At 40.5% G+C, this 144,179-nt stretch overlaps 1 protein-coding gene across 2 annotated transcripts; it reads left to right on the top strand.

The window, feature by feature from the left end:
• Positions 1–52,608: 52,608 nt before the first annotated feature.
• large1 (LARGE xylosyl- and glucuronyltransferase 1) lies at positions 52,609–132,177 on the top strand. 2 transcript variants are annotated; one of them, XM_018697217.2, is made up of 16 exons: positions 52,609–53,840; positions 61,516–61,627; positions 71,347–71,533; positions 82,985–83,283; positions 85,869–85,951; positions 91,919–92,042; positions 92,293–92,464; positions 109,049–109,153; positions 110,543–110,655; positions 113,706–113,831; positions 116,273–116,428; positions 121,858–122,021; positions 126,786–127,064; positions 127,257–127,403; positions 129,216–129,411; positions 130,289–132,177. In XM_018697217.2, exons 3-16 carry the CDS (start codon positions 71,428–71,430, stop codon positions 130,484–130,486), a joined length of 2,268 nt encoding a protein of 755 aa, XP_018552733.1. In that variant the 5' UTR covers positions 52,609–53,840; positions 61,516–61,627; positions 71,347–71,427; the 3' UTR covers positions 130,487–132,177. The 2 variants fall into 2 exon arrangements, with proteins under 2 accessions (XP_018552733.1, XP_018552732.1); XM_018697216.2 differs by lacking the exon at positions 61,516–61,627 and having other exon boundaries at positions 52,613–53,840.
• Positions 132,178–144,179: the final 12,002 nt, after the last annotated feature.

Raw genomic sequence — 144,179 nt, 5'->3', positions numbered from 1 at the left:
TGCTCATATTTAATTATTTTGCATTAGCAAAAAAATTAGAAGAGAAGTAATGTTGCCTGGATTACATCTTTGTTCGGTGTAAATGTTTTTTCCTGATGGTCTTGCTGGATGAAACCATAATTATGAATATTCACAACAAGTTATTGGTATCACGTTACCTTTTTTTACATGGAATCCATGTTATGCTATGTTCCTCTGTTGCTATATTCAATATATATATATTATATTTAATTCAAAATGGACACATAGACAACAAATAAAGCTACCAGTTCAGTATTATAGGTGCTGACAGTGAACATCTGTGTTTATCAGACACTCCATAGTGTTGACCTCGGTCCCTCTGTCTTGGCTTGTATAGAAAGTAGCAGTGTCTTCTCAGAACAGGGAGATGAGAGACCTGTGGGATGAAGCAAGGCTGCAGAAACAGTAACATGACTAATCCTGTGGAGGACAAACCAAACCCCTGTTACATACCGTCTCACACACACACACATATGAACACACACCTACACAGCAAACAAGCACAAGCTGTTTCCTCCCGTGTCGATAGTACTGCAGCACTGGTACAGCTCCACAACCTGACCTCATGTTGTATACAGTGTGTGTGTGTGTGTATGTGTGTGTGTTTACAGTGGAAACAAGAGAACCTCTTTTAACGTGCTACACCTACACACTGATCCCTGTAGGTTGGCCTAGCTTGGGTGTGTGTGTGTGTGTGTGTGTTTGTACTTGTACAGACACAGTATGGTTGGATTTGTGTGGTTGTAGTTGTGTCTTGATGAGGGTGATGATGTATCACAGTTTAAAAGAATGTGGCATTTGGAAGAGTAATTGGTCAGATCACCCAGGTTACTGTCAACCAACCTTTAATCATGCTAACATGTTCTACATCATTCTGTACAATGTTTTCAAGGCACTGTTGTGTTCTGTCCTTTTGTCTGTTTTTTATTCTAACATTGCTATATTCTAACATAGAAGAACCTTTCTGCACCCTTCCTCTTCATTTTCATTTCAGCACTTTTACTTTATAGCACTGCATATATATATATAGATACCACAAACATGTGCATACATACGAGGTATAGCTATTAAATAATGAGACTGTGCTTATGAGGATAAAACCATGTGGTTCACAGTCACACTGAGTGTTATATATTAAAGGTTGAGTGTTCACACACAACTGCTGTAAGTTTCTAACAAGTGACGTCTTTAGTTCACTGCAGCTACTGACTGAAGTGGACATGTTTTTGCTGAGGTGTCAGAAAATGTAAACTTGAGCAACTCATTAACTTGAATTTTTTGGTGAAATTGAACAAAACAGCAGCTGAATCTTTTTGTACATTAACTGAAGTGTGTGGGGAACACTGCATGTCACATGCACATGTGTTTGATTGGCACAAAAGATTTAGTGAAGGCAGAGAGGATGACCAAGGCGATGAACGTTCTGGGTGTTCATGCACATCAACAACTTCTGAAAACATCCAACAAACTGAACAAATCATTGGAAATGATCGATGACTCAGTATAAGAATGAGAGCAGAAATATTTTGCATGAAAATTTGAACATGACAAAAGTGTGTGCCAAAGTTGTTCCAAAACTTCTGACTCCTGATCAAAAGGAAAAGCAGTTTCTGGCCCAAAAACAAATCCCAGTGCTTGATCACCCTCCCTGTTCACCTGATCCAGCACCATGTGACTTTTTCCTTTTTCCTTTTTCCTAAGATCAAATCTGTGCTCAAAGGAACACGTTGTGAGTCTGTGTCAGAAGTTAAGAAAAGAACCACAGAGGTTCTGAGACAACTGTCCAAAGAAGACCTACTGCACTGCTTTGATCAGTGGAAGACCTGAATGCAGCAGTGTGTTGATGCAGAAGGGGAGGATGTTGAAGGAGAAAGACAGTGAAAAATGTTGATGTTGTATTACAGCATTAGTCTTGTTTTATATAGCCATACCTCGTATACAGACTATTTTTGCCACCAGTATTTCTTTTCTCAAATCAGTTTGCTTTTTTTCATTATTTTTATGAACAGTGTGGGTGTCAGCAGAGACCTAAAGCAGTTCAGTTGAATTGTATAGATCTTTACTGTCTCTTACATGCGTTGTTTCTTACTTCAAATACAGACAGAAACAGTTTTGACTTGGTTGTATCATATAATACAAAGTTTCCATTCAAGCTGTCACGTTCTTACAGTTTGAAAACCAGAGACAGGCTCAGATTAGCAGCTGTCTGCTACAATTCAACCTCTGTGTAAGTTCTGGAGCTATTTGGCTTTGAAAAAATTATACAAAACATCAGTTTCTGTAGTGTTGTGGTGTAGTCTTCATCAGTGACTACTGGTTGTTAATATAACATCACTTTATGTGGTGCAAGTTCAACTAAATTTAAGAGGCATACTGTAGGCTGAACATAGAGTTATTGTTAATCAGAAATTCAATATTCAGACATTAAGCTGTGTTTGTTGATGGAGGTTTTGCCATAGTTGCAGTGCAAGATAAACCAACTGATGTAACAAAAGTGTTATTTTGACCTTATGATGAAGAATAGAAACCTACCAGTTTGAAAACCTTGTATGACTTAACAGAATATAGAAAATGATGGGGTGAAGTGACCATTCAAAAGTGCATGAAAAATGACCAAGAGAGGTTTTCAGATTTGTTAGCACCTTTAAGTTTTTCCTTCAGACACTTCATTTCATCTGGACTGCATAAGCACACAGTCCACCATCAAAAGTCCCACTCAACAGCAGTGATTCCCTGATGTTTCAGTAGCACGTCAGTCCATCCAGCTCAATGGCCAAGTCCAGAATGATGTTTCAATAAAAACAAAGGAGCCCCTCATTTTACACTGAATAGTCCATGTTACTCACTCTGCCAATCTCTGACTGTAGCTACCTTTTTTTTTTTTTTTTTTTTTTTTCAACTGCTGTAGATGTGTAAAAAGACACTTAAATATTTGGTCAATGCATCTACATGTGCCAAACACATCAACTCCTTTTTATCACAATCACCTTCAACTTTAAATCGTGTTTTTTTTTAATCTGCTAACATTTTTTTCTTTACTTCCACTCAGACCGTTAGCAGTTACTTGTTGGTCTTAATCCTCCAGTCGCCACTAAAGTCATTAAATGAGCTTCGGTCAAAACTAAACCACTGAAAACCACAAGGAAAATAAGATGTAGATATAACATTTCTGTTGTTTCATTTACATCAAATGTTTCCTGTTATGTTGTTATTCACTCACTAAGCTTGCTTCAGTTGCACTTTGTCATTTTGCTTTTATCCAAGAAAACTTTTCCATCTCAGCCAAGCAAAAAAAAGCATTGACAGTTTACTTGCTACATAAACCACAGGTCAGGTTTGTTGACAGCTAGTCAAGGTGCATGTTTTAATCAGAGCTTTGAGTGTTGTAGTACTGTGCGCATGTAATAACCAGGGTAAAAGCACATTTTGTTTTATATCAAAAAAATTCAAAAGGTGTTTTCCCACATCATTTGTCAGGCTGTCAAAAACTGAACTGCAACCTTGGTTCATTTCATGTCAAACTACCTGCTCACTTACGCCAAATAAATGGGAAAATGAAACCCTGAAGGAGCGTTAACTGAAACAGTTAGAGGCATAGCCTCTCAGTGTGATTGGCAGAAGGTTTATAACTAATCTGACTGGGCATTAGTGGGCCTTTCTCCCTCATCAGTACCAGGATATTAAAAAGATTACACTGAACAGGCTCAGAGTTGGGGGCCTGACAAGTGTCTGGCCAAATAAGTGCACTCGGCTCTAGCCTTGTTTTGTGGTGATTTTATTAATGAAATTCTCATTTGCTTCTGTTGCATTCTGTTTCCTAGACCTTCATTAGAAGTCACAGATTAATGGATGAAATGTTATCATTTCTAAGGACTGATTTTCATCAAACCTAAAACTATTCTTCGTGCTCACCATCTTGCTGCTATCACCCTGAAGCATTTGGCTCAGAATTCAGTTTCAGGCTTATGTTGCCCCTTCTGGGTTTCCATCTAAATGTGATTAAAGCTCTGGGCTCTCGAGAATAATCACCCTTACAACAGGACATAAAGCCATACTTTGTCTCCTCCTGCCTGTACATACTGCGATTAACTTAACTGATCAACATTTTTTGAACTTTTATTTTGGTCAGTTGTGGATGGGACCAGAGCTTCTGACTGTATCTACTAGTCTGCAGCGACAAAGTCTTCAAAAGGAAAGGTATGTGTTTTTTAGATATGTATTATTGCACTGTGAACTAGCTCACTCTGGCTCCACCTGCAACGTTCAACACACAAACTATTCTGACTTTTTGACAGAATAACATGCTGACAATTTAACTCACAATGACAACGTTATCATTGCTGATGTTTAGAAGGTTGTGTTCATGTGTTCCAATCATGGGTACCATCTTAGCTTAGTGTTTTAGCATGCTAACATTTGCAAATTAGCGCTAAACACAAAATACGGCTGAAGCTGATGGGAATAAACCAAACCAAAGTAATGGACAAATTCAAATCTCACCTGCCAGCGGCACTAGATGAAAAATGACAGGACCACATGGAAAATATGCATCATTATGTGAACTAATGGTCTTCTGTATTCAAGTCAGTTTCAGCAATCAGTGATCAGCAGTCTCTCCAGGTAGTCAATAACTGGCTTACCTTCACAAGTCTCTTTTGTGGGTTTCCTGCTTCTTTAGCACAATGTATCCTCATTCTTTATTTACATCTCACTTAAATATGCAGTGTTTATACCACAGGCTTGACAAAGTGCCTCTTCTTCTGTAATTGGGGTATCCTTGTTTATCTCACTCACTTTCTGTGTCAACTCTGGTGCATGTTGATGTGAGGATATCGCTTTGCTAGAAAGCTTTCCACTTTCAATGTGTCATTCTAAAATACATGCTGGAAAGTCTTATAAATCCCTGAGTGGTGATGCTATGTACACTCTCAAAATTCCAAATGTGTTACTCTCTAACCAGGGCTTTAGTTGAGACCACTTATGTTCGGGCCAAAGTCCAAGACCAACCGCTGCCAAGACACATTCACACCTGTGGGCCATTTAGAGTTTCCAATTCACCTAACCAGTGTATATTTGGAAGGAAAGTGGAAACATGCAGCTTGACCACTGGATTTAAATGTGTGTTAGAAACAGGAAAATTATCTTTTGCATTTTTGTGGTTTTATTTGAGAAACAATGTTGGAGAGATGACAGAAAATGAGGGAGAGAGAGAGATGTGGAATTCTCTCTGACAAAGAGGCTCAGCCACAGTCAGATTGGGAATATTGTTGGGAATATTGTCTGCGCTAAACTACAAGGGTGCCCCGTGTGTATTCTGGATTCTTAGGTATTTCTTTATCCTTCTAGAGCAACTCTAAGTAGGATTTTAAAAAATAAAAATAAAAAAAGACAGAAGTCTTGTACTCTATTCACTGTTTTGAACAATTCTCAAGTCATAGACACAAGTGAGTTATGGTTTCCTTCATCTTCTTATGTTCATTTGCATCTATTCTGCATTAGCAAAAAACTGTCTGTGGAGAATCAGTATGTAGACTAGCTTTTAAAGAACATATCAAATAATGTATTAAACATGTCCTGCCAAGAGTTTTAGAGTAACAAAAGTATGGCTGTGGTAGAGCAGGTTTTATCACTGTCATAGTGGTGTTTGGGTCTTTAGCTGCTAAATGCTACAATATGTTCACCAACTGTCTCTCACTCTGTTGGTCTGTTGCGAATGTCTCTCAGCAGAACAGCAGGTAGTGTTTGATGGGATTATCAAAACTTTTTCACTGGAAACAGCTGCCTGCTGCTGGGAACCATGCTAATGAGAACACTGAGAGCGAACCAAAACAATATAAGATGCAGGGTGTAAAAATCACAGTAAAATATGAGCTGAAGGACACTAAAACGCTTTGTAGAGATGAGAGAAACTGCACAGCTGGTGATTCTCAGTGGGCTATTTATTATGTCAACACCTTTCATATTACATATGTGACCATCCTACAGGAGAGGTAAGATACAGCAAATGACCACTTGAATTCACCCTCAAAATACAAACACAGGTAAGTGTGAAAGATAGGCAGGGACATGGCTCTAATTCAATTTTACAAAAGTTATTCAAGAAAGTTACATCAACTAAATTAACAGGATTCAATCTATTATCTATTATGTAATACAATAATGAAGCCTTCCAATAGGTCAAAGGTGGAAACACTACTTTTGCCCCCCAGGTCATGCTGGTTCTGTGCAAGTCTCAGTTCCTCATAACCAAAGTTAAACTATCAGGGGACTGACCCCTTAACACATCTGATTACTCCACATGCTCCCCGATACACTACCACTGCAAAGCACCACACTCTCACTGTGGATGTACTACACACACACTCACTGCAACCACATGCACCCTTAAGTGTACTTATCAGCATGTAAGTGTGCTGTAAACCAGGTGACCTGAGCCCCCGACAGCTCTCTTGGCGCAGCACTAGATAAAAGTACAGAAACAGCATTAAAACATTGACATATGTCCGCCAAGGCACAGTGGTTCACCTCACAGACTCTAACAGAATCCCTATAGAGTTTAAAGAATATATAAAACAGGAACTAGCAGCAACAAGGAAGGCAAGACTAAAAATGAGAAGTCAAAATAAGCAAGACATAAGAAAAATATGGTCAAACTATGAAGGCTTAAATTATGAACTAAATATACAAAAAGCACAATTCAAAATACATACACAAACTATAGAAAAAAAACTTAAACAGGATAAACAAAAATCCAAATCCACATATAATAATATCATGCTGCTCAGCCCCAGAACGTTTACTCTAGGGTCCTCAAAAGTCCTATCCAGTCTACATGTGCTTTGTGGACTTTGAAGGCTTACAACTGTTTTCCCCAGGGGACACTGTGGGTGGTACTGCGGGACTATGGGGTACAGGGGCCATCAGTCCTTGTAGAACCAAAGTGAGAGCTGTGTCTACGTCCTCGGTACAAACATGTTTTCAGTGTGTGTTGGACTCGGCCAAGGTTGTCCTTTGTCCCTGGTCCTGTTTGTGATATTCATGGACAGAATCTCCATGTGCAACCAAGGTGAGGAGAGTGTCCGGTCTGGGGATCTCGCATCTTTGCTCTTTCCAGATTCCGTTCCATTGGCCTCATATTCTTTACAGAGTCTAAACCAGTCGGAATGAGGGTCAGCACCTCCAAATCTGAGGCCATGGTTCTCAACAGGAAAACAATGGATTGTTCCCTGAGGGTGGGGGAAGAGTTGCCGCCCCAACTAAAGGAGGGCAAGTATCTCAGGGTCTTGTTCACAAGTGAGGGTAGGATGGAGTGAGAGATCGATAGGCAGATTGGTGCAGCATCATACTGGACTGGAGGAGAAAGGAGACGCTTTCAATTTACCAGTCGATCTAAATTCTAACCCTTGCCTATAGTCATGAACTTTGGGTAGTGACCAAAGGAACAATAACACAGATACAAGAGGCTGAAATGAGTCTACTCCGTAGAGTGTTTGGGCTCAGCCTTAGAGATAGGGTTAGGAGCTCAGACATCCCGTTGGAGCCCGGAGTAGAGTCAAAAGGAGTCAGCTGAGGTAGTTCAGGAATCTGGTTAGGATGCTTCCTGGTTGCCTTCCTTTGGAGGTCGGAGGGGTACACCATACTGTGCGGTCACAGTATGATGTAGTACCTTCCCTCAACATGTTTATGTGGTGTATAAACTGTTATGCATCCACCTGTAGGTATACTCATACAAAAGCTCAATAGGAAAAAATATTAAACAATAAAAGGAAGCTGCTGCTATTCAGTGCAAATCACTAAAGTATATGAGCAATTCACAGTAATTCACAGTGATTACAAATTTTTAAACAAAGTTCTAAATCCTGTCTGAAATCAATCTGAGATAAACAATACATAATTCACAATACTTAGATGCAAGAAATGAATATTCTAAAAGCGGTAGAAGCTGGATTTTCTAAATGCATTTCACTGAGTAGCAAGAGAGGGTTGTTATGACAACACACCTGTTACTGAATGCTTTAGAGAAAGGTCATGGTGTGAATGTCTCTCAGCAGAACAGCACACAGTGTTCTTATTCACTCCACTGCTGTGCTATGTGTGATGTGCCCAGGCTAAATACGACATGATTCCAACATTAGCATTTGTCAGCCTGTTTTCTCACCTCTGAACTCTCTGTGGATCTGGATCTGACAAAGTACTTGACATAAGTACAGCAATTTCCAACACTGAGACATTTAATTTTGTGCATAATGTTGCATTAATATTAAATGTCTGCTGGGAGCATGCGTGTCAAACTAGTCGCCTCTTCTTCTGTAGTGTCTTTAGAGCTTCTCAGGCCTCCACTTCGCTGCTGTGTAATGTAAATCTCTGAGTCAAATGTGATGTGACACTCAGAGATAGTCAGATGCTATAGACAGCGAGGGGCAGGGTCTGAGAGATGTTATATCTGTTCCATCCGCTGTCAAATGCGCTTACGTCCAGCTCTCAAGCCATCGTCAGTCATCCTGATATTCCCCCGATGCCCCTCACTGCAGAGCCTCAGCCAGGCCTCAGAGCTGTAAGTAAGCTCACGGTAAATGGCCTGTAGCACAATAGACTGTAGCAGAAGTCCCAAGTGGCTCTCTGGAAATGGACTGAGTGGCCACCTGTCAGATAGAGTCAGGCTGGACTGGCTGTACTGGAGGGCTGTACCACCTCTCCACTGGAAATACAGACTTGTTGTACATTGTACATTACACTGCACACAGACACACACACACACACACACACACATTGAAGCTAATCAGAAAAAAGAAAGAGAGGATTTTAACCACTCAAAAGGTAAGACACATGCACCAATGAGATCCCTGAGTCAAGCGTTTTATGTTATGATCTACAGAATATAATAATGCTTTGCTGACCATACAGTACTGTATTAGTGGAAATACAGGGAGTGATTTGTCCAAACTATGAATATTTTTTCATTGTATTAAGATAGAGAATTCAATTTAACATTGAATAGCTGTTAAATCACAATAAAAAAAATGCCAGTATAACCAACAATCTGTGAATATATGTGTTTGTTTTCAGCAGTTCACGTGTTCAGACCCTCTCTTGGCTCTGTTTGTTTCTGTAGAAGTCTACAGAGCACAGAGCTGCGGTCCACATAGGGTTTGGCTCTGCAGCGACAGACTGCAGTGGAGCAGGTGATTTATTCCACCTGTCAGCACAGCAGATGCTCCAGTAGGATGCTCCAGTGTTTCAGCTCCAGCAGATGTCTCCTCTCATATATGGTGGCTCATAGACTAAAGCCAGAAGGCTCAATGACAATTATATCCACTCCAATCAATACTGGTTCCCAACAGGGAAGTCTCTTACCTAGTTCTGCATGTCTTATTGTCTGTGAATATCCAGCCTGTCTCTATCCACCTCAGTTGACATTTGTATGACTGACAAATTCTATAATATCAATTCAACATGACCATTTTCTGAGGAGAAAACCTATTTGGAACGTCACCTCAATGGCTGATTGCCAAGATATAGATTACTGCTAAGCTTCAGCTTTATTATCAGCTAATCCCCTGAAAAGACCAAAATCAACAATGCGTTACTGCCACTCATTACTTTCTGAATTCCTTTCCCTGTCTGTGGCTCTCAGGCCTGAGTTTGGCCTCTACTGAAAACATAAGTCTTTAAAAATGTCAACAAATATATCTTTTTTTTAAGGCTCAGTAATTTCCTAAAAACAGATGGTCACTGTAATTTTAAACTAACATTACTCAAACAGAAGGAAATAATGTATTTGTTAGGGACAGATTATTTTTGACAACAGGACACTGTATCCATGACTGAGTCAAAATGAACTACAATGATGGAGCTCTATGGCAAGGAGGAATGAGATATATCTTATCTGTCTAACATAACCCTATAAACAATATAGAATATTGCCAGCTGTATCCTCTAATCAGTACACACAGAATTAACATCAGAGGTAGGACATAAAACACACTTTAACACACACTCTGCTGTCCATGTTGATGCCAGAGTAAAATATGGTTTAAGACTTGTTAGGATCTTCTTCGCCAGTCTTTGGCCCAGTGTGAGCTGCCAAATCGAGGGTGTGCGCTGTCAGATCACTTGCTTTTTTAGCTGGAGTTCACCACCATGCAGTGAATACATGGATCATTTCCCCTCAAATCTGTGTGCACTTTGCAGGGAGAGGAAAGCTGCTTCTATCACAGCAGCATGCAGGGCCAACATGGCAGATGGCTGAAAATCTTGGTTTAAAGTTCAGAAGGGACAAAGCTGAGTTGTTCCTCCTCCACAGAGTGGCAGACCTCTGACCGCAGCATGTCTGCTCCGAGCACAGAGATTATCTTCTAGCATGTTTGTGTTTCTCACAGTGTTCTGGCTCTTTTCCACATGGCACAGATCCTTTTTCATCTGTTATTACACAGAAACTTATGCCTGTTCAGCTGGCTGACTGAAAATGTGGAGGAATATAAACTTACAGTCCTTCGTAAAGACTGACTGCAACTGAGATACAGATGTTTTCTATACTGACTCATCCCACAATGTAACGGCTATGTTAGTAAATATAAATAGTGGGTTGCAGATGGACTTGGATGGATGGTAAATGGACTTGTACTTCACACACACATTCATACAGCACTTGCTCTATGCACAAAGCGCTCTAACACATCCACACCCATTCACCCACCAGTGATACATCAGGGGTAACGTGGGGTTCAAGGATACTTCGGCACGGACTGGAGAAGCCGTGGATCGAACCGAAATTTATTAGTCCCCCAATTTGACAGACAGTACGATAGTTATTTTCTAGTCCAAATGTTCTGTGTTCCTGAGGGACCATATGCTGTAGGCCTAGCAGCTTGTAAGTTGTGGTTAATTTTACGCATTTTTTAGAATTTATAATTGAGTACCATTTGTTCAGCTTGAATATTTATACTGCTACCACTCTCACTGGCATGCTCTTTTCCATTCCATACTCTATACTGTCCACACTGCCTACAGAATGTTCTTGTCAACCATCAACAGTGGTTCATGAAATAATGATGTGATTTGATGATTTCATGTACATAGACACATTTTTTTTTCATGACTGTGAGCAAGACTTCAGTTGGAAACATATTTTTAAACAAATCATTGTATTCATTACTGTAAGCAGAGTTGTTGGGACGTAGGTTAGGGGTTGATGGCAGGCATACAAAGCATGCAACTGTCCTGTCTGTGGTTTAGGTAACAAAGGAACTTTGGCTAAGATTAGTAAAGGATTGTGGTGATCACTCTGAACCTTTTATGTATTAAACCATAACAGAATCTAACTGTAATATTTCTGCAGCTAAGCAAGCCTGAAAGGCCTGGACAAGCGCCGATGACCCTCTGAATGCAGCTCCTGACCAGCGTCACTGCAATGGAGACTTAAAACACGGTCCACTTTGACTCCATGTCCCCAACCTCAGGATGTGCAAGAAATTCTTCTGGATCAGGTTGATAGCTGGTGATCAGCTTTGCCTCTTGCTTCACCTGAATGTGAAATGTATACAGTCACAGACCTGATGATACAAAATACAAAGTCAATCATCAGTCTTTGGCCTAAGGTTTTCTACTACCAAATACACTTATGAACCAGCTTATGCTTAAACATGGTGGTTGTTATGGCACAGATCAGATCAGACAGGCCATTCTTCTCCATCACACCTCTCCATCATCACCACAGCCGGAGTCCTTACTTAAGAACCTTCCCAGGCAAAAAAAGACTATTCTAACACAGTCTCTCAGACCCTGCCACGCCCACCTACCCTACAGTAACCCAGCCATTTTGGCCCTCCAACCACCCAACTCCTCTCCATCCATCTATCCACTCACCTTTAACTTCCTGTTTTACACAATATATTCTGGGGCTGCCCCAGGGTTTCCTCCCACTTTAAAAACCTCAACACAAAAGAGGATGGGGCATCTGAGCCCCTCATCGTGTTCTTAAGAACACACATGTTGACTGGTTTTTCTGTTATTTTGTCCACCTCATTAAAATCAGTGAGGGTAGGCTGAATAGCATAAAGTCCTCTCTGTATAACACAGAGCTTCACACTTGCCTCACTGTACAATCTGTCCATTGATCTCAGCATTTATCCAGTGTTAGCAACAACTGTAACATATCATTTGATATCAGATAGGAAAATGTGTACAACTATTATGCAACAGAGAAATTTGTGAAAGAAGTGAATTTGAGTAGACCTTTTGAGTGAGCCACAGTACCATGAGTAATTGCATGTGCCAATGACATGAAAAGCAGACCTGTGCTTTTGTGATGGCCCATTCCGCACTTTCTCATCACAGGAGTTTGCAGCACAAGACGGAACAAAGCCACGCTTTAACAAATGGCCCTTGCATGGGCAGTCCATTGTTTGCCTGGATATCTTCTCCTCCCCTGCCATTTGCATGACAGCCCACATTCCTCTTGTACCAAACTCCAGGCCAAAGGGCAGGGAGACTCTCCCAGTGCGGGGACTCAACTGGTTGTTGCATCTGAAATGACAGATGGTATCATAGTGGAAAGCCATCTATCCCATACCACTGATCAATACATGTAATAAGAGTGATGACACCTTTTCACTTTCTACTCACAGGTTTCCCGGTGCTAGGAGCTGCCTCTGATCAATGGTTAATGTTCCCCATCCTTCTAAACTGGGCTGTTGTTGCTATGGGAAGTGCAGATATTACAGAGACGCAGCATTGATATGGACAGAAGAGGACTTTACCTTACATTCCTACCAAGTGTTTGCACTTTTTCAATCCAGTTTTGAGTGATTGGTGGAAAACAGTCTGTGTGAGTGAGTGGCAGCTGGTATTGATCTGATTATGGCTGCAAACCCTGAGGCTTGAGATGTATCAACACTTGAACCTGACAGATCAAAAGTTGTGTGGGTTGTTTTTTGGACATATATATATATATATATATATATATATATATATATATATATATATATATATATATATATATATATATATATATATATATACTCAATACACTTACCACAGTACAATAAAATATCTATGCTTTATCTCTCTGGAGGTTTTCCATGTGAAAATTCCTCACCACTATCATCACCACATTTTATACATTAGGAACATTTCAATACATGCAGAACTAGCAATCAATATAAGTGGCAGCTCCAGGCCATCCTCCTCATGGATTAGCAGCCTGGAAGCATGCATTCCATGAAGCCAGTCATTTATCAGAGCTCTTACTGAGGAAGAAAAGGCCATTGTCCTCCTGTGTTCAAGTGAAGGTCATATAATGCAGAAGTCTCTCTGTAGAAGCTAATTGCAATGTATTATTGTTTTTGAATTTGTATTCTCAGAAAACTAAAGCTGAGAACAGGTTTGAGTGAAAAAATAAGTAATATGCGTATCTGTATTTGTGAGGATAAATTAACAATTCTACTTTTAGGATATTTCTAACTAAAAGTAACTGTTACTTTTCTTTAAATTAAGGAAATCACAAAGGAAAAATTGCCATCACATTTTTTAGTGTGCACATCAAGGTGTCCTGTGCAATTTTCATTAGTAACACTATGAATGTTTTGACGAGTATTTCCCCTTTTAGTTTGTATATCAAGCTCAGCACAAGTGCATGTATATAGTCTGTTGCTTACCTCATCCCAGAGCTTCCTTGTTGTATATAAACTATTAAACAACACATCAATGAACCACACCTTTGCCATGAACACCCACCCACACATGCACACTGTAATTTATTCATACACCATCCTGCCTGTTCCTAATGTACAAAAAGGATAGCTGTATTTGTGAACTGTTTTTTATTCATTTATACATTTTTTTAAGATTTACATATAGGAATAGGAGTGTCGCACAGTAAGAAAAATACTGAATAACACCAGCATTATTCTTTAATAAACAGCCAACTCTCAAATCCCTCATCTCAGAGTCTTTCACCTTCCAAATGAGTCCACAGTTTCAACAATATTACCATGTAACAATAAGATAACCTTGACAAAACATAAAAGATATTCACTGTGATGGATTACCTTGCTCAAGCAAGGCTGAAGTCTCTGCAAAAGGGTTTTATAATATGTGAAATGAATGGAAGCCAATGCCTGGAGGAGAAAAGAAAGATTGTATGATCATATGCTTGGGTTAGTACAGTAAAGAATATGTGATTTGGGGCGGGGGGGGGGGGGGGTCAAAACATTCAGAAACACTGGTTTGATACATAATGCAAGACAAAACTGATTTTCATGTGGCTGTTGTTCTGTTATCCTCACACTCTACTTCCCAACACAGACTTGTTAGGAAAGAGCAAAGAGGTTTTATTTGTGCTTTGCTGAATATTGTATTCAGATTAAGGAGCCTCTGTATTGAGCAGCTAGGCCAAGGGCTAATGTCCATCTTTCACGTTAATCCTCTAATCTTACAAGGCCTGTGAGCTTATTCTAATTCAAAATCCAATCCAGCATCTGCTCTTCATCTTCACTCATCCATTTAGCAGGTACAACCCTCTCCCTGCCTGTCCATCTAATGCTTTGTTCCCCATTCTTTCATCTGCTTCTCCTCCTGCTTTGGACCAAAGCTCCCTGCCTTCATTTATTCCCATCACACACAGCAGGTGGATGAGTCACACCATGATGACCTTTTCACTAGATAACGGTCAATGTGAGGCAGAGGTTGTGAAGCTCTGCTCCCTGCAGTCAGGACCAGAGTTTGATAGGTGGCTGCCTGCAAACAAATGACAAAGTGGAAAACATGTGTTCTTCTCTCTGCGCTGCGGCACATTATGTATGTGTGTGTGCTTTGACTTGAAGGCTGCCATTATTAAATAAACCAGCCGCAGACAATGTGTTCTTTATGTGTCCTTGTTCTGTGGGAGACCACCCCTGTGGAATATCTCATCAGCTACTGTCTCTGCTGCTCAGAGGATGGTAGGAAGCAGACATGTGCTGAGTCTAGGGTCAAGTGTTAAGGGCAGATGCTGTAGTTGTGACAGCAGTTAGTGCATTTCAATTAAATGCAAATGCAAATATGGATTTCATATTTTGAAAATGTACGGTAAGTTCTATGTTCAAACCCTTTTTCACCTGGGGTTTTCTGTGTGGGTTCTAGACTTAGACTTGACTTTATTGATCTCTTTGGGATGACTCCCTCAGGGAAATTAAATTAAACTCTTAATAGGATAAAAAAATAAACAGCCAAACTCTTAGCTAAATATACAAAATATAGATAGAATAAAAAAAGGATGAAATAAGATAGATATAGAGAACTGTATATGGCCTGTGGTTAAATTAAATTATTGCACTGTGGCGGTGGATGAGGTTATTGCACACAAAAGAAGAGTGTCCAGGTCTGTGTGTGAATGAATGAGTTATTGCACAATAAGTGGCTACCACTCCTTCCCTTCTGTCCTCTGTACCCTATCTCCTCCTCCCCCCAAGTGAGGAGTTGTAGAGTGTGATGGCATGATGGACAAAGGAGTTCTTAAGCCTGTTGGTCCCCCTGTTGGTTCTCTCTGGGTACTCCAGCTTCCTCCCACCATTCAAAGACGTGCTGGTTAATTGATGGCTCTAAATTGGTGGTGTGAATGGTTGTTTGCCTCTATGTGTTGGTCCTGTGATGGACTGGTGATCTGTCCAGGGTGTACTCAGCCTCTCGCCCAGTGTCAGCTGGGATAGGCTCCAGTGCCCCTGTGACCCTTAACAGATAAGAGACATAGATAATGGATGGACATAAATAATGGATGGACATCATGGATGGATATCATGTTTTTCACTTTTTCACCATGTAGCGTTGGTGGCTCGGTGGTAGAAATCTTGCCTGCTGTGTGGGAGGCCTGGGTTTGATTCCTGGCCAATGCAGCACTTGTTTTTGTAAACTTCCCCATTGTGGGACTAATAAAGGATTATCTTATCTCTTAACTATTCCAAACCTTTTTTTTTTTTCTTAAAAAACTGATGACTGATACTTCATTGACAAATGAAATGTCATGAATACTCCTGCTTATCAACAGCACAAAAACTGTGTTTCATGTCATATTTCTGCCTGGTCTCAACGTATGATCTGTATCTGGACAGGATCAGGAGCCTTTGTGATTCCACCTTGTATTAGTGTTAGTTTTTATTATCTCAGTTGTGCCTGGTTTATGATCAGATCTTATTATACTGGATGGTAGCAACAAGCCAACTCCTCATTGACTGAAAACTAATATATTTTGCAGCCACTCTGAGTGGCCCTGTATCAAATTCCATTCATAGGTGAAGTGACCTTTCAACTTGTTGGATGGATTTATTCTCTTAAGAATGTGTCTTAACAGCTGTCATTTCTCCCAACTAGTCAGACATTCACCAGTCTGAATGGAATGCTACATTTATCAGTGGCAGTGGCATCACCAAGGAGGTGGTTGTGGTGGGAGTTATGTTGTTGGGGGTAATAGCCCCTGGTAGGGCCTCCCAGGGCAAAGACTAAGACTTGTTTTACAGATACAACTACAGGACATGATGAGCCACTATGCAATTCTTGAGTAACAAGCTGTGAAAAGATAAATGGCACAGTTCATTGTCACTTATCATAATCAGTCTCTCCTGGCAGGACATTTGTTGTACACAAGAGGGGACGGGTGTCAAGGGAGCACAAAGCTGTGATTGTAGCGTGACACTATTAACAGGAGTGCTAATGAGGTGGAGAGGCCGGGGAGGTGGGGTAGGGAATCACCTGTGAACTGACTAGTGGAATATCAGTTCATTCTTTAACCGTGGTGTCTTTTAAGAGTGTGAGCGGTGGAACATTTGCATCATTTGGGTCAGACTCAAGCCAAATACTGCAGGACAAGGACACAATGTTATCTATCAAAGTTAGCTATTGTGGTTTGGCTGCTGATTTGGCTCACTCACCAATACAGTCAGCAGTTGGAGCTGCAGCAGTGGCTGTGACACACAGGTCACGGAGGTAATTAGAGAACTCAATTGCCCGCTTCCTGAGCTGCAGTTACCATCACAAACTGTGCTCCCTCTCAGAGTCATAACTCTTTCAACACAGTGTCAGACTTTGAAAACTGCTGCTCCAGTAGATACCTTGGTGTTTTTTGTCAAACGTGTTGTGGCGCACGACCGCTCATGTGACAAAAAAGTTGTATTAACCTTTTTGTGTCTGCAGAGGGAGCTGTGGGAAGCCTAATACATAAGTGTCTTCAAAGTGATGTCACTTGAGTCAGTGCATTTGGGGCTGAAGACTACAAGCCTGATAACAGTTGTGTGCAAACGGCCGGGCACTCCAGGCACATTACACATTTTGTTGATCCTTGAATTGAAAAGAAGAAAATAACAACCTCTGTAACAATGATAGATCCTCTAATTGAACTAAGGCACCCAGTTTGCATCCAGACACACTGCTAATTATGAAATATCTTCTCATAATATCTTTGTCTTATCAGTGTTTTTCAGTTTTCACTACATTTCTGGTTGTACTCAAAAACAGGTTCAGGCTGTACAGAGTAGAAACACTTAAAAACATAAATCACATGTAACACTCTGGATAAAGAACCTGTTGACATATAATTATTATTTTGTTTTAACTTGTTCATGGTTGGACAGATGCATGATGCCCAGTAGATTTAATGTAAGAGAGCTGACAAACACACAGAGAATTCAAATATTAAAGTCGCAGTCAGCAGCCATCGTGGCAGGTGTCCTTTATTGATTTATCCAGCAGACATATTCTGCCAGCATCTGGCACTGTGTGAGCAATCATGTAGCAGTGCAATGTATTTTCCTCCAGACAGACATTATCAGCTCTCTGTATCCAGCACTACAGCCAGCAAACTTATATATCGATCACAGTATGGATCAGTGTAATGAACAGTCTCTCAGGGACACTGCACCAACAGCAGACAAATAACACTGGTTAAAGTAATGATCAGTAACATTTTTACACCATTTAAAATAAATGTGCATTTACTACCTCGTATTTCCAGATTATTTAGCAAACCTGAATGAACCCATAACTCGATGGTGAGAGCTTCTTGGAACACAACCTGAGCAGGACAAAGCCTGTCTGTCCTAAACAGAAAGGATCAAGAATGAAATTAACTGTAATGAACATGAACACCTCCAGAGACACTTCAACAATAATACACCCATAACATCTTAAAGATTCCCTTCAGAGATGTCTCTGTGAATTCATGACCTCCACAAAAAGTCCAGGCACCTTGTTTAAAAATTCTTAAAATCACATGTAAAAACCCATAATTCAAAAATCTAGCCATTGTAAACAAGGTATTACATCATCAACTTTACATCATTGTAAAGTCCATTCTCAGTGTGTGCACTGGAGGCTCAAAATTTCCACATCACACTATAAATAAGTTGCATATTGGACCAGGATTGGCTCCAGTCTAGTTCTGATGTCACAAATCATCTAGACCTCCACTCTAAGGTCTTAAGGTGAGCACAAAGAAACGTTCCCTCTTCAGAAGATGAAGATGATTGTGTTTAAGCAATGAAGTTAAAGCCCACTCCAGACAGGCAGATTCCAAACCTCCACATACATTTGAAATTAGGGAAACTAAAGTTACACAGAAATATATTTAAGTTACAGTTCTCATTAGCTCGAAGGAAACTAGTTGCAGCAGTCAGGAACCCTGCTGCTGCTTCTACGGGGGTGAGGAGTGCTATGTAAGTCAACATCCAAACGAGATGTGATCCAACCTAATGCCGTGTGTGCAGCAGATAAAGATTCTGGGGCTTTGGGGGTGCTGATGCTGAGACATTAAAACTCTATGCCTCCCATTGCTTCTTCCCCATGAATTAAAGAGATAAATTAGCGGTTTAGAGGAAGCCTGATTGGAGACTCTTGAGATAGCTGTCAGCATTTTGCAGCTAATCCTCCTCTGAAACCAGCGCCTCTGAAACCAGCCTTCAGCAGGAAAGAAAAATGCTGGTTAATCAATAGTGATCTGTGTTTTTCATCTTACTCTCCATTGTGGTGAGTGACTGTAAATCACAGCCATACTAGCAGAAGCATTGATAAATGGATTGGATTCACTTCATGTGTTCCATCTTCATCAGTACAGCATGCTCAGTTAGCTTTCATTTGGATGCTTAATTGGTTACTGATTAGTTAATAAGAGTTGATTCACATCATCATTTTGGGTGAGAACTGGGCTTTCGGGTCATTTCTGAGCTGTCCAAAATATTTTTGATTATATGACATACTCATGTTCACAAACAGGAAGGAACAAAGATGAAGACATGACATTTTTTATGGTTTTGGTGACCACCTGACAGTTCCAGTAATGCAGGTCTGACCAATTATTTTGGATTTTAATAAAATGGATATCTATGCATATCCTCAAGAACATGAATTTTAATGGTTTTGGGGACCCTGTGAACAGAAGCTGGGTAATGACAGGAGTGAATAATGCAATTTAAACTGTGCAACAACACTACAATGAGGATTTCCTCTGAGAATCACATGCTTATTGAAATCACATTAGGTCTGATATTTGATGGGGTTAAATGGTGTTCACCTGTGAAGAGTGTCCCAGTAAAAGGAGCACCTCTGTTTTGTTTTTGAGCTCTAATTGTCCCGTTCAGTCGTCACCTTGATGGCTGATCTCTGCTCTTTGTTTTGCAGCCTTTCTAAAAGGGCTGCCTGTTCCCTGCTGCCTGCTCCAATAAGCTCTCATTAATCTTCCTTACAGCCTTCATTAAAGCTGCCACCGCTACACTCCCTCCTTCTCTCTCATCTCCTACAATGCTTTCACCTAACACACTATTATACTGGCTTTGCGTGCATAACATGCATTCTGCTGATTTGTGAGCAGGTTTCAGATATTTTTAGATTTCTATTCATATTTGGCATTAATAATGAATCCCATAAGGTTTAGATGAATTGAAGTTTACTTTCTCACATCTCAACACTTCATACCATCTCTGCTATGAAAAAGATATTTTTCATCTTACTCCAAATTGGACAAAATATCTTAATAGCTAAAAACCAGCTTGCCATGAAGTTCGATATATTCAGCAGAGAGGGTGAATCTTCTCTCTGACCATTTTGGCATCTCCCTGACCTTTTCTCTGGTGCCATCAAGCTATAATTACTCCTTACCCAAAACTGGAACAACCTCCATGGAAAAGGCTATAAATATGTTCTGATGTGCTTTGGCTTGAGGGAATGAATTTTAATTCTTGGTGACCCCTTATCTTTGCACCAGCAGTGACCACATACCAAAATCCCACCGACTCTTACCTGATTTTAATAACTAGTGCTAGAAGTAGTGATGTGTACTCATACTTTGGGGACATCAACTCTTTAAAGAATAAGGTTGAAAATACTGTGTATTTTCTTATTGTAAGTTTGGGTATTTCTCAGTCCAAGATCTTAACAGTATTAAACTCTCCTCTTTGACTTCTGGGTTTAAAAATGTCATTGTTACAATCAGACCCTTACATTAATGAATAGTAATGAATAGCTGATAGGAGGAGAATACTCTGCCTCAGTACTGTTGGATCTCAGTGTGGTGTTTGACACTGTGGACTGCAGTATCCTAACAGATGAAGGCAGTGTGTGGGTATCTTCTCCTCCTACCTCTCTCCTTGGTCTTTTTCGGTTGCTGTTAGTAACCATGCCTCCTCATCCTCAGTTGTATGGTCTGCTCCTTTTCTGGGTCCTGTCTTGTTTACACTGTATATGCTTCCCTTTGGACAGATAATAAACAGTTTTAAAGCTATATCTTATCATTACTATGCATGATTTCAATTATTAATTTCTTTTAACCGTCAAAATATGACAAAACTGCAAGTTCAGCAGACATCAGTCACGAAGGTAACATGGCCTCTTAGAAATAGTAGGCTAATAAATAGAAATAGGCTAGTAATAAAGCTGTTTCCAGAGTACACTAATTTATGAAGCAAGTTTGATTTTAATCAAGCTGCATCTCCTGCACAGAATCCCAATCCTCCTTCTGCAACATGACCAGCTCCAAAAAAAACACAGGAACTGACTGTACCTGCACGACCAGAGATCTGGGTCTCCATCCGTACCACTGAAGAGAGAACATCCAACTTAGATATCACAGTGAACTTTTTCTTGGAACAATGTTTTTTAGGCTAGAGAAATAATATTTATCACATTCTGAATAAAACATCGAGGCAGAGACTCACTGAAATCTTGATGGGTCAGAGAGACTTTCTGTGCTTCTGCATACACTCACCATGTCAGTGACTGTATTTTGGAAAGATCCACAGGCATAAAATCAAAGGGGAAAAAAAGTGCTGTGCAGTGCTGAGGGAATCGCTCTGTTCCTAACTGTTAAGTGTTTCAAATTCAGTAATAACGTAACACTAAGTGTGCTGTGTAGACTCTTGCCCCTGATTGGTGTTATCCCTTGATGGCCCATCCCCTCTGCTGCTCCTCTGCTCCTCTGGATTAGACTAGCATCCCTGCCTGTATGGAGCTAGAACAGTGACATTAAGATCTGCCATTGAAAACAAAACCCAAACTGAAAAAGGAAACACTGGCATTGAAATATTTGTATTTCAAAAAGTTGTATTGGCACTGAAACAAGTATTGGCATTGAAAAAAAGACAAACACATCATCATCAAAATTACAACCTCACAATATTGTTATCTTACTGTGTTGCAATATCTTTTGTATTATGATGTGTTTTTCAGTGACAGGGTTTTTTTCCCCAATTTCACAGGCATCTCTTCTACAATGGTGGTCTATGGGGAAAATGCTTTTTGGGCCGCAGGGGATTTTTCGTTGCAGTGGCCACAGAAAAAAATTGTCTGCAAGGCTGAGTGGTGGTACCGTATCCAGTTCTCGTAATACATCCATGATCTGACCACATCACTTTCCTCCACATCTCTGTAGACCTGTGTCTGTGCTGAACTCTTACATGTGCATTCATCTTTGTAATGAGAGTTAATGCACAGTAGCCCCGCTATAATATCCCTCTCTATGTGGTGGTTGATGGACTTTTGTTGCTGACAGTCTGATCATGTCCTGCACTGACATTCTCAGTCACCTGAGGAAGAGTTGCTCTTCTGTTTTTCCTTATGTATCACACTAATTCACAGGCATGACAGTCATTAAATGTGTGCTGTCGACCACAGTTTCTGATCCTGTTTACTGACGTCTTTCCCATAGATATAAATAAAGTGACAAATGTCACTTTAGTCACTGTTCCTATGAAAACACCAGCCAGTTGAGAAGTCTGGGTCTAAAGCTCCTGCTGTCTGTGCACCAACAATGGACCCTCTTTCACTTAGATGTGTTCCTCTGGTTATCTTGATGCTAAATCAGAATCAACTTTATACATGTCACAGAGCATGATTGGATGTTAATTGTTCTATACAGTACACATGTGGAAGCATCTGCATTTGTTACATTTCTCCACTTATTTATTCAGGTTTTTCTTCTGTCACCCATCTATACCCAGCACAGACACCAGTTATCCAATCCCAGCCCATGTCTGTGGTATAAACAGTATCTATCCACATTCTGTTTGAATGGCTAAGCAACTGAACCACGGTTTGGCTTAGTGAGTGGTGGTCCCGTGTCAAGGGCTTTGCCTTAGACGTGCCTCTCAGCCCTGAATGACTTGCACTTGCTGTGCTGTATGAAGAGGGAATGCTGCGTTCAGTGGGAATGACAGGGTGACTGAAAACTGTGGTTTCCTGGAATGGCCTCTATTAGAGAGAGTTATCCCTTCAGGTCAAACACTACAGATTTCTCACGGCAATCCAACCTTCAGACCTCAGAGCCTTTTGAGCCCATTTCTGCTCATTCGATTTCAAGTATTTGCTCATAATGTATGAATAATTAAACTTTAATGTAACATCATAATGACAGCTTATGATATAGAAGAGTTGCTTTTAGCCTCCACTACCACTCACAGACATTTCAAAGAGCAAACTCTATGGTGCTGGCAAACGTTTGTCCCTAATGCTAATAAATAACACAAGCCTTCCAGGCTTAATTCCTATGATCACATGTACTTATGAAAACAGATATAATAACAATATGAAGAATAATAGATTTGTCTCTACTATAAGTCTGTTTCCAATAGGGGCTTGGTTCCCTCCGCACTGACTTTTCAATAATTTAACAGTTAGGATTTCTGGTTTTCAAAGAGATTTTAATGAGAATGAGAAAACATATTTAGATGTAATGTAATGTTCACAGTTAATCAGTGTGATGTGTAATGCTTTGAAATGAAGAAATCCAGTCAACCATCAACCTCCTCCTGGGGTTTGATAACTTACAGTAGGCTGAACACTTGCAGACATGCAGCTCACTAATCTGTTGGCATTTCTCCCACTCTGTGAGGATGAGTATGTTAATATATCAGATAAATTGTTTTATCTTCTATGGTTAGCACGCTGTAATACAGAAAATAATAAAGGACCACACACCGAGTCCATAAGGTATTCAGTGCTGCAGTATGGCTCTGTTAGGTCTTTGTTCAGCTCTGCTATTGCAGCATCTTGTGTGCATGCTAATAATGTGTTTGCACAGAGAGACGGCAGTGCCTTCATCACTGTGCCGAGCGGCAGCAGAGCACCACACCTCAGTAGGTGATGATGATACACAGTGGATGTCTGTTTGATTAGAATCACCTCAGGAACTCACACCAATGCATGAGTGTGGAAGTTCTCCATCTGCTCCAATTACTCACCATAAGCTTTTAGAATTGTGAAGGAATCATCTATTCTCTAAAAACCTTAGTATCTTCACAATGTCTTAAAAACGTGGAATCGGACAGCCTGCGTTTCATACGCCACATACCAGGAACAGAGGAACCAATCCTGTCAACCTTAAGGGTCAGGCAAAAACAATGATGACAAAAAACTCTCTAGAACAAAAAAACACAGACTCATCAGAGAGTTCGCATTAGCACAACCATTAACACTGTGTCAGCCTCTGTCAGTGACAAGTTAACACGCTAATATGCTAACAAACAACATAAACAAATAAAAGATGCTACCTACACCATTCTGATACATGGTGCATGACAGACTCCTCATCTGAGTCTGGGTCTGACTAAGGCTGGTTATTGGCCAGCCTAGAGCATGCAGTGGTGGTGGGCAGGGCATATTCATGGATGCACAATGTTTCAATGAGGAAATAAGCACAGATACAATTATAGACATGCACATTAAAAACTTCGGAAAACATTCAACAAATTGAACAAATCTTTGGAAATGATCAACAACTCAGAATAAGAATGAAGAATGATGTAGAAATGGTCTCCACTGATTGCAACACAATCCTGAGACAAAACACCATTGTCACTCAGGCTGAAGAAAGCACAAGAAGTCCAAATTCAAGGCCATGCTGATTGTTTTCTTTGACAGTTAGGGTATAATTTTGGAGGAGTGGGTTTCAGAAGGGTTAACAGTGAATAAACACTATTACAATCAGGTGCTAGAAAAAAAAAGTGGAAAGAAAAAGTGGAAAAATTGTTTAATTCTTCATCAAGACAACGCGCCAGCTCACACTGCTCTCTCAGTAAAGCAGTTTCTGGCCCAAAAACACATCCCAGTGTTTGATCACCCTCCCATTCACCTGATCTAGCACCATGTGACTTTTTCCTTTTTTAAATCTGTGCTCAAAGGAACACTTTTTGAGTCTAAGGCAGAGAGGATGTCCAAGGCGATGAACGTTCTGGCGCCCATGCACATCAACAACTTCTGAAAACATTCAACAAACTGAACAAATCGTTGGAAATGATCGATGACTCAGTATAAGAATAAGAGCAGAAAAATTTAACATGAAAATTTGAACATGACAAAAGTGTGTGCCAAAGTTGTCCAAAACTTCTGACTCCAGATCAAAAGGAAAAGCAGTTTCTGGCCCAAAAACAAATCCCAGTGCTTGTTCACCCTCCCTGTTCATCTGATCCAGCACCATGTGACTTTTTCCTTTTTCCTAAGATCAAATCTGTGCTCAAAGGAACACGTTGTGAGTCTGTGTCAGAAGTTAAGAAAAGAACCACAGAGGTTCTGAGACAACTGTCCAAAGAAGACCTACTGCACTGCTTTGATCAGTGGAAGACCTGAATGCAGCAGTGTGTTGATGCAGAAGGGGAGGATGTTGAAGGAGAAAGACACTGAAAAATGTTGATGTTCAGTAAAATTGTATTACAGCATTAGTCTCGTTTTTTAATAGCCATACCTCGTATATGTGTCATGGCTCCACCTGTGACTCCTGTGTTTCCTAGTATCCCCTTTGTTTTTTCTCCTGTCCTCCCTCATCCGTGTGTGTGTGTGTGTGTGTGGTGTGTGTGTGTGGCGCGCGCTTGGAGGCACAGCTCAGCAATCAGCACTGGAATCATCAGCGCACCTGCTCATCATTACTCATCAGCCACAGTATAAGAACCCCGGCTCTACATCCACTCATCCCTAGATTGCTCCACCAGTAATATGGTGTCTTGACTTTTGGTTGCTTAGTCTCCTGTGTAGTTTCAGAGCATTTATTCTCCACTGCCTCTTATTGACTTAACTAACCATGTGTTTCCATTCAGCCACTCACCTGCAAAACATCAGCTTCTTTCACCTACCTGGTCTCCTGCCTTCATTGCTCCTCATCATCTCCCACATTATTTCCTATCAAAACCTTTTTTTCCTCTAAATGCTTTTAGCTCCACACAAAGACCGAGCCATAGCAACATGCTCTTGCAGTCTTTAAGTCTAAATAATGTTTTCAGGCTTTCACCCTACTCAAACTGCAAGTGAAACGGTTCGAAATCTGTCCATAAAGTAACAATGAAAACAGACAGGGTCAACCAAAGACAAAGACAGTCTGTGTGTGTGATGGTGGTTGGCAAGCCTGGGGTTTCCTGAAATGGCACTATTCTCATTGCTTTCTCACTGAGGGGAGCAGGCTGAGGTCACAACTCTTCTATGAGATCCGCACCATTGCAGGCAGCTGTGGGGGCATCTTCTAATGAGGCAGCCTTTTCTCTCAGGCACATCATCAGACAGCCCAAGTAGAGGCCAGACTAAAGACTGAGGAGAGGGAAGTAGACCAAGGAGCTGCCCTTGTTGGACAGCTAGAGAGAAAAAATAGACATAATTATGTGTGGTTTAGGATTTTGTTTGACTGACAAAAGTCCTAAAGATTAGAATCTAGTTTATGGAGCATATCTCTCACTCTGGAAAGAGCAGAGTCACTGTAAATGCGCCAGAATACTCAGTGATCCCATAAGTGGTCAGTGGTACGTGGGATGTGTTGGACCTCTAGACTGCTCTCCCAGCTGCGATTATCTGAGCTCCTCGCCCTGTCACAATTAGTGAGTAGAATGACACATCTCATCCTTTTTGTCTCTACTCAAAGCTTGTGAGATGACAAGTGGTATGTAAACTGAGTGTGACTATTTTCTAAACTAAAAACAATCAACAGTAAGGTCTATAGATTATCTTAGGTAATCTGAGTATTGTTTCTAGGGCTGTACTGGGCTCAGAGTTTTCAGTCAAGTCAGATTTGACTTTTCAACACTGTCAGGAACTTTTTAATGTAAATGATTTTGATGTAACACTGCTTAACGCATTAGTTCTTTAACAATAAAAATGTTTATGTATCTCCATATTGTAAAGATTTCATAAGCTGACTTTACTGCTGGAATGTCCTTAATTTAATAGAAGCTGTACTTTCTTTGGCTGCCAACAGCACTTAAAACAGCTAGTTCCATAACAAACGATAAAACACAGGCACTGGACAAAATCCTGGGCTTGGAGAATTGTCCATTACTGAGATAACCGACTATGTTGGTCTGTCTGCAGTACTACTTTGACATAAGAAACTTTTGATTCAGTGGTTCTTAATTTTGGACATCTTCCATCCCAGGCAAAGACGCTTTTAACAGGAACAGTCCAGTGAGTAGAATCTGTCCACCCCTCTGTCATGTACACCTTCATCCCTTTGCTGTCTTTCTTGCTGTCCTTTACTAATGTAACTCTTAACACACACCTTTCTTGGTCTTTCTCAAGCCAATTCATTCACTTCCTCCCTCCACCCCTCTCTCATCAGCTATTCCATACACACTGCTTGCTTTGCTGCTCTGGCCCTCAGGCACTGCTTCTCCTGCATGATTTATTGTCCTCTCTGGCTGCTCTCAACACTCCAGTCCTCGTTCCTCCACTCCCCTCCGAGCTCGTCTGATAAGAGGAATGAGTAAACTTCCACTGCAGGGACATCATTGTAGAGTCTGACGAGACGGTAACTCCGCTGACACAAAGGACACAAACAACATCTCACATGAGGTTTAGTGTTTGTTTTGTAATTAACTCATCATTTCAGCTCAGAAGTTTGGTTTTCCCTTCCCAGTTAAAGAACTTACTGGGTGAAACTCACAGCAGAGACACTTGAATATTTCCCATAAATTCAGAGAATCTTGAAGCTAACCCTGGCAAAATTTGAGATCTGAAGTTAAACTTTGAGGCTGTGTGTGAGCAAGAGAAAATGGTATAATGTGCCAAGGGAAGGAAGACAAATTAATTAGAGGAGCAGAAACCCAGCTCAATAGCTTGGTTTGCCAGCATGTTTTAATCACTTACAGTGTAATTAGGAAGGGGCATAGTGAGGCTTGTGAGGGTTCTCCAGTAATAAGGGATGAGAGCAACTCCAACTTTCAATTACAGAAAACACTCTGAAGATACACCCTTGGATAAGGTCTTTGATGCTACATAGAAACACACTGAACCTGACAAACACCTTCTGTTTACAGTATCTTTTTGCCAGGTGATGGATTGATAATAGCCAGGTTTGAGTGTTACACACCATCAACTGCCTGGTGCTAATGGATTTTCAGAGCTACTCATTGTTACACCCAAATAATTTCAAAAACTAAAACTAGGGAATTCCTTCATTCACCAATGAACTCCCTTAAGTAAGCAAGCAGTGTGCTGCTATGCCATTACCACCAAGATCTGCACCTGCAGCGGCTCCACCTTCACACCCATTTAAAGTTTGAGAATAAGTTGAGATCATTTCAGCCCCATGAGCTCTAATAATGCGCTTTACCAGATAAAACAGACTCTGAGCGCCAGCTATCCTGAGGGAAACTTCGGAGGGAACCAACTACTAGACGGTTCGATTAGTCTTTCACCATCTTTCGGGTCCTATCATATACATATCTTACAAAGTTCTTAAGTGCACTCACAAATTGAAAAGTGAAAATAAAACTAACCTGAGCAAATGTATACAAAGTAACAAAAATATGAATCATGGTTCAACCTTGGTCAGGATGTTTGGGTGTGAAAACACCCTCAGAGAGCTCTAATCAGTAATGAGTAGCTTGATTCTGAGGATGTACATGGAACCAAAGACAGAGGAATTAACAAACCAGAGTGGCAGCACAACACAGTAAACCCAGCTGGAGATATTTGGCATGAGAAGTCTTCTTCTGGCATTGTGCTGCAGTCTGGCAGAATGCTGGATTAATAACAATCCGGAGAAGTGGGTGGTGGGTCACAAAGGATTTCAGTGCTCAGCACTTACTATAAATGTTCTCCTTTTGTCTTAGAGAGGCTAATCTCCTCATGGCACTGTTTGTTCCTTCTGTTGCCAGCATTCAACCTAGTCACACTGATAAGAGGACAGAGCTTTAGACACAGGCTTGAACCAACATGTTCAGCTCACTGGTTCATGTTACTACAATATCCACCTTCTTTTTAAACACATTTCAGTGTGTAATGTATAAATATGAAATCAATAGACCTCAGAGAATAAGTAATTAGGTTTGAAAATGATTGTCCTCACCTTAATTTGTCTAGACATCAGTGTTCACCCTCCATCTCTGGATACTACTACAGAAAAACATTTCTAATAATGAGAGTGAGGGCAACAGCCATGAAATGGATCATCGTATTTATTTTTAATCACACACTTGTACCTCACAGTAGGGAATTTTCACAGTGCCTAAATTATTAATTTATTTTCCCAGGAAACAATATGGTCAACATTAAAGTAGAGGTAAATAGATTTATATTCCCATCCAACTGCAATTTCTTGCTGCCTATATGTGGAAGTTTCCTAATAAATGCTTTTGACCAGAACTAAGACTGCCCAGCAGCAGCAGTGTAATTTCTTGTTGATTATAACATTAATCTTTTACTGAGGTAATCTTGTACTAAAGCCTGGGATTTCGGCTAAAAAATCAATAGCTATAACTCTATGTGATGCCTCTCCCTCGGTGTCCTGTGGGTCATCATGGTTAGGCTCAAGAGGCTAACTGTGGAAGGTCATCAGCTCATCTAGTTCACCTAGGCTCTTTGGCTATAACAGATTGCACCCTATAAGACAAAGGTGAAAATACATACAGACAGTTCCACAATGCAAGCCTGGCAGAGGGTCAAAGGGATTTGACTTGGAGTCATACTGTTTTATTCCAGAGGAAGGAAACAAAATAGAGGGTATGCACATGGCGACAGTCACACGGAAGTCACTGCAGTTATTCCCACTGACTGGCAGAAAGACACATTAGCTGCCAAAATATAAGTTGGAGCAATCTTTCTACAGGTTACCGAAAGCCACAGAAAAGAGAAGCAGATAACTGCAAACATCAACACTGCTGCATGTGAACACGTCTCTCCAAGTCCTGCCATGCATGTACAATGAGCTGTCAAAACTGTCCCTGTCTCTTCTGTAGATATCCAAGGTTTCAATGGGGGCTCATTCATTCTCTGGCTGTGTTTCACCTTCACAATTAGTGAGTGGCAGTGTTAGCGATGAACAAAGCATGCATGAGAGTAGCCAACTCACAGTTAATAAAATATATACAAACCTGTCAACAGACAACCAAAATATCCATCAGTGTTCTCGTCATTTTAATTTTGCTAACAAATCCCGCCTTGAAATATGACCAAGCGTCGAGGCTTTTGTATGCCTTCAGGCTTTGCATTGTGTACTTTGTATTTTCCTGGCGTTGAAATCAGGTACATATAAATTCCAGGATACCCGATTCCTGGCTACGTCAATGTCCATGGACCAGTTGATTTTTGCTAGCTCGTACGGACCATTATCAAGTCCAATTGTCCTTAATGTGTTCTGATAATCCATATTTTTAGCCGGTTTCGCTGTGTCTACCGCTACACTTGACCATGTTGAGGGAGGTTTGTTTGCCACTCAGTAGCACAAAGAGGGGTGTGTCACTGGGGGGGAATGATATAGCCTCATAGCCTCTATAAATAAAGGTTCTGCAGCCAACTTCCTTCTTCTAACCCTGGGGTGGAATGAAGGGTTTAAGGTGTTCAGCTATGTTGGGGCAAGTCTATTTAAAGTTATCAAAACAGTTTGGGGACAGGAGACAGGGATGAGGACGCAAATGCAGACAGTACAGGGAATTTATTTGAACAAAAACCAAACCAAAAGTACAAAAAAAAAAAAAAAAAAACTCACTGGCTGGTCAAGCACAGGAAAAGCTCCCAAACACAAAGAAGTCCATAAAAACCCAAAACAAAGAAATCCAAAAACACAAGGGAACACAGGTGAACACTGGAGAGCACTGGTTGAAACAGGAACACACAGGTGTGCACAAAACCTAACAAGACTCAATCCACTGACAACTCAACAGGGGAGGCAAGGACTATTTTACTAGTGGGATGATTAGTAACAAGACACAGGTGAGGATGAAAAAAAGGAGGGAAAATGAGACAAAGACAGGAAGTAAACACAACACTGACAGGACAAGACTTCAAAATAAAACATGAAGCACAAAGACACAAGAAACACAAGGGAAAGGGATAACAAAATAAAACCAAAAAACAGAAACACAGAAGAAAATGATGAAGCCAGAACAACAAAGGAACCTAGAAACAAGAGAAAATACTAATTTATAACAGAAACTAAGACACAAAAATGTGGTCCAATTTTCTGGGTGTTAATTAGGGTCTCTGCATTAGCCACAGACAGAAAAAGAAAAACAAACATTTGGCTTGGTTAAGCACTGTAGGTAAGAAAAGGTGCTTGTAAAACTAAGGTTCCTGGCTGTCATACAGCGGTCTCTAGAGTTACTGTGACTTGGTGCCTGCCGTGACGGGTCAATGAGCAGCATCTCAGTTTTATCAGAATTTAGGAGTAGAAAATGATCTGACATCCAGCTTTTGATTTTTGGTCATCAGCTTCTACAGGAAGATACAGCTGACTAACATCAGTGGAACAGCGGAAATTGATTCCACAAGTATAATTTAGCAAGAGGATGAAATATAAAGATATCTGAAGTACTCCATATATATTTTACATCAGAAAATATTGATGTTGTATTATCATAAGAAACACACTGTGTGCTTTAAGATAAGAGAGACATTAACCATACGAGAACCAGATGAGAGGCACTAAATTGGTTTTCAAGTGTCAAAAAGCTGCACTGAGATTGAGGTTAAAAAAGGTTACTGTGTGGTACAGCGGCAGGTGTAAGTGATAAGTTTACAATATTCGGCGTTTTATTTTCTCATATGAACTCTGGAGAATGTCCAGACTTGATTTTTTGAACAACAGGAGATTGTCCGTGTGAGACTCATTCTCACCTGCTGTAAGTGTTCCATTTGGTTCAGGTGAGGGGTGGAACCTGCAGGAGGCCAGCACTGCAAAAGGGAACTGTGATCAACACGTCTACTCATTCTCTGAACAATGACCTACTCACACTATTCACACATGGGATCAATCATACATTACACAGACTTTATACCAGGGAGTTGCAGGATAAAATCTGATCCAGACATTTGCGTTCACACATGCAGCTTCAAAGTTCAGGTTTGCAGTACATGTGTGAAAGCAGCTTAGATCTGGCCAGAGATCCTTAGGAAATTTTAGCTGGTACAGGAAAGAGGCAGGGTGTAGCAGCAGATGAGTAATTAACCACTTTCACATCTCTTACGATGATCAAAGAACCTTTCACTGACTCAGTATTTACATGTAATGTTATGTTTGGCATATTGAGATGAGTTAGGAGGAATGAATATTGAAAGGAAAGCCTCATCCCACAAGTTTCAGTGTACCACTTAGAAAAGAGGAACCACAAGAAAACATATTCACCTGTTTCTGCATAACCAGCCACAGTGTTCTGAATTATCTGTTCACCACTTACATTATAGGCAATTTATAGCATCATTACTGATTTAAGGTCCTTGCCATTGAATCCATGCTGTGGAGTGATCGACTGAACCTGGTTAAACAGTAACTGCTTTTAGGGGACACTGTAAGAAGTACACCAAACATGTCTGCAAGGCAGCAGTGACGATTTCATTGGTTTAGTGTCCTATCTGCAATTCTGTTGGTTGGGTAATTTTGACAGGGTCATTTCAAGATCTGAGAACGAGAGCAGAAATGCGACAGCAGAAGTTCTGTGACATGACCCTGGTGCATGATATCATGACATAGCATGTGACAGTTGTGGAGAATAAAACATCAGGGAAACAGCGCTGTCTAGAATCCTGGACAAGAGACTTAATCAACACCAGAAACAGATGACATCAGATGTCTGTGATCACTAGACCAAAACCACTGACTGGAAAAAGTCCTTGACCGGGGGGGTGAGTGGACAGCCAGAGAAAGATCTTACACCAGTGACCTTCTTTGAATGAAGATGGAGAGTTGTAATCTCCTCCTCTGTATGACCACATTATCACGAGACATAGATTCAATACTCGATGTGATCTGATAACAACTGAGCCATCTGTATGACAATTGAGCAAACTGTGTCTGCTAACAGAATCCTGTGATAAGAATTGAAAACAACTTTTTCCGAGGTCAAGAATGATCCCTCAGGTTCAGTCCAGTTGAGCACTGAAACAACTGACAGAATCTCAACAAAAATGGAACTGCACAAGCTTCAGAAAGGTACTGATAATTAATGGGATGTATGTGATTGAGTTGTATGTAGTTCTTGGTACAGTATCCACCACCTATGTATGTATTTGTTTGTCAAGTGGGTCACATATCCTATCATGTCATTTTGAATTTGTAAGTGTATGTCTACTGACTGTCTGGTTTCTTTTTACAGCCACTTCCACACACTCAGCAAAGAGTAACTGCAAATTGGATTTCTCTTTTGGAGGAAGCCACAAACTCACTTTGATGTTCCCTCATTGAGTTACCCTGCATGGGTGCAATCTAGCAACCCAGTGAGGAAAAGGAGAGCGTATATACCAAAAGTGTGTGGCAAGACATCAAAAGCCTCGTTTCAACCATACCAGAGCAATTCTTCCAGGTGAGGTCACACTGAACTGTCCATTCAGTGGATGTAGGTTGTTTTTGTTTGTTTGTTTGTTAATATTTTTTTTTGTTATACTGATATTTTTCAGAGTCTTGGAAGCTTTGGAAGCAGAAATAATCTACTTGCCATTGTGACTTTGTGGTTTGCCATATCACCTCACAGCAAGAAGAATCTGGCCTTAAATTTGAGTCCTGTTCCTCCTGGTCTAGGATAAAAGAAGATTTTAACACACTGTTTTTTCAAGTCGACAATAATTTCTCTCAGTTGGATCAAGGCATATGGTGCAGTGGTACCTGTAGGTCAATTTAGAGTCACCAGTTAAGAGTTGGCTGGAACCAATTCCAATGTCAGGCATTGGCTCCAGTCGTATAAGTGATGGATGGATGAATCAAGACATCTGTCTGTTACTTGAATGCTCTAGTTTCAGTCAATTGTGAGATTATGCCTCTCTTTATTCTAACATATTCCTTGACATTTTGAATATATGAATGAAGTGAAACCAAACAGCAACTCAGTTTGATTATCAGGCAACAGCTTAACACCTATTAGTCAGCTGACAGGTTCAACAACAGCCAAGCCACATGTCCCATATCAACTAAGACCAATACCAAGAGTCTGCAGACTTTAACTGCACTTAGGCACAGCAGTGCTTTGAATGAAATGCTAGCCTGCACATAGTAACATGCCCACAATGACAATGTGAACATGCTGATATTTAATAGGTATAATGCTGATCATGTCAACCATCTTAGTTTAGTATGTTAACCACGAAACCATGAATGTCTGTACCAAAGTGTGTGCCTGTCCATCTAATACATTTTGAGATACTTCATGGAAAAATGGCATCTTGCTGGTGGAATGAGAGAAAAAGGCAGGGAATTAAAGTCATTAGGCATCATCCTCTGAGGACCATGAACGTCTGTAAAGTGATGGACTGACAGATCAACATTACCATCCCTAGAACCACGCCACTAGTATGGCTAAAACTGCCACAAATAAAAGTGTCAAATACATTTCAATAGGCACAAAGCTTTCACTCTCATTAGCACAGCTGACATAGCCATAATGAAAGAATATCAAATTAGGAGACAGTTTGAAAGAAATCAGAGTGTCAGATATTGGGAGCTGGGTCAGGGCAGAGCAGAGGCTACAGAGGGTGGCAGAGTTTTAAAACCTTTTTAAAAAGCAAAACCACAAAGTGAGACTGTAGATAAAGCCAGTTTAAGGATGGGAGCAGAAAGAGGCTGGCTGACTATTTACCAAGGGAGAATTTTGCTTAAGGTTCAGTGGTTGTGATGTGTAGTGTGCCCAGAAGAAAGGCAGTCTTAGCATAAATAAAGTGGCCATTTGGATAAGGTAGCCACAGCTTTGAGAGTTTTTAGTGCGCTCACTTGCTGTGTATGATAATATTGATCTTATAGGTTGAGAGGATTCTTGAAAAGATGTGTAAGAGTGACTGCCACATAGACTTTGTGGTAAAGTATTCATAGTTTAAATACATTTTTTTCGAGCACTTTGATTTAGATTTTTCTAGCAGCCTACGCATTTTGCTGACATATTGTGCACACTTTGTCCAAATGGACATTGACATGATGACATTTGGGGCATCCAAATACACCTCATCATCCCTGAGAAAATATGCCATTAATAATTCATTCATCTCCACTCATTTCACATGACTAAATAATCAATTAGTTGGATTATGTTTTCTTAATTTAGTCAGTTGTACTAATTGTTGTAAAATCTGGATCTAAATTAGTTCTTGTTCTCTTCAGTCAGTCAGTGCATCAGATATATAATACCAAAGTGCTTTTATTGATATCTTTTATATATTTAGATTTTCCATTTTTGCATCTTCTTCCTGAACTCTTCACTGGTTGCCTGGTAACCTCACAGTGACAACAAGATTAGAGGAACCACTGTTCCTGGCCAAGAAATAGTCCAGCAATTATGGATTATACAAATTCTATTTATGTGTTAATTAGTGTTCTTTAGAGATGTATTTTTGATGGATTTAGCAACCTTCATACTTAGCAAGGCTAGCTGGGTGTCCACTAATCTTCATGCTAAGCTAAACTAACCGGTTTCTGGCTGTGGCTTACAAACAAGAGTGACATCAGTTTGAATATTTATCTCTCCTGCTATCAAGGGTTAACTCAGCCAGTTGGATTTTTATGCCACCTGCTGCTCTACCTCCCACGTGTTTATAGAAGGAAAGCTTCAGCCTGCATGCTGTGTGTTTATTTGCCTCTGCTCTCTGTGGTCCCGCCTGCAAATATTAACCACTCTGCTAATAAAATACCTCCTCACTAGGGGACTTTCAAACGATAAAACAATTTAGAAGAAGTAATTTTATAGAAGTGACTGTCAGTGAGATGACTTGAGAGTCATGGCGTCCTGTACATATGAGCGTGGCGACCTTCGGTGTTTGTGCTGTAACTGCTCAGTGGAGACGAGGAAGATGCCCTGCTGCATGATTAAGAATTCCCTCTGGCGGCTGGCTGCTGCATTAGTATGGATGCTGAGTAGGTGAGAGTCCTCTCTGGATGCTGTGACCCTCTCCTGCTGTCAGGTATGTGAGACGCCTTCATCCAGACAGGAAGTAAGTGCAAACACTTAAGGATGATAACAGACAGGAAGCTCAAAAGTAATGAGTCCACAGAGAGTCCAAAAGTGCTTCCTCATTGTCTAGACACCTTACAGGCCTCTGTGCCCGCCCCTCCAATACACACACACAATCACTCTCTCTCACACACTCTCTTTCAACCACACTATCACTTCATCGGCAAGTTCATTTCCATTCTGAGCGCTCTTTGCTGGTGGGTCAAAGCCCTGATTGTGTGGAGAGCTGATGGAGGCAGAGAGACTCTTACTTCCCAGTGCCTTTATTATGGAGGAGGAGGCTTCCCTCGGGCTCCCTCCTCTTACATCACAGTCTCCTGGCTGCAGCAGGGAGGAACATAAACGTATTCATAGCAGCCACAGCAGCCCCCTGGATTGTTAGAAAATAAGCCTGCGAGGGGATGATGCAGGTAAAGAGCTAGTGGAGCTGGGAGATGATGGGGAGGGGGAGGGGGAGGGGAAGGAGAGCAGGGTGCTGGATTAGATGCAATTCAGTAAACTGAGCACTTTTGTTTTCCACAGCCAATCCCACTAAACCAGTGGCAAAATGTGAAAAGTGTTGGCTAAAGCTTTCATATGAAAGCCAGAGAGAATAAAAATTCAATGAAATTCGGTGAAAAGCAAAACTCATTTAGAAAGCAGGTAAAATTTCAAATGTGAATTATGGACATAACTGTAGTTCTGTGAATTCTGCATAGGTTGGTTCTTACATTTAAATTACATTTAGTCAAATACTAGTATTTACTAGTATGTATACAGCTGTATCAGGCTTCCGACAGCTGATATTAGCAACACTGCCAGTAACATACAGCACTGATCAAACCCTCAATCCACTGCTTACATTACTTCCATCTGTTCACATGAGCTCTGAAAATGTCCTAACAGGCTTTTGTTGCCCCTCTGGAGCCGAAGGAACAAACTCGACCTTTCGCTCTTTGCTCTGAACCGGAAGCCGCTGCTGCATGAACTGAAGATAAGAGCTCTTATTTGGAGGCATAGACTCAGGGGATGCTGGATCATCAGGGCTCAGGGATGCATACACTGTCTGATTGCATCCTCTGCTTTGGTTTGTCCTGAGACGTTGCTTCTGTGTTGTGTGGTGTCATTGAAAAAAAAAACAGCCAACGCTGAGCAGGTGTGGATGGAGAATTGTTTTGCTTGTTTTTATGGGTTCGTGTGAATGTCACTGAATGTTAGTGCAGTGGGACGAATGAATCTCCGCTGTTTCCTTCACTCAGGCCCTACAGTGTTGACAAATGAAGATGATCAGAGAGTGTAGGACAAGTGATGCAAGGCATCTGATATCCCAGCACAGATGTGCCACTGGAATAATGTGAAAGCTATCAAAGTAATGAGGTGACACTGAGGCTAGGCCCCTCTTCATCTGTCTCTATTTGTCTGTGTTGCCAGCAGCCAATACCCAGCCCCTCTCATTTCATGTTGTAACGTGATAGTTCATTTCCACACAACTACACTGCTCTAACCAGAGCTAGCAGAAGAGCTCAGATCCTTTATTAAGCCGATACACCAATTAAAAATGCTTTTTTACAAGATAACTCTGCATTGAGTGTGAGTAGCACATAAGTGTTGAAGCCTGCTTAAGTCCACACCAACCTCCAACCATTCCACTGTTACTGTTCTCTGAACCAGCTGTCCTGTCAGCAGCAGAGGGCGCAAACCACCTTCACCCTGTTGACTGACATGCAACGACTGTAGCTATGTAAAGCTAAGCTTAGGTATAGTGGTGCTTTAAGCTAAATGCTAATACCAGCATGCTGACATGGTCACAATGACAATGCTAACATTATGATATTTAACATGTAATGCCATGGTCATTTTCATAACCATCATAACCATACTGAGTTTGTGTACAGTTCAAACCAAAGTACTGGACAAACTTCAGTTTTGACCTGGTGGCGCTAGCTATACAGTTCCTTTTTAGCCCATACATCGTGCTGCATGATCGTCCTGATCAATTCAACCTTAGTTTCACCAGTCTACAAAACATTCTGACAGTAGTTTGGTGAGTTAAGGCATTCTGTGGTAAACTTCAGGCAAGCAGCGATGGTTCCTTTGGAGAGCAGCAGCTTCCTCTGTGGTGGTGCCATGCACACCATGCTCCATCTAACCATGTATCTAGATTTGCAGGTGACAGACTCATGAACAGAAAAACCTGCTCCAGTGATTCCTGAGCAAACCTGCATCCTGGCAGGAGCTAAATCAATCAGTATGCCTGTTTGATGCACATATTCGCATCATGCATTGTTAGCATTTAGGAGGTGGGCCTGTCTGTGTCCAATGGTGACCTTTTAACAACAGTGGCTAAGAAGGTTCAATGCACTGCAACTGAAACAAGCACATTGAAGAAACATCTTCATCAAATTGACAGCACATGCCCTGCAAATGGATGTGCTTGTTGTTCAATGCTTCTGTGACTTAAAAAGCTACAGAAGTCAGCTGCTCATCCAACACATGATTCATATAAGAGAATATATAAACAAAATGCTAATGACAAAAACAAAAGCTAACAGGAGTCAGGAGTTAGCAAACCTGGAGTCCAGTAAATGAAACAAGATTGTAGGTGCGGGTTAGCAGCTACTGTGACATATAAAAACACTCAGACATTTTGAGTTTGTTATTCACAGGAAGCATCTGCTGATGTCAACTGACCTCAAAAAAATATACATAAAGATTTTGCATGTAGGTGAAAACAGTTGTAAAAAAGATCTGACAGAGTTTAGATGTTCATCCGTCCAAAGTCAAACTGTCTATAAATGGAGACGATTTAGTTCTGTGGTTACTCACCATAGAAGAGGGCTGCCAGCTATGAGGCACAATGCAGAATGTTCAGTGAGGTGAAAAGAAGGGTAACACCAAAAGGCTCTGATTAACATCTCTGTTCATGAGTCTACCACATGCAAATCATGGAGCATAGAGGATGGCGCTGCTCTCCAAAACAAACATCACTGTACAGCTGAGCATCCTGATACTCCACAACGCTCCTGGGAAGAGGTTCTGTGGACTGATAAAACTAAGGCTGAAGTGTTTTGGAGGAACATGATACACTATAGTACAACAAAAAAAAAGTCTGTATGCCAATGTGAAAACATCATCCCAGCAGCAAAGTACAGGGCTTTGCTGCCTCTGGTCCTGGACAGCTCAGCATTATCAAGGGGAAAATGAATTCCTGTGTTCATCAGTGTATCTTAGAGGACTGCAGTCATGGAAAATTAGGCCAATGGAGCTGCTGTCAAATGACAACAAAAGAGTCGTTCACACCAGACGTCCTATAATATATCTAGCTGAAGCAGCTCTGTGGACACACACACTGTAGTTTATTTTGATTCAACATACATCCTACATACACTGCCACGTATGCTGCCAGACATACTGTACCACTAGTGCGGACTGAGACAGACTGAGAAGGGAAGTCATAAAACACTGAGACATAGACTAACACATTATTGGTTTTGGTCTTTTCACAGGATTTGTTGACAATAAGAAAACAGCTTTAAGTAGCTCTGCCTGTGAATATGAACATTTTACCAAGGCAGTGTATATTTTTTATATGTATCCTCATTAAGAATAAGTGGGTGGCTTTATATTCCCTGCTGCATATTTGCTGCTGTAAATTAGTTGTATATGAATGGAATAATTTAGAGGACAGGGTTGCATTGCTGCAACACTCAACATAAACACTCTGTAAACCACTGAAGCTTAACGTGGCAGTGATGCAGATTAAAATGTGTGAGTGGGCCGTACAGTAATTTTCATTTTACGCCTCTTTCCATTATCTTTAGTGAAGCCAAAAGGAGTGTGTGCTACCTGACTATCAGGCAACAGTGGAGATGATAGCAGCTTTCTACTGTATATTTGTAGCTTGCCAGGGCAAGGTGACATTGGAAGATTGTTATTGCAACAGCGGTGAGTCTGTTTCATTGGGGTGGATAATAATTCACTATTCCCCTACAGTGACAGCAATGAAACCAAATCACTATCCCCACGTGTAGTATCCCAAAATAACACATGCCAAAGATAAAGCATCAACCAAAGATCTATCTGAGGTGGTATTTGAGGTGTAAGTTTTGAAAGCCTTATCTCGTGTTGCCGCTCGAACAAATACAGTACATGCTCACCCACAGTAACAGGGATGTATAAATGCACAGCTGACATAGAAATGGTGCATGAATTTTAAAGAAACACATCAGTTAGCTGTCAGTTGCTTCATTGCGTTGTTCCTCTCAGGCATGAACTCGGTGATGGAACCTCTGGAGACACAGCTGAATATATCATGTTTTCACATACCAACATGTAGAAGATGGTGTACTGCATAGTGCATGTGTATGATGAGAAGACAGCAGCTGGGAATAGGATTTAAAAAGAGGCTCTGTTCTATGAAGATGTGTGTTCTTTCTATCACGTTCTAAAATTCAGAAACAAGCACTGCTCCCCAGGAGGAGCTGTGGTACATTTACTCTTAGTCTGTATTCCACAGAGGGAGATATGGTGGTTACAGAGACAGAAAGTTCTATAGGAGGCTTTATGAGTTCCTCACCAAAGCAGGGTGCCATTACTCAAGCCATGTCAGTGCTGATCTCAGCTTAAACACTGGTGTCCCTGCTGAATGAGGAGCCAAATAAAGGAAATCCAGTTTATCAAAAATGTTAAAGACCTAAGTAAAGAGCCCAGCAGTGCATCTGTCTACAGTGGGAATTCTTCCCTTTTCTGTGCACAAGAGATTCACAACTGCCATAAGGAGTAAAGGTCGTATGAAAATTACTGTGAATGTCAACACACTTTTACCAAGTCTCTAATGGCTGACAGGAAATGTGAAGCTGGCAACTGGGCTGGTCACAGCCAACTGAAGTAATCTCATTCACAGAATGCTGTTTCCTCCTGATGCTTGGTATGAAGCTGGTCGGACACTGCATGTTTGAATAACCTTATACACTGTGCCACCTACCAAGGTGTGCCGATGACACTGAATGTAAACCTGGCTGGTTTTGTCCAGTGACAGTTTCTATAAAGTCAATTCCAAAAAGATGGTTGACAAGAACGGAGAAAGGCAGCATTACTTTGTACAATTCCATGTCTAAAAGGTCCAGATATAATGCTGTCTGCTCTGCAGTAGAGTTACATCACAGCAGTCTACAGACTCAAATGCATATAAAATACTACTCAAATCATATTATAACATGCTCACTACAATTTAGTACTGAGCTTTTGACAGCAGTCGTGTTGGAAATCAAACTGTGGTAGTGCTCAAACTGCAGACAGCTGACCAAAATGTCCAATTTCCACCAATTGGACAATAACTCACACAACAATTGATCTGGTAGAGATTCATCCTTGTTCTAACAGTTGCCATAAATCTTAATTTCTACAGTGTCTCTCTGGCATCAGAGTAGTCGAAAGAGTTAAAGCACAGGCATGAGCTCATAATAGATATAATGATGATTTCAAACCACCTCACCTCAGTGGGCAATTGTTCTCACTATTTTCCTCTTTTTTTAAACTCTGCTGTATTACTCTACTGTCTTGACAACTATACCATCACTCATCAGCCATTTAGTATAAGAACCCCAGGTCTCCAGTCGTTCCTCTCCAGATTGTTCTGCTATGCCAAGTGGTGTCTCATCTCCATCATCTCCAGTGTCACCTCCTCGCCCGACTCATACTCCCCTCCTCTTTGGTGCTACCAGGACTCCATCGACACCCAAACCTCTGGCCAGTCTCCAGCATCATCTCCTGCTCCTCTGCCTTCATTGACCCTCTCCCTCTCACTGACTCTGAGTCTGTTTGTGGGTCCAAACACAAACCAAACCCCAACATCATGCTGTATTAACTTTTGTTTCTGCTGTGGGCATCCAAATTCAAACTCCTGGATTAGTTTTAGGGCAAATTTACAATCTTCAGTACTGTAAAAAACTACTGCAATTTTAACCAACCCTTGCATCATTTACAAGAAGCTGCAGTTTTGTCCAATCCTTGGAATATTTTCACAGAGAATAGTCAGATTGATAGAACACTGGCAGAGTTACCAAACACCGAGTCAGCTCCTCAGGCAGTGCCTCCTCTCAGGTGCTACAACCACGACTGACCTCTGTTTCAAGTCAGAACTGATTAGGCTAGGTTTAATGTCAGGACCAGTGTCTGAACAGATTTTACAGATCGGAGAAAGGCTTAACTCATAAATTAAATCTCCTAACTTTAACACTCTTTTAACCTCTGCAAAGAGCACTGACTTCAGCCAGAAGAAGAGGAGCCAGGCTCCTGCAGCTTCAGTCCAGCCTGTGATAGGTTTGTAATGATCATCCACTACAGATCTGTGGTCTCAGGGGGGGGAGGAGTCAGTGGGGCCAGATGAGCCTGAAAACACACCATGATTTCACACCATGACAGTGATGAGCTATATTTGCTCCTGTCTCGTGCCACACTGCTAGTCTCTCTGAACTCATTCTTAATTTAGCTGCACAATTTGCATCTGAAATGCTAATGTTAACTGAGAGTATGTTTGAAATGCTTTGAATTCTTTAAAAGGTCAGCCAAAATACAACAGGCCCCAAAACAAATATGAATTGCACATTAGTTTGCCTCCCTTGAGGTCTCATTATGACTAATTGATTTATTTGCAGAATAGGCTGCACATGAACACAGCATACAAATCTGAAACAGTATCTTTCCAGTATTTTGCAGTCTGAAGACGGTGAGCATTTTATTCATCCAGACACACAGTTTAGAGGACAGAGAAAAGCTAACATAACAGTACGTCCAGGCAGAATTGGCCTCTGTTGTCCTCAGGGGGTCGCTCAGCTCACCCCAACCCCCCCCCCCCCTGGATCCCTGCTCCCCAGCAGTGTGCAACAGAGCGTACTCTGTGGGAGACAAACCAGCGCCTGTTTGCATCAGCGAAAGCCTCTCTCTGTTTGCTTACCACTCTAAGGGGAGTTTTCATTTTGGCTGTTTGATATAATATCATATGCGAAACAGAGGAGTGTGTATGTGTGTGTGTGTGTGTGTGAGCGAGAGCATGTCACACGGTTGGTTGTAATTACTCCCTATGGGAGCCCTCCTCCCCTAGAGATATTTGCCTCAGTAGAAAAACAGACAACCCCATGACTATCATCTAAATTATACTCAATGCCAATGATCTTAACCATATTAAAGTATCCATGTACAACTACCTGTCTCTGATATGGGTATGTTTCTATTTTTAAGAAAACCAGAGTGTTGAAATAGAGCATGTGTTGCACATTTACACCGGTTTCTCCCATAAGAGCCTAAATGCTTGATCCACAGCCACAGCTCTGCTCCTGTTCCTCTTCATTGTAGCGACATGTACTGAACTACTGATTGTGCTGGTGCAAAGCTGCAGTTTGTAGCCTTCTGTTCAATCAGCAAGGCTGATGGAGCACCTAATGTTGTCATGACAACAGCTCCATCTTAGTTATTCTTGCATGTTTTTTTGCCATTCATTATATGTGCCTGCTCTAACTTCTCCTGTCATTCCCTCTCTATCCAGCTGCCGGCCTCAGCTCTTCCCGCTGTTCCCCAGTCGCCTGATCGTTGCTGCATGCACAGCTGCAGCATGGTTGATGTTCATGATAATCATCACCAGCCTGTTTAAAAATCATAACAACATTATCTCCCATTTGCATTTCATGATTCACAAGACTCCAATATCCAATAACTTGCTGCATACTTTCTCATATCCCATGTTATCACCTCAGTTATATGCACTCATTCAGTGGGTGCTCATGAGTTTGGTAATTGTGAGAAATTATACTGAGGTGACCATAGCAAATAAGAATTTTAATTGTGAGCTAAACCCTGGTCCATTCTTCCAGTAAATGTTCTTGGTGTGATACAATGATACATAAGCGAATTGTTTTGCATCACCATGTTATGGTGGACAGAAGACATACAAGAGAGGAAGCTACGTCTCTGGTTACTTTCTCTTCTCTTCTCTCTTCTCTCTCATCTCTTCCCTTAGTATCACAGAACATTTCCATCAGAGAAAATCCTGTATTTGTTGCCTTTGCTGGATTTAGTCATGCTCTGTATAATGTATCCTGCCCACTAACAGCTAGACCTTTACCATGTTTGTGTTCCTTCAGTACTTCACTAATTTACAAAATGCAGTGTATGGAAGCATTAATACAAACCATACCAAAAATGTATGTGCTGTAGAGTGTACTTAGAAAAACTTGTTGTTAGTGTGCTCCACAGTATGGAAGGGTTTACCCATTGTGCCAATACCATAATACAGCTATATCTGAGTGGCCTTAGAGTAAGAGCACTACTAGAACATTTTGGTCAGATTGGGCAGCTTCTATTATGAAAAGATGAAAGTTAAGGGATGGCTGAAAAAGAGCTGGCCAATTCTGAACCATAATAATAATATATAATAATAATTTCAGTGGCAATCGTCTTTGGTCCGGGCAGGGGGGCCTGTCTTCCACCATCACTGACAGTTCAAGCTTGGTTGCTCTGCTGCTGTTCAGGCGTTTCCTGCAGACTTCTGCCTCAGTGACACTCCTCTGTCACGAGCTGTCACTCTGAGTTAAAGCCCCGTAACTGATGCAACGGCTTCCTCTCCCTCGCAACTCTCTGTGGCATGACTTTCTGTTAGTCCACTTAACAAACCCACACCTCTTTGGTAGAGCCTGTCTTGCAAAATAGGTTCAAAGTCAGTGCGATATGAAGAGATGGGATTCACTGGAGATACTCGAGTGCACAGTATCATCAGCACATCTGTCCCTGTTGACCTGAATGGATCAGAGAGAGTCTTTAAAGAGAGCACTCAAAGCAGGACTCACTCACTGAAGCACTGAATGAACGTGACATGATATAACTATCAGTGTTAAAGGATGCGCAACTGCGTTAGCCCTCAGGCCTCTGGAGGGGGGGGCAACTAATGCTAAGTGTCCCATCAACCACAACCAGAACAAAAGTCTTCTTGGACTCAAGAGTAAAGTAATTAAAAATACAATTAATAAAATGGCATGCTCCAGTGCATAAAATATTCATTTTCATTTTAGAGGTATATGTTAGTATACATTAAGGCTCCCTCTTTTCTGAATTGCTCACACTTGTTGTGTTAAAGGCACACTCCAGTGATTTAGTATTGTACTTCTTTAATGATAGGTAGGCAGCAGCAGAGGCCGAGATATCCGCACCTTTATCTGCACCTGATATGGGTTTAACTCTGAAAAAACATATTGTACTATTATTGTCAAGCTTCTGCATGATAGATAGGCTTTTATTGTGAAACATTTACATCCTCAAGAAAGATAGATCTGAATTAATGATCTATCCAAAAAAAAAAAGCAATGATGACGTGACTGCTGAGCTGAAATGTGCACTATGCTGAATTTATCATGTGAGCTACTATAGTAGAGGTCATTTTGTATTTTATTTTGGCATGATGTTTGCAGCATCCTGCAGCTTCTCTACTGCAGGGCCTGGAAGGCATGTGGAGGCAGACATGGATGAGACAAAATACAAAGAAGTCCTGTGGTAAAAGCTGCTGCAGTCTGCAAAAGAACTGCCATGTAGGCAGAGGTGGAAGTAATGAGTTACATTTACTCTAATTACTGTAAGGTGGGGGTCCACTGATGAAAATTAAGGCTATATCCTAATAAATCAGGCCCTCCTCTGAGCAGTATGGCTGAGATGAACAGGGCACTGAGTTCAGTAGGCTCAGCTCAACACAAAACAGCATGACCAACAAAACAAAATGTCATTTGAGTTCCTTAGATTTTTTTTTATTTATTTATTTTTGCTGTTCAAATTATGATTCAGTTGTAGCTCAGAGTAAAGTAAGCAAAATACATAATAAAGTATGTATTTTAAAAAAAATTATTTTAACAGTAGACATCACACTCACAACGGTAAGTTGTATAAAAGGAACGCAAATGTTTAGGCAGACGATTGCAGGGTATGTGTATTTTCATGTCGAAAGCCTTCCAAGCTCCTGAGTTATTTAACAAAGACAACCACGAAAAGCAGAGCACAGGATAGGCTGGCTTTAAAAGTCAAAAGTTAACACATCTGATTGTAAAATTCTCACAGTTTTTTGGCACGTTTCAGAAATCTAGTCCTGCTGTTCTGGTCAGCTCTCCTCGATTTACAAATATTTTGTCTGAAACTGTAGTTTATTTCATGTGATTGCTGTTAGTGTTTGTGATATCATCCATACTGATTATACAAATAATAATACAAGATAAGTTTCATTACATTTGGGGTGTTTTGTTCGTGGTCTAACATGACTAGGAAATGGCTGGCTGAGAGTACAATTAAGTGCTATAATTATAATTCTCAAAGTTGAGAGTTTTCCTCAGGTCTCCAGGAAATGGATCGTAATAGTTTTAGCACCCTCTGACCTCTGTTCTAACAACACTGTCAGGTTGAAATATCCATTTACACATAAAAGATATCAAGTATGTGTGACATTGCACTGCTTAGAGGAGAAATTCTTCACATTTCAGACACCCAGTGAGCTTTCCTCCAGCATTAAGAAAAAAAATGTACACTCAAGAAGAAGAATATTTTTCTTTTTCTAACCCAAAATGATTTTTCTGTGAGGATTGTCCATCCATCAAATGGACAGACCTCCATTCACAGCCGCCCTTACAAGTACGTACATACACACACACACACACACACACACACACACACACACAAACGGTGACACACTCAGCCAATCAGGTAGCAGCAGTGCAGTGTATAAAATCCTGCAGATCCAGGTCAGGAGCTTCAGTTAATGTTCACATCTAATACCAGAAAGAGGAAGAAATGTGATCTGAGTGAGTTTGACTGTGACATGATTGTTGGAGTCAGACAGACTGGTTTGATTTCTGAAACTCTTATGTGTGAAAATCCCAGGAGATCAGCAGTCTCTAGAGTTTTTACTCTACTAGACTGGAGTAAACAAAAACCATCCAGTGAGCAGCAGTTCTGTGGAGGGAAACACCTTGTTGATGAAGAGGTCAGAGGTCATGGTCAAGTTCCACTCCTGTCAGCCAAGAACATCTTGTGGAAGATGCAGTAGAAGAGGGAGACGACACATTATGTGATCCAGATCATGAGACTGTAACCTTCCAGTCAAAGAATAGGAATTTATCCAGGTCTTCATTCCCATCTGAGAGGATGGCAGACTGAGTCGATGAGGAATGAGATATCAGACTGATGATGTCTGGTCTTGGTTTGAACTGTTCCTGATGAAGCCAATCAAAACCACAGCCCCAAATCTGACAGACTTGGAGGGGTCACGGGTGTTCAAAGTGAACTGGAAGGAGGTCAACCAGACAGACATCCAAGTGTACACCAATCAGCCACAACATTAAAACCACTTGCATAATATAGCATAGGTCCCCATTGTTCTGCTAAAACAGCTCTGACCCGTCAGGGCATGGAAACAGGACCTCTGAGGGTGTCCTGTGGAGTCTGGCACTGAGATATTGGCAGCAGATCTTTTGGGTCCTGTGGGTTGCAGGGTGGGCCTTCAACATCTGGCTTGTTCTGGTGCATCCTATAGATGCTCAGTTGGTATGAGAGCTGAGGGATTTGGAGTCCAGGTCAACACCTTGGGTTAATTAATGTTATTCACTTCACCTGTGGTTTTAATGTTGTGGCTGATCAGTGTATGTCCTGGTGTATACAGATCCAGAAATGACCCCATGTCTAGTTTTCAAAGTCTGTTTGGATAATTTGTCATGCCACCATGTCAGTGTAAACATTTCATATGTTGTCATGGGTGGGTGTGATTTTGACAATAGCCATACTAAATTTGGCCATCATCAACTCAACAAGGTCTGGGACCCGCCTTTCTTCTACAGTCCCAGTCCAGATGTTGCAGTGGATGGACATCTGGTCCCTCTGAAATACCACTGTCTTTTCAAGTAGCATAAGATTGTAGCATAAAGCCATAGTCAGGTTTGCCTGACTACACCTGGAACATGCATGTGTAGTCAGAGGCCTACTCCAGGGTCTTCAGGGTCTCATGACATGATAATTTCTTCACTTTGTTCACCTTTGGCCAAGAGCTTCACTGGACGACCATGTGGGGACGGTTAGATGAACAAGCCTGAACATCTGCCTCTGTACTATTGACCACAGAGGACAGGGCTCAGTTTTCATCTAAGTTTTCCCTAAGACAATATTTCACACGTTGTAATTTAAGACATGAAACATCACTTGTTTGTATTCAGTATTTTATTGATTGATTGTTGCAGGTTACTGGAACATACTCAGTGGGGTTTTACAACATCCCAGATGTTTCGTTCTACAAAGCTTTTGCAGTGTGGATGGAGGTGAATCCAGGCCAGAGTCAGAAGAAGAGAGGAGACTTTTCCTGGAGGAGCTGGGGAAAGCTGTGGTGATGCCTCTCATTCAAAGGAACACCAGCATCTGCCGGAGCGATGAGAGACACACAAGAACCAGGACCGAGCTCTGCAGCACTCAGACAAATGAGACAAAAGGAGGAGGTGGAGAAATGAGCATCACATGCCTAAAATACAATGTACATATTTTGAAGGCTCATGCAATCATCACATATTGTCAATCATCTGCAGGAGCACATACGTACATAACACAACCAGCATATGATGGCTGATTGACAGATTGTGAGCCCTGGATGATGGAGCAGCTGTGGCTCAGGAGGTAGAGCGGGTCGCCCACTAGTCGGAAGGTCAGCGGTTTCGATCCACGGCTTCTCCAGTCCGTGCCGAAGTATCCTTGGGTAAGATACTGAACCCCACGTTACCCCCGATGTATCACTGGTGGGTGAATGGGTGTGGATGTGTTAGAGCGCTTTGTGCATAGAGCAAGCGCTGTATGAATGTGTGTGTGAATGGGTGAATGTGACGCGTAGTGCAACGCACTTTGGGTGTTATAACAGTGTTATGAATTATAACAGTCAGTTTTGACTGGGAACACAAGCTATGCCGTTTTATACCAGTGTTTAAAGATATGAGAGCTTTCAAAATAAATGTCCTTTCTATACTGTGCCACTTGTGGTCTGTGATAAATACTACAACATCTTTCCTTTGGTATTTATTAGAGTCCAAATAATCCATAAATAGCATTTATTTTATATTGTATGTTCAGCTAAATGAGAGACTATAAAAGTGCAAAGTGCAAAGCTTGTTATTATTATTAGAAATAAGGTTAATAAAAAGATTAAACACATCAACAGGTAGTAATTATGTATTACAGGGGATTTGTAAATAGCTATAATGGGTTGGTCAATTCTGACAGGGAAGACAAAAGCTGTAAATATGAATAGAAACACAAGGTGAAGGCTGGTAACTCCTGATGGCTGAATGGAATCTTTTATTCTATAAAATTCCTCTCAGCCCTCTGTCATATCACTGACTGCACAGCCACCATGTCATTAAAGCCCTCTCTGCACCTATTGTGTTCCCTGATAATGACACTAATAGAATTAGCTTTCACCAATGCATCTTATTAGGTGCTGTGAGTGTCCCTTGGCCCCTGTTCTTCATAGATTAAATCAGCAGTGAGTGAGTTAGCGCATGTACTTCTACACGTAAACTTGACACTGATGTGTGGATGGTGAGTGATATGGGAAACACATCTGAACAAGTCAAATGATGCATGACATTATGATGAAACTATGTTTCGGATGTATTAGTCCTGTCCATATGGGCCACACAGGGTTTAGTGGGCTAATGGGGCTATAGAACTGAGCTATAAACTGAGCGCAGTAAATCAGCAAGAACCCTTCACCTTCAATGCTGACTCAGTGCCAAGCTCTCTACTGGCTATACTCATCTTTCTCTGACTTTTTACTCCACTACCATCATTGGTCAGTTTGTCCATGCAACACTTCAGAACAAAGTCTCAACAACTACTGGGTAAACTGCCGTTGAAATTGTTATGGATTTGATTTTCAAATTCAATTGCTTGTGTGTGTTTTGTAAGGTCTCATGGGAATGTTTGATTCACAAGAAACATTAAATAAATAAAATTCAACAGTGACAGCGGTTGAATTAAGGGACCTGAAACAACTTAATATTAACATACAGCTGCAGATGATGCTATCAGTGCAGGTCATCAGGCAATGACAGAACAGAATAGACTATATTGTCATTGTACAGTAGGATACAATGAAATTGTGGGTGCTCCGATGCAGCAACAAAAAAAAGACAATAAAAAATGTACAGAATGTACATAATACAAATAGTAAAAAAGTTTAAAAGTTTAAATAGAAACATTGAGGTGGGGGTATGTTTAGTGGTTATTTGCAGTCTGTATGGCCCAGGGGAAGAAGTTGTTGGTGAGTTGGTGAGCTGTGAGCTGTGGGTGACTTTTCCTGAGGCCGCAGGATTTGGATATGTCATATGTCATGTCAGAACCTGTTTAAACTCTTTCCCCCTCTGAAAATCTATCTGTGTGGGTCAATAATGAATTGAATTCATACATAAGCAAAAATACTAAAAACAACATTTTTTAGTCTTCATTTTGGGTCAGTCCATATTTAGAATCATTTTCCCTGCAAATTTCAGAAAATTACAACATGACTGAAATATGAAAATTTATTGGACTTAATGCTCCAACCTGTTGAGTAAGAATAATAAAAGTCCTGCACCACCTGAAAGAACACTTTCAAAAAATGACAAATCCCATTCAGCTATGAACTGTCAGCACCAGGCAGTTTGAGACTCTCTGACGTTCATCATCTTTTTCTTAAACAGTCTTCCACAGGGTGAATAGGATGATTGGCTCCTCATCCAAAACTAACCTTTGATGTTTCTTTCAAAGCTGGAGGAGAATCATATTTCAATGTATCCAAGAGGCTCATCACTTGGACAGAGAGTGAGGCTGAGCAGCGTAAAGCATGGCTAGATCTCCATGAGGATTTCCAGGGTTAGAGAGTCCTGAGCCCCTGCCAGCCAGTGGTGCAGCTCAGAGACCGGCTTCCTGCTGGGGGCTTTGAAGGCGAGCACCGCAGCTTTAAAGTAGCCTGCCACCACTGATCCCATTGCTGGGACTTTGAGGTCATCACCACACAGTCCAGAGCCAGCATAGACACTCTCTCACACTCTGTGGAATCCTCCCTAGAAATGTTGATTTCACCCACAAAGAAGCTGCTAAGAAGAGACTTAAATTTAACCTCATCAAATTGCAGGGTAAACTTGCAGCAATACAGGAACATGATGCAATGCAATGAGAGTTAAGAATGTAGCTCAGATGTAAGTGATCAAAGCTGGAGGTGGACTGACTGGGGGAGGGGGGGGGGGGTAAAAACCTGCCTGGTTAAAACTAGCTTGAAACTCAGAGCAAACTTGTTTGTTTTCAGACTAAATTCAAAAGATCTAATAGTTAAATGGTGAACGAGCCCTTCAGGGCACAGGCAACATCAAGAAGGAAAATAGTAATTAGCAGCTGGCAGTCAAGTACCTTTCAGCTGCTGTAATAATTATGTAAAAGTGTGCCTTTATAGACAGAGACAGTCTGTGTTGTCAGGGCTCGCAGACCCATCAACTGATACCTTCACACTTGAGTGTAGGGTTTATTTGCATGTAAGTGTCAGTCTGTTTAATCCTTAACTTTCATCTCTGGTGTTTCAAGGATAAGGCAGGTGATATTCTACATTTTTCTTATTCGACAAAACCCATGTGCAGAGCTAAACCAAAAATGAATATATGTTACTAAAAGCTGTTGTATATCTACAGCCTGATATATGTTGTTCCTCTGTGCCACAGAGCTTCATTTTGTTCACAAACTATTAACAAACAGATCAGTGAGCTGGATGACATGTTCCGTCATTACTATGAAAACATTTTTTTGACCCAGTCCCACATACACTGTCCCGCTCCTCCAAATCAGTAGCACTGCACCGTCACTGCATATAGTTCACAAATACCAGTTTGTGTTATTTAAGTTGTCATACGCTGCCATACATCATACATGAATGCATTGCTCCGGTACAGACATTATTGTGAACAATATGACACAGTCCTACTTTAAACTGTACAGAAAACTGACTTCATGACACCACATGTGGGCTGGCCTCTGTTCCACTAGCTTCAGTAACTCAGTGTGATCTCTCATTGTGCATTTCTTCCAAATGAAATGTGACAAATCAACTACGAAACTCGCTACAAGGCAATGAAAATATCATGATTGATTGATGACATCAACAAATGAAGATCATTTTGTGGGCACAAAAAAACTTGGTTTCTTTCATGTCCATACAACTTTTTTTTTTCAGCTGCTATCTAAAAAAACTTTTTGAACTGAAGAGAAGTTTAGTCCACACATGTCCAGGGCTTAAGGGAAAAGGTGTTGACTAAAAGCAGCAACCATAGACTGTATATAAGTATATATATTGTATAGAGTATATATTATTCAAAAATCAACTGCACTTATCTAAATACTTGAAGAGAATCACACAGCATACTACTCTCTTTCAAATAATGCTAATAATAATGGTAATAAAATTATTCCCTTTCTCTGAAAAATACCACTTGCAGCTTCAGCATCAATTTGTAAGTGATCCAAATGATTTTGTTGGCAGTTACAGGGTCTGGGAAGCTGGAAAAAAATTTTCTTACAGTGCTTATACTATATATTTGATGCCACACAGAGAGCCAAAGTAAATGCTTCTACATCTGCGACGAAACTGCTGTACCAGAGGGAAGAACACGATGATATTTTGGGAATAATGTAACATGTGCTGATGAAAGAAGCCCTCTCACTTTGCTGATGATAATCCCAGATTTGCAAAGGGAACATTCACGTGACACAGACGTTGCTCTGTCATGAACAGATACCTTTAATGATCTTGAAAATGTTTAGTTAGAAAGTGGTGTCACACAGTATTTAACTGGTCTGCATAGGCCACAACCAAAATGGTTTTTATTTAACCACCAGGGCCATCATCTTCCTCAGTGAAAAACACACTATCCCACTTTAAGTACCTTACTAATAATTAGCCTTCAGATTTAAAGATGTAATGCTCACTGCTCCAGTGACAGAACTGTGCTCCATGATGCCTAAGCAAGCCACAACCATTATTTGGTTATTGTAATTCCAAAAACAACTGAAGGTTTAGTTAAGATTCCAGTCTTCCATTTGGAGTGAATATGATGAGTAATTTCTCAAAATAATAGTTTTTTCATGTGATCCTACTATTCTTCCTTCACTGCCAAACTGTCTCAGAGCAGCCTATAATATGGGTCTCAGTGCAAACTTTGGGTTAATCCGCCCTACTTCAGTCTGCTGAGGTCCTCAGTTCATCCATTCTATAGTTCAGTTCAGACTCCAGTCCGTTACGATCCACTCCCTTTTATCCTGCGTCCCTCTCTGAATGCAGCGCTGTGATTGGTCGGTGGCTGCTTGTCAGGAAGAAAGAGCTGCTGTGTTGAGGCCGAAAACTCAGACACAACCAGGACCTGGACGATAGTGGAATACCTCAGTGGAAGGGGATATTTACTTCACTGGACACTCGCAAGACGTTTTAGCTAGCTGAGCTCCAGTGGAGCACCGACCGAGTCTCCGTGCTTCTGCTGTCGAGGCCGCCACGGTTCTGTTTCCCCCCCCCTCGGACTGTGTGTCGCTGCTTGCTGGTCGCAGTAATCCAGACCCGCTGCTGTCCAGTGAGACAGAGGGGAGCCTGAAGCCGCGGTGTAGCGACGCAGCCACAAACCTGTCTGAGATTTAAGTCTTCATCCAGCCCGGAGGAAGCATAACGGCTCAGCTGTTGTTGCTGGTAGCCGGGGCTAACTGCCGAGGCTGTCGGACCGATAAACAACCAGATAAAGCTCTGACTGTATGGAACAAGTCAGCGGCGGACCACCGTCTCATTTTGCGCAAGAACTGTTATGACTGACTCAAAGACACCGTTCTCCGTTTGAAACACCGCCGCGGGTTTTATTACGGTGGATTTATTTAATGAAGGCATCCTAAAAGCAGCAGTTTGAAGCCTCTCTGCATCAGGTGAGTGGAATCCGCAGTTACTCGCACTACCACGGCGACCTTACCTCACCAGTCCCATTGTAGCTGCTTTAAACCGCTTGTCCCCGCGATATTTTTGGCACGACTTGTGTGGTTTTCACTTATCATAACCTCAAAAAGTCCTTGTGCTTCAATTTCCCATTAAGGCCGCTACGTATGTGCGCGCGTGTGTGTATGTTAATTCAGAGCACAGGCAGCAACGCAGCAGATTAAGGCTTTATTATAAAAATCTACAGAGACCAGGGAAACGGTCCTTTAATTCCCCTCAAGCAACACTTAAAAAAGGAGGGGAGCGGATTACCAGCATATGGGTTCGTTCGGCCAGCCCCGTACAGAGTTTCCCAGCTGACGCAGTCTGGCTCCTCATGTTTAAGAAAGCTGTAAAAACAGCGCGAAAAATCTTTTCCCTTGTCTTTTCTAAGTAGGCTATGCTAATTCCTGGTCCTTTCTACTTGCGCGTGCGGTATGTGAGCACGCGGATCAATATAAGAGTGAAGCGAGCTGAGCGGCAACAGTTGCACAGAAACGCTGCTACACTGTTACACTGCGAATATTACCATGCAGTACTAAGTGGCATCATCGAGCCATTGGTGAGCAAACACATTGTCATTTACTACTTCTTTTAGCAAGTAATATAGCTTACTAATTGTTTAAAAATATATCCTAACATTTAACAGCAAACGATGTTACGTTCAAATTAAATTGTAACACAATTATAAATAGTTATTGTAAGTTGTGTTGTCACCACAGTATAATAATTTTCCTTGTGACCACAAATTGCGTTTTGCTTAAATCAACCAAGCTTCAGTTGTACGATAACGAGTTAATTTTAGATAAGTGTAGTTAGATTTTCCATCCTTTAGTTATGAATAAACCTATCCTGCATTTCATTGCTGTCCTGTAGCTGTATCTGTCTCAGAGCGTGCAGTATGTGTGAAAAATCCAAACCAACAATATTTATCCTGATTCTGTTTAACTAAGTTATAAAGGCTGCTTTCACCTGATGCTCCAGGAGATGGACTGGATGTAAAACTGAGGCAAAATACACAATCCAACATTTCAAACTATGTCACAGTTCAGTGAGTAACGGTGACTTCATCAGTGATTATTTATTTAAGCCTTCAGTCTCAAAATGTTTAAGATAATGGCACATATCCATCGCAAGGTCCCAGGGTAGGGTTTCCACTAATACTGACTTTTATTATTGACAGTATTTGTCAATTAATTGAGTAATCAATATTGTATTAAAATGTCACAAAATAGTCATCACAATTTTACTGTGCCTAGGGCAATGTCTCCAGATTGCTTGTTTTATCTGGTAATCCAAAAACCCAAGGATATTCAATTTACAGTAATATAATAGAGAAATGAGCAAATTCAAACACGAGAGGCTGAAACAGGTGAAAGAAAAAGGACTTAAATCATGACTATTGTGTTGTTTCAGTCACTGATTAATTAAATATTGTTTTCAGCCTCATTGCAGAGCTCAAACCTTTGATTGTAACCTGCTTGTATTGCATCAACACCCTAAAAGATGGAAGGAAATCAGTTTCTAACCATGTCATACAGAGAATAGCAGAAAACTGTCATATTTGTGAAAAGGTAACTAGATGATTTTCAGTGTTTCTCCTGTGTAATGCCTTAGACTTTCTGTTTATGTATTTTCAATATCACTACACCAAACCATGTATTCAAACTACAAAGAAACATCTGTGAAACCATTGCTGCTGTCAGATGAAATATCTTAAATGGTTTTAGGAGTTTTTAGGGACAAAGAAACAGTCCTGGTGACTCAACTCAACATTTTTTAGGTGTTGCTGTAATTCTGAAAAGCTTTAATGAACATAAGATGTAAGAGCATTTTTCTCAACGTAGTCCTTTAACCTTCAGATTCTGTTTGGAGATATGTGGTTTTTCACCAGTCATAATAAATTTAAAGCAAAATGTAGATAAAACTAGATTTTTTGACTTGACTATAAAAGTTGTTTGCTCATAATATGCTTACCTGTAGTTAATGACTTCACCTCACCTCAGAGAATTAAGCATTTAGATTTAGACCCTTGCATCAAGTGGGTCGATAGTCTTTAGACAATCAGTTGACAGTCAATATCTCCATCTGTCCCTGGAGACACGGTGTATCAGTATTATGTCTGTTTGTCTTCATTAATGAGCATGGAGGCTGACTCTTCAGGGGATGTATGGTGAAACAGCAAACAAGCCTGTTCTGTCCACTGCTTCATTGATTTGCCCGTTCAAGCCCGGCGGCATACAACAGCCACATTTCAGGTGATGTGCTCATCACGATGTAATCACTGGAGATATTCTGGAAGTTAATGCCCATCCAGTGGAGATAAGCTCAGACTCTGAAACAGCTGCTTTGTGAGTGATGAAGCTGACAGGGGAATATTTTGACCTCTACTGATAGTTAGGTGGAATCTACGAGTCACACTATTCACTGCTGGACATATTTAACGTAGGCACTGTTGAATAACTGTGTTTTCCGACTTGTCTCTTCACTAAACTCGGGAGAAAAACAATGAATAACAGAAGACTTGATCAGTCACAGTCCTCCTAGAGTGTGTATGTTGTCCTTCATACTGTATGCTGATCCAGTGCTGCTACACTGAAGAAAAGATGGTTAACAAGTCATTTACTGGAGTTAATTGAAACTGTGTGATTGCATGTGCCTCAGTGGATTTATTGCACCTAACAGATTCGCATCAGGACACTTGAGGGACCAGCAAGACAAAATACAATCATGTCATATTATGGCCTCTGTGCTGTGATTATCTAAGCATTTAATGGAACTGATAGGAACCCTGGACATAACTTCAGTTTCACATTATTTACATTATATATATAAAGATTTACATTGATGTTACTGCTATTAACACTGTAGATTTGGCATTAGGAAAACCATGCATTTGTTCCATATCCATGCTCAGAACTGTACTATATGAAGTGTTACAGATACACACATCTGACTTCAGCAGCTGTTTCTCAGTTTGGTTCATCCACTTATAGCGGTCTGATTATAACCAGCTGCCTTATGTCAGTTACAGTGTTGTTCACTTGAACTGACCAGTCCACATGAAACACATCTAGCCATCAGCTTCCACTGTCCAGTGTATAACCAAAATCATTTACCATTTCAGTTAACAGTAAATGGATGATGATGATGTACAAGCTGTGCCTGCATTTACTCCAATAATAGTAAAGCTTATTTAATTGTCATGACACTAAATTAGAGAAAATCAATTATTTTGATAATTGATGTATTGTCTCAGATATTTTTCATCCCAAATGGTCCTAACATCCTCTGGTTCCAGCCTTCTCAAATGAGAGTATTTTGCAGCTTTTTTCTTGTCTTGAACATCTTTTGGTTTTGGATTGAATGTTGGAACAGGAAGTATATGGGTGCCATCCTCTGCTCTGAGAAGTTATCATTGGCATTGTTTAACTGTTTTCTCACATGTTATAGACAAAACAATCTGTTTACTCTGGATAATGATTGGTTGTGTCTGAGCATTTTTGTATCTTTCTGAAATTAACAGTCTGATAACATTGCCCCCTCAGGCAGTGACTGGTCAGGTGGTTGGAGTTGAGGGAGTAGGCAGGCTTTGAATTCCTCTCTCTCTAGCTCTCTTTTATCATTCTTCACACAGCTACTCCCATCACTTTTCATGAGAGCAACTGAGTGCTGACAGACTGTCTGAAAATGTGTGTTGTCCCATTTGTACAATTATTGTGTCTCGGCCCTCTCTGTGACAGCAAACTTTTCACCCCACCCTCAAAGTGTGGCCATTTGGAACAGTCACAAACACTTCTGCCTTCCAATATAGTTAACTGACACATTGTACAAACTCTGTCTCTGCATGCCCTCATCACTCATCACTCCTGTTTTAACAGGTTGCTTGACACCATTTCTGTCTTTTGTGGCCTGCTGTGTGTTCAGGTATAAACATTTCCACGGTCCCAGAAATTAGGGCTGTTAACTTGTCATGTGAATTCAGGCTATTCAACAGAAACATGCAGGTAGTCCCCAATGAATTATAAAATATATTCTTAATAGCCAATATTTTATTTTTCATTGAGGTCCACAGGCATGTCTAGAGCTTTGTTGGATCTTATCTTTTTACAAAATAGAAACATGGCAAACTGAACCTGTGGTTTCTCACCACATGAACTTTTAATAACCATGTGAAACTTTGGTATGAGGTTCCCTGATGTGTTGTAGTGATTGAACCAGAGAATGTTTGCTTGTGTCAGTTTTGTTATTAATTCAGTTTTCAAATAGTTGCTGATTCTGTTTCTGTCATTCGATTAATAGACTGATTATTTCAGCTCTACATATAAATTAGAGGCTTTTAAAATGATAAATGCTGCTGTTACACTTTATGTATTATTTTTTATATTTTATATTTTATATTATATTTTTTATTTTTATTAGTTTTCAAGCAGCATCTCTGTGCTGCATGTCCACTTTTATATTACAGTCATCTTACCTGCCCACAGTTATTTTTGATTTATATGCAGTTTCATGTCTTTCATTAGCTGTGAAACCTAATTCAAATTCTAAAGAGAAGAGAAACATTTCATAATCCAGTGATGTTAAATGCTAAGCAAATACAAGTGAGTGGAGGTTTGTCACCCATAGCCACTGACAGGATTTAAATATCAGCAAACAGTGAGAATGTTCTGGCTCACTACGGAATAGTTCTTTTTACCTTTTTACAGAGCTGTAAATATGATTTTGTGAAACACACAGACACCCTATTTATTTCAAACCCAGCAGTGAAGCTGAAATAAAGCCACAACCACTGAGCACAATATGACTGCAGCAGCAGTTCTGGGAGATACAGGGAGTACATCAAGCAGAGTGCAGACCTGTGCACACACTCAGCACATGAGTGGAGTAAGTGTCACAGAGACATGACTCACTTATTATCGCAAATGATGTCTGCACCTTCAGTTCAGAGAATATGCTTTTCATTGAAAAGTTTCCTTTTCACCTCCGGCTTTGAGTCTGTGATCCTGGAATAATGTGCCTCCTGCTCTACATATCCCACCACCAGCCATATGGGAGTGAGAATGTAAATGTAAATTATGTTCACCAGTTTTTTCTGGGTCATGAAACTTGGCACAGAATATATAAAGGAAGCAAACATTTAAACAGCTCTCTCATTGTTTTTTAGCAAAACTGACATTGTAAAGGATTAATGGGGAGATCATCAAATTCAAAGCGTGTTCAGTTGAAGCTCTGGAATAGAATGAGAGTCGCTACCTGTAATGAAAAATCATGTCCTTTGCATGAAGCTGATAAGTGTGTCCGTTGTGGAATGTTGTCTCACTTCCTCTTCTTGCTTGCTGGTACACACTGCTGTCTACTATGGTTCAGAACACCTAAAAAAACTCTTTAAATGGTTAAGAGGTTGCACATGGTGAAGAACTAGACGTTAAGAAATCTCTCAGAATTTGATTGTGTATTTAAACTCACCAAAGCTTGAGCTAAAAGGAGGTGGTGTTGAGATGTCGAATGCGATGTTGTAGAGTGTATGTTTGTCAGAGGAAAGCCAGTGAATGTTACAGTGCTCCTTAGATGTATGGAGGCAGAGGGGGGACCATTCACAGCCCTGAGGAGATGCTGCTGAAATAACCTCTGACATTCAGACTGAATGGAATGGCCCTTTTCTTTCCATCCTCATTCTGCAGTGGGTGGTCATGTGGGAGTAATTCAGAGGCTGGTTACCAGGCTGGTTTCATGCCTGCTTACCACCAGTATGTTTCTGTCTCATGCAAGAGCACGCTGACTGTCAGTCAGCCAGGAGCTGAGGTCTGTATGTAGAGATGCTGAGCCAAGGCCCTATGGTGTAGCTTTATGATAATGTGTATTTATAGAGATATACATGTTGAAGGTTTTCCTGTTAAAACATTAATTTTTATTTTTAAGGAAAAACTAACATTTATTCTTAAATGAACTTTTTTCTCTTCAGTTTCAGTTTGGTGTATCTTATGTTTCCAGATTTGCAGTTAGGTGACAAGGCTAGGTTAGGCTTCTTGTACAGTGACACAGTTGTAAACGTGGCCTGATGATTTAACGGACAACATATAGTTTTAATTGGGACTCGTCTGAATCCTCCACAGTCCTGCTTAATAACCTCACCTTTCATCTCAGCTGTTTTCCAGAAGTGCTGCTGCTCCTCTTTTGCCCACCCAATGCCCAATATTGTGCAAGATTTCCTGTCATTTTGGTCCTGTCATGTCTGAATAAACCAAAATGTCAGAACAACAGTGAAACATCTCCCAAATCTGAAATGGGCTTAGGACTTAGCAGGGGTTGAGTTCCTCAGGAATCTTCATTATTTGATTCTTGGTGTTAGAGTTAGATTCATTCAAAATGGATTCTTGATTGGATAAATAGATTTTTTTTTTTTTTGGCAGTTAAGCTACCTGATCTCAACAAGGGTCACTGTCTGACTGGACAGAAAAATACAGAGAAAAGTGTGTGAGAGTATCCAGCATTCAGTATTAATTGAAAGGGACCCACTGTTCTGTCAGGACAGTCAGACTGCTGCAACTACTCAACTGAATGAACCTCATAAAAAATCTTTTTTATTTCACAAGACAAATGGAAAGCGTTAAAATAGCCTGTGGTAGAAGTTTACTCCCAGGTGGCTCAGTGTCTTAATCAGTGACCTGAACTGATAAAGACAGGCGTTTTAATATGGCGCTGAATATAATATATAATATTATACACACACACACACACACATTTTACTGGCCAAGGTGCATGTCCCATGTTGTTGTGCCAGGCTTATTTCTGTTAACAGAAGAACTGTTTTGAATGGGAAATATGTATTAAACATGCTTTAAAAAAGATGTGCAAGCATGTGAAATAAAAACATCACAGCCATACAATTTCTCAGTGATTTAATACTTTTCAATTTCCTGTGTCTTGAGTTGAAGTATTTATGGAACACTTAAACTTCATGGAATCCACTCTTTCATCAGTTTTTGTGGGTTTAGGGTTTCAGGGTTTTTTGTGCACAGGTGGCTGTTTGAACTAGGTGTGCTGGTCCATCACTGACATCATTTCACATGAACCACACTACAGCACACATAGCTAGTAAAAGTTTAAGATACAAGGCAAAGTCTCATGCAGATACCATTTGTGGCTCTGCTCATTAAGGTTCTGTTTTTTATTTATTTTTTTATTTTATTTTATTTTGGTCAGTTATCCTCTCCTCTTGTCTCAGAGTTTATCTCCTGCCCTTGTGTGTTCCTGCACCTGTGATTTGTCAGCCCCACCCTCTCCCCCTTCCTCCCTCTGTGTGCTCCCTCACCTCTGTGCCAGTTCATCTTCGTTCTTTGTAGCAGGTGCTCCAGCATTTATTCCTTGTGTTTGTCTCAGTGTGCTCAACCGATTTCTCTGTTTTTTGGACTTTGCCTCTGTTTAGCCTTTGTTTTCCTGCCTGACTGCTTGCCTGTGTACCAAACTTGTTTTCAAGTGAGGACTTAGCTTTTTTTGAAACCTGCTCGCTTCAGAGTCGTGCTGCTGAGTCCTTGCTTTGTGATTCTAGTGCATGACTATTTGTATTACTTTGTGCACTAATAACGTGTACATCATGAGCATGAGATTTTTTTTTTTCTTTTTCAGGCTTGCACAAACCCTACAGCAGTATTACACACAGCCACAACAGGACTATACACGCCTTAGCAGAGGCAGCAGAGGCAGCAGAGGATGACAGAACAGGGGATGTGAATGAGAGGTAGAGAGGATTTGAATTGGCCCAAACACTGTAACACTGAACAACACTACAAAATGCAGTAGTAGTAGTAGTAAGTGCATAGTTTAATGAAATGATTGACTTATAACTGCAGTTATAACCATACTCATGGGTGATGTTTACTATATGAATACAGTGTAAAAAAAAAGCATATTAAAAAGTATTTTTATTCTATCACATTATTGACCTTGTAAATTGGAAAACCAACAAACTAATAAACTCTTGTAACACTGATCTGCATCTAAACCATCACTAAACCATCATCATTAAACAAAGAATGATTGGGTGGCTTAGTGATCATCATCTACTGATTGTAGATGTAATTGGTTATTCATTATTTCCCGTTGATTAGTTTTGATTCATTATCATCCTCTAAACATAATATTTTTAGTGTTCTATGTTGTTCTGTGCTTGTTTTCAATTACTCTGTGTAATTCTACCATCACTGTCACTGCAGACTGGAACTGTGGATGTTGTCTAAATGTGGCTGCTGGGCTGAGCTCCTGTTTGCCAGATACATATTATCAGCTGCTTGTGTCTTTGTGGATATGTTGGGCATTACCTTTGTTTACCTGACAGAGCTCATGTAAACAGATCCATTTCAGTGCATAGTAATTTTCTTTGGATTAAGGTTGTGTAGCGACGTGAAATGTTTCCTCTTTCTCTCAGGGGTCTTCTAGAGATCCTCTGTTATTGTGGCATGAAGGTTGTCCCTGCTTATGGCTTGTGCAGTTGATTTTTGACAGAGGATGCTAGACAATGACCCACTGGGATGTGTGGAGAAAACCACTATGCCCAGCTGACACCCAGCTTTAGGTCTTCAGAGCATTATGCCTGTTTCTGCCTGTGTGGAACAAATTTCACTATTTAAGTCATTCTGCTTCAGTGTTATTAACACAGTGGTATGTTCTCCCTGTCACAGTGTTGTTAGTACAGGTATTGCACTTTTTGAGTCTTGGCAGGGTGGTGACTAATCCAGATACTACTGGATTCCTGATTTCAAGAGAAAACTCAAAAGTGCTGGAGATATCGGTTTATGTGAGTGGTCTTAATCCTGTGCTATGCTACCAAGTTCTCCTCCCAAACCTGAACCGGTCAAGCCATTTTGTTAAAGTTTTGTGTTTGGGTCGGGTGTAGGTTTGGTTTATTTTCTAATGTTATTGTGAAGAAATGTCATTTTTCTGTTATGGTTGTATTTTTTTTTTTTTGTATCCAAGATATATGTGTAAAAACAAAGTAAATATCTTCTGTTTTTAGAAGTATTAGGAGTGATGGCAGAGATCTCAGAGGCAGAGATCTTCAAATCTCAAAGCCAAACTATCTGCTTGGTTGACATCTTCAGCAGCAGCCCTACTATCAGTCTTGAAAAGCTCATGATGTTCTATTTATTCTTTAGACTCTGGAGGTTTTGATTCTGTTGTGGTACATTGTGTTGTTGCACATTAATGTGTTGGTTGTCTTAGTATTTGTTTTTAATGTTAATACCAAGTCTTGAAGTTCTGGTATATCGCCACAGAGAACAAAGAAACCTACAGGATGCATTTCCAGCATAAAACTGTTTCTTTTTTTTAGCCTTACTAAAGACACATTTATATCCACATATGCTGTTTTGTAACACATAGCTTGATGCTATCAGACAGAGGAGAGCAGAGACACTAGTGGTATTTTTTTCAATTTCCCTATGAAACATTTTGACTTGAAAAGACTTTTTGTTATGCTACATTTGTCTAATATTATAAAAGCAGTGAACAGGAATATTTAAATCCTACACTGTTGGACACATGCCTGGCACAGTCTTCACAGCTGTAGTTTTTTTATGTTTCAAAGACTGGGACCTCATGACCAACCATGGTTCTCCACCAACAAACTCCCCTGCTGTCCAGAAACGACTGATGCTGTTTTTTTTTTCTAAGGAGGATTATCTCATCACTGTGTAGCTAAGTTACAGCTACCTGTCTAACCTTTGCTTGTTTGCTTGGTAACATCATCACCATCATGATTTGACTCATTCATGGTGCTCTATTTATTTACATCATCAGTCAGGTGCAAAGAGCCAATGTGTGAATGCGAGTTATAGAAAAAAATAGAGAATACATTTTAAAAAATACAAAATTCAAAACAACAAAAGATAACTCAAATAAGGTCCCTGTCTACAGGACTCTAGCAATTGCTACCATCACACACACACACAAGCTGCATTCCCCTAGAGAGACTGCCGCTAATTTGGCATGGAGGTGATAGCAGATGGGTGGCAAGATAACATTCTGTAACCAAAGATTTGCCATAAGTGATTTGAAATAACCATATCTGTGTATTTATGTCATTGTTTGTGTATGGCTGCTGGCTATGATCTTTATTTGCCGCTGTCCGGCACAGCAGGCTAAAATGCCTTAATGTTAAGTTATGCTAACTTACCATGCTACTAGTTAATGGTAATCTTGAGGCCTGAAACCATACAGTTTCTGTCTAAACCCAACCGGTCAAGGCAGATGGCTGTCCACCTTGAGTCCGGTTCTGCTCGAGGTTTCTGCCTCTTAAAGGAAGTTTTTCCTTGCCACAGTCGCCTAGTGCTTGCTCATGGTGGGATCTGTTGGGTTTTTCTCTGTAAATCTTATAAGATAAAGAGTACGGTCTAGACCTGCTCTATATGTACAGTGCCATGAGATAACTTCTGTTGTGAATTGGCGCTATATATAAATAAAATTTGACTTGACTTGAATTTTGACTTTGACAGTAGTGGGGAAAAGTAGTGCCACAGTGATATCAGCTTAACACAAGTGACAATCTATCTCCTGGCAAGATGTAATTTAAAAATAGAATTGTATGACCCTTGACTGTGTATTTGGCTGTGTGCACTCTACAGAAGGCATGGGGTTACATGGTCAGACTGCAACCAGTGCACCTCCAGCAAGCATACAGTGAGCGCTGGTAAAGAGACTGACAAGGTCCGCAAGAATTTACAGATGCTCACACTCGCATGCATACACACTTTCCATAAGTAGGTGGGCAGTGCATAGGTGTCAGTAATAACAAGGGCTTTCAGATTTCTCCATACAGAGCCTTTAAATCCTTAAATATTGGGTATCTGCAGATACAGAGTCTGATACTTATACAGTATTTACCTAAAGGACACAGCTGCTCAGTGCATGTCAGAGCTACAATCAGAACGTGAGATGAGAGAGAATATTCTAAAAGACATTTCTATGCAAAACATGCTTAGTATACATTATAAAAAACAAATATATACAGTCCAAAGCACCAGGCAGTGATGATTACAGAACACTGGCACATTAAAATGACAACTTTAGTCTTCTAAATGTGACATCCTATTTTTCACAATCCAGTTGCTTCAAATAGTGGCGATTCTTGCATAAAATTACAAAGCTGATGAGCTTCAATTATTCATATGACTTAAACTGGAAGAATATGATTCCTGAAAAGTCATGTGATCAGCCAAAGAGAAGACATACAGTATCACTCTGTTGGAGTTGTGAAGACTACCACACATCATGTTCAGTCATCAATTCACATGCAGAATTAACATTAATTAGCTGATATAGCCTGCTGCTGCCAGCTGGCAGAGCCTGGGTCACTCACACCTCTGCAACCTCACAGTTTTTCACACTCACAAATGCTAGTTTTCACTCTCACATGCATCAAATGCTGCTGTAGAACCCAGCAGTCATAAAGGAACAACACTGGCTGGCTAAACTGGACAAAACCATGCGTAATACAGTAAAGCACGGACTGGCGTGTGGGCAAGGACAGTGCTGGGTTGATCCCCATAGACCTTTATGTCATTGCTCATTAGAAGCTGTATCCTGTGCTTAAGTGTTACTCTCCACTCTGATAGTCCTCAGCTTCCATGGGGAAGACACCGATGACCCCATTTCTGTTTTTAGACCCATACCCTACTTCGCTCTCGGTGGTATGTGCTCTCAGGTGGCTTGGGAGGTGCAGGACTAGGACACTACCACATACAAAACAAGACTCATGATTAAAATGATCTTGATCTTGTTATTGAAGTCCTTTTCACAAATTATCAACCCAGTGAATGAAACTGAAATATCTCCTACACATCTGCAATAATAATTGTCAGATATGATGATTCATGCTTGTCCAAAGTTTTGAATTACTGCTAAAGAGTATTGTGTTTCTGTGTGATTTTCTGTGTTTTGAACACAGCTTTGTCTGTTTTTTTTCACTCAACAAACTGACCAACAGTCTAAAAGTGTTGGGTGTTGAAACTTACCCTGGACTAATGGTGGTACTTGGCTTTTGACAACAACAAAGAACTTGGAGCCAGAGAGAGATGAGGAAGGAAAAAAATCACCATGAAGATGAATGTTCAGTAGGATGTTTTTTTTTTTCTTCTGCCAGCCTCCAGCTCAGAGCTGGCCATGATTAATTGCTTCATCTGGGCCACTAAAGGTCTGTGTCCCTCCCAACTAAAGACTAGTTCATCTTCAAGCTGTTGTATAAATGTATAGTGCTGCTTCATATGGAAAAAAAGCTGAAATGCCAAGAGTAGCTGGGAGATGTTGTCTGCCACTGAGTGATAACCAACCACTCAGCTGAGAGAATTGCCTGTCACAACTGTGAGTGAGGTTTACACTGGTACAGCGATTAAAGGGAAACATTTTCTGAGATTTAAGGCACACATGGAGGATACACTGAGTTCAAAGTGGTCACAAACAATTTCTTTTTGAGTGCACTCTCAGAGAATAGATTGTAGGTCTCCATGGAAACAGAAGCTTTGCATATCCTCAGTAAAACCTTGAAAGGAGCAGAAGAACCCTAGCACAGAAAATATTTCCAAGTTAATTATTGTTCATCACAAATGGAGTCTTTGTAGTTTTATCTATCATTTCTTTTAAATACAGTGTGATTAAAGGTATTTCCCAATTGTCCCTTATTTCCCAGAAAGAACCAAATCTTTTTAATACTGTTTCCCATCTTATGTCTGATTAGGAGTGGAGCTAACAATCATTTTCATTGTTTATTAATATGTAGACCATTTTCTTGATTAACTGATTTATTTAAACAGAAAAAAATAATGTCCATCCCAGTTTCCCAGAATACAAGGCAACGTTTAGTCTTACATCAGAGAAGCTGGAACCAGCACATATACTGTGTGTGCGTGTGTGTGCGTGTGTGTGCATGTGTGTGTGTGTGTGCACGCATATATAAAATCAAGGTTTGACCTTTTGGCTGCTTGTGTTTCTTGACCTGTCTGGCTTGTTTCTAGTGGTTCTTTGATCTGAGCAATTAACTTGATATCTGCCTTTTAATTGCTGATAGGAATGATGGAATGATTGCCAACACCATGTAAATAAAACCAAGTTGTAACAAAACCTGAATTATCTTCTAATTGCTGTTAATTGTTTTGGAAGATAACAGTTTGTGGTAAACTATGGTGGGTTGACTGAGGATCCCAGATTTGGTTTCCTTCTTAACGATACCACTAATGAGTCAAGGTGTCTTCTGAAATCTGCATCAGAAACAACTCTGAGGTAGACCTCAGTAAGCTGATTTGCATGAAAAGCAGCTCATGCTCATTGTGCATTACACCTTGCTGCTGAGGATTTGTGTGAACTTTGACCTTTAAATGCCTTTATGTGGTAATAAAGCGCCAGTGACATATATACTATAGAGCCTCCTTTGCATGGCAGTACACACGTCCCTCCCTGCTATAACAGAATACTAATGAGTGTACAGCCAAGGTAACATAATGAAATGGAAGGCAACTCCCACAGCACAATCAATATATTTTCCTCCTCTCTGTGGGTAAGGCAGAAGTCATTTAGTCCACAGTACGTTCTGTCCTCCTGTCAGGATAATGTGGATTGTTTTGACCTGTGGCCACTCTTGATTATCATGTCCAGAGAGAGAGAGACTCTCTGCTGGGCTCCAGCAGAGCAGAAACCGCTCTCCATCTTCCTACTTCTATCCAACTGTGTATCCATATAGGCACGCTTGATCATGCTCAGTGTGCCTATCACTTCCTGTTCTGTTCAGCTCTGCAAACTGATGAAAAGTAAGGTCCCTTCTCGGTCATTGAAACGTCTGGATGGAGTCGCTGGTGGAGGGCATGTTCTGCCTCTGGTGTCACCACTTCACAGGAGAGTTATGAGGTGCTCCTGTGGCTCAGTGTTAAGGCCAATCTGGGATCAAACCAGAAGTGACAGGTTTAATAAACCATCCTCAGAGAGTGTCACAGTTCTCTCCAGCAGAAAAGATTCTTTCTCTTCCTACTGCATGATATGAACTCATTACAAGACTCAATGATGAATCGTATGAATGGTACATTTTTCTCCAGTTTGCACTAAAACAACAGCAAATATCAAAGTGTGTTCAGCTCGTTACTATGACACGCTGTTTCAGCCTGCTCCCTGTTTAGTGCAGGTCAGCAGAATTGATTCAAATGAAGATCAGAGATCAGTTGAAAGTATGTAACAAAATATATTGAGGTAAACAAGGGAGAAAGGTTTTGGGGATTTGACCAAACAGTAGGCTCATATGATAAGAGGCAGGATAGGATCCTCTCTAGATGCTGGTGGTGGTGGAGAAAAACCTGAAGGTTGTGGTGGTGGTGGTGGTGGGTTGAACAACAGGAAGTAGCCTAACCTGCATGTCTTTGGACTGTGGGAAGGAGCCAGAGTACCCACTGGAAACCCACACAGACACAGAGAGAACATGCAAATTCCACACAGAAATGTTCTGGTCAGCTGACAGTTATTTGCAGTTCGTCTTAGATTTGAACAGACCTGGAGATGGGTTGAATTGAATTGTGTTCATGTTGGATACCTCAGTCCATTACAACTCTCTGTTTGAGGTGTTTTCACTTCATCTGAAGACCATGTTTCATAACAGTTCAGTCAGAGTCATTTATGTTTCTAACGTCTGTAGATCTACCATCTTTAAGCATTTCCAAGCTCCACTGCAGTGCTTTCCTCCACGGTAAACAATTCAATCAGACTCTCTCAGCGTGTTTCCCCATGGCCTTTTTCAACCAATACCAACACTGCTCTATAATCACTGCTCATCACTTTTAGTGTCAACACACAGCAATTTAATATTGAGTTGTGGATATAAAATTCTATTTTCTATCAACTTACTGATGAGGCATGAGGGAGGGCTCACTATTGACTTCTCTAGCAGTCACTATAAATTTGAAGCCAGGCTATGGATATCACATTACACTTTGCACTGGAAGAGATTAGAAAAGATTGGATGTAATTCTCCCTCATATTATAAATGTTTGTGAGTTTTATGAAGGATTGTGTTTGACCAAGGAGGAAGATGAAGAAGTCATACAATCCTCATGTTCATGTCACACTCAGTTGTATAAGAGTCGACTGTTTCTCTTTGAGGAACGTGGCCTGTGGGCTGCAGTCACTCAGGGAGTGGCTTGATTATATGGAGGAATAACTAGAGGAAAAAATGTGTATTTTTTCTGGTTGAAGGCAAAATAAACAGGCCATCATTACTGTGGTGGCTTCTCGCCAGTAACAATGTGATGTATGAAAGTATCTCACATTTTTACCACTTTTGTTTTAGTTTCATGTTTCAGGTTTTTATGAAATGGGCATTACATCTGATAATAATGCAATACATCATGTTAAGATCAGACAGAATGTTAGTTTTTTTCCCCCAGTCTTTCTGACTGCAACAAAGCTCAACGACTCTGCTTTCACTTTCTCTGTCACTGCACAGCTTTAACACAGCACATACACCAGTCAGTTGATTAGTCTATATCAACAGCTAAATTTGATTACAGTGCACAATAATACTGTTTCATTCAGTGTCTCTGTCAAAGGTAACAGAGTAATCAGTGAAATCACAGTACCAGTTAAAAGTTTGGACACACCTTCTCAATCAGTGCTTCTTCTGAAAATGAATCCAAATGTGTAGCAGAACTTTGTTCTTTCTTCTGTTGGGAACTGATGAATTCCACTTTGGCCAGCTACCACAGTAAAATGCAGCCTACACATTGATGCTTCAGTAACAGTCTAATAATGTTGTATATGTCGGTTATGTCTCACACAGCTCACACTTTTAACACTTCTGTACTTTTATATAAGCAGGTCACACCTTAGCAATGAAGCTGATAGCTGATAATATCAGCTAAAAATGTCCTTCAGTCTGCTGCTGCTCTTCAGTCTGAGCTCCTGCAGCTTCCTTTTTACAACATAATGCCTTTTCTCCCTGCGTCCCTGCATGACTGGAACTGCTTACTCTGTGGTCTGACACCTCACTTGGATGTGGTAATAAATGCCTTTAGTGTAGCATTTGCAATTTAAATTACAGCATCCAGTGAAGAGCTAATATCACACAGGGGTCAAAGGCTAAGGAGCCACTGAAATGATTCATAGCATATCAAAGCAGTGGTTGTCATACTTGAGAGTCTTGTTTAATCTCCTCTAGCCTCATTTAACCCTGTCTCACTCGCCGCTCTTCACATTGCCCAGGCCACAATATAAAGAGATTCAGTTAGCGCTGGAAGAGTGCTGGAAATACTTTTTGGATTTCTGAAATCTGCTCCCTCTACTGCATTTTACTGCGTGACGCCATGATAATTGGCATCCTGGCTTGTGTATGTGGCAGCCTCCACAGTGCCAGCCAGAGGTATTATATTTCATCTCGGGGCTGTTTTGGTAAAGATTAAAAATGACTGTGGTCAGCCGGGTAATTCAGACATATGTGTTTGAAACGGAAAAAGGATTTCAACTAACATCATATAATGAGTCTTCTATACTCTCTGCCCTGCATTGCACTTGAAATTGACAGATGAGTTGAAGTCATGTCAGATTTATATGTGGCTGCCTGATATGACTGGTAACTGGCTTTAATGTTGTGCCTGATTGATGTATGTGCAAGCTAGTGCAACAATAAGTGGAAGTAACACTGTTTTTAGCTGCACTGCCACAGTGGGGCCCACCTTATAAATATGAATGCCCATGACTGAGTGAGTGACTGAGTGATAGAGTTACAATGTTGGTCAACTGGGTGTGAAGATGTCACACCATTGGTTGGCTGGCTGTTGGACTTTTTCCATTGGCTGTTGTTCTGTCAAAATTATTCCATGTAAACTTTCTATTACATCATCAGGGAATGTGACTAGTCTTTGTTTGATTGCTCTGCTCTGGTGTCAGGTGGTCGTGGAGTTCTGTGTGCGTGCTGAGAGCTGCATAACATAACAACATAAATCATGTTATGGTGAAATAACATTGACTAACAACACTGTCAGCAGTCCAGCAGGAGAGACGCTCCACATGCCCATGCACAGTCCAGCCATTTGCTAGGTTTCCCTGGTCTTGTTCTAGTATTTCAGGATTTCATGTTTTAAGTATCACCAGATTTGGCATGCCTGTCCAGTTTGTCCTCCAGCACTGATATACCCATTTGGTGCTGTCACACATTTTTGAATATTTGCTGAAATATTTTAGCTCCAGGTCCTAATAGATTATCTAAGTGACACACAATATGCTATGCACATGTTGTATCTGCTGCAGATTTTCTCTACCAAGCTTGATGCAAATTCGACATAAGACGGTGTAATAAAACAATTTTGGTATTATCTTGCCAATATAATGCAGATCCAATATGTACTCCTGCCTATGCATACCAAATCTCTCAAGATGTGAAATGTCTACCTCTTCTCTAACTTAGTTTTTTCCCCCCTCTCCCCTCTTTTCCAGTGCCATGAATCAGCCTGGACAGCAGCTGCTACCCACATAGAGGTCACTTTACCTCTCTTTCCATTTGCTTTGGTCCAGAGGATGCTGGTAATGTGTCGCGGGCGCAGGAAGTTCCTGGCGGCCTCCCTCGCCTTGGTCTTCATCCCAGCACTCACCTGGCTTTACCTGTCAGTCGGGAGCTTTCAAGGTACATACATGGGCATTTAATAATTACAGCTGACGAAATGACACATTGGTGCAGGTTAACCATGACAGTGAACACAACAGCTGGGTGTGAGTTTTGAATCTCCAACATGCAAGGAACGCACATATACATATTAAGATGTGGTTTATAAGGACAGGGGGTGAAGTCCCTCCCAATATATGAAAATTCCAATTGTTGTAATGACCAGTCATTAAATGCCTTGAAAAGCTAATAGAAAGCTGATTTTCTTCACTCAGTATTCACTCCAATACTTCACTCCAAAACACACTGGAGGGTCACTGACCTCCCCCTGCCTCATGCTGATATAGCACTTGCCAAGGTTTTTGGTTGCTGTTAGTGTTGCTCGCTCACAGGTCTGCTACACATGTAAAGTTTTAAAAACACTGTATGGCACTGACACTGCATTAAGGATGTCAAATCCTGGATGGTTAAAAGCTTCCAACAGCCAGACAACCAGAATAAAACTGACATTGTAATATTCAGTCCTGCAGGTCCTCCTCAAACACTATCCACTCTTTACACTGAAGAAATCTCAGTGTCATCTTTGATTCTGGTTTAAATCTGATAAACATGTTCACTCTGTTGACAGCGCTGGCTTCTTCTGTCTTAGATTGCTTACAAAACTCAAATCATTCCTGCCTGTTAAAGATGTGGTGATGATAGTTCATACTTTTATTTCCACTTGTGCAGTTCTTTCTCTGTAGGAATCAGTCATTCAGCCTTATCTCACCTGCTGCTGCTTCAAAATGCAGTGATAAGACTCCTTACTGGTGCCAAGAAGAGGGACCACGTCTCCCCTGTGCTGGCCTTCTTTTGCCCATTAATAGTAATCATGAAGACAAGACTGACCACACCCTGTTTTTTTTAATTTATTTGTAATTAATGTAATAGTTTTTCTCTGCCACTTATTTAATCTAGACTCTGAACTGTAGTCTATTAGAATACAGTGTACAACAAAAACGAACATAATATACCATGCCTTTATATAAACGTCCAAAGTTATTCCAGAAAGTTTGAGGAAACAAATGTCCTGTAGACAAAGTCACCCTTCCCTCCCCTCTTTCTTGTGGAGGTGGTATATTAATGAATCACTGAGGCCTGTCCACAGTTGATTACTTCCTCCAGACAATATAGTCCTGGAGTTCTTGGAGCCATTTTAATGACTTTGACTCACAGGATTGAAACGCTGCAGTACTGCCATTATTAATTATGATTAAAATGACAATTTTGACTTGGGGTCGCTGTCCTGGAGACTGTACATGTGAATACTCTCCCATTATGCAATTGTCACTGAGGTCTGAAAAGTAATTATTAGATTTGGCAGTAAATTCCTAGCGGTGGGGAGTAGTTTCTGGAAATGTGATAAGTTGTGAAAGGACCTGGCTGCAGGGAGCGTCAGCTGTAGGTGAGGCCTGAGTGTGTGAGACAGGAACAATGTGCTTCTGCTGGCTCAGACTCTTTCTTTAACACTCACTCTCTTTTCTCTTTCGCTCTCTCTCCATCTCTGATCTGTTTTCATTGCTCTGTCTCCATCTTGACTGTTGTTTTTTCTTTCTCCCCTCTCTCTGCTGTGTTTATCTGTCTGACAGTGAGAGAAATGGTGAGTCTCTGGGGTCTTTAGTGTTTTGTCTGGATGAGCTGCACACAGAGCAGAGAGAATAAGGCCTTATTGACAGAAAAATACACCATAGGGCTGAAGGTGTGTGGTCACTGTCCACCTACTTTTGTGTACTTTGGTTTGGGGCTATTTTTCATGGTTTGCATTAGGGAAGGGTATTGATCCTGAAAATGTCTTTGGCACAAAAATATGCCTTTTGTCAGGGTTAGGGTTCTGTAGCACCTGATTGATTTGATCAAATCCACATATCAAATCTGATCCTTTTCTAATCTCTGTTCATCTACAAAAACACACAGTCACATGGCCATGAAGTGATGTCACAGAGTGATGTGTCTTTTCCTGTGCACAGGCATCACCTTAGAGTAATTTGTACATTACTCTTTGCTAAGATGAATGATAACTTAGACTTAAGCACATTTGGGCATTCTGTGAAATGGGAATTAGATCCAAAATCTAACTAGCTATAGGAACTCAACCCTGTTGTGCCATATAGTGGCACATAACAGTTGGAAGTACAAAGTGTTGAGGTGAAAGGCGCAGGTGCGTGCCAGTGTTGTCAAAACACAAAAAGGGAGTTGGTTGGTATAGTTTGGTTCACTGTTGTGGTTCGCTCACTGACCTGGTCAACAGTGGGTGCAGTATGTGGAACATACTATAAAATATACTACCTATAAAATGCTTAGCTCTAATTGCTGCAGTTTGATTGAGATATGACTCCATGTAGGAGTATGATGTTTTACGCAAACACACAGACATAATACACATGCTTTTAGAATCAGTGTGACTTATATTTTGGAGAATATATTATCCCCAGACATTGTTGCTAATTCAGTTAACTCAAAAAGACACCATGATACTACAGCAGCAATAAGTGATCAGACCTGTCAAACCTGTGAGGACACCGGAAGTGAAGTGTGAATTATTCATCCCAATGCCAGCTCTCATTGTCTGCTTACTGTTTTAAGTGCATATCAACCTTCCACCTCTCCGTGACATTTTTTTCCATCTGGCATTGAAAAAAAAAACACACCACACTGTTGCAGTAGTGTTTATCAATTCAGCCCCTTCATTTAGGCTGTTAGATCTTTATACCTTACACTGAGACACATGCCAAAAGTGAGTTTTTCCCTCAATATATATGCTATGTTATGGAAGTCAATTTACTTTGGCTCATAGCTAAAACCCAAAGTTTAGTCTTGCCTCATTTATTCAAGAAAAAGGTTATCCATGCCTCCATCTCATTGTGTCTGGATTATTGTTGGGCCTCTCTCAGTGGGACGGTTTTGTCACTGGTGTAAGCTCCCCCAGAACCCTGCCAAATACTGGTGCTGCCAAATTTTAATTGTAACCTTAGGTTATAATGAACAATACTTTGTCACTGGGAATTTTGGCTTTTTACTCAAATTTAAATACTGTGTGGTCTTTAGACATTGCCATGCTTCTTAATGACCACTCCAGGGCAGACAGTCTAACAAGGAATTATTGAATAAAGAAAAAAAAAAAAAGTGAGTGAATAAATGAGCATTAGAATGAATTACTTTTGTGCATCTTAAAAACACAAATCACACTTGGCCCTAGAAAACCAGATTAGTGAATTCCATATTCCATTCAGATTGGCAGTAATGAAGTCTGAAAAATGCAGGGTATTTTAGTTTCAGTTTATTTAAAAAATTCTTAATGAAATTAGCTGACTCTTTGATTTTGCCCATAGCCCAGTATGCAAATATTGTCTCTTCCCCATTAATCACATTACCTGTTCACTACTTCATTACTTTGGCCTTCCTGTCAAATTTATTAAACTCCCTTCATAATGTAGTTGAACCTTGTGGGTCCTGCTTCTGTAAATGGACAACAGTCTTTCATATTCATAAGAAAAGAGAGAGAATCCACTTAAGACTTCCTCTGTTAGTCCAGTGGAAATGAGCGTTGTTTTGTCTTCGACACAACTTCGGACCCCACACGGCTGCCTGCATAACAGAAGATTACATCCTGAAATAATCAAGCAGTTGATCTCTGAGAGGTTTGTGTAGTTCCCGGACCCTCACATGTGGCTCATTTACTCTTATATGGCCTGAGAAAAAGAAGCTGTGATGCTCAGATGGAACTTTCATAACCAAGCAGCTAATTTGATGTATGTTCCCATATATTTGGAGATCTGGCTGTTTGTTAGTGAACAGATGAAGGACTTGTGTGTGTTTGTGTGTGTGTGTGTGTGTGTTGTGGATTTGGCAGCTGTTAGTGTTAGTGTCGTAAGGGAATGAGAAACTCTGGTGGGGTGTGTTGTTGGTCACAGCTGTGGGACCTCAGCAGAAGCCTGGAATCAGTTTCTTGGTCATGGTGAGAGCTGTAGAGTAAAACACAGCTAAGCTAGATTTCATAAAAGAAGTAGATTAGTCGGATGATGTGTCATTCGTTCATAGTGCCAAACAAAGAATATTTGCTGTGGATAGTTTAGCACATACTGTAAGAGAGTCACAGTGATATAGCTTTCACCCAACTTCAAGTTTTCGTGTTTCTATTTCAGTCACTTTCTAATTCCATCAGACCTCGTACTTGTCCCAGTTCTCCCATAATTTAGTCTCCATCTTTGAGGGTGTAGTGCACTCCACAACACTGTAATTTGAGTCATACAGAACATGACAGTTTCAGGTCTCTGTAACTTGATTTAGCTCAGAGAAGAAGAATACTTCTCTGCTTCACCATGAGGCTTTTCCTTGTAATAGAAACACTGCCTGTAGGATTTTATCTTTCAGTGGCAGCTGTTGGGATGGCAGCTGGTGTCCTCTACACATTGCGTCTGCCACACACATTTCTAGATTCAAAAAACAAGATAGGTGCTGCACGTCAGCTGTGAGGGACTTTGTGGAGTAGAGGTCTTCTCAGGTCCATTCAGTTCCAAGGAACCAGGACCTGCCCTGGGATGTGAGACCGGGGGCCAAACTCACGGGTTTCTGGTCTGTGTGTCAGTGTATTATGTGAGTGGATCTGAATGGATCAGTGTACTCCGTGTCTGCTTTGATCATTATTTTAGGAAAGAAGTAACCCACTTAAAAGTTATTAAAACAAAAATTACTTTAAAGAATTAAATTGGTTAGGAAATTATCCTCTGCGTATTTATTACTGTAATTGTGGGTACTAGAGGTGAAAATAGAACTTTCAGTTATTTCTGTAATTTATTCTTTGAAACACAGCTGATTCATTTCTATGGCTTTACGTCTGTAGGACATTATTATCAAGTACTAATGCTGCTCCTCTCCACCACAGCTGCTTGTTAAATGACAGATCATGCTGCTGCTGCTGGTGTTGGTGCTCTCTCACTGTCGGGGGTCTGCATGAGCTGACCGCAGATTGAGTCTAATTACTCTCCAGTCAATTCAGGTCAGATGTGATCAGGTCAGATGTGATCAGGTCAGATCGAGTCATAATCAAGACTGGGAAAGTCTTGGATTCTGTATGGAGTATGGAGGTACTTTAAAAAGCAAACAAATGTGTATGCCTTACATCAACCAAAGTCTGTTGTTTGTGACTGAACCAGGACCAACATCAGCATTCCTAGAGAATCACTAGTATGACTAAGAGATTAAAAATGTAATGAAATTTAAATGAAAAATAATAATTTAGAAATCTAATCTAAAAGTATATTTGAGCAGAACTCGCCTCAAAAAATGTACAAGAGGCTTTATGAGTCCTGACCCCAGGCTTCAAGAATGATTGATTTACGTTGATCGACATGTAGTTATCGAGCACAACGTGGCAGCACAGAACAGTCTTTGTTTATATGTCTCATGAATGTAGAGGAAATGCAGCAAACTTAAGATGACTTTAATAGTTTTTTTGTGTCTTCCTCCTTATGGGTCTGAAGAGTTCACTTAATGCTGCAGGTCTGTTCAGTCTGTAGACCAAAACATATCATCTGTAGGTGTAACTTCTGATGTTTGTCTGATCAACAGTGGGAGTTGCAGCTCCCCAGTTATAGGGATCAGAAAATGAATCAAGTTAAGGTCAACTTAAATTGAAGTAAGTAAATTAGTGTTTTTTTTTTTTAGTGTAATTAATGTTTAATTAAAAAGAAGAGCACAACAACATTAATTAAAGCTTTGTATGGATGTGTTAGGAGAAACTGGACTCAGTATCTTACCACTCGTGTTGTTATGGATCAGAGTTTTGAAGATCGGACCTCTCTGTAGATGTTAATTATATACAAATGAAATATTTTTGTAAACAACGTGAACTGTAGAAACACGCTAAATGAAAAAAACCCAATGCTACAGCAGTGAATGCTAGTGTCAACATAATCAGTGAGTCATTCTCCATCATTAGACTGAATAGAATCCAGCCCCATCATTCACACATATGCTGTGGCAGTATATTTAAGTCAACACCGATTGATCGTATGCATGATATATTGTATTGTGATGTAATATGGCATAAATGAATAATGTTGGGCAGGTATTCAAACCTGTTAGCAGCTGGCATACACGATACCATCCATCTGCCGATCAAACAGCATTCAAGGTCACTGAAGCAGACACTTCATCAGTTTTTATGACCAGACTGTGGAGAGTGTCTCCATGATACTGGGATCAAACCATCACTGTCATTGCCCAGATTAGGCAGATGACACAATCCATCTGTCCTGTTATATATATATATATACACACACACACACACACACACACAAACACACACACTGGGCATCAGTAAGGCTTCTATAAGGCTCATCAAACCTCACAGGAGTTTGGTAGGTGAGTAAAGCATGGAGTTTTTGTGCACCTGTCAATCAAACATGCTTTGGCAACAAGCCTTTGTTAAAGGGTAAATGAGGATTTGTGTTTATTTTGGCAATAATAAGACTGTATTCACCAAGATCTGGGAACATGGCTGCATTACCTTCTTACCTGTTCTTCAGCAGCAGGAGATTGTACCTTTAAATGTATACTCCTGATTTCACAGATGTCTCCTTCATGCCCAGAAGGATAAAATATTTGCCAAGGACAAATCTGACATTTAAATGGAGTATTCTACAGACTGCCAGCCAATTCCCTGACCTGCCATAACACAAAGAAGTGCAGAGCGGAGCAATACAGTCTTTGAAAACACTGGGACTTAATGTTGGGTTCATCCCGAACAACCATTTTATAATTCTGGGCAGACGGTAGACATCTGTGACATCATACAAATACCTTAGAAGATAGAACCCACTGCTGGATTAGAGGTAGAGAATAAGGTTTTGGTTTTATATGAAGGTCACAAACAGGGCTGTGTTCAGTTCTCTGTTCTGTGTTTTTTGTTTTTTTTCATACAACTACATTATATGTGTGTAACACCATGAATGCCTTTTAGAGAGACTGTCTGAGAGAGTGCACCATCATCCCCATTTTTACAATTCATCACACAGAGACCAGAAGATAAAAGTCTCAGAACAAGATGAGAGATGCAGCGAAACACATTTCTACCTTCAGAAGTGGTTGAACTTGTATGTTTTGTTGATTATTTCCCTTCCTTTTTCAGTATTTGTGGTCTGGTTTATATCTGACATTTTTCATAGATAATGAAGAAATTGCAGTAGTTTTTTTATGGTGACCGTATTGTTGGCAGGATGTATGATGTTAGTGACACTCTCCAGCACGAGGTTTTTTCTAATGAAGTAACAGTACTGTAATGCTGTTGTGCTGTGTCTCTTTAACCTGGTATCTTTTCACTGAGATTTGTAGTTAATAGATGGTAAATTTAAAAAAGCAAAGGAAAAAAAGCTAAAAAGCAATCATGTTTAAAATACTGAATCCTTTTTGTCCCAGAGGATGTTTTACTTGTTCTCCTGAAACTCTGGTCTCGGGTCATGGTTTGTGCAGGGTTTGGACTAATTGGGAATAGTTTTTCTTAATGCTGTTCACTCCCTTCCCCTTGTCCAAGGGATTAGACAAAATGGCGTCCGGCTGGTGTGCGTGTGAGGAGGTGTTTCAAGCTGTCTGCCAGGTGAACAGATGCCATCACATGATGGATTTGTTGCCACTGCCCAGAGGATATCTGCCCAAGAGCAGGATGGAGAGGATGGAGCTTTACAGCTGATGAGAATTAGAGCTGACATACATGAATGCACTGGGAGCATGGCATCCAAACAGCCATGAATCATTCAACAAGTCCTACAGGTGTCTCTGTTAGCGGGAGAAGAGGTCAGCTGATTAGCTTTAAGAACACATTAGGTTTTTAATTATCAATGAGAAGCTCAAGGTGCACAAGTACAATTCTGACATTCTGGTACTTCTTATTATGTCATTATGAGAGTTAATACATGTAGAATTATTCAGATTTAGGAGTGCATTGGTTCAGTGTTGTTTTCCATATGCTACTTGTGAAAAGCTAGAAAACACCTGAAAAGGCACAGTTAAGAACAGAATAATAATCCCCTATGTAATAACTATCTAATTGAACTATGACTAATACCTCGCCAGTGCAAACTATATAAAATGGCCATTTAGAAACCATTCCATCAGCAGTAACAGTCATATCATGGTCAGCACTATTTGTAATGCAAACACAGTTTTCATTCACTCATTAACTCCTGTCTCCTCTTCTTTCTGTGTTTGTCCCTGAACCCTGTCTGTAAATTTGAAGAGTACCTGAAAAGAGAGAAATGAATTCTGCTTTAATTGTAGAAGGTTTTTAATGTGCTGTGGAAATGTACATCATAATGAATTTATCAAGACAACACATAAACATGGAAGTTTGAATCAACAGCAGATTAAGACAGACTATGAAGTTACAAAATATACTTAGATTAGGGGGAAAAGTCAGCATTCTTCAGAGGAGTTGAGCAGTGTTCAGTGATCCTCTGCAGGAAGTCCTGACAGTAGAATTGTGTATGTCAATTGTGATTTAAAACAAATACCAAGTGATCAAAATGAAAAGGATTGGCATTTAGCTTGAAGTTTTCAATGCACAGAGTTGATGAAGTCCAAACGCAGTTCATTTTACATTAATTTTACAACACGTGTTAGCTAACCTGGTTAGTGTTAAAGCAAATATTTTTTCTCTTAGATGTAAATAACTGTGCATTGTACTCAGCTAATGTGTTGTTATTTTTTTGCCCACAGCTGAGAATATTTGAGTCATGTGTTTTGCTGAGCCCTTTTGTTTGCTTGTATACGATGAGCTTAATGACAAATACCTAAAAGCCAAATGAATTGGCTTGGCTGCATAAAAGACCAGGTGCATCTGCTGCCCTGAAAATGCCATATGCAATCTCTGAGCAGCACAAACAAATGGTCATTGAGTCCAGTTCAGTGGGATTAGGCCCAGCAAATCCACTCTGCAAATTAATTATAGCTTGGACCAAATGGAGTCCAGAAGGTGCTTTGGTTCTCTGGGAGAAGGCTTAGTGGCCCTCCGTGGTTGAAGTACCCATGTGTATACTGGCTGTCTTTATATCTTTTGACCACAGGGGACAATAAATCTGAAAGAAAAAAAAGGTGCCACTTTATGAACAGATTTGGATTCAACAACAAACTAAACCGAGGCCAGTGAGAAGTTTTGTAACATGACGTACATTTATGGTGGGCAGAGAAAACTGACTTAGAGAACATATTGCCATTTTCTCTACAGGTCTGTTGAGGGATGCTTGTATGAGCTTACATCAAAAGGGCACCAAGTCTCTCCCAATAGGGTGAAAGCATATTGTTGTTGTCAGATGGCAGATGGGATCACACCGGAAAGCCATCTATTTCCCAACACAGATCAATACATGTAATTCGAGCCATGCCATACTGTAATATGTTCTCCAAGGCTGTCTGTTTTCCCCAATGAGGTTCTGAATGTAGAACTTCTTGTATTCTTTAATGACCTCCAACCAAGGCCTCCCCCTCCCCTCTAGGAGTTGAGGATCCTAAGATGTAGTGGAATCTTCTCTCAGAAGATTCATCTCCCTGCCTTTCTGCAGGATTCAGAGCTGCTAGTTCATATTTGAAGCAGTCAGAGAAGAGGCCAGGAAATAGCTGCTGACTTGGATTAGACATACAGAATGCAGACTGCCCTGCGGTTAGTACTGACAGCTTATTGATCGAAAGATATCTGTGTACTCCCTCGTCTCGAGATGGATCAACACTTTGATGCAACTCCTAAATGTAAACCACCGCCTTCTCACTGACATTCTCATTGGATTTCTCTTAAAAGGGAAATCTACCATAAGTCATATCTGGAAACAGATCTTGAATCCTGTGTTTGTTAGGCTAAATATTATTATTATTATTTTTTTTTTTTGGGGGGGGGGGGGGTCATTTTTATGTAATAAAGAAAAAAGTGAAGGGGTCTGAATACTTTATGAAGCCACTGTGTACAGTATAGAACAAAGCTGAGTACACTCCTGGTCAACATCACTAAAATGTAAAGTAATTACAAAACCTGTCCATTTAATACCATTTGGTTTGGTTTTAACCTAAACCCAAGAGGCCAGTTAAGGTGAAAACAAGTATATTTAACTATAATTAGTAATCGTCCATATATAAAAAGCTGGTGCAGCAAAAGTCAGTACACCCTTAAGTAGTGAGATCCCATTCCTTTATTTTTGTAATATTTTGTATGTCCTCCTTTATTTTGGATGACAGGTTGGATCCTCCTGTTCATGGGTGATACCAGTCTAACACAGGTCTGTGAAGAGATGTTCTGTCATTCTTCACAGATGATTCTTTCCAGCTTCTCTTTGCTGGAGGGATTTTGTTGCTCCACCCTTCACTTTTAAGTCCTCTGACTAATCGAAGTATAGAACCGGAGCTAACAGGTGTTCATCTGCCATGTTATAGCTTTCACTTTTTTCCTTCTTTACAAGCTTCCTTCTCAGGTCAATCTTCTTGAGACTGGGAGTCATCTTTTCATTCAGTATGTGGATACAAACATCCATGGTGCTATCCATATCTCTCCTTAAGTGTTTGCTCTCATGCAGCCCTGTATCAGCACACCCCCACCTCAGTCTCACACTCGCTGATATAGGCAATTGACAGTAAGGTTGTCCAGGATGAACTGTGGCCTGGAATACATTTTGCTGCTTGTTTAAAAAGCTGCGGATGTACCAGTCTGTGTGTGTGTGTGTGTGTGTGGCCTGCCTGTTCTTATGTTATGATGAGGTAGTTGTTTTGACTGTTGCACAGGCTTAATCCATATATTCATGTGTATCAGTCACCCCCACAAAAATAAATAAACTCATATGCATGCTGGGTATTCTACAGGCCAAGTATAGAATGGTTTGATTTTATACTTTTAGGCCAATAATACAACAAAAATACTGTAAACAAATAAATCAACTCAGTATTTACCTTCATAAATAAGATATTAAGGGAATAGAATTGTTAAATTAATGTTAAATTAATATTAATGTGAAATTAATATACAAAATTTGAAAAGTATAAATAATGACAGATTTTTACAGACATTCTTTTTTGGTGTCTCCTCAGATTTATCTGTGGGGGGGTAGGACCGTATTGAGGGGGGACACTGGCTCAGTTCTGTGAAACAGGGTCATGGATTTAGACAGTATTTAATAATGTAATTGTCAAGGTAAATCTTTTTAGTTGAGCACATTACCTTAATATTTCTAATAGAAATCATTTTAATTTGCTTGTATAAATGTGATTAATTAATGTATAAGACATGCCATATTGACACTGCAATATACGACTGTGTTACTATTATAGAAACGATACATAGAACAAACAGAGTTTGATGGCACACATCTTTTAGCAATGTTAACCTGCATCAGTGGTGAGCATCAGGTGTCGGTGTCAGTCCTCATGTTAAATCCATTTCTCCCTGATCTGACCCCACAGTGAAGCCCCTCCCCCTATCTCCACTGGAAGTCCAGTCATCAACGTCGGTGGGCGGAGCAGGTGAGCGACAGGCCTTGGAGCTACGGGTCCGGGCGGTGGAGGAGGAGAACCGGGCGCTGCGCCGGGAGCTCAGCCGACCACCCAGGAGCCCGTCTGCACGGCTTCCAAATGGCAGTCACCGTGGCAACCAAAGCCGAACACATTCAGAGGAGGGCACTGGTGACAATGAGGGCCAGAAAGCTGCTGCAGTGGGGAACAGCTCAGACTGTGTGCAGCAGCCAGTGGTGGATAAATGTGAGGTGAGACATGTTTGAAGAACATTTGTCGTAGCAGTTTATAAAAAATGCCTATTTTGCTATAACTGTAAAATGTTCCATCTGTAAGAGACCACTCAAAGCCTTTTTATCCGGGAATGCAATATGACAGTGAAGGTAGTTTCCAGGAACCAGAGTGCCATTAGCACATTGTGAGACCATATTATTGGCTGGCTTCAGCCTCCTATTAGCCTAATCCTCCTGCAGTGATGGTGCCGGTTTGCTGTTGGGATATGGCTCTCTGTCAGACGGCTGGATAATGTGAAAGCCTTAACACAGCCATGCTGTGATCCCCACACTGATAATACCTAGCAGCACTGCAGCATATCACCTTTTGTCTGGATGACTGGAACAGCCTATACTTACAGGCAGTCAGGTGGGTTGGTACAGATTCAGGATACTGGCTCAGTGTTGTGAAACAGGGCCATGGATTGTGTTATCAGCTTTTTAAAGAGATTTTAACATTTTTCTTTGTCAATGTAAATCTTTTTTGAAGATTATTGTTCATGTTTAAATCCCATGTTTAGAGCCAAACCAACAGTAAATGTAAGCCACAGGTGTTGTGTGTGTATCCAAAGCTTATATCTTATTCTTCTGTGCCATAGACACATTAGGCAACACGCTCCCTCATCACCATGAACACACACTGTTCCAAGATTTTTGTTTTCAGTAGGATTCAATGGGGTAGGAGCTCAGAGTCGTTTTCTTCATTAGTTAATGTGAGACAAACGGTTGGTTTTGGTCTTTTCATGGGATTCATTGACAATGAGAAACCTACAGTCAGTCCTACAGTGTTGTGGGAGTCTGTGCAATACTGTTTAATAAGTAATTACACAGATGTAATAAAGGAAAAAAGAAAAGTAAATCATAGATGGGAATTTATTTGGTTAAAACTGGGATGTTGAGCCAAGGCAGAGAGTCAGTGTAGTATCTTAGGACACAGCATCTTCAATGCGTTGACCTGGCAACAGTACAAGGTCTTTTCATGTTTCATTAATGTATTGTAACATTAGAATAAAGACTATACTGGAAAATTTGTGCCTGTTACGCAGAACCCCTCAACAAATAGGAGTTTATAGCTACATTCATCAGGTATTTCAGAACTGTTGAGAGAAGTGAGAGAAGCATGTGGATACAGTCTGTATAAAGACAAAGAAAAAAAAATACATAGATGAGGTAAATTGCTGTAAATTCATATTAAACTTCTAAAAACACAGGGTGGTAGGATGACACAACGTCATGCTTTTTCATATCTCTTTATAGCTCAGACTAAAAATGCAACAAGAATAACAGCAGCTTCGGAGCTGACTTTCCTCCAAACACACACACAAACACACACTCTCACTGGCAGGTGTGCTTTGAGTGTAGTGCTCTGAGAAAGCGTATGCCCTCAGATGGTTTCTTATCACCACCCTCTACTTTCCTCCCACATCAGCTGTCACTCACACGCAGTTCTTAGCTACACTCAGGCGCTGTTCAAAAGCCAGCCGACTGCAGGGAAAGCAAAGATCCTTCAGGGCAGTCTGACCGTAGCACCCCTCCAGCAGTGCTTGAACATGGCCCCTGCTCATTTGGAAGGTTAGCCTGGCTGACCCCCCCTGACCCCTGCTGGGAGATTACTGAAGAAACTCTGAGAAGGGAGAAGAAAAGACACATGGAGTTTTGACATGTCAAGCTGGCATCAGGGAGAGACAGTCAGGGCTAAAATTGTAGCCATAACCCGAGGCTGTGAGGGAGAAGTCCATTATGATTTTAACATATCGTTTAAAATCAGCTAAAGGAAATGTGGTGAAATCCTTCACTAAGGACAGACAATATAGCAAGATATGATTTCTGCTCATTTCTACAACATTGCCTGAAAGTCATGTTATAGAAATGAGTAGAGATCATTTTTAAGAAACCACCAATTGAGGTAGAATTTGAAATGGCAAGTTGGGTGAACCTAGGGTAACTAGTCTTCGACTAAGCAATGAGCAATTCAAGAGGAACCTGGAAAGGGGCAGAGGAATAAATTCATGAGGCCCAGCCGGTGAAATTCCAACATCTTCATCAATAAAAATCACTCATCATTTGGTCACAACCCCTAATATATGATAATGAGAAATTATAATTCACAGTAAACTTAACAGGAATATGGTAAATAGTGAATACTTATACGAAATATTTTTAATTATACACTATACACTTTTGAATTATACACTATACACTAGTGTATATACACAGTATACATAGCAATTTTCTCATTTCAGTAAAGAAACTGGGCAGAAATGGACTGCTGACTAAAAATGTAGCATCATAGTCACAGTCAAGCCTGAGGTAAACAATACTGAAGAATGTGTGACAGCAAGATAACAGACCATAAGAAGCGGACTTGATATTACAATGGTTGATCACAGTTCCTTCCCCGATAATTTGATGTAAGTCAATTAATCTTCCAGTGTATCATTTGACTATAAACACTGTCTTCTCAAATCTGCTAATGCAGAATGAATTCATCTCTTTCAAACCTGTTTGGAAATATAATTTTTACAGTATATTTCTTCTAATCCTTTACTAATTTTTCTCCACAGACCATCCATGTGGCCATCGTATGTGCAGGTTACAATGCAAGTCGAGATGTGGTGACGCTGGTGAAATCAGTCCTTTTCCACAGGTACAGCAAAGCTTCTTATCCATCTTACGCTAACACTGTCATTAGAAATGACATTTATATACAACTCATTTGCAACAGCAAATGCATTTTGGGTGGTAATACATACAGGATTCAGTTTCCTTGTAGTGTAGCACAGTGAGAAAGTGTTGTTCGATTGTGAAAATTATATGATATTATATATTAAATTCATCAGTAAACTGAGAGAGTCAGAGGGTACCAAATGTTTAAAAGTTCTGAACCATATCTGTATATAACAGATGAGTTACATCTCTGGTTTTATTTTTAGCACTTCAGCATAAAGACTCAATATGTGAATGTAACAAAGCCACTCTGAGCAAGGCAGCAAACCTGTTACATATGACAGAGCCCTCATGTCAGACCTGAAGCATGGGAAAGACATGCCTCCCCTCACATCATTTGACAAGCATCCATCCATCCATTATCGATACCACTTATCCTGTAAGGGTCACACAGGGCTGGAGCCTATCCCAGCTGACACTGGGTGAGAGGCAGAGTACACCCTGGACAGATCACCAGTCTGTTGCAGGGCTATAATTTGACATGGGAGCACTTAACTTTTAAACAGTGTGAAACATCACTTGATGTTCGGTATGTGCTATTAGTCTTATGTAAACATGAATAATGAATGGTTTATTATGCATTGGAGATGGAGGATCCATTAGTAATCAGTCAGTGTGCATTCAGCATCACAGCTTCTAACAGCACTACTTGTTAATTAGCTCTAGAGTTGCAGGTGAATTAATCATAAGTGCAGTTATAATTTCATTTTATAACCATAGAAGCTTAGCTTTTAATGCCTGCTGGCAGACACAGACTGTGACATTTATTTTCACAATGCACATTCCTATTTTACTCTATCCATCAGGTTAATATTCTTCCTGATTCAATCATATGAGTCTAACTATTGTTGTGCTTTTTTAAAATCTTGATTATGCTAAAATGTCCGAATGATTTTGAATAAAAATCTAATTCAACTGCGTCAATAATAAATGAACTTTTAACCAGCTGAGGCGGTTTGAATTAAAAATGACAGCCCTCTCTCTCAGAGTCAACACTCAGATGCCAGAATCAGTTTATTCCTCCCTGTGATTTCACTTTCCTTTTGTTACAAATCATATGAAAACACTTTCTGTAGAACTTCAACTCAGCCCTCATAAACCTTAAAATTATGAAATATTAAAAATGACTACAGTAAATGAAAACAAATCAATCAGGCCCAAAGTGAAATGTAAATGTATGTGTGTAATGTGTTATACATAATGAAAACATTTGGTAAAAGGACAACAAAGAGAATCACAAATGCATCAGTATTAGTGTCCCTCATGGTAGCTGGCCCACAGGAAACTGCTTTATAGTGGAAGGTTGTCTGCCTCGGCCATCAGCTCATGTCGGCAGTTATAAGCTGCAGTCATGCTCTGCGCCCAAGCTGTGATTGGACAGTTGATTGTTTCTTTACAGAAATCAGCTGATTATTTCTTTAGCTACAATTTGACAAATGTGATGAGCAGCACAAGATATGAAATGTTGTTTCTGAAACACTGAAATCACAGCTGTAGCTTACTGACTCCCAAATATCAAATCCATGATTATTTGGACACAGAATGCGTCACCAACATGGTTTGATAATGAAAATAGTTAGAGGCCTTAAGATGCAACCAAAACAGCAATACAAATTATTTTTCTGTAAGTCTGAGAAGAAGACATTGAGACACTGTGCCTTAAGATTGGAAGTGCAAGGAGTTTAGTTTCAACCCCAGATTAGGTTTACGAAATACTGCTGTAAGTGTAAAACAAATATGATGCGTTTGTAAAGTATGACTCATGCAGTGAGGTAGAGTTCAATCACTTCCCCCTAATTTATCAAATTGTAGTGATGATTTGGGAGATATATCTGTTTGGGAACAGATCACTAGCAGCATAGCTAATATGCCAACCCCTGCAGGCTGTGTTTAACCAGCAGGGATGTTTAAATGTTGACTCACTCTCGTTTTGCAGTTGAGTGACAAATATGTGAGAGGAAAGATGCCTGAGAGGTTGGCCTGTTGGTCTGCCTGATAGCGTGGGGAATCCTGCTGGGTGACTGAAAGAATGGGACATGGGACACTGATTGTCAAACATAGTTGACCCTGCAACAAGATGACCTACAGCTTTTATCAGATAGTCCCGCTAGCTGTATTTCTTCCCTATGGTGTCCATTTGTAATACAATATTGAATATGCCATAAATTCCCTGTGAAACTAGATTTAAATGATGCAGTATATATCACTTGGTATTCCATTTTTTTTAGTCACTATACTGCCAGTTAATTTCCAGCAGTGGTATGTTGTTTAGCCCACACTGTAAATCATGTATTTGCCATCAGTTCATCTCTTGCCTCAGTAATGGAGAGCCCTGTGGAATTGCTCATTGTGTGACTGATGCTGTTCCACCTGAAAGATGTCCTCATTCTGCTGTACTCAGTCAGGCTGCAGGGCCTCTCATCATTCTGATATGTCCAACAGCAGCTCTGTACGTCCTGTCGGGATAATCCGATACTGTCCTCAGCAGAAAAACGACATTGGCATCAGTCGTCTCTTTAAAAGCTTTAAATGAGTTATGTGACCTCTTGTGGTTGTACTAATGATAACTCTTATTTGTTAGAACCATATACTGAAGTAATACAGTGTTGTTAAAGTGCTACAAAACCTTTTAGGGAGGAAGTGGGGGTGAATAGTTGGACGTACAAAGAGTTTGATACCAGACACTGTTCACATCTCATCTCCCACCAAAAGTCAACAGTGGTTTCTCTAAACCATGACTACTGTCTTTCCCCTACCTTCCCTACCTGCTCTGCCTATGGGCCACCAGATCAGCAACAGCTTATATAGGTTAACTGTTTTGCATTCTTTTTCCATTAGAAGGTGAAAAGAAACAGAAAGATATTAATGACTGCTTTCCTATTGTGGGATCAGATTGATTGACATTCTGTGTAAGTCATTACAGAAGTAGCTGCTTGTTAAAGTTGCTGTGAGAAGTTTTCCCCGTCCACACTTCAAAGTTAGACCAGAAACACCTCTGAGTGGTTTTCATGGCTGGGTAATTATTTAGTGTGAAGGGAAAGCCAAACAGAGAAAAAGTTGAGCCTAGTAATTCTTGATATAGACCAAACCAAACAGATTGTATTTTGTTTTTCAGTTGACCCTGCCTTAAGAAATTTCATTTGCACTTGATGTACCAATGCGATCCACTGGTGCATCCGTGTCTGTACTCGTATTGACATTATTAAGAGACCATCAGTCTACATTATGTAATTTGGTCTTTCTGCTGTGAGCTGCATTTATTCAGTCATGATGAGTATTTATGGCACCTGTGTTAGCCTTCACTCTGTCACTTGAGTGGCATTATTGCAGCTGAAACTTCATTCATTTATGTTTATTTGCTGATGACCTAATGTGGGCTACTGCTGATACCAACTCTTCAATCCCTATGCTTCACTAAAAATGCATTAAACTGAAAGTGTTGCCATTGCTATTCAGAGATAACAACACTACCAAAAACTGTTTTTCTCCAACCAGATTCAGACATTATTGGCTCTCTGTCTAGACGTTGCTTTGAAAAAAAGTACATGGATGAAATAGATTTTATCATGTTGAACAAAGCACAATAAAGGGCAGTGGCTTAGAAAGGAGGGTGGACTGACTTTTTTGCAGATAAGTGTTGGTTTCTGCTGTGAAAGATGAAGCCTTGCAATGATTATATACAACAACCTCAGATACACAAAATGATCACAGTAAGATGCAGGAAGATCACAATCAGATTAAAAACTCCTACAAGGAGATGTGGTCTTGTCATATGTTTTGTTCTCTGTGTCTTTCAGTCAGGGTGTGTTGCTCCTGTATAGGGTGGGGACCTGTTTTTATGTTGTAGATAAGTTGGATGTGATGGTGTGTTTGTATTCATACAATTTTAGCATATTATGGTAAAACTAACACAGTCTGATGAGAGAGTTTATGAGTGGCATATGCAGTGCCCTGACTTTGGTACTGAAATTGGTATATTGGTATTGGGAGAGAGCACACCGGATCAATCAGGACAATCCTTCACTCCTGTCTCAGTCAATGTGAGCACAATTAATCAGACTCTGCGTCCGCTCTGAGAGTCAGTGAAACCAGCATTGCATTATGAAGATTAGGTGATTAGATTATCACAGCTCCAGCCCCGATAATCAGGATGTACTTGTCATATTTACCTACTTATCGACATAATCCCAAGCATCCAGTAAATATCTTGTTGCTGTGGATGTGAAGACCCTCTGTATCTGTACTGCTGTGGCTGACAGCTTGTATGGAACCAGAGTTCCGATACATTTTGACAGCTCCCAGCTTCCAGTACTTATTGAGCAAGTGCAGCTGACACATTCATTCCCAGAGTCATTCAGCACAAGATGTCCTGGGGTGCTCACATCCTCATTTCAGTGTCACCATCTCTTGACCTGATTTGAATGTCCTGAATACCTATTTTGCACACTGCATGTCCTTATGTGTGTGTGTGCTGATGTAAGATACAGAGTGTATAGTCTTCTCTGGATGAAGCTTTGGTCCTCCTCTCTGTATCCCCAAATTATGTATATTATTAAAGTTGAGTAACTCAAGGCCCAGTTCCTGAAGACGCGAATCATAAAATAACTGTAGTGGTTATTCCTGGTCTATTGTTCTATTTGATAACTACTATGGTAGCTGAGCAAAAATGTCCTGACGCTCCACATGAAAATAATCCAAGGTCCAAAAAAGGATGTCCAAAAAATGAAGAACTATTTATTAAAAATGAATGAACACAGTATTCAAGATGCCAAAGCTTGACTAAAAATAAGGATTCTAAAGATAATCTAAAGAATCTCTAATGAAAGAAAAGAAAGGGATGAACATTGTCTGTGGCTGCCAGGACTTAGGAAGTGAGTTCAAAAGACTTCCTGCTCTAACCATGCTCTTCAGGTCAGCATCCTTGGCCTTTATCAGTCTGGCTCCTGGCCACTAGATGGGCCCAACTCAAAGAAGTTTTAGAATTCATAAATCATAAACTTTGGCTCCTACAAAAACCATAAATCATAACACGCATTATTCAAACAAGAGGGAATGGTACATTTGTTGGCGACTATTTTCAGGGGCAGATTAGTCCACATTTGGTGCTGTATTAAGTATTTGGGGAAGCAGTCAAATTAACTACAGTGTTGGTGTTCCTGCTGATGAGGGAGCATGTCACCCAGTGCAGCAGTGTGTCGTCTTCCTCCTGATGTGTAATAGTTTTGGATAGTGGTGCTCTATGGCTCAGAGGACTAAGATATATGAGGCTATGGATACACACACAAACTTTTTAATGGGATTTGTTCATTGTGGCTTTGGTTCTGCACAGAGGATTTGTTGATAATAAGGCAATATAGAATATCACCAGCTATAAAGAACTGTCACTGACACCAGTGTTTTGATAAACCTTTAAGTGCAGATACATTTTCACATTAGAGTTGATTTTAACACTGTTTCAATGTATTATAAAAAATAAACAAATCCTGATCTACAATGAAATGACAACAAGTTATGCAGATGTAACCTAGTGATCGAATTTCCTTTATTAATTTAACAGGGATAACACACATGAATTAACATCAATATGATGTGAGAATGTCAGAGTAAGAGAGACTGTCTGCAGGTCATGGACAGGTAGATGTTGTTTCTCAGAATAGTTTTCCTTTCCAGTCAGTGCAGACATTGTTCCGCTTTAATTCACACAGTTTTCCTGAATTTATGAAACAGACAGTTGGACTTTTTAATTGAGCTGTGGCAGAGAATTCCCAGTGTGAATGTGTTTGAGTTCAGGAAATATGCGATCAGATGTTTCTGTGAAAGAACATTGGACTAATTCAGCTTTTGTGTGTGTGTGTGTGTGTGTGTGTGTGTGTGTGTGTGTCCACAGGCGGAACCCCCTACATTTCCATTTCATCACAGACTCCATTGCTCAGCAGATCCTGTCCTCTCTGTTCCATACCTGGATGGTTCCTGCCGTCAGGGTCGACTTCTATGATGCAGATGAGCTGAAGGTGAGGAACACCAACTCCCCTTTGCCTCACTAACTCCCACACTCCCCCAGAAATACTCTGCAGTAGAGTTGCATTCAGCTGCACTGTCTACCCTGTAGTGTCTGATGATCTGGCCACTATCTGCTTTATTTCCTCTGAGAGGTCATGAGCTCTGTAAACCATCTTTAACAATGATGTTATGTAAACTACACATTTTTAAAATTCAGTCAGTTGAACAGCAAATGACCCCAGCCCTGTTGGTGTGTTTCAGTCTGAGGTGTCCTGGATCCCTAACAAACATTACTCTGGGATCTACGGTCTGATGAAACTGGTGCTCACCAAGACACTGCCGTCCAATCTGCAGAGAGTCATCGTTTTGGACACAGATATTACCTTTGCCACTGATATTGCCGAACTCTGGGCCGTCTTCCACAAGTTCAAAGGTAACACAGCTGCTGTTTTCTAAGTCTGTTCATGTTGACTGTATATACATGAATATTCTACCAAGGATTTGACCAGTATGGCCTTGTAAGCCTTTACAAAGGTTGTTTTGAGTAATCTGTGTTTTTCATTGCACTGTAACATTTGACCACTTTAATGAATAATGAATGATATGAATAATTAAGATACTGCAGCCATCAACACTAGCAACCACAAGATGATTGGATGAGATATTTTCTAGTTGACAAATCCTGTTAAGGCACGGGTTGGCTGTCACAAACCAGGTCACACACACGCCTTGACGGAAAAGGGAGACACACACAACAAAGTCAAATAACAAATTATTTTATGTAAAAGACTGAATAAACCTGACATACAGGACCCAGGTGGACCAGGGTTGCTAATGAGCCCAGGTGCTGATGCCCCTCTGTCAGTAACAGTAACAGGCACACAGGGCACACATCTGACTTGCTGGTGAATAACTTTTACTGTCAACCTTAACACAGCTCTGATACGGCTGATTAGTAACTGTACAATAAGACTGATATCAAAAGAACTGAGAACTGAACACAGAGACTTTTAAAAGCAGAACATTTGTCACCAACGCAGATACATGTGTTGAGCCCAATAGGACAAGACGCAGCTTTTGGGTTTAAGGGAGGAGATATTTTGCCCCAGTTGGCCCTTCCACCAGTTGAACACAGGATGTAGCACAAACACTTGTGATCATAGTGCAGAGTGATTACAGTGCTGAACTGATTAGTTTATTAATAGTAGAAGTTGATGTAAGTGTGGTTCACCTGATGGCAAGTCATAGTCACAATACAGGTCTGTCAGAACAGCTGTTTGTTCAGAGGTGGGCTTGTCGATCTTTGTAATCTCTTCTCTCCTTACATGTTCTCCAACAATGGCTGACTCATAACTCATGGAGAAAATCACCACCATGACTCACTATGTGGGATTGATGTTGAATCAATATCTGGTTGGAATCAGCTGGATAGAAACTATGTTATACAGGTGGTGGTTCTGTAATGAGCTGTCCATCTTTTCATGAACTACAGTGTTCATGTGAAGTGCATAACGCTTTAGTGTCACCAGCTTTAGTGCAGATTTTTAGATGTGGTCGGTGACCTCACTCAGCCTTCCCGCATGGCTGATCAAAACAGCCATAAACACCTCCAGCATGCTCAAATAACATGTTGTATGAATGAGCTCTGTTCCAGGATGTACTGATATTATCGGACACAGCCCCACCAGATTGTGCCATTGGAAAAAGGGTTTCAAATGCTGTCAGACAATCAGACAAGCACTTCTTTTAACAGTTAGACCTTGATGGTATCCTATCCTCTATCCTTACTAGAGGACAGGCAGGAGGTGTGGAGGCAATAGGACACCTTCCTGTGAGTATATCTCTGGGAGGTAGGGAAGAGAGGCAGGAGTAAAGATTGAGGAAGGCACATAGGCAGGAGGAGGGAGGAGGCGGTGGTGAGTCACTTCAAAGATTTATGGGTAGTGCTGTCCTATAGCGCAGCGCAGCCAGCAGGGGTTTGGATCAATCTTAATTAACAGTCGACTCCAATGTAGCACCTCTGCCACCCACTCCTTTTGCTGTTTTGTCTGGCTGGACTGTCTATTACCATTATATTTAAGATATTATAACAATCCACTAAGACACACTTAATAAATGTTACTTATTCTTCAGCCTTCTTTAATTAACCAGCTGATATACAAGCTTATAAATACTTATGAGAGTTGATACAGTGCCATGATTCAGTCAGCACAGCTCTTATTTTATCTGGTCATTAACATTATCAGCCTAATATAAGCCCACCAGTATATGAAGGCTGTTCAAAGCAGGCATGTATTAATACATGTCATTCAATTCAACTCAATTCAATTCAGTTTTATATAGCGCCATATCACAACAAAAGTCATCTCAAGGCACTGTTCATATAGAGCAGGTCTAGACCAGACTCTTTAAAATAGGTATTTACAGAGAGAGACCCAACAAATCCCACCATGAGCAAGCACTAGGCGACAGTGGAAAGGAAAAACATGGGGTTACAAATAAATGGAAAGGGCCCTGTCTAAGAGACTGGTCTTTTTAGTGTAAACCCAGTCTTAATTTGGCTCTTAGATTTGTTCAATAGAAGTTAGATATTTTCATGAAAATAAAGTCTGACTTATTTAAAGCCTAAAAAGTTAACCACCCTACCACCTAGGCTAACTGCTTAATTCATTTACCCAGAATTAATGGTAAATGAATCCTACTAAATAGCTTTGTGAAACAGGTGACTTAGACACGTATCTGACTTCTAACCTTTAGTTTGGTCTAAGCTATAATCACAGTCTGTCTTTGTGAAGATCTTCTCCAGTCTGTAGACAGCAGCTCATCCTGATATCTCCTGCTCAGGTAATAGTGCTGCTGTTGCAGCTCCCTGCTGGGATCTTCTCTCAACCCTTCTCACTCACCTTCTTCCATGTACCAACACTACTTCCTCAAGTTTTCACCATCTTTTCTCTCTATCATCCCACTTTCAAACTTTCTGTTTTGACTGTATTCAAACATTTCTCTGTTCTTGGTATGTTTGTTGTTGGAAGTACCTCCCTCATTAGAGCCTAGAATTGTTGCTTAAGTTACCCAGTCTGATCTCAGCTTTATTCTGTGGCAAAGTATCTCAGTTTCAGTGGGATATATTGAAGTCCTCAGCTTCTTATTTCAGTCTTTTTAACAACTTTATTGACATCACTTTCCTGAAAACAATATTGCTACAGAATGATCCTAAACAATGCAGTTTAGCAAATGAATAGATAAATAGAGCAATAAATCAATATCCACCCACTGACTTTTTCTTGAACATTCAACTATATCTCACAGTCTTCATCAGTGAGCAGTTGTCATGGAGATCAGTTGTGATACAGGCTGTTGTACGTGGGGGGGCTCTCTGTTCAAAGATGGTCTCTGGTGTCAGATGTGAATACCTTCTTTGATCTTTATGGGGGACACTGTGGAATGAAGACAAGAGCCAGTTATGTTTTCTGTAATTTTAATGACCTGTTCGAGATGTTAGTCATCCAGGTCATTGTTGTCTTAAGTGCTAAAGTTGAACGCAACTGGACTTCTTTTAGGTTTCCTGAAGATGTTTCACCTCTCTCCTGAAAGGCTTCCTCAGTTCTAAAAACTGGTTGGGGAGTCCCAGGTATTTAACCTCTTGGAGATGGTCCTGAGAGTCGCTGACCCACCCTGTCATCATGCAAGTCCTTAGGGTCACCCATTTGAGAGCTTTCCTTTCCCAGTGTGTGATGTATAGTGTTGGAATCAGACAACAGTCTTGGGAGTTTCCTGTGCTCAGCATGAGCTTAGAGGTATCCTGTTACCCAGTCTCACCTCTGGTGCTAAGTCCATTAGAAAGTCCAGTATCTAGTTACAGTTGGAGGTGGGCAACCCGAGGTCTGCCAGACAATAAGCTTTGTGGACCAGATGGAGTTTAAAGCTGAGCTATAGTCCAAGAAGAGCATGCATATGGAGGTCCAAATGTTCCAGGGCAGGAGTTACCTTATCATCCGCTGACCTGTTCCAGTGGTGGGCAGACTACCAGGAGTCTGCGGTTTTCAGGTGGGTGGTGTCTTTAGATCTTAACACCAGCTTCTCCAGGCATGTCATAGCCACTGATATGAGTGCCACAGAGCAGAAGTCATCCATGCAGGTGCTCCTTAGGGTCTTGGGAACCAGGAAGTAATAGCTCAACAAGAACACAAGAAGGTTTAAGGTATATACAAGGTTTCTTAATAAAATATGATAATTTATAACACAGGGAAACAATGGCATGTCTGTAATGCCAGGACTGGTCAAATCAGATTCATACCAAACAGGCCTCTGTTAGTGTTGCAATGAAGTTAAATAGCATTCTGAATGTTCCTTGATGTTGATGAATCAATTTTATGTAGTACTTTTAGAAAGTAGAAACTTAATTTGGGGAGCAAATTATGCAGTAGAGTTTTTTAAAATTAACATTACAACTAAGATTAACTATTCCTGAAAACGTAACCTGGTTGCCTTAAAAAGATAAGTTAACTCAACATGATGCTCAGTTAAGTCACCGTTTATTGATTTAGATGATAGGGAACATCATCTGTATTCCCTGCATGCTTTGGTTGATGTTATTCTCAAAATACTTAATGCAGCCCTACAGAACTCTGCATGCAGAGCATGCTTGCTCAATCCTCTGTAATCGTTGGCAGAATGGACCCCATATTTCACAGCTGGTTTGGTCACATTGGCAATTAATTGCTATGTCTATTTTATGGATTATTTTTCGTGCTCACCTTAAGGCCTTTTCTTTCAGCCTCTCTCCTGTGTTCTCTGTATAAGCCTGGTGGCTATCAGGAAGGTGAAACATTGAATGTGTGCTACTTTTTTCCCTCACCACTGATTGTATGTTCTTTGCTAATGGGCTCCAGGGCCACTCAAAGATGGTGGCATACACCATTTATCCATCCATTGTCAGAAATCACTGGTGCCTGCCTGGAATTTATTAAGAGTTAACCCCCCTATTCTAATCAGCAGATACTGTGGAGTTAGGTGTAGAACCCCAGGGAAATTAGCTCTCCATTCAAGACCTCATATTTCATTTTAGTCTCATTCCCATACACCATGGCCTCCAGGGAGTACAATCCATGACCCTTGCCACTTTGACAAATTTGAGGCCTGTGAGGGTGTGTACCAAGAGGGAGAGGGCAAGCAGGCTGAGGTCAGATGTAGATGTGGAGGAGGAGGTTGAACAGACTGTTTCTGTTCTGTTTCATTCATTCTCAAACATCTCACAGGAGCTGTGTGTAGAGCCCAGGTACATTTCTCTTCATAAAGTATTCTTCTACAAAACTGAGAGACATACAGCAATTTCCATCCATCCAGGAAGTTTTCACTTCCATTGAGGTGCACTTTTCAATAACACTTTGCATTGTGACATGTAAAGACATTGTTATGTATATATTAACAAAACAATGGGAAGTTAGTCATTGTACTTTGGCTGCTCACCCATACAGTCAGCAGTTGGAGCAGCAGCATAGATTTGCTCCTGATTACCACAATTTACATCAAAATTTGTACTTCTGGAGTATTAACTCCATCTGCATCAAGCCGTCTAAATTTTAAAACACTGTTTTCATGTGAAAAGATTTGTATCTTTTCTAGAATGTTGCTGCTGAACTCCCAATTTACTTGTTCCCATGTACATATCTAACTGTTTCTGTAGTCAGACAAATGAATGAGTATACATTTTACATTTACATTACATTTTACTCATTCAGCAGACGCTTTTATCTAAAGCAACTTCAAAACCAGCTTTGGGGATTTTTTTTGGTGTCTGCAAGGGGAGGCCACTGTTCAAGTACACTTGAAAATCACTCTTTCAATTTAGGTAAATCTCACATTAGAACACATTTGTCAGAAAGTCTACTGTAACTTATTGTTTTCCTTTGTTTAACTGTTATCAATCTCCCCCTTTTTACTCTTGTGACTCTAGAGTTTAGTTCTTACACACTTACCATAGTTAACAACATCACATTTCTTTACAAGCATTTGTCATTTCTGTATTTACCATGGGTGAGCTATAGAGGATGTATGAAACATATGCTGAAGAATGGCTTGTCCAATTTGTGACTTACATATGACAAAATAGCCAACAAGGTACTTGTTGCCAGCAGTGTACTTGCAAGTACTGCACCTTTATTCATGTCTACAATCATTTACATAATGTGTTAAGATATTACAAATGTGTATGGGAACTGACGGGCATTATTGCAGCCCAAAGGTGCAGTGAAAAAAACTGAATGCACTTAATTTATGAACTGGTTCACTTAAATGAAACAGGCGTACCAGTACAACCAAAGTAAAAAGTTATTCTGGAGCCATGCAGCACAGTCTTATTTGTTTGCCGCTGACCAACTCCACTGGAACAGTCAGGGGTTAAGGGCCTCGGTATGCTTCAAACAAACTAGGTCGTGTGATATGCTGTTTGATCACATCTGAAGGTAAAAGTGTGTCTACCTGTGCCAAATGGCCACACTGCAAGGTGGGGTGAAAAGCCTGCTGCCGTAGCCTCCTTCTGAGCACCTCCCACTGCATCTCCCATCTCTTTCCAATAATTCTGTCTACAGTGTGTGTTAGCACTCTCCACGTGGTGAGATGTTCCAAATAGGATAAAATTTCACACAGACAATGTCTACGGGAAGGACTTCATGTTGTAAATACGTACACAGCTTTCTCATACCGTGGATGACACAATAGGCATTTTATCTGAAGTATGCAGAGGCCTTAATTGCCTTAGACTAGGGCATCTCAGCCACTGGTATGAATAAGGGCAAAACACTGCTCTTTAGTCTCAAACTGAGGTCAAATGAGACATCTGAGCCGTCTCCATGGCAACTGAGCAAACTCTTTCCACTAGTGAACATTGTGAGATGCAGTTGAAAGCTGCTTGTCTGCTACAAGAGCGAAAAAGGAAGGACTGCCCACAACCAGCCTCAAGTTACTTTGACTTTTGAAACGAAAAAAATAAATAAATAAATACAAGAAAAAAATCTCCATGTGGGGGCAGATTTATTTGCTTGTAGATGCTAAATAAATTCTATGCATAGCAAACACTGTCATCAACACAGTGTTTCTGAGAGGTCCAAGAGCACAGAGGAATTTCTGTCAGGAAGGAGAAAGTGTTTGGACTGAACAAGACTCATGAATCGAATTTATCATGCCAACACAGGCTCTACATCTCTGTCTGTGTCTGTGTTGCTTTCTCTCTACATCTACTCTGACATATGAATACATTTAACTAATATTCACATGTGAGCAGTTTCCTACAGGCACATGTAAAAATTGTACCACACTACGATGGTATTATTTAAAAGGTGCAAGGTGTTTGATCTTATACAAAATCAAAAATAAACAGGCTATATAGACTTCATTGAAAATACAGGCACCAAAGTACAACCTCAATAGAACAAGAGAGACCTGTGATCTCCAGTTAAAGCAAACTGCATTAAGAAGCCTATAACCTGTAACCTGTGGACACCAGCTGTCTCAGTTTTGGCTTGGCTTTTGTATAATATAACTCTGGTCCACACGGTAAGGAACTGCCTGAACAAACAAGAAACCACACTCATAAATATGGGAGAGGGCATCAGTAGGCTGCTGAAAATACATAAACCAGAACACAGATTCAGCTGTGGGGAGGGGGGTACGGGGAGAGCCATACTATGGCACCAGTGCACAATTTGCTTTACTTTACAATTCGCTGGGTCAGTGCTTCTGAGTCAGCACAAGGATTATCTGTGGGAATTGATGTCTCAGTGGCAGATCAGACAGTGTGAAGAGCACTGCGTGATGTCAACCTCCACGGACAGTGTCCAAGAAGAAAACCATTGCTTACGAAACAGCACTAAACTACGTGACATTAAACTAAGCTTTGCCAAAGAACATTAACAGCAGTCTGATGAATGTTGGCAGCACATTTAGTCAGATGAAACAGATGAACGTTTGTCTGGATCCGATGGAGTCCATCAGGTTTAGCGTGGGCTTGACCATTACTGCCACAGTGCATACACACTCACCGCATAGTGCCAATCGTCATGAGTGCAAAAAATGGACATGTATAGATTGCACTGGGAATGGAAGTTTGTATACCCAAATACTTAATGATGAGTCGTGGGAAGCTGTACAGGAGAGAAATTTCCCAAACACTAAAATCACACAAAAGTTTCCCCTGACTTGAATCCAATTGTCATACATGTGACAAGGAGGGAATCCATTCAAAGGTTATACTTTGTTTTATACTTTAAAGGTTTTAATATTTATACTATAAACAAACCAAATGTCTTAAAACTAAAAGGAATGAACAGTGAGTTGTGGAAATCAGCAATTGTTAGCCCTGTAAGCAGCGCGTGGATGAGTGGCATGTGTGCAGAAGCACAAGAAAAATGATGCACGGTGGTTGTCAACAGTTAGGAAAGAGAGATGGGAGCAACCAGAGCTATAAATTCCTAATCATTATGTCATTATGTGGTATTGAGTGTACAGTGATGAGGGGGGAAAAAAATTAGCATACGGCTGCAACACACACACACACACACACATTCATACACTGATTATACATTCGCAACAATTCTGGGTTCAGTATCTTGCCCAAGGATACTTCAGCATGTGGACTGGAGGAGATCGAGGGGATCTAACTGCTGATCTTCTGATGACCCGTTCTACCTCCTGACCCACAGCAGAGTTACAGTGGGAAGAAAATCTAATCTATATCTGAAACTGTAGCAGCATCAGCACATTGAGAATAATTTGATTTATCCTCAGGTCGACATCAAGTCATTGCTCTTGATGGGCAGTTCAGTTCTTACTGCTGCTGTGCTGACTACTACTCATCACCAAGGCTCACTGAAATGAAAGGCTTGCAGACACTTCCATTCCTCAGCTCTTTTGGTGCGATCACACAGTTAAGTATCACCATTTAGGAGCCGATGACACATTGACAATAGTGTAAAAGAGTCCATTTTACCAGCTATACGTTCTTTGTTTTATCTTTGTTATCTACCATTTACCCCCACGTTTCTGTGTTGATATGGGAGACAGCAGAAATGGAGGCAGAGAGAGGAGAGTTACACATACACAAGGGAGACCAAACCTTATCCCTGAACAGGGCCTTGGCTTGATATCATTTTGATTGACATAAGCAATAATTGCCCATCACTGGTGTGATGAAGTCTTTCCACAAAGCCGATGAGCTGGAACAAGCCCTGTACACTGACACTGGGATTGTAAGCCATCTAGCATCCCTCAGCCTCAGGCACAGCACTCCTGCAAACAGGAGCTTTTTCCTTCACAGTTGTCTTTCCCTGGAGGCAAAACTCATTTGAGGGTGGTCAGTTAGATATAGTACTGTACCTCACCATCTGCTGAATAAGCTGTCAGTGCTCGTGCACAGTTACAGCTGAGGGTCTACTCCACAGAATGTTCTTGTTTGAGGAGAAGTCATATACTGTATACTGCAACTCCAGTATATAATTTATTTAATCAGTGTCACTCTGGCAACACAGAGCAACTTTATTGTGGACACCGTCTAACTTACTGAGATGGAAAGTTTGTGAAAGTTTGAAACTTGGAGAGAGAATGATAAAAGTGAAGAAATGAGAAAACAAAATATCCAGACTTCAATTGAAAGGAGCCTTATACATCAAAGCACAGTCCAAAAACCAATTCATTGCAGTCTGCTTTCATGTTGGGATCTGATGAAATTGATGAATTACTCTTTAACATTTCACTTTCCTGAAATGCAATTTCACAAGAGAACTTAATTTGTTGAAATCATTCTTTTCCTGGGGAGTTGTAGAGGGTCAATATTTTACAATTTGTCTCTTCTTGAGTTAGTAACTTTGGATATTAAACCCCCTCTTCTTTTTTACTGACCTGCAATGTGAAGATGAAAATCAAAAGGCGCTTCTGTCTGGTGGTGGTTAGACACTACAACTGCCATGTTCTATTGGAAGATCTACCGACAGATATGCAGACATCTAGTATTACAGCAGTGTAACATGTAAGAAGACAGCAAACTGAGATGTGTGGCTAATGTATAGCTGAAGAATTCTCCAGTTGTCCCTCCCATGAAGCTTACACTTTCACTCACTAATGACCACTTACAGAGCTTTTTGAGTACATATTTTCTAATAGATCATACACACAGATTCATAAATACATTTATAAATCTGAGTACCCATTGCAGACTGTTTCACACATTCATAGATCTAGGTACACATGTGAGATACAGTTTACAACTCTTCATTTTGGCCCCATAAGCAAAGACTAGTTCCAAGAAATGTTAAAAGGTCTACAGTCAGGATGCACCCCAGACAATGATCCCTTTCCATTTCAGACACCAGCTTTCCTTATTTGGGGGATTCCTAAATCTCACTCTCCGTTCCCCAGAGGTTAAACCTCTTCTGATTTTAACAATTCCATAGCTTTCCTACAGCAACAACTACTGCAAGATAAACTTATTAGCTTTTTCACTTTCTTCTGTATTATTGGAAAGGCTCAGAAAAAAGCCAAACTGTTAATAAAGTCATACAAAATGTGGTGTAAAAAAAACTTCACCCTCTATTGTTGCTAGTCAGTACCAAAGACAGTTTTCAGGCCAGTTTCCAGGTAATGCTGCGAGTGTTTTATTAAAACTGAGTTCTAAGTACCCTCATCAAAGCTACAGGCATATTTTTTCTTTACTCTCATTCTCTCTTTGCTCATACAGACAAGGTAGATTAACCATGAACCAACCACTCATGAAAATCCAAAGTTCAATGAAAATGGAGGTCAGAGCCCTTAAAGACAGTTGACACTAGAAAGACTAAGGTACCATTAAGTTACAGCTGTATAGAACTGTAGCACTGAAATATCTCCAGCTTCCATGGCTTTTCCAAGACCTACTTTCAATACAAACCTAAACATACATATTTATCCAGTCAGTGCATGCTTGCTGATTTCTTAGGCCCCTGGCTGTTTTTAATAAAAGAACCAAAGCAGCAAAGAGAGGAGAGAGGAACAAGGTGAAGGATATGGGAAATTGCATGATTGTGCAGGTGATTGATGATGGAAGGCGTCGCAGATGAGAGTTTGCTTTGTAGATTGTCTTCACAGTATCAGAGTCTCTAGAGTCTTAATAAGTGTTGAATTATGAAAATGTTCTCCCCAGCTGCTCCTACGTCAACCTTAATCCTTCAGTTTTGTGGATATTAATGGTAGTCATGCACCCTTTAGATTTCATTCAGATTGTGTTGTTTCTGGGTTTTATTGTAACATTTTCAAAAGGACGGTGATGAAATTGTACATGAGATATAAGGACGAAATCTTATTCAGATCTTTTCTGCTCCTGCAGTTAGTATGCAAAATGACATCCAGCCCTAATAACGCAAGTGAGTCACTATGACAACACCTTGCACTACATTATGACATCATGCTTCCCCTCAATCCCCCGTCATCAGCAATCAAACGAACTAATGGCAGATGATGCTTTGGCAGTGTAACCTCCCCCCTACCTGTCCTTGAATTAAGAACACTTAGGTGTATTGCAGTTTTCTAAGAGCATGAGACATCGTTTTGCTCTTATTCAGCAGTTCAACCCTGATGTGACAGAAACGCTTTTTAGCTGATCACTTGGCGTTCAAGGTCCCTGGGACAGAGAAAGTGACTCGCTCCATCAGGACAGCTCACTAACTAGCCTCTTGTTTTACCTGTTGCTTTTTCTAAGCTTTGTGTTTTTGTGTCGTATCTTTGGAAGTTAAGAAAAGTACATTTTAAGTAAGTAAGTTTTCACAGAAGACAGTTTGGCATGTTACAGTACTGTAAAAAGCACTGTTGTAAACAATAGCTGAATTCCATGTAGCTGCTTTTGTTTCAGGGTCCTGGTATTCATACTGACTCACTGTCGCACTGCCAGGGCTTATTGGGACACCTGAATAAAGCAGGGATACACCACTGACACATTAGTAGCAACTCTACAGTGACAAGTCAGAATGTGAAAAAGACAGAAAAAAGCCTGTAAATTATTAGGAGAACATAAGAGAAATTAAGGTTTTTGATTTGTTTGTTCTACATAAATTGCATTTCCTGAGCTCTGTTTGGAGAGAAAGATAGTATCCAGAAAAGAATTCTATGTTTTGGTCTTATGAAGGTGCCCATTTCGTCACAATCATGTTAGTTCTCTGTATAAATAGAGAAGTTTGTGTATCATTGGTTGACAGTGACACGAGACAGACAGCAGCCTGACAACAAGAGCAATAGACTTTGAATAACAACATAGAAAGCAAATGTCTGGTCCTTATCTACAAAGGCACATGTCTCGTGTTGCACCTTGTTTGTTTGTACAAGCTACCAAAAACCATAAATCATAAACATCCACTCAGTTTAAATGCAACTATGCTGACATCAGTGTGGAGCTATGAATTAGTTAGGTGTCTGGATAGCCCCTGGTTTGATTCCATCTGGGGACCCTTGTTTTGTGTCTTACACCTACATCTCTCTGTCTCCTATGCTCACATGACAGAATTAAAAAAAAAAACTTCATTAGGGGTTGACTAATAGTGATTTCTGTTTTTGTTTGACTCACTGTTAGTACATGTCCCGGTTTGCCCGGGGCTTTTCTGTGTGGAGTTGACATGTTCTCCCTGTGCCTGAATAAATCATTAGAGAGTTGATAACCAATTCTTTTATATCAAACCAAACTACTCACTTGTGTAAAACAAACATTGAAATGACTGACCTTTTAATCCATCCACCTATCCAGCCCTCGTATGGACCATGTCTGAAAAACTCCAGATGAATTAAAGTTGTAATGGAGATTTAAGAGATTTCTCAGTTGTCATTTGCTGAGTGTATCTCCTGATACTGTTGTTAAAGACTGCTACATGTGAGTTGCAGTGGGAGGACGAGGTGGTGGAGCGGAGAGTGTATGTTGGACCTGCTGACCCTGGCATTCATCTTTACTTGTATCAGCACCACTGACTCAGCAGTGAAAATTCCCACTGATCTCCTGGTACCTCTCCACAGCTAATTTAAGAACTCCCCCCATCAGCTGCCTGCATGCTGGGAAATAGATTGTGCATGGCCTGAGGTTTGCTGTGTGAGGACTTTGCTTAGTGGGACATGCATACATACTATTACATCCAACTCTGTAATACATTCTATCCAGACTGCAGTTGCTAAATAGCAGGTATTGGCTTCAGTCCTTCAGGGGCTCACGGGCCAGATAGCCAGTCAGTAAATTACAAGATCAATAGCAACTAAAGAGCATAATGTGAATTAATCTGTTTTGAAGATTAAAAAAGCAGATCCAGTGGATGTGGCTGACAGCTTTGTCTGAACACAGAGAGCAGTGTGAAGAATTGCCTGGTTTTGATGGAATATTTTCTTTAAGATATTATTCTACAGCAGAACATTTCCTTTTTGGTGAAGCAGAGTAGAGCTGTATTGATTTTGTTTCCTTTTTCTTGGCTGTCATGGCTCTCTGACTTGGGAACTGACTATATGACTGTTTTTGAGAAAGCATATAGTTAAGGCTTCACAGTCAGTCGCGCATCAGTTTTTCTCATTGTGAATGTTTGGATTTAGTCACAGATTTTTGTAAGTAAGGCAGGCAATAATGACAATAACAATAACAATTATTATTGACACTATTATTATTGTCCTGCTCAGCTTTATGGAGCATTTTAGGCTCCTGTCAGCTCATTGTATTGGTGCAAATGCTGCATTCATCAGCCTTATTTCCAGCAGCAGCTGAAAAAATGCTATGAAAAATCTCTAAAAACCCACTGTCCACTACCTGCTCAGACAGACACAACAGGTGAACATAGTAGAGTGTTTAGCAGGTGAAAAAATGGTGGTGACCAACAACGGAGCTAAAAGCGATGAATGTTGGACTTTTTTTTTTTTTTTTTTTTTTTTCACCATTTCTCCAAATGAATGTTAATGTTGCTCTGTGTCTGCTGGATGTAGAAATGTAGTATATCAACTGTACCAAAGTCTTGCATTGCAATACAAGAAACCCTCCTGTTTAAACTTTGACCTCCTGCACTTACTGTATTTGTGCACACAGTGTTTCTTGTGCAGTGAGGAATTATTAAAGACATTTCAGGTGCACACATTTCAGTTTGCTCTTCAAACAAAGTGGTTTATACAATCTGGGTAAACTGCCGGTTTGATTTTGAATACGTGTTGCTAGAGTTAAATACAATAACATTGTGCTTTTTCACAGAATTCCGACACAATGAAAATGTCATTTAGTATAATCAGTCACACGGGGTTATTACTAAATTGCAATAAAACAAGTGATTAACCTTTGTAAAGATGTGAAATAGAATGTAAACAGGGGGATCTGCAATAGAGCTTTTGTTCCAGCTACTACTGACAATAAGATCAAACTAACAGGCACTTCATTGATGAGGCCAAACAACAGTAGAATCACCTGTGAAGTGTGTCCCAGTAGAAGGAGCATTGTTTTGTTCTGAGCTCTAATTGATCCTGCTCATTGATCATGCCACCTTGATGGCTGATCTCTGTTCTTTGTTTTTTTTGTTTTGTTTTGCAGCCTTTCTAAAGGCTGCCTGCTCCAATAAGCTCTCATTAATCTTCTTTACAGCCTTCATTAAAGCTGCCACTGCTACACCCATGCCCGCTCTCCAGGTTCCTATCTCCTCCTTAATACCTATCTCCTCGACCTTTATCTCTGCCCAGCGTGCCTTCTATAATCTGTCACCCTAAAGCCCACGCATGTCCCTCCCCTCTCGTCCCTTCATCCTCTGAATCTTTTCTTTATATTTCATTCCGTCTCTTTACCTATTCTTGTCAGAACTTATCATATGACGGAGTATTGAATTCAGTTCCTTCATGGCAGCAGGTGTGTCATTTGTGAGGTGTTCTCTCACAGTTTGTCGGTGACTTAGACATTAAAGCCCACTTTATGTGGGGATTATGTTTCTGCTGGCTCTGTGTTGAGCTAGTTGACCCTGAAGTGTCTGCTACTGATCCGCTCTGACCTCCATTTCTGTCTGCACACAATCCAAACTACAGGGAATCCAAGAACAGCCTGTTATCAGGAGATCATGACTCAATTATCTTCTTATCTCCAGATAAAACCACCAGCAATAAATAATGTTTTTACTGAGCTTATATGTTTTAAAGTCTAAATGTTCTAAAATATAATCACACTCAGTTATACAGTGACCTTTATTTATCTAAACTGCAGCGAGACTCATCTTTTTTAAGTCTGTGTGATTACAATTTGGTCAGTAACCTCCATGTTTTTAGATCTGCTGCAGTTTTAATCTGCTGTTAGTGCTGTTTACTATTGATGTGAAGCCAGCATTTCCTCAGTGTCAGCTAATGTCTCAATAAAGTCAGTGTAGTCTACAGTTTTTTGCAGTGCTAATTTCATCAGAGTTATGCCATATACACTACTCTGAGTTTTTCTTTTTTCATTCTCTTGTTATTCGAAAATCACTTCTACTGCTGTTTTTAAAGCCTCTGCGTCGGCACAAACATTCACTTGGCTTCAAGAATAAACTGATTGGAATTTGGCGGTCAATGATCAAAGGTCAAGGTCAACACATTGGCCATAATTCAAGTTCACACACTAATTACAACTGCAAGACAGTAATTCTAGTTTGATTGGTGCAAAGCTGCTGTATGCAGTAAAACCCAACACTTTGCACACAGATGTTTCACATGAAAAGCCGTCCAGTGGTTCAGAGGGTATAGTGCACTTCTATCCTGGAGGACTTTATGTTGTGTTTACACAGAAGGCATTTCAGCTGTCTCTGCTCGTCTGACAGAACAGATATGTCATCATCAGTCCAGCTGTCGACGAAGGACACATAATGGCTCATGTTCTATTCATGCTATAGGCCTGTAAATGCAGCCTAATGTGCATTTGTACACTTATTTTTTTCTATTTTCCTGTGTTTTACACCCGTAACTTCAGTGACTGTGTTTTGGGCTCTGATCTTGAACTCAGTACTGTGCCCGAACACCTCCTGTGTGACACACACGCAGCACCGCAGCTGCTCCTGCTGCTCTGCTAATGTGTAGACACTGTGTGAATCATCTGCATGTTAAGTTTCAAAAAGCTATTGCATGAATACTACAGATTTGTTACTGATAAGGATAGTGTGTAGTAGGCTGGACTTTCACAAAAATGACCTTGCGAGTGTTCTCTGCTGGATGTTGTAATGGAGTTAAGACACTGTCTTAAGTTACCCCAATATATCTTTGTCATTTCTATGCTGCAGTTTTTAATTATCTGTCTGCCAAATTACAATACTGATATATCTGATGAGCTTATATTGGCTGATGCTGTACGTTGCTTGTATGAAGAGAAACTCAGCTGCAGAGTGCTGAACATGACATGACTCTGTTGTGCTGATGGAATTGTGCTGTTCAAATGTAGGTTACGCCAAATTTCTTATATAAGCCTGGCCTTACTCGTAGCTCTACATTTCATCCTTATTTTTGAAATTTACAGTAGAGGTCAGTTGTTTCTCTTGATGGTAACATTAGATGTAGTTTTGTATTTCGGTTCTCATCTCTTCTGGAATGTCTCTTTCTCTCAAGGCTGACAGGAATTTGTTGCTTTGAGTGGTCGATATTACTAGAAAAGCGTCCATTCTGATAAAATGGCCTTGGATAGAACCATAATGGTTTTGTCAAAATGCTCAGATTTAATTTAAAGCAACAGGAGGCCAAGTCCAACAAGTCCACAGCCTTTCCTTTGTTTTGAGTGTATTTGAAAGTAAATTAAAATGACTGAACATAAAAATGCCCCTAACATAACATGTTAAAGATATACAGCATTGAAAGTAAACTGAAATGTTGATCTTAGAAAACCACCACATCACATCAGTCCAAACCTCACACAGTATATAATAGAATAAATAACTATAAACAAAAAGAAAGTGGATGATGAAACAAATGAATTAGAGTTAGCAAAGAAAAGAAGTAGATGTATAGACTGAAAAAACAGTAATGATGTTGTGTTTGCTGTGTTCAGGTCAGCAGGTTCTGGGTTTGGTGGAGAACCAGAGTGACTGGTACCTGGGGAACCTGTGGAAGAACCATCGACCCTGGCCGGCTCTGGGGAGAGGCTTCAACACCGGTGAGTATGATGATGATGATGATGATGATGATATGGACACAAATTACAGATCAGACAATATGCTTCATTGATTTTCCAGAACACTTATATTACAATAATACAGTACATTGACATAAAATTACATAAATTATGATGGACAGCTTTATCGATATTGCCTACTCCTTCTGTAACAATTCATCTATAACACATATAACACGTATATGTAACCTTGAAGTGAAATGCAATTGGAGTATTTCTGTGATTGTTGTTTGATGTTGTTAATTTAGGTCATTTTAGTGAAACATTTGATTGTAGTTTTATTTTCTGTCTTCCTTTTTTTTCCTCTAAGAATTGAAGTCTCTATGTTTTTAAGTGTAACAGTGCAGGTAAAGACTGTGCAGTGAGTCAGTTTCTCTCCTTGCAAGAACCGGGTACATTTGCACAGTAATTGATGAAATATGCAGGCATCCACCAGGCTTGTTAAAAGTCATATGGAAAACCGTTTTCAGAAAGGTGTGGAGTATAATTTCACAGGGCCTCAGAGCAGCTGATAGTGGAGTTGATTGGATTCCATTACACCTGGTTATTATTTTCCCCTGCCTATATATATGTAATTTTTTTTTTTCCACCATCCAATCGAGCAGCCCTTTTCCTTCAGGAGACATATAGCTCTCTCTGTGTTGTGAAGCCGGGGGATAATCTTTATATTGAGTAGAACCCAAAACAAACAGGATGGCCTCCTGCAGCAGCTCGGTGAATTTCACAGCAAACGCACCGAGCAGTGTAAAACTCACCTCAACACGTCTGTGCTGTAAAGGTTCAGCATTCTCCTCTTAAACATCAGTGTGATTGAACAGCATATCTCAGGAACAGAAATGCATGTGTTGTATTTACACAGAACAGCAATTTGACAGAAAACCGCCCAATTCAGCTGCAGTTGCTCGACTTTGTGTTGGTGGCCGCGGCAGCAGATGGGGCACAGCGGGGTGTGAAAGATGGTTTGTTTGTTCGGATCCAAAAAATTATTCGCCACATCTCTCCTTCTGAGCATTGGCTGCTTGATTTTATTTGTAGAAAATGGGAAGATTTCTTTTATTAGCCAGGGAACTGAGGAGAAATAGTTTGATTTTACTGTTTGTTGGGGGTGAGGGCTTAGCAGGGAAAAGAAGCACATGAGCTTCTAAGAATAATTTGTGTTTCCAGGAAGATTTTAACATGTTTTCTCCATCCAGTGCCCATCTGTCTTCAAGCTTAAGGTCTACAGCTTTATCTCAGAAAACACAAGGCTGTGATTCAGAGCCTCGTGATGGGACTTTATCACCTTTACCAGGCAGCAAGATACTAATCTCTCTGTTTCTTAAGCTACCATATCTCTGTCTGCGTATGTGCGTGTGTATATGTGCTTTCCAGGGGTGATTTTGCTTCTCCTGGATCGGCTACGGAAGCTCAGATGGGAGCAGATGTGGAGGCTGACTGCAGAGAGGGAACTAATGAGCATGCTGTCCACCTCCCTGGCAGACCAGGTAACTTACATTCTCACACATCCTCACACCTCAGACATGCAGATTCACTACCTTATGGTTAAATTAGCTGCTTCACAAGGACAAATCACAAAAAACATCTGCACCTGACGCAGGAGCCCGCGCGACCATGCAGGTTAGACTCGGATAATCTGTTTTTCTGTGTCTTTGTTGATGCGATGAATCACACAAATAGGAACGACAGCTCATGCTTCTTGACAGTCTGTCCTCGAGGGTATTCATAGTGTTGCTCTCAGCTGTTTACATGTGTAAGGGACTGTGCTGGCACAGTCACAGAGGAGTCACAGGTAGACTTTATCCTCCCAAATGAAGAATGTCACAGTTTATAGAATATGTTCTGGGCCTGTAACAGAGGTCAACTAACTAGAACTAGACACAGGCCATGATAACAGACCAAACTGACCTAGCAAAACATGTGTACTGGCAGACACAACTAAACTATGAGTACAACACAACACAAGTCTAAAATGTAATCATGAAACTAACTCAATACTGTAATATAGAATTCTGCACAAGGTAACAGGCCTTTATTTGAAGCAGGCTTATATTAGAGGTAGGTCTTTACTTCTAATTTCCTCTGTTTGATAAGTAACATATTTTAGTACAAAGCCTTGTTTTGATCCACTCCCATTCGCCCAGTTACAGGATAACTAACTTTCCCATGTTTCTGCAGGTAAATTCCTGACAAGAAAAAAAAAATCTTTGGAATAGGTTCACTAATTTAACAAGAACAGTGTAGCAACTGCAAATATATCCCATAATGATAAAGAGAAAACAGAGTTTTTGAATTTTTTGCAAAAAAGGAAAAACTGAAAAATCACTTAGCTCAGGTTCCTCCCATTTCTCTTGATCGTCTTTGGGATGTTTCTACGTCTTGATGGGAGTCCACCTGTGGTAAATTCAACTGATTGGACATGATTTGTCTATTAGGCCTCACAGCTTGACAATGTATATCAGGGAAAAAAGCAACTCCACACAGGATCTCTGGAGCTCAGCCACAGTGACCATCAGGTTCTTGGTCACCTCTGTTATCAACACCCTTCTCCCCTGATTGCTCAGTTTGCCAGCCAGCTCTTGTTGTTGTTGCAAATTTTTTCCATGTAAGAATTATAGAGGCCACTGTGCTCTTGGAAACCTTCAGAGCAACAGAAAGGTTTTTGTAGCCTTCCCCAGATCTGTGCCTCAACACAATCCTGTCTCTGATCTCTGCAGACAATTCTTTAGACCTCATAGCGTGGTTTTTGCTCTGACATGCAGTGTAAGCTGTGAGACCTTATATGGACAGGTTTCTTATGGAAAGGATCTGAATACTTCTTACACCAGCTGAAAGTCGAACAATAACACAAACAAACAGATCAAGGCAGTGATATTCCATCAGCTCCCATGCTCTGCAGGGTAAAATAACAACTGGTAGTGAAATAGCAATGTTTTGAGTTGACATTGTGTGAATGACTTCTTTCCAGTATATCCCAGGGCCTTAAAGAAATGAACATGAAGAGAAGAAGAGGTAGAGAAAAGGGGCACATGGCTAAGCAGCAACAATGTTCACTTGAAATCCTGGTTTAGGCCAAAGACAGGAGAAACTTGAACTTAATTCAGTTAAAATGAAAGGTTCTGCTACTAGTGGATGTGTTAGTGGATGTACAGTTTTAAGCTCTTTTTGTGTTTTGCAACTTGAGTTCAGTCAGTTTAAACCTCTGGGCAGGATATATTTTCATACATCTATCCTGAAGGTCATAAATAGGCGTTATCTTATCCTGTGCCGTGTTCCTATCATAGTAAGGGCATACACTGAGACCTTGGCGAAGGGTCTCTCTTATCTCAGAGCTATTCAGAGCTCATCTAGATGAGAGGTGCATTTATGAGATTTTAATTAAACCTTCATTAAATGAAGTCCCGCAAGGTATGCAGTTTGGAAAATGAGCGGGGCTTTGGAAATCGTTTCAGCGTTCCATCTGCCTTCTGCTGTATGAGCACGTCCAATGGACTGTCAGACCTCTTTATCACAGCATTCATTATGAGGCTATAGAGTTTTTATGTCTCCCATTAGGAAACTGGAATCTGTCACTGAGACTCTTGTGAACCCTTAAAGATGTCAAAGTCAAGAAAGTCTCTCCAATGCAGCCCACGTACATTTCCTCAAAGCTATTTGAAGTATTCAGCTTTACGAGTGTGATTACACATAAATTAAGAATTAAAGCCTTAACATCTGGAGACATACAAAACACTAACAAGACAGAGGAAGAGTCGGTACTGTTAAAGTGAACCCACAGCTCTCCCAACATTTGGAGAGAATAATTAACAGTATATTTTATTCAAGGTGAAGCCATCAATTGGGTGATCATTTTTCCCACCTCAACTACTAGTGGTGATGATGAAATTATTAATGTGTCAAAAGGTATTTTAATGGCCTCTTAAACCTCACAGTACACACTCATACCATGCAGCCAGAGAAATATATTTTACATTCTAATGGAGATAGAGACCAAATCTATTTTCTGATCTGTTTCTACATCAGTTTCTGAGCAAGACTAGACATATTTTGCACAGTGGAGGAAAAAGCAGCTCTGACCATCCAGTCTCACACCACACATACCATCAACTACCAAACTAAAATAATATGTCTAATAATACCATCCTCTGCAGTCTGCAAAAGCTGTTTTACCTTATGCTTATTACACACAAGTATGCATTTTGCTGATTATGCAAAAGTACAATACCATAGCAAAAGAATCATTAAAAAAATGCTGATGATAATAAAGTATGAGAGATGTGTCAGAGACACTGTATGGTAATATGAGAAAGTGTTTGTTTTTGACACGCCTTGTTTTACAATGCTAGTCAAAGTGGTGTGTAGTCAACAATCTATGCAAAAAGCAGGGGAAGATTAGATACAGCTTCATGCGGCCGTCTAATAAACTGGTGCAGGGTCAGATTAAACTGTGTGGTTCAGACCTGTAGGTGATGAAACACAAGGCAAAGCATAAGGCTCAGTGTGTGTTTTGTGTGTGTGTGTGTGTGTGTGTGTGCAGGACATCTTCAACGCTGTGATCAAACAGAACCCTTTCCTGGTTCACCAGCTGCCGTGCTTCTGGAACGTCCAGCTGTCCGATCACACGCGCTCTGAGAAGTGCTACAAAGATGTTTCAGACCTCAAGGTGAGACCCTGCTGTCCCCACTGTGCACCTACTCACTCACTTCAGACATACAAGACCTGACCTGCATTAATCAGTCTCGAGTCAGCCCCACACTCAGCGACACACATTTAGTTCTACTTTTAGGCATTTTAGGGATTTTGTTAACCTTGAAAAAGCACCCTGTGTTTTTCAGGCTTTAGAAGATGTGAGGAGCTCCCTGAGCCTCACAGTACCGTAATTTCCGGACTATTGAGCGCACCTGAATATAAGCCGCACCCACTAAATTTAAAAAGAAAAAAAAAGTACATATACAGGCCGCACTTGTCTATAAGCCGCAGGTGTCTAAATGTTTTTACAGGCATGAAGCTCATTAGCCCGTAAAAATCTATAAATTAGCCGCATCATTGTTTAAGCCGCAAGGTTCAAAGCGTGTGAAAAAAGTGGCGGCTTATAGTCCAGAAATTACGGTAGTTCTCTGGTAACTGGACAATGATAGAACATGTATACATACAACATGTGTGTCCATTCATCAAGCAGCATTTCTTCTATTTTCAGCTGTTTTTCTAGCATGGTGTTGATCAGGCTCCCTGACAGGCAGCCATCTGTACAGGTTCAGTTTGGCCTTTTTACAACTCAGACTCCAACACCAGTAATGTCCAGTAATGCCTAGATGTCTAGTGTCTTAGCTCAGTTACAGTAATTGCTACAAAATAAATTAGGACACATTTAAAATGAATTAACATTAAAATATTGAGAGCTAAGTGTGTATGGATGGATGGGCCTTGATGTTGTCAAATATCCTGAGCAGACATGATGCACAGTGAAAGCAAACCAGCAGCTACCTCAGTTGGTGGAAGCTGTTTAAACAGCAGAGTTGTTATTTGTGTCTTCTCAGGCTGAACCTTTTGGTAAGTGGCCTGTCAAACACCAACATGTGATGGAATTTTCTGCCATCAAAATAATTGCCCCAGACTGTAGCCCTTTAATCCAGGGTTTTGAGTGCTATGAAAAATACAAGATTTAATCAAATAACCAAATCAAAAACTCCGCTCAAGATTTGGCTCTTATTCTGCAAGTGCTCTATGAATTCAGACTACTACAGTGAAGCTAAACTCTCACATAAAACCACTTTTGTACCAAGGGGGTCTTAAAACACAATGACACTTCACATGAAATAGAAATGGAAATGTTTGCTGAAGAAAACATTTGCTTGCTTCTGCTGAAAAACTGCAGTTGAAACATTTGAATGGAGTGTTTCAAATGTGAGTCTGTGGAGCCTGGAAGGTGTTTTTGTTGGGATGATGGTAATAAAGTGACAGTTATGGTGGTGTAACCAGTGAAAGAAGTGGCAGTTGAAGTGTAAGCTCTGAAAGCTGAATTGCCAGTTAATCTATGGAGTCAGGCTACTGGTGGTAGAGTTTACTAAAATGTCCAGTGTATGAATAGTTGCAGAATCACTGTTAAATAAGCTTTTGTAAAAACTCAGGAGGCTTGTTGTAACCTTTGAGGTCATAGGAAATATAACATTTATGATTCAGCTAAATTGCATGTTAATCCAAACAACTCATAATCTTGTTGTCCCCAAAAAAGTGAAAATCCTGGAGGACCTCCAGATAAGACTATTGCTACACGAACTGGTCAGTCCGAGAAATCACCAGCAACATTTGATACATTGGTTCAATCTGAGAGTGATATTATGGGGGCAGAATAACCTGTTTTCACCTGTTTTTTTTTTTTTGCAGTTTACTTATGATCCTGAAGGTCTAGATGATTTTACTATATAATATATATGAAATCATGAAATGAATGGAAAAAAATAAAAAATAAAAAATGATAATGATAATGTTGATTCCAGTGTTAAAATCTTATTCCTTCACTCTCTTCTTAACCCAACTGGTCGAGGCAGTCGGTTGACTATATGAATAAAACTGATTTGATTTTTTTTTTTTTTTTTTTTTAAATTTTGAATTTTCCTCTGTATGATGACTGTTACATTCCGCTGTGCTCATTTAGACTGTTTAATTCTCTTGACCAGTACACAGCAGTTATGTAAATTGGTAGTATGTTTGATATTAGTCATAAACATTTGGACAACAATGTCCAGGTATAAGAACAAGAGACTAATAGGAAACCAGAGTAATATTTTATGGTTATTAATGGCATTTGGGTATGGGGCTGTGAATGTTATTAGACATTATGCAAGGCTTGTGATTGTAGTGGTGAGTACCTACCAACAGTGGGAAACGAGGGAAAAACAACAAACTAGATAAAGGGTGTTTGGGTGCTGTACACCTGGCACGACTTAAAGGATCTGCTGCTAACATGTTGGTGCCTGATACCTTAGGGCACCTTCAGAGGTCTTGCAGAGTCCACACCTCGGTAGGTCGGAGCTATGTTGGTGGTACATAAAGGCATAAGATCAGCAGCATATTAAACAGGCACGGCTCTAATGTTCTGAACAGGTGATCCATTGGAACTCTCCCAAGAAGCTACGAGTGAAGAACAAGCATGTTGAGTTTTTCCGGAACCTCTATCTAACCTTTCTGGAGTACGATGGCAACCTGCTGCGGCGAGAGCTGTTCGGCTGTCCCAGTGAGGCCGACCACAACAGTGAGAACGTAAGTGGAATTACTTCAGTTTTTTTACTTCAGTTGTGGTGTCTGTTTAATGCTGAGGATATGAAGGGTGGTGGTAAATTAGTATTAAGGCAGCTGCATCAGAGCCAGAGGAGCAAGTTTTTATGTCAGGTGAGTGTCAGATCCATCTATCAGTCAGGCCGACAGTCAAACTACTTCATAGATATAAAATGTCATGTGTAGAAGGTGGCTGTGTTTTCTGAGGGACAGTGTCCATCATTTCTCATACAGCCTGTCTGGAATGACGTTTCTCCCACACAAATACTAAGTCTTGCCATAGCACCCTTGAATCCCAGGTATATGAACTAAACAAACAACTATAATGATTAGCTGTTGGTAGTGGACTCCACTCTGTGAGATACAGACTACACTCAAACAAAGTCTGTGTGTCTAATGGGGCCTCCTCTGTCAGCTGGAATATGATGCTCCATCTCCATCTTAGTGGGAGGAACATGTTGAAAGGAGGAGTTAATGAAGTGAACTGTGGACCCAGATGATCCCTCTGTCCATCACATTGTGACTGCAAGAGAATATGAACATGGTTAAAAAGGGAAACAGTACGTGTGGGATGTTGAAGCTCAGCAACCATCTCAGCTTGACTCACGCAACTTGAGGAGAAAAATATTAAAAAGTATTTAAGTATTTTTATTCCACATTTTGTACGTTATCTTTACAAGAGTATTCAAAATCCAAATTCTACTAGTAAGCTGTACTATGGTAAGAAAACCATATCGCTCAAAGGGTCTTGATCCTCAACAAACGAAACTTATCTCTTAAAGCAACAGTAAGCTACATCACTGTACTCACAAAACTTATATAATGTTTCCTTTTCCAGAATATTATGACTTAACATGAAATGATTTTAGTTGACTTTTGACAAATTACTATTAATGAACTTATTTATTTCAATTACATGAACTATTTAAAAAATATAGACCACATTTATTAAACTAAAACATTTGAGGTTTGGCTATTAAATAATGAGACTGATGCTGTAATACAATTTTACTGAACATCAACATTTTTCAGTGTCTTTCTCCTTCAACATCCTCCACTTCTGCATCAACACACTGCTGCATTCAGGTCTTCCACTGATCAAAGCAGTGCAGTAGGTCTTCTTTGGACAGTTGTCTCAGAACCTCTGTGGTTCTTTTCTTAACTTCTGACACAGACTCACAACGTGTTCCTTTGAGCACAGATTTGATCTTAGGAAAAAGGAAAAAGTCACATGGTGCTGGATCAGGTGAACAGGGAGGGTGATCAAGCACTGGGATTTGTTTTTGGGCCAGAAACTGCTTTTCCTTTTGATCAGGAGTCAGAAGTTTTGGGACAGCTTTGGCACACACTTTTGTCATGTTCAAACTTTCATGCTAAATATTTCTGCTCTCATTCTTATACTGAGTCATCGATCATTTCCAATGATTTGTTCAGTTTGTTGGATGTTTTCAGAAGTTGTTGATGTGCATGAACACCCAGAACGTTCATCGTCTTGGACGTCCTCTGCTCTGCCCCTTTAAGCTAATCATTTTCCAACAACTTAGCAAAACCACATGCACTTCAATCAGTAGCTGCTGTGAACCACATGGTTTTATCCTCATAAGCGCAGTCTCATTATTTAATAGTTATACTTCAAGAATGTATTTTGGCTCCCACAGAATCTGTGCCTGCCCATCAGAGACTTAATGCTGCTTAGGCATTCATCAGGATTCTGCATCTCACCCAGACACCGCCTAACAGTTTGTCATCCACGCTAAAACATCAGAAAAAGTGACCATCTCTCTGCCTCCTCCTGTGTGCTTTAATGGCAGCTGTCAAACAGCAAAACGGTGCTTTGCTGCTATTATGTGGTAAGAGGTGTGGGTAGATGCAGAGGCAATTTTTGACAAAAGCAAGACTGTTACTCTGTGTGGTTTCAGCAGGTACAGCTCTGCCATGTCACCTTTGACTTTATCTGTGATTGCCTGTTTTGTTCTCTAGTATGACTGCAAACTGCAGGCGCTGCCAGGGACATATCTGTGTTTCTTTTGTTTGATAATGAATTACACAGAGAGAAAACTGGCTTCTTAACTGGCATCTGATTCACAGACTGAGGCTTTATGATCACACATCAGCCTTTTTCGAAACATTTTCCCTTTTCCACACTATAAATTCATCGGTGGCTGAAATCAGATGCTCACAATTTATTTGGATGTAATAAATTTTGTTACATTCCACCACCTGTCATTTTTTACACTCCTCTTTTTTTAGCTGCACAACTAATGAAGAATGCTGTCCATAGGATCTCTTGTTTACTATATGTTGCACATGAATAATATCTACAGTGACCAGCCCTCAGCTTCTTCTATCGGCTTTCCAGTCTGAAGGCAAACAAAACAATTAATTATTTATAAGACTGATTGGGAATTTATAGCTGTGTATATGCTATAGCTGTCCTGTGCCTTCTCAAAAATGTAACTGGGGCTACAGTGGCCATAGAGATACCACAGTGATTAAAAAAAAAAAAACAGTTTCCAGCACTAACAACAAAAAGGTACAGCTGAGGTTAAAGGAATGTGATTAGTTCTGCAGGTATTTGGTCATAACAGCATAGTGGACATATTACATTTTTTACAAAATATCATGAAAAAAACATCCAATAATTGTCACAATATTTTGGCCTAGATTAAAGTGGTCATCTGACTAAGAAACCAATACTACCCTCAGTATAGCCAAAGAAGTAGTGTGATGAAAAAGAATTGAGTTTCTTCCTCATTGAGCCTAATTAAAAACCTTTTAATGTCCCTCCATGGTACATGTTATGCAGGACATTAATGCTGTCATGCTGGTGTCTCTGTAGACATTCTTGTGAACACAGTAACTCAAAAGCAATTCAGAGTCGAAACTTCATATGTGTGCTACAGTTACGCAGTATGGAGTAAATGATATGATTAAATGTTTGAGCACCTCTCTGTATACATTTATATATTAATGAGGGAACACACACACACACACACACACACACACACTCTCCCAGAAATTGCTGTAACTCCTTCACACTAACAAGTGCAAACTGATTACAAGTATGTAGCATCCACAGACATAGATGCTGCTCTGAAAAATCTTCTCTAATTAATATGTTAGTGGGCTTAATTAGGCTTTTCTTTGGAGTAGATATCAGATTAGGTTATTGGTGTGTCTTATTGCATACATTTAGCACATTCATGAGATAAAACAGATTTTTTGAAACTGTCAGCTGTGGCTCAGGACGTAGAGCGGTTGCCCACCAATCAGAAGGACAGTGGTTCAATCCCTGGCTCCTCCAGTCCACATGTTGAAGTATCCTTGGGCAAGATACTGAACCCTAAATTTGTCATCGGTGTGTTTGTATGTATAGAACAAGTGCCGTATGAATGCTTTGAGTGGTCGATATGACTAGAAAAGCGCTATATAAATGCAGTCTATTTACCATTCTGCTGATGAGAGAACAGCTGGTTCTGAGGACAGTGACAGCCCCACCACTGTCAGTCAGAGTCGGTGTGGACTGAACAGATGGATGCTTCAGTAGCTCATATGCACCTCTGACATTCCACGTCTGGTGTAATTTTGGGGTTCATTCAAATGTATCGTCTTTATGGCAGATGTTGACACACAGTTCTTTGTACAACTGAGTGCAGCACCATGAATGTCTTTGAGCAGAGTGTCCCAAAGTATGCTGTGTTATTGCAGTGTATACAATTTATCAGGTTGAGGCAACAAAGACACATAAAAGACAAGAGTTCCCAGAGAGAGATGAGGGAGGAGGCTGTAGCAGCGGGTTTTTACTCCACCTTCTAGTGTGTCCATTCAGAACAGGCAGAAAGACTTCCAACTTTAGAGGTACTATTTATCATACTGTGTAGACTCTGGTGGTGTTTTATCATTCAGCTCATTCTTTGCGCTTCCCCAGCTTCTAACCTGCTGAAGGTCACCATGGTCAGGAGTTGGGTTTTTACAGGACCAGCCTCTATGGGCTGTAGAATTATTTAAGCGTCAGCTCTGTGGTCAGTTAATCACATTATAATTTTCCGTCATTGTGTGCCAGACACTTTTTTTGCCAACAGTCAATTCTAATGTGTCCTTAACTTAGGAAATAGTTTGCTCACTCAATTTTTCAGAGTTTGAACAGCGATTTAAATCCCATTAAAGTGATGATTAGACTAATGAAGTCACTGAGGAATTGGCTCCAGCAGCACATTGCAGACCAGGCTCCTTCAGGGCCACAGTGCCACTGCAGCCCAGTCACTCACTGCAGCTCCACTAATCACACTGTTCAAAGCAGAGCGACACCGTGCACGGCGTGCTCTGCTGACAGTCCTTTAGCTACTTCTTTCTACTTTTCCTCACAGCACAACCTGACTGTGCTTTGTTCAGCTGCAGCGTTTCCAGTGTGTTGAGTTCATCTTCACCTGAACTGAAATCACAGTTAGATAAACCTGGGAACAAACTGTTTTTGTCCATTCGTACATCGGTTGATGTATTGCTCCATTAACACATCACTTTTACAGTTGACACACACTGTGCAAAAGGCTCCAGTCTTGTGCGCAGTAAATCCTGTTTTGCTGTTTTTGTCTGTGTTTCATCCGAAAGTTAACAAAAGCTAATGAGGGAGAATTAATTGGAAAACTGCATTTTATTTGTATTACACTATAATAGCTTGGTGCAAAACTGACTCATGTAGGATTAGAGTCCTGGCTCTGTGGTATACAGTGGCACAGAAAGGCCCTCAAAATGTAACCCATGCTACTGCATCATACCCAGTGATTTAGTACGTACACTGATCAGCCATAATATGAAGTGAATAATATTGATCATCTCATTACAACAGAATATTCTGGTAATCAGACATGTACCACCCACCTAAACATTGCTGTAGACCAAACACTACAGGACACCTCCCAAGGTCCCGTGTCCATGCCCTGATGGGTCAGAGCTGTTTTGAGCAGCATGAGGGGGACCTACATCATATTATGCTGGATCAGATTGGAATCTGGGGAGTTTGTGATCCAGGTCAACACCTTGGGCTTGGACTTTCCCCTCATCATTATAGTCTATGTTGTCACTTCTAGCTGTTCAAAATCCCATGATGTATACAATACAAGAAACATGAATAGATCTAAGTCCAGAAGTAGTGATGTGCTACTTGGCTAAAGGTGTTTGATACAACATAGAAACTTTCCTTATTCTGTGCAGCTTGTACCTGCAGTGTACTGTCTGAAGACTCATAAAAGCATTAAAAACCCTGGTGTAGCTTGGTGTGTGTGAAGTGATTAATGATGTTTCTGTTTTAACTCTGTTTTGATGATGGTGCAGTGAGTCAGTTGCACTCACAGCAGCTGAGGGGTTTCCTTCTGGTCCATACACTGTCTCACTGTCACCTCTCCTCCTGTCTGCAGCTCCAGAAGACTCTGTCGGAGCTAGACGAAGATGACCCTTGCTACGAGTTTCGTCGAGAGCGATTCACCGTCCATCGAACACACCTGTACTTCCTCCACTATGAGTATGAACCCAGCTCCGACAACACAGACGTCACTCTAGTGGCTCAGCTCTCGATGGACAGGTACTGTTCTCAACCTACAGCAACAACACTCAAAAGACAGTCTGCTCTTACATTCATTAACACTCCCCTACATAGAAATGGAGAACTGTCTGAGAGACCCTTGTTATGAAACTGGTGCACAGGTGTGCTCAGGTGTTAAAGTAGGCAGGGCTCTGCAGATTCTGTAACTTATTTTGGGCATCCAGGGTTCCAGAAGTGAAGTTCCATTTATTTTCTTCTCAGCTGATGTTGAAAACATTTTAGAGCACTTCCAGTACAAGAGATGAACAACCTGTATATAGGTATAAGCTTGTGTAGATAAAACTGAGGTTGGATGTCACCTACAACCCCCAAGGAACTTTTTGATAAGAAATACCCATTCACAGGCATAATGTTTGCGACAATTACAGTGACACAGCATTTGCGTTCTGATTCACTCCTCTGTTGTAGTTTTGTAGTATTTAGAACCATCCACCATAACAAACTATAAATCTCAGTTGGAATTATTCCAAGTGATGAATAATTGATCCAAGTGACACGGACCTGGAGTCGATTAAATAATCCAGGAGACTCCTGTGTTTAGGAACATTGAGGATATCACTTTGAAATAGGAATTTATACTAGATAGAAAGTACCTCTGATATCAGTAGCTTCTCTGAATTTGCAACTCTGTTCTTTTACTCGTGACACAAATGCCTCCACCACCTTCAAGGTCACTGCTCAACCAGTTACAATAAAAAGAATTCAAGGAGAAATTGTGAAAGTTGATGTCTGTATTTCCAGTTGTAAGACTCATCACTGTGCTGTTACTGGGAGCCTGTGCAGTGTGAAGAGGAAGAGGTGCAGATGACTAGGAACCAGTTTGCTCTTCGTGATGCTGCTGTTTACATGTTGGATGTTTTCTTTGCATCCATTCATACTTTCCCGGTCTGCAGTCTTTTCCATGCACATGCACACCCATGAAAGCCTTCTGAGAATCCTGCCTCAGAGTGTACATGGACAGCTAATCAGGTTTATATTTCATGTGATGGGAGTCAGTTACAAACCATGAAGCAGAATGGTTGTCAGTGCTCTACTGACACCCAGCTGAGACACAATGGGGCATATTGACAGATCTGCAGTATCTGATGAGCCATACGACGTTCAGCTTTTAGTGGATTTGAAACACCCCACTGACAGATTTAATAAAGAGCATTATGTAATTTCTTAAGATACAGAGAAAATCCAGGGATTTTAACATCAAACATCAATCTGCCAGCATCAGTCTGCTATTTATATGCAAATTTAGCTATTTAGTTTTATCATTAACAGTGAGCAGGGGAATTATAAGCGAATTTTTGCAGTGAGTATTGTGGTAGTGTGAACATCTAATTCCTCCTAAACCTGAAAGGTCAGTATATTCAGTGTGTCTATGCACGTCTCTGACATCTTTCTCTCTTTAGGTTTGAGTTGTTTGTGTTACTCACAGGTTTGCCCCACAGACATTTGAACTGGAACTTCTTAGGTATTCATTCATTCTCAGGCAAAATTCCCATCTTCATGAAGCAGCCTGGTAATGTAGTGACTAATTGCACGCATGGTTGCTAATCACACACTAAGTTAGCACATTTAATGTGAACATATCAACAGCTGACTGCAAACGATGCATGGCAGGCTTTTATTAAACTGGATGATGACACATTTTAAGTATTATCAGCAATATGTACTTGAAGTATCAGCAGTAAATTATTTCGGCAGAAAATTGACCCCTGTAACTGATGTATTCATTATTCAGTGACATTATATGAGATTGATAGATACTGTTGCATCAGTGTGGATGCTGTGTTTTACTCCTCCTCCAAAGGCTCACCAGAGATTACTCAGAGAGTTCTATTACCTAAATCTCTGTTCATTTTTTAAAAATGTTTTTTTTTTTTTTTTTTTTTGTGAAACATATCATTTTACCTCTCAGGGCATCAAACAGTCACTGAAATGGGGAAACGTCTCCTTAGTTGAAATCATAGACGAGAGAAATGCAGGGGCCCAACCCTGATTTTTGTGAGGGTTCACACACCAGAAATGTAGGGACCTAATCTGTAGCAATACACTGTATTTTATAAGATAATGTAACCAGTGACTTCACCTGTCAGATAAATGTAGTGGAGCAAAACATACACTAGTTTTCCTTCTACTTTCTCTGAGATGTAGTCTAAGTATAAAGTAGCAGAAAATAATAATAGTATCTTCATCAAAGTCTTTGTCAATCTTAGTCCTGGATTAAATGTACTTTGTTACTTTTCAACACTGCACACAGAACAGTAAGGTCACTCCCTAAGACGTGATGGATGGTTTGCAGTTGACCAGTGGTCACCAAAGTTGAATTTCACATAAAAGCACAGTGTGAATTTGCTCTGCGTTTGCTAGCAAATCCATCAAGAGTAACAATGAGAAGAGTTGACTGTGGTCTTAAATCGAGCAGTTACAAACACTGAGGATGATGAAGCCTTTAACATAAACCTGACTTCAGCTAGCTGTTCCTGGTGGTCACTACATGTATCAATAAGTAAGGAACTTGTGAGAAAGTCTGTGCAGACTGTTGGAGTTGGATAGACTGTAAAGCTCGGGGGTTACTGACAGTCTCTAATGTAAATCTAGTGTTCTCTTGCTGGCTCTTAATCTTATCTCCAGTCTGAAGCACCTGTAAAATGATGTAGTTAACATTAAGGATGTGACAGTTGTTTTTTTTCTTTCTTTCTTTTTGTTTTTTTGTTTGGTTCTCTTAGCTTTCTCCACCAGTAAAGATAATGTCTTTATTTAGAGATTGCCAGCAGAATTAATTAAGATGAACGTGTCAGACTTGTTTCTGCTGCAGCCCTTTTAATCCCGTCTCCTTACTGAACAAATAACTTTGTTTTGTCAGTTTGGTCAATAAGGTTGGGGATATTACAGATCCGAAAAAGGCCTCTGTTTGTTCTCTTTGTGTGGTTACTGGCTCAGGGATAGTAAAGACAAAGAATAAAGCCTGGAGGCATGGAGCATTTCCACCAACAAGACTGTGGGCTAGACTCCATATTTAGTAACCTTTGGATCTCAGCAGTTATTCCAGTCAGAGAGGAGAGATGTACATTCAACACACACTGGAAATTCCTGCTGATACCAAAGCGGTGAAAAACAAGAACAGACAGAACGTTCCTTCACACATGTTTTCATATCATGGTCATATCAGTGTTATTTAGTTAGTCATCAGTGTTGTGGGGTTTTTTTTATCCTAATGTTTTAACAGTATTTCACTCTGTGCTGTTGGGGATCATTTAAACTTATTCAAGGTCATATACAAATACATCATTATCTCTCCTCAAATCATGAAACCGACAGAAATGTCAGATTTCTGTCACATTGTCACATGGTTTTCATTTGTTTGAGAGGATGATTGCTAATAACTTTAGTGATTCCCTCCAAACTTTAGTTCTAAGAAGAGGTTCAGTCTGCTTGAAATGAACTAAGGATTAACACTTAGACATGCCACAGTCATTCCTCATGTGCCACACAATGTAAACTTTCACCACAGGATAATAGTGGACTGTATATTTATCTAATACACTGTCATAGAAGTTCTTTGAGTACATTCATGTTTTCAGGGGAATAAAGCTTTTGATTTAAACTGTAGTTTAAGCATCGTCCAAACAAACATTATTTTAGCACTGTTTTATATTGTCAGTTTGTTGTGTCTTTGCTCAGCAGTGTATTGTTGTGGAGTACGTATAATAAATATGGCCGCCTCTAGGTGCTGCTAGCTGGCTTTAGCTCTTGTCTTGTTTTAATGAGCCCCACAGTGGCTCTGTGCAGGGAAATACTAGCATTCCAGATCCGAAACAGTGTCAGACACTGAGCAAGTAAGACAACTTCACCTTTTGGATAGAATACCAAATAAAATGGAGCGTTACTGTAGTGAGACACATGCAGAGTCAGGACCAAACTTGGTTTTACAAATCAAGGCTTCAGAGTCTGAAATACTGAAATACACTTGACCCAGTAAAGTGAGAAACAATGACATCTCTGACTTTGGTTCTCCTCTCCTGTGTCACCGCTTTACCTCAGGTATTTATTGCAGAGTTGGTGACAATGAGTAGAGCCAGTTTGACCAAAACTCTTCTTCTTTAAAGCTTCAAACAAAAGCGAAGTCTTCTGTTAAGGCAGGCTGTGTCAAGATTTCTTTAATGTAACAAATATAAAACGAAATAACAATCAGTTCTCTATTTGCATATCAGGTCCAAGGCTGAGTAATTCATTATTCCATATCTTCACGAAAAGCAATTAAAGCTGTGGCTAATTGTAATGGTTCTGTGGTACTACATGTCTCACAGAGAGAAACAAAAACAGTTGGAAACAGTTGCAGGGCTCAGTGCTTTGCTTCAAATCTGCTAGAGTTTGTGAGATGAATAACCAGCAGCTATGAGGACACTACCCTACTTTGTGCTGCCATTCTTTCTCATTTATAAGAGGCTCTATTTATATGTGCATTCAAAAGCTTGTTTAGCATTAGATGGTTTATGTCCTGAGTATTGAATGCAGACTAATATGTGCTTATATTATAGTGTATGGGATTGTAAATTATTATTAAGTCATATAGTATAATAGGTTATAAGTATATTAAGTTGTCTAAACATATTATCTTTTGCTGACCAGTTGTTATTTTTTCACACTAGTTATAAACTTGTTTGCACAAGTTCTTATTTTGTTTTTATTATGTTCTCTTTTTAATTATTATCTCACACCCTTGGACACACTCTGTCCAATCCTCTGCAGGCTCCAGATGTTGGAGGCCATCTGTAAGCACTGGGAGGGCCCCATCAGCCTGGCCCTGTACCTGTCCGATGCTGAGGCCCAGCAGTTCCTGCGCTACGCCCAGGGCTCCGAGGTGCTGATGAGCCGCGGGAACGTAGGTTACCACATCGTCTACAAAGAGGGACAGTTCTACCCCGTCAACCTCCTGCGTAACGTGGCCATGCGGCAGGTCAACACACCCTACATGTTCCTGTCAGACATCGACTTCCTGCCCATGTACGGTCTCTACGAGTATCTCAGGTGAGGCCACAGAGAATCAGATGAAAAGTGACTGTGCTGGTTGTGTTATCTGACACAGAGAAAATAGTGAAACTTGTTTTTTTTTGTATTTTCAGTGTATTGTTAATTCTGTCTCATTTTTTAGCTGTTGTACATGCATTTATTTTGCTTAAGTAATAACTTATGCACCTGTGTGTGTGTGTGTGTTTGTAGGAAGTCAGTGGTGCAGCTAGACATGGCCAACACCAAGAAAGCTCTGGTGGTTCCAGCCTTTGAGACGCTGCGATACCGTCTGTCCTACCCAAAATCCAAGGCTGAGCTGCTCTCTCAGCTGGACATGGGTACACTCTTCACCTTCAGGTAAAACACCTGTCTGTCTCTGTAGCCAACCAGGTTTTTATTCAACAAAACACCACAGCAGCTCTTTTCATTTCCCACTCTGTGGTAGAGGTTGTGCAAATCACTAATATGGATTCATCTTTTGTTTCATTCATTGACTCAGATCTTTACTGGTTCATGCTGAGTGGTCAATAGATAAAGCAGCACCATCAAATAACACTGAGAGAAGATAAGCAATTAAAATGATGGACAGTCACACAGTTGGAATGCTACTGAAAATTTAAACATGAAAAATAAATACAAAAATAATTTGAACAATTTCATATAAAATTGTCTTGAAAAGAGATGTGTGGAGGATACATACAATGAAGAACAGGATTAACCTAAAACTAAATAATGTAGGAAATGATATACGTATATGGGAATCCACAGTGGGAAGTCCACCCACACACAAACCTGGTGCCTCACTTTAAAGCAGCAGTCACACCACAAAGTGACATGCATAATATGTGGAGCCAGAAGCTTAAATGAAGTGATTGCACTCGGGGCTGGAGGTGAACTGATAACCAGTCCAACCAACTCTGATCTCAGAACTGTGTGTAAACCATTTCTCTTCTGTGGAGCGGTTTATACTCCAACACAGGAAGTTAAATAAAAGTGAATGGTGCAACACAGCTAATAAGCTACGATAGCTTCCTCTGTTTTTGGCTCTTCATCCCCTCAAAGGTCAGCACTGTCAGGATAGTTTGCTGTTGTTCAACAGCACAAATTCATGTGACAAAGTTCACACTGTACAGATTAATCTCACCTCCTCGAGATACTTTGCCTGAAGCCTGTCAGAAGATTATTACCACCACTTAAACAGTGTTAAACACATCATACCTGAAACCTGGGGAGAGATAATCACAGGTGTTTCCAGCACAAATTAGGAAACTACTGCAATTTTCTTGTGTATATGGATCAATATAAAACCAACTGATCTTATGCTAGAAGTTCAAATCATCAGTGTAATAAATCAGAGTTTCTCTAACACCAGGAGTAAAAATAATTCAGTATTTAAAGTGAAAAAGACATTCCAGTTTTATTAGTCCAGTTTTTGAAATACCCCTCTGATATTCAGCATGCATACACCAATACACAAATTTCAGAGACCAGAACCTGGACATGTAAAACCAAAACTATCTGTGTGGATAGATGCTGTGGCCAGACTGAGGTTAAACGTATTCATTGATTTATTGTGTGTATTACTTAGGCTTATATATTTTAGTGAACTGACCCTTTACTGTGATTTTTTTTATTCCAAATGAGATGGATCAAAACCAGGATAGCTATATATCTTGATGTACCGTCGACTATAGTGTGGCTGTTTTTAATGGTGTCTCTATCGCAGTATGTGACAGTGCACACACACACAGAGCTCCTCTGACACCACACACTGTAGATTTGATTCAGCTAGATTTTTCTGTACGGTTGGAGAAAAGGGGGTGTTCATTTTTCTCATGTGTGCAGCTCTTAGGGGTGGTCACGCTTCCTTCAGTCACACTCACTCTGCTCCGCCTGCCTAGAATTTGCAGTCAGTAAATGCCTCTTTTATCTTGGTGGTGGGTGTTATGGCACCGCCAGAAAAAGAGACACAACTTTTCCCTTTAAAAATGATTTGGTGTGCAGTGTGAGGTAAACAAACAGTCTTTAAATAACGTCTAGATTTTTAAGTGCTTTTATGATACAGACAAAAGCGGGAAACTGAAATGTCACCTGATATTTTAGAAACTATAAATCACACTTCGTCCACCAACAGTCTGAGGAAAAACCTTTTCTCTTTTCTCCTGCCAGGTATCATGTGTGGACTAAAGGCCACGCACCAACTAACTTTGCCAAATGGCGGACTGCCACCACGCCCTACAGGGTGCAGTGGGAGGCAGACTTTGAGCCCTACGTGATGGTGAGGAGGGACAGTCCTGAGTATGACCGCCGCTTTGTGGGCTTCGGCTGGAACAAGGTGGCTCACATCATGGAACTGGATGCACAGGTAACTGACGCACCTCCACCTCATCCACTTCATCCAACTCTTATGATTCCTTTACACAGTTCTCCACAGAAACCTGATCAATGAACACACTTTACAGTTTGTTCATAAGCTTCATTACTGATTTGATATTCTTCTACTGCTTTTTATTAAGAAAACAATAGAATCCTCACACTAGAAAATGCTATGAGGATATCATTTCATGCACAGGAAAACTCTACTTGTAAAGTCAATGAAAAAAATCTGGAAATACAGCAAAATAGATCAAATAAATAACGAGGGGATCAGAAAAGCTGAATGTCTGTGTAATGACTCACCTCTGCTCTGCTGTCTGATCTGTAGCAAAGTTGCATCTAACTATGATCAGGTGTTATTATTAGTGCTGAACTGAACACTGGTTCAGGGTACTTACCTCCACCTATTAGAAAACATCAAACTCCTGTAGTAACAACTATAAAATGATTCATTATACATTTCAAACAAAATGAATTAGCTGATATTATATTGGCATCGTGTTAGATAGCTGATACTCTCTGTTTTAATAAAGCAGTCTGTCGTTGCCTTTATACGTTATTTGTACATCCCATATGACTCAAATGCTGCACAGGAAAACCTCTCAGTAACACTATCTTAATTCAAACTGACCTCATGGGTTTAGACTGAAGCTAAGTGGTTCAATGCAGCAGTTAGTGTCAACTAAAACATCCAGTCAAACTTCAGCTGAACCAGCTAACCTGACTGAACCATGAATGATAATGCTGCTCTTTTTTTTTTTTTTTTTTTTTTTGGGCCATAACAGCTGGTAGGTACTTATCGTGTGTCATTTTTTTTTTTCATCTTGCGTTGTGTGAAAGTTCATCGTCCTCTTCTCTCTCTTCAGGAGTATGAGTTCGTGGTTCTGCCCAATGCCTACATGATCCACATGCCTCATGCGCCCAGCTTCGACATCACCAAGTTCCGCTCCAATAAGCAGTACCGGGTCTGTCTCAAGACCCTGAAGGAGGAGTTCCAACAGAACATGTCGCGGCGCTACGGCTTTGCCGCCCTTAAGTACATGACAGCTGAGAACAACAGCTAGCCACCACTGCAGACCCTCACACCCCCGGTACTGAACTACTGACACACTCCACAGGCTGGGGAGGAGGGGGGCTGGGGTGGGGTGGGGGAGGTGCAGCCCTTGTGAGGCCATCAGGATACTTAGAGACTTGAATCCCTCAGACTTTGTTAGAACTTTTGACCCTCAGTGTGGGACTAAGAGGGTCTTTATGTCCATACTGCTGTGGATAGAAGAGATAATCCAGGAGAAGTTTCACTTCAGCCGGGATCTTAAAGCTGTGAAAGATGACATGAGTGACTGCTGGACCTGGGCCTGGCTGTATGGGCCCTGAGCTCCAGCTGTGGAGTCTTGTCAGACAACAGGCAAAGGAGAGGAGACATTCAATGCCTTGCCATATTTGTAAGATCAGTGACAAAGTTGTGGGCTACGTGTAACATTATGTATGCGTGCGTGCGTGTGTGCGTGTGTGTGTACTCAGATAGATGAAAAGTGTAATTGTGTGTGCGTTCGTTCAGGGCGGAGCTTAGCAAAAAGCTTAAGGAGAGCTGAAGATGCGAAGCGTTCTGTTGCACGCTGCAGAGAGGAACGCCTTCCAAGTGCCATGAAGTAACAAAAAGCAGCTGCAGCTTGACTGACAGCACACCCTGACTCAAATGCAAATTGTCAGCAAGCGGCAAGATAAGACAAAGCGGTAAACACGTCCACACAGATTTTGAAAATCTCATTGTGACAAGTGACACACACTCAGATATTGGGGCGAGCAGCCAGGCAGCCAACCATCTGCTGCTGCCTAATTTGTTTCATAGATGATACAGATCAGAATAAATCCTCCTCCTCATATGACAAGGAAAGTTAAGTGTAAGGATGGCTGGAGGTCGTCAGCTGATATTCAGGGTATCTCCATGTTAGCCTGAGCATGCTGTTAGCGAGTGTTTCTGGTGTTTCGTTACGATTACAGAACCCGACAGCAGCTGGTGCCGTGGGCCGGTCACGTCCTGCACACACACACACACACACACACCTGTTGGAGGTCCTGTCTGAAGCTGCCACCTCCACCCACCACCACCACCACCACCACCACCACGCCGAGCAGCGTTCACTGAGCTCACCGTTTACTTTTCTCCCCAACAATCAGTATTATTTATCAGTGCGTTTACAGTCCCACTGGGTGGAGGAAGGTTAGTGAAGCCACCACATCTCCTCCACGCTGCGTCAGGAGGATCTGAGGAGAACAGGAACGAGAGCTTAAACTCTGGAACTCAGAGGAAATGAAACACTAACTCTCTCTCTCTCTCTCTCTCTCTCCCTCTCTCCTCTCTCTCTCTCTCTCTCTCTCTCTCTCATTTTTTCTCACTCTGGCCTCTAGTTTGATGACAGTATAGAGGCGGCCTGTAACACTGGACTGTCTGGTCATTGTCAAAAAACAAACATCAACAAAAAACAAAATCTTGTTTTCTGAAAAGATTCCAGACAGAACACTGAGACTGACAGTCACTGTAGTCTTATACTGATATCATATGAAACATGTGTATCTACATCAAAGATGTGTGTTGTATGTGTTAACTAGATGAAAAAGTGAAAACTAGTTATTGGGAAAAGACATGATGTCTAAACTTTTTTTTGTTTTTTAAATATGATAGAGACTAGAGATGAAGTTTAAGAATGTAAAGTGACACTGTCACATATATAATATATAAGAAAATGACTAAAAATCCAGATTAGATTACAGTTTTCAGGGTTGGCTCTGATCCAGTCCAGAGTCCAAAACACCTGAGACTGTTTGGTTTCTCACAAAAACACCAGAAGAAGAAAAATTCTGAACTTAATTAGTTTTGGTTCCAACAGTTTAGCTAGGTAGCTAACAACTATCCATACACTACAATACAAGTGTTATTGTCTTTACAGGATCACACATGATTCAGTGGTTAAACTGAACATTTAACACTGGAACAGCCTGATCTGTGTAATCACGTGTTGAAATCACTGGACTCTTTCATGTTATAGTGCTGCGAGGAAAAGATGGCTGATTAATATTAGACAAGATTTTCATTTGTCATAACAAGTGTGTCCCTTCAGGCCTCTGTCCAGGACTGTACAGTATAGTTTGTGTTGAGGCTGATTACCTCAGTAAAGCAGTGTTAAGCTCTGAAACCAGTAACTGAGACAGTTTATAGAGGGACAAGACACACACATCATTATTTTTAATTAGCCCCAACCTCTCAGTCTGGTCACCCTGAAACTAGAGGTCTCTCTCTCTCTCTTTCTCTCTCTCTCTCTCTCTCTCTATTCTCTCTCTCTCTCTCTCTCTCTCTCTCTGTACAGGAAAACTGCAGAAGGTGTGTGTTTAAGTGAATAGGCTGTGTTTTTGATTGTACATGTCTGTTCAGTTCACAGGTGTGTGCGTGCGTGTATGTGTGTGTGTGTGTGTGTGTGTGTGTGTGTGTGTGTGTGTGTGTGTGCTGTGCTGTGTGTGTGTGTGTGGCTTTGCAGGGCTGGGAGGAGCTGCAGTGTGTAAGTAGGACAGTGCTGACTGATGCTGCTACCTGAATAAAAGCAAAGAGTCAAACACTGCCTCCCTGTTTCATCATTTCTTTTCTTCATGAATATCAGTTTAGCCTCATGAACCCAGGGTAAACAGGGGAAGCACTCGCTGTTACACTTCACACAAACAGTAAACCTGTGTGTAGTTGAACCTGTAGGAATTCCCAAGAGCTCAAAGTTTAAAGGAGCATTCTGCTGATTTCACACATCAAACTCCTGTCCTCTCAGGGAACAGAGGACGTCTCAGGCTGTGGAGACAGTTGTGTAACATTTTTTTGCGTTCCTGGAGAAGATAACATCATCAGGGTTATCAACACATGGGTTTGTGGACTACTCAACTTATAACAGAATGCCTGACAGGCATGTCTGGGTAATCAGAGCCTCAGCTACAAGGATAGAATGTGTGATATATGATTGGATTAAAAACAACTCATCCACATATAAGAGGAAAGTAAACACAGGTTTGATTAAAAGTCGAGTGAGGCTGATTTTAGGTCGACTGTACAGGACACACCTCCACCCAACCTGAGTCACCTGAAGCACCTGAACGACACCTGCTGCAATTAAGAGCGAGAACTTGTTAACAAGCAGCAGAGTGGAAATAAACAGTTAAAATGGCTGAAACCAAACCTAAACTCTTCTGTATGAAAAACTACTGTAACAATATTCATCTCCATCTAACATCCAGTCTTGAATAGATTCAGTGTTGTTGTCAGAAAAGGGGAACCTGGGGACGTTGTGTTGTATCCAGAACACTACTTTCTGACCAGTTGTATTTACCTGTTTATTTTCTCTCATGTTCAGTTTGTACAGTATGACCCCGCCTGCTGCTGAGATATGTGAGGCTGAAGGGACAGTGTGCTGACCTGACTCCAAATGAAATGAGAGCGGGGGGGGGGGGGAGAGCGGAGCACCCAGTTTATCAGCTCCCTGGTGTCTGACTGTCCCTGGTAGAGCCATCCCTTAACTTCCCTTTAATGAAGGTCCCACGACACCATTTCTCTTATCGGATAGGCTATTAAAAGTTTTAGAGGAGCCGCTCATTAATTCAATTTAAAATTTAATGCATGAATTTCAGCTGACTTTCAGATAATAAATTCAGAGGATTGGAGGAAGTTAGCCTTACAGTGATGAACTGCGGCTTTTGGTACTAAAAAGGGAGATTTTAAAGGGCGTTGCTGCACCTACAGCTGTGTTTGTTTAATTGGGCTCTTCTCACGGACAAGACAACTGGAGCTTCAGAGGAAAAGACACATTTTGGACGGAGGCAACCCGTCGTCCTGGAAAGACGCTGATCGTACTGGAAGATTGAAACAAACAATTCCAGTTATTTGTTCTGCATTATTTACCTTCCCAGGACTGGTGCTGCTGAATGTAACATATTTCTGCTGATTTCATCCATATGGTAAATGGACTGCACTTATATATCGACCGCTCAAAGTGCTTTACCCTACAGGTCACATTCACCCATTCACACATGCATTCAAAGTGCTTCCTAACACATTCATACACACATACTGATCACACATCGGGGGCAAGGATACTTCGGCATGCTTAGTTTAGTTTATTTAAAAGGGGACAGTGCATTTTCATAAAACACATACATACATGGTTAAAAAAGCCAGAATTAGCCAGAAGGCTAGTTTTCATCTGTAGTCCCCTGGCCATGATGTAAAAAGGCAATAAAATACATCTACAATAAAAAAAAAAAATTCAATTTTTTTGTGAAGGCCTTGTATGTTGTAACCAGTTTAACCTCCTCAGGTACTGAGTTCCACGCACTCGCGCTCCTTACTGACCAGCGCTACTGAAAGTCCGCAATAACAGTCACCTCTGACAGAGCTCGATACACTTCAGTTTTTTTGTTCTGGATCAGCTTTATTTTTTATTTTTTTGTTTGTTTTTTTTTTTTTTTTATTGATTTTTTTATGTACTGGACGATCCACCGACCTCGCGCCCTTACCTGACCCAGGCTAAAGAAACTGGGCAGCATTTCAGTCTTCCTTATGTATCTGCTAATGATGCATGATGCATATAGATTCAAACAATAAGCACAGTCAGTCATTAATTACAGTTGAAAGTAACCAAATTTGAACCCAACCCCAGACCAAAGCTGTATGCAACACAACTGCCCAAACTTCTGTCCTTTGGGCTCAGATTAGGTCACAGAACTGCCCACTTTTCTTCATGACTCAGAAACTATCCACACCTCAATTTCTGTGGAAAAACAAAAAAGACACTAGTGCTCAAGATCCCCCAAGAAATATGAAATTTAACACAACACCCATAGTTGCAGTGCAAGTAAAAGACAGCTTTGTTTTTTTTTTTTTTTAGTAGTCTATCCCAGCCGACAGCCATTCACACTCACATTCACACCTATGGGCAATTTAGAGTAACGCGCATGTCTTCTGATGGTGGGAGGAAGCCGGAGTACCCGGAGAGAAGAGACACCATCAGCAGGATGTTTCTCACCAACACATTCTCAAGAAAAACCAAATCCCATCACCATCTCATTCATTCACAACTGAACTATGATTCAAAAAGCAGCTCATTCAAGACCAAAACGCTGACTTTTGATTGGTCAGTTCACCGACATGCATAAAGTAAGGAAACAGTGAGAAAACTGTTTGATTGATATGAAGTTTTATACACTGCAATCCATGATATCCATGTCTTACATGAGAAAATGTCTTCATGTCCTGTAGAGGTTGAATCATGGTTCCACACTGACACCTAGTGGTCACCTCAGCTTCCTCTCACACAAAGACATGCAGGTTAACTGGTGAGTGTGATGGTTGTTTCTATGTGTCAGCCTTGTGATCTGACACACACACACACACACACACACAGAGAGAACTCACTGGGACCTCAACACTGCTGGGTTTTGACATTACAACTAGGTAGAAAGAACCAGTGGACCAGTGGCTCAGGGTTCAGCTCCAGTGGGGTCGTCACGTTTACAGATGGCCGGGACAGAGGAAGGTGGGGCGACAGCAGCGTGACACTGGGTGCCATCTCTCCAGAGAGCCGAGCATAGTCTCCTCACGTAGAACAATAATGGAGATTGTCTGGAGCGGCCCGATTGAAGCAATCAATCACCATCTGCAGGCCTCTCCCTGTGGGCAGCACAGCCAGCAGCAACATGCACACACTTTAATACCAAAGCCAAACTATCCTTTCTACGTCACATCCCCATGGGGGAACAGAATCACCACCTCCCCCTGATCCACTGATTTGCAATAAATGTGGAGTGTGTGTGATTTTAATGGCATGGGTTTTTACAACTGTCCACAGGCATTTATCAGAACATACAGCATCTATATTCAGTATGTGAGGAAATGCTTTGACATTGTATGAAGAGCTGTCAGTGTGCAGAGGCTGTGATGGAAATCAAAAACATTTAGATGGATGCGACTGCCAGGAAGCAACACAACATGAATTTTCTGTTCCTGAAACTCATCCACTGTTCCATCACTTTTTGTTTGTTAGGAATTGTCTTTGTCTCCAACACACACTATTACATTCGAGATGTGATAAGAGGATTGTTTGAGGACAGACGTTAAGAACAGAACATCAACAAATGACATGACTTTGTGTTAGGTCAGGCAGAACAAGCCAATCAGCATCAGCCGCCTCATTCACATTCCATCATCTGTTCATTACTGGTTGTTTTAGTTATAGGATATTGTATCAAGACACTAGCTCTCCTACATGTTCATCTGAGAGTCAGTTGATTACTTCTCAGATGAAAGGATCTTACAGCATAAGAGAATTGCAACATGCATGTGCATATTCACAATATGCACAATACATATCAGCCACAGAGGATGTCACACACAGAGGGGAACTCCCATGGGCGTCACCACACCCCTTTTACTGGGGCACGTGCCCCGGTATAAATGCCACAATTAATTCTCAGCGACAATAAATATTTATCATTGCGTTAATTCAGATAATTACAGGCATACTGAAGAAGAATAGATGTATTTCTATTCAAACATGTAGCAAGAGTGTTGGCTCCAAGTAGAAGCTGTAGCCCACCTGTGTCAGTGCTCGACACTGAGCGCAGTTTGAGGTCTGGTAAACGCCCCTGGAAACTCCCCATGACCAGTAAAATTAACTTCATGTGCAAAATTGGTGGAGTGGCCCTTTAATTCATCTTTTTGTGTTGGTTGCATCCAGGGCTTTTTTTTAAAATGTAATTTCATTCATTATATTTGAATGATATATATATATATTTTATATATATTTTATCTGGACCATGTAGATGAACAGTAAATTTCCTGGCAGGTAATTTTTGGTTTTGTTGTTTTTTTTTTATCTTGGATGGACACCATCATCCATGAAGTCAGGTTCACTCATGCAAATATCACTGCAGGCCTTTTGTTTCTGGGAGATCAATTTCATGTCATTCAACAGAAACACACACGCAGAGCTGTATGCTAAAAGCTAAGTCCATCTGCCCAGTTGACAAAATGTTTGTATTCAAACAGGCTAAGACTCAAACAGGAAGTAGGGTGTGAAGTTAATATGATTCTTCAGCATCATATGAAGTTCATCAACTGAGTGAGTATCTTCTTTGTACCCTCTTTGTGTTTCCCTGGATAGTATTTCCTTGCTGAACTGGTGTGTGTGTGTGTGTGTGTGTGTGTGTGTGTGTGTGTGTGTATGCACAATATATACATGCAGAGAGAGTAGAATAAATGTATGTAAGAGGCCCTGAATGAATTAGTTTTATCTCTGCAGATCATGTTTGACAAATGTTACAGACATTTGAAGAGCTACATCTACAATCCACTTTATTCAATAATTTCATTTACATCATGATTCACTACAGCCAGAGTCCACAGAGCCTCTGATGAGAGAACTACAGGGATGGAAAACAGCACTGCATCAATAATCACACACACTCACAGTGTAAAACAACACTTCAGACATTGAGCTGTAAGAATGACTCAGCGGGATGACAGTGGGTTTGTGTGATTATTGGAAAGTTTTACTTTTACATCAGATGTGACATAATTTCAAAAACAGGTAAAAAAAAAAAAAATCATGAGAAGGAAATTTTGTACCAAAGTTGAAAAAGACATCTGAAACCAAAGTTTTAGAAAGACAGATCTCTTTCCTTTGCCTTCTGTATGTCATAGAAACAGCTGACATGCAGTCTGGGTTTCAGTATGATGGAGAGTTAGGTTTAACAACGGACAGGGACCCTTTAAGGTGACAGAGATTATATATGAACTCTTTCAGTGGAATAGTTGAACTGTGGTGAAATAGTGAAAGTGAAAAAAGGGGTTTTCTTCACACCCAAACTCAGCTGTAGACCCACAACTATACAACTCTACTGAGTGAACAAATCAGAGCACGATACCTTTGTCTGTTCAACAAGAGAAAACATGCTCATAGTGAGGAGTAAGCCTTTTCTATGTCAGTCTGCCACAGCTCTTTTTGACTCGCACCCAGCTGAATAAAACATGGATGATCTGACCCTCCTCTGCTTTATTGCATTAACGTTTACACCACTGACAGAACTGGTCCAGATCACCTGGCAGCACATGTCACTCGGAGCATCACGTCTGCGTGGAAACCCAACCAGAATGCAAGAGTAAAGGTGGCAACTGCTGTGAAGAGGGTTCGACTGCAGAGATCCCTGATGCACCAATCAGAGGAGAAGTGTGCTGATTATGATTATGTAGTTTTTTATTAACCTCTCTATCTGCCCTGTTAGATTCTGTTGGTTCAGATGGAGAAGAAAGCTGCTCCAATGAAAAGAGACAGAGCAGTGGGGAGTTATTTCATTACTTTAATTCTGTGTTTTTAATTGAAAGCTCTTTGTAAATGTGTTTCGAAAGAGGAGTTATAAATGATATGATATCAACATTATTCAATGTAACCATCTTCCTGTGCTCATCTTAAATAATATAAAATAACAAGTCTTTTTATAATAAGTATAATAAGTCTTTTTTTACACACACACACACACACACACAAAACAAATAATTTCATATACACAAGCAAACGATCGCCATTTTGACACATGCATCACATGTAGAAAAAAGAAGGAGGGAATTAAAAACACACACAAACTAATACAGAACAAATCTGACTGTTCCTCATGTGTAACTCAACACACAGCAATAACTGATCAGAATCCCACTGTTGCCATGAGCCATGCTATGAAATAGCCTTGTCTTTCATAGAGAACCACTGACAGGTTAACATTTGTTCTCTATGCGCCCAGTGTATTTTGTTTACTCTGTTATATTTCTTCTAATTCCTGCTCAAATTCATAATAGATTATAGACTTTTACACTTGATTAACCAAAGTTCAGGCCTTACTTAATGTCTCCTCTCACCCTCTAATGTGTCTTTGTGGCAGCTTTCGAACATCTTTGCTCCATTAATTACATGTTGAGACTTGAAGAGAAACATGTTTTGCTCAGTCATCCTTCAGGTGCTCCACCCAGGCGTCCTCACCTTTATCAAAACATGCAATCTTCTTTGTGGCTTTTACTTCCTTGAGAAACCTGTGGACAAGAAGACACAGATGCCACGTCTGTGTTTCTCTATGGATGCAACAGGTGGAAAAGAAAAAGCAAATGTGAGTATGTGCAGTTTATTTCTCATTTGAAAGGGAAAATATTATGAAAGTTATTGCAACAGTATTGCTTATTAATGCTGATTCATTCCTTCTTCACAGGGCCATTTTGAATCAAATAAATAGTAGTTACATCCAGCACAGCACAGTACTATTAAATCATGGAGATCAAGTGAATCATTTTTTTGTGACTTTACTTGCAGTATTCAAGCCTCCATCTGGAGTGGAACTTAGAACTAATGCGACATGTGAGACCTTCATATTTCAGTACTGCACAGTGCTGTAGAGTCATGAGGTGAGTTAACCCCCTCATCTGTCCTGCACAAAAACCCCACTCATCATCAACCCACTCAAACTTAAAAATCCCTGATTAGAGCCCGAGGAGCTTAGATTTCCAGGTTAAGTTCGCAGATGCATTTTCAATTGATACACATTATGTTTCCCCCCAGACTCACAGACACAGATCTCCTATCAAGTTGGGTCCTCCAGCTGCTGTGTGATTGATAACAAAGTCACATGACTGTGATCACTGCACCCGGTGGCAACATCCAGGTTCTGTCAGCGAAACAAGGAGGACATGTTTGATTGGTGACGCACTGTCAGCAGCGTTAGCAGCGCTGATATGATGCTAACAGTCGCGCACAACAGGTTTTGGAATGCTTTGCTTCGGTTTGTGCTTATCCTACAGGGGATTTATCTTTGTGATGAGGAGGCGGGGCTCATGTGTAGGAATGAAACATATAGGGAAGGGATGATGCTTTAAATAGGGGTTAAAAAACAAGCTGTAACTTTTGAAGCATCTAAAGCTAAAACCTGTACAGCTGCGCATACACTTGCACATGAAATACACACAAGGCTTAACATACTTGTACAGTGCCATACTGTTTGCAATACACAGAAATACACATTATGGGACTCCAAAATACTTAAACACAGTAACCACTGAGGGTAACACAGAGAGGGGATTTTGATGATTCAAAACTTGCAAACTGAATGAATGAATACATGGTTACATGGTGTGAGCCAGGCACTCCCTGTAGAGGCATAGAGGGACGGTTTTCAGGTGGCCAAGGTCCCCTGGACAAAATGTTGGGTGAGTTTTGTTGGGGTCACAGGTGAGGTGGGGTCAGGGGTTGTGTCCCACAGAGACGGAGGATCAGGCGGGGACCGAGAAAAAGCCAGCCAGGAGGCACTCATGGCGGGAGTCCGCTGAGAGGACAGAGGGTCGGAGATCCAAGAGAGTCGACACGCTGCTGCTGGGAACAAGAGGTAGAGATCACGTTTGAGCCAAGATGTGAAACACACTGTTTGGACCATAATGCCTTGCAGCCACCTGCCAGGTTGCAGGGCAGGGTTTGGTGTGTGCATGCAACAAAATAATCCCATGAGTTTATGGTGAAAGAATGAAATGTGAAGTGAACATATTCAACGATTACATGTCAGAAAATATCATGTTCCTTTGAGGTAATTACAGGCCCACACACTCTTTACCCTTCAACAGCAGTATAGTTATGTGGGCACACTACTGAGGTCATGTGCTGTATATAGCATATATAGCTGTATATATGTGTCTGGCTTTTCTGACTGAATGTCAGGGTGATAGGGGTGTGGTAGGGGCCACTTACCAACCAATCAGAGACATGGCTTTCTTAAAGTTCCAGTTCAAAAAGGGGGGTGCACAGTGCGCATGGAGGTGTCTGAGATGAGAGTTTTAAACATTGCAAGTGCGAGAATCCCTTTCGCTCACTCAAATGTATCTGCACAGCTCCTTCTGCTCTCTAAAATGATCTGTTACACTGTTACACCCCCCCCCCTCATACTGAAATGGAACCTGTGTGCTCTTAAACACTGACCTGCAGACAACTTAAGTTCAGAAACAGCTTAGTAGTAAATGAATGTAATACACAGGGTGTCTCCTTTTGTCAGGGTTCACAGAGCGTGAATCAACCAGACTCACAACCAACATACTGTGACCCCCACCTTATATTATGGGCTGATTTTGACCAACAGACTGTGGTTTGGTGTGACAGTGATGCTGTTGTTACCTGTCAACACAGCTGAGGAGGCCCAAACCCTCAGCTGTGGGGAGGGTACGAGGAACGGCACTGTGGCAGAAGGCTACTGACAATCTGCAAGAGACTGACACTGTTAGATGGACACACAGCACAGACACACACCGTCCATATTTCAGATTTAAACACGTTGGATAATAAAGGCTTGTCCAAGAAAAGAAAATGTGCTCAACACTTACCCACACATCAGTAAGGCTAAGGTGGGGTTGGATTTATTATTTTGATGAAGAGTGAGATTAGGTTCTTTTGAGACATTGTTGAGTTGAGGCTGTATATGTTAGGTTTACTGTATAAGGCTGAACGTATGACTACAAACTGAAATCATGGAACAATGAATATTCCAGTTGTGGAAGAATAAAGGAGATTATCAACCACGCAGTCACAAAATCCCACACACAAAGTATTAATTCATAGATATTTACAGTATATATTAACATAACACTGTACAGTTAAAGCTTTAAAATACTTGGTATTTACACGTGCATATAAAGTGGTCAGAAAGCAAACAGGCATTGGACACATTCAGTGGTATGACATATAACAGTCAGAGGTGCTGCTTACAGTACGCCAGGACACAGCTTCCAGCATGACCAAAACTGGCTCCATCTCAATAACATAAAGCCTTCGTGTTGTGTCACATGGTCAGTCTCACAAGGTGCTACTGTAACAACAGACTGGAGTTTTAGCTAGACAGACATTTCTTGGAAATGATAGCCACACTTCCTCTGGCTAAGTAAAGACACAATGCAAAAGAGAGGAAATCTACAGTGTATGCAGAGTTACTGCTGCAGAGAAAACCAAATGTATTCATTTTTCTTAGGTAGCTGGTCCATTAATGTTCCAGTTAATTCCAATTAATTCTCAACTGGAACACATCTTCAAATTCCAACAGTTTAAAGTCAGTGTTCCTCACATCTCAGTGGTAATGGTGTTCCTGTTCCTCAGTCCTGCCAATGATGGAGAGGAATAATACTGCAACAAAATGACCTACAGTACGATAACTCAGAGCAACAGTCCCGATGTGACCTCAGGGCTGACTGTTGTTCCTTTAGCCTCTCTAACTCACTGCAGTCTCAGACTGAAGGTTTCTTTCACTGGGCTCGTGAAAAGTGAAACATCACTATTCTAAGATAGATGTAAACTATAATATATGTCATCATCATAACTGTTTAATGGTTTCTCCATTTTCCAGCTAGACCTTTTCCTTCTGTCATCTTTCAAGCTGTTACATTGGAACAGACACAGCCAGTTGACCTGCCTGAGGTGAGTCTGGAAAAGTCTTGGGTTTACAGTTTACACAATCAACAATGATTTGGCATTGTATTTTAAAAATGTATGATCCTTGTCTAGACACTGTAATCTGTGTGTTTTAGTCATTTGTTATGTGTGATTTTAACAACAAAAGCTGGGAGGTACAGTACGTTCTCGCTGCAGCTCAGTGCTGTTGCAGTATCACTCCCGGCCTCCTGAAGAGAACCACAGCCACCACTTTTACTGGATATTTATTTTAATAAATCTTCTCATTTTATTTTTATTTTACATACAACACTCAACGCCACAAATCCACCTACAAGTTTTACGAACGAGAGATTTTTTCACTGCACTGATGCGTATTTACAAGATGTGTCACTTTTTGAGCAACAACAACAGCTTTTTCCTTCTACTGAGACACGAACCCTGACAGGACACACATATATATAAGGAACAGTGAACACATTTGGTTCCATGTGTGGCGCTCACAGCCTTGATATGCAAAGGTTTCTTGGTTATCTAGTATAGCTGCCATTTAAAAAAAAAATCAGGATATCTGACTGTCATGGTCACAAACTAAGGAAGAGGAACTGCCATGTGTTTTTGTCAGAGCTTCACTTACGCATCAGTTTACTTATTCTAGAAAACTGCTGTTCTTTGGTTCTGCCCACTGAAGTTGAACCAACACAATGAGATGATTTTTTTTCGCTGAAGACCAGTGCTGTGTTGCTTTATGAAATGTCTGTATGGCAAAACTCATTCTATTCGACTGTAATAAAGTCAGTATCTTCAAGGACACTCGATGAGTGTGCACGTGAAAACACCTAATACTGTCTCTGGTACAGTATTGTAGGGAAAGTACCTCAATATCCAACTGAACAAATTCCTTTTACACTGTCATTTTTCTCTCTAACTGTACTTCACGTCTATTTAACTCATCATTCATACCATATGGCCACAAACATCAGTACACCAATCAAACTGCAGCCAAACTGGCCAAGCAACTGACTGTCAACATGAATCAGCTGCATGAACTCTTTTCCTTTAGGTCCCATCTCAGAGAGAGCCCACAGAGATTACTGTGAAACAGCAGAGAAATGAAACTGATATTCCAGCAGGTGTATCATGGGGCACAAAACAACATTTGACAGACTTCAGGTCATTTCTCATTGGTTAAAATTCACCTACATGAAATTTCAAATATGTTGCCTCTAAGTGTTTTTTTAATGAAGGTAACTGGACTTGCTTGAGG

Source organism: Lates calcarifer, linkage group LG18 (genome assembly GCF_001640805.2).
Source record: "Lates calcarifer isolate ASB-BC8 linkage group LG18, TLL_Latcal_v3, whole genome shotgun sequence".
NCBI lineage: Eukaryota > Metazoa > Chordata > Actinopteri > Centropomidae > Lates > Lates calcarifer.
Note: the sequence above shows the minus strand (reverse complement) of the source record. Positions and strands in the feature narration are given on the sequence as shown.

Bases quoted from the DNA above. Each gene is read 5' to 3' on its own strand.
- large1 (XM_018697217.2), top strand. From the start codon at position 71,428: ATGCTGGTAATGTGTCGCGGGCGCAGGAAGTTCCTGGCGGCCTCCCTC. The intron at 71,534-82,984 runs GTACATACATGG...CTGACCCCACAG, and splicing joins GTCAGTCGGGAGCTTTCAAG to TGAAGCCCCTCCCCCTATCT. The intron at 109,154-110,542 runs GTGAGTATGATG...TGTGCTTTCCAG, and splicing joins GGGGAGAGGCTTCAACACCG to GGGTGATTTTGCTTCTCCTG.